The sequence below is a fragment of the Nipponia nippon genome, unplaced genomic scaffold (assembly GCF_047370975.1).
Source record: "Nipponia nippon isolate SJK-2023a ecotype South Korea unplaced genomic scaffold, ASM4737097v1 scaffold_4, whole genome shotgun sequence".
NCBI lineage: Eukaryota > Metazoa > Chordata > Aves > Pelecaniformes > Threskiornithidae > Nipponia > Nipponia nippon.
The window spans coordinates 61,482,516-61,623,018 of record NW_028262358.1 but is presented as its reverse complement, the minus strand read 5'-3'; the positions used below and the strand labels follow the sequence as shown (position 1 = coordinate 61,623,018).

Here is a 140,503-nt window from a genome sequence, read left to right as displayed (position 1 = left end):
GGATCAGCACACACTCATACCTAAACTTCTCCAGGATCCATGCTGGGAAGCATGGACACTGAGTAGTCCTCAGCCCTGTACAGAAATGTTTGGACTTTTCTTCTTCAGAGTCCACTAAGAGACCTTTCGTTATCCTGGCAAGTGGTTCTGGCTGGAGAGGGATGGGAGCATCTGCAGCAGGTGAGCACGGGTTGCTGCTGGGCCCGGTGTGCTTACCTCCTGCATGGCATGTCGTGTGCTGAAAAACAGATGAAGAGAAATCACTGTGTAAAAACAACTCTGCCTCGGGCTCCTTGGGAAGTTGGTCTGTGCTTCTGTGTTAGCAACGCTGAGGTTGAACGGTTTGCTCAGAGCCAAGAGTGGGATTCCCTAACCTGTATCTCGCTTTGTGTTGTGGAAAATAACGCACGCTCTGTGTGCTTACATTTGTATTGTATTACACTCAAGCAAGCCCAGCCAGCTGGCCCGATGGTGGGGAACTGCCGTAGCGGGACTTCTCAGAATTGTTTTCTTCTCTATAAACACATTTGGCCGTTCGTAGAATCACAGAACATCTCAAGTTGGAAGGGACCCATAAGTCTGTGGCACACATCAGCTTGATTCCCTCTCAAGTACCTTGCACAGTGAGAAAAAGAGCTCCCAATCATGCTTGGGACCCCATTCATAGATGTGCACCCTTGTAAGGGTCTTGGCAGCTTTGGTGACGTTACTGAACACATCTCGTCTTAAAAGTATAACCTTATGCGGCTCAGAAAATGAAGGGTTAAAAAAACGGCAATACCACAGTCCCACTGTCATCACTAAGTTTAGGCCTGTACCCAACACGGTTCCCTTACGTTTTTACAACAGCCAAAGACAGCAGGCTTTGCATGTGGATGTCAAAGGCATGCCTTCCCCGGCGCGGCCTGCAGCCCCAGTGCTGGCAGGATGCGGCGGTGGATGAAAGCCAGGGGTGAAACGCACCCTGGGCTTCTGCGGAAGGGAAAATGAAACCGATTCACTCCTGCAGAAGCAAGAGGAAGTAAATGGTATAAACAGTGCAAAGTAAATGATACTGCAAATTTTTGGTTTCTTGCAATCCAGGCTGCTACTGATCATGCAAGCACATACTTTGAATTGCTATGTTGATAATCTCCATTTTAAACAAAGAAGGAAACATCACTGAAACTGTCTAGAAAACTCTTGACTGACTTGAGCCGTACCTTGCAACCTGCATGTGTTGCTGTCGAGTCTTATGACGCTCTCCTTTAAATTTAAGAAACAAAACTAATAATCTTTGCATTATTAGTTATAGATGATGGCAATAATCTTGGCCGGTTAATGATGTCTTGAGGGTAAAATGCAGACAGTTGGCATTTTACCTATTTATAATCATTTTTAAAATGGCAGTGCCATCCCTTCATTCCCACGCTACCTCTCCCACACACGCTCAGCATTTTATGAGTCAGGCTGCAAAAATATCGAGAGGCTGATGTAAAGATGAGGGTTTGGAAAGATTTTTTGCAAGGAATGCTTGAGGTGCTTTTTCTTTGCCTTCCTTTTTTTCTGGCTGTGAATGGGTCATATTTCCAAGCCACTGTCTGCAGTATAGGGGCAAGGTTTTTACTAAATCTAAAATCTGAGGGTATTCTATGGTTAAGGTGAGGCCACAAGAGAAATAAATTTTTTTGCATCAAATTTCTAAGAATGTTTTTGCATTTCATAGGACCTTTATTTTTGCAAATGTTTAGGAGTCAATGGGGCAGTTCACACGCGATCAAGCCATTTATATGGCTGTGGCTATAGAAGCAAGGGGGCAATCAGTGTGAACACCACAGGTCTCATCACTGCACTCGCTATTTATGCACGTTCCCATTCCCAGCACAGGTAGTTTGTGAGCCATTCAAGCATAAAGTCATGATCTTGTGGCTTCATGACCGCAGTAGTTAGCGATACCATACTATTGACCAGATGGTACCAAGGCCACAGCTTGGACATACAATCTTATTCTAGATACATTTGTCTCATGAGAGAGGTTTATATTACCATTTTAACCCATTAACATTACTGTTTAAAAAAAAAAAAAAAAGGCATGACGTGTTTCAGGTTTAAAGGTTCATTGGGGTAGTACAGCTGTGAAGACTGCTGGGTGACCTGGTCCCCTGGCTGTGGGAAGGCAGCAATCCTGGGGGAGAAACCGAGGCTGAAACTCCTGAGTGAGCCGGAGGTCCTGCCGGGTGCTCAGCCCAGTCCTGCCCACGGTTGCAAGATGGGGCTCCGCTCCGGGGACGCTGCTGTCTCTACCGGCGAAACACCCACAGAGCTCCTCCTCACTCGGCGGTCTGCAACATGAGGGGTGGGCATGCTGCCTCCACCTCCCGCCGCTCTGAGATGTGGCGTTTTGGGTGACTATCCAAAAGGGTGACTATCTCTGCCCTCGTTGGAGAAAGTAAAGTGTGAGTTTGTGTCTCTGTAACAACAGCAGTCCATTTTACAGGTCTTAATTTTTTTGTTTTAGTTTATATCTCTAGGGTAAACATTTAAATTAAACAGAATTACATCCCTCCTTTCTCTCTTCCATCCCCTAAAGCCCAAGCAGCATAACATTACCTGTTACATTGCAAAATATCTCCATCTTTGCATAGCAGGTAGACAAAATAACCTTTTGAGAGGTCTTAGCCCATAAATTCTACAAAAAGCTCTTGTAAAGTAATCTGATCACAGAGCCCATCCCCGCAGCTTTCCAGGTAGCACCAGGGCTTTTTGGTGGAAACTCTCTGGAGTAGGTAAGTATTGTTTCTTTGAATTTGTCCATGCATGTTATGCACCACTAACCTAGTCCTGACTGGAACATCTTCTTTACTGATGTAATGGTGCAAATGATAGTATAATCTAAACTCACATTTAGTAGCTTTCCAAATAATTTTTTCTTGTCAGAGTTTGTTTCCCACAAATACAGCAAAAAGTTTTTTAAAAAATCCGTATAAGACATTGTTTTGCACCAGGGGGGTGGTGATGTGAGAGAGAGAGAGATGGACAGAGAGAAAGATGGTGCAGGGCACTTTCTGGATCTCAGTAAGAAAGGCCCAACAACAAATAAATTAATAAAACAGCCATTTTAATAAGATAGAATAAAGAGAGGAACATAGATAGTGAGTAATTCTTAGGTCCCTTCAGATGCCGGGCACCCTGTGTTTGCGCAGCATTGGACAGGCCCCAGATGGATTTTCCCATGGCAGATCCCTCCAAGGAGATGTTCCTCCAAGCTATTAAATAATTTCCTTACAAGAAAACAACTCTATTCCTAAAGGATGTTTGCAGAAGATCTTCTCGCTGCACTTTCAGATAAAGGCAAGGCCAGGTGGGTGATGCAATTGCTGGTACCACGCAGGAGCTGCCCGCAGACTCCTCTGTTACAACGAGGTGGCCGAGTTTGTCCCGCGGCCAAGGGATCTGTGCAGTGCAACGCAGGCTGAAGGCCACGCTGGATGTGCGGCACGGCACGGCACAGGCCTGGGACTGCTCAGGTTTGCTGTGATGTGGATGACCGATTCCTCGATGCACTGCAGTATCCTGGTCAGGATCACTACACAGATGCTTTCAAATCTTTAGTTTATTCGTTCTAACAAGCTGCTAAGCTACACCTTGGCTCACATCCGAAACAAAGTCATTTAACGTACCGGTGGCAATGGGAAGAAAAATTGGGGAAGTCCTTTCTGTTGTTGTTTTCAAGTAGAGTAACTGGTCTTTCAGAAAACTTGGGTGTTTCCTGTGTTGGAATGGAGCTTAAAAACTGTCCCAAGGGGAATTCTGCCCAATGCAAATTTTCTATTATGGAAGAACTATATCATATCACATAGAGTTAAGCTATTAATAGGTACCTAATCCTACTGGGTGTCATGTCCTGTTTCTGTGCCTTCCTGTTCTTACAAAGATTCAGTCTTTTCTGATTTTCAAAGCTGCCAGGCACTCTAATGTTGGCCCACGTTTTGCTGACCCACACGCTTCTTTTCTGCCCTGTCGTGTCTAAACTGTCAATTCACTGCCCGCGAAGCAGGCTGAGGGAACTGTGGTTACCGTCAGGGAGGAAGTCTGTAGCAGCGGCAGGGACATGACTGAGTTTTATTTTGTAATATCCACTTGCTTTATTCCAAAAGACATGCTCTCTCCTGCAGTCTCCCGCCTTTGCTCTTTGCAGAAGTTCCATTTCCTACACGGTGGAGCAAATGAAGCAAGGAGCCTCATTAATTCCCAATCTTGCTTCTTTTTCTTATCGCTGTTCTCACCATATGACAAGATCCCTGTGGAAAAAAAAGAAAGAACAACAACATCTAATTAAAGGTTATCTTCCATTGCACATACACAAGGAACCGAATTAAGGCTGCATGGAAGGTGTCATTTGTAATTCTAGAGCGTTTAATCTCAGTCTAGGGCATATTATATAAGTGCTGTATGTACGACCATACATGCATATTGATAAGCGTTAACTCCATATTGATAAGCATTTATACATGCCAGTCCTCCGTGAGGAAGATGGATAAGCAGAGTCTCACTCTGGATCCACGTAAGAGTTGTTCCTGGTAGCACACTCCGTCCTCCCCTTTGGAAGGGCTCATGTTCTATTATTTTGGCAGGATCTCGGCAGTGCAGATGCAGATGGCAGAAAGACCGCAGAAAACTGAAAAATGCTGTTTGTCGTCCAAGCTTGAATGGAGCTCCATGGAAGGCAGGCAGAGCACTTGTCATCACTCCCCTCCAGACTTGCAAAGGCTTGCTACGAGGCAGAGGCAGCAACTGAGCTCCTCCAAAAAAGGTCAGATATCTTTTGCAATAGCAAATATTAATCAAGCTGAATATGCAGCTCCTCACAACCTGCACATACAAGTCCAGTTTGCTCTTTCATACCATCCTTACTGCTAAATAAGTCACGGCAAAAGGCAGGGAAACTTCTTCAGAAGAAGAACGCTTTTGGTATGCTTAGAAGCTTGGTAGACTTAGAAATCTGTTTTACTCTTTCCTCTGTGGACACACAATGGCTTTTGGAAGTGAGTGTAATGTTTAAACACATCCCGTCTGATCCAGTGTCACTAATTACATCTTACTGAGCATCAACAATTGACAGCTGTTTGTTCCTAAATCCTTTTTAGAGCTTTCTTTTCTTAAAATTTCCTACTAGCACAGTACTAGGTCTCAAACAGTGCAGGTCCAGCATAAATAATACATAAACTGGACGCAAGCTGTGTTTTCCCTCCAGTCCTCAAGACTGCCTGTGAGCAAGGTTAGAGGACAAGATGGTAAAGATGAGAATGTTTTCCTACTCTCCAGCTGATGTTGCTCGTAGGAATGAAGCTGCGGCACTTCCATTTTTTTTCCTACTTCCATTTTATGTAACTTCCACAGTTTTGTGGGTGCCCTTCATCTTGCCATCCTTTTCTGCTCATGATAGCCTGGCAATCTCATGGAAGCAAGAACACTGTCTCTTCAACTTCTTTCTCCTTGCAGAACAAAGCACTCGTCCACAGTGGCTTTGCACCTCACAAAGATGGCAAAATCATGTACAATTATTACTAGATCAGAAAAGGTGTTTTACGCTCAGTTTGCACAACAGCAGGTGATTACACCAAGTGCAAACTGCTGTACAATTAGGCCCAGTATTTCTAAATATATGCAGAGCTAGAAAGGGTAAGTTTTACTGGAAGTTTTCCAGCAGAAAATATTTGATCTTGCAGCTTGTACTTTGATGTTTGTTGAATATGTCTCAATCAGAGCTGTAGGATTGGGCTCAGCATATTCAAAGCAGTTTGAATCTTTCAAGATCACGTCTTTTTTCCATTTCCAAACCCGATGGTTTCAAATCATCACATTCCACCATAGCTGAAGTGATTTATATGTCTTAGCAGTGCTGCAAACTACAGTCTTCTAACCTGGAACTCTCCCTGCAAGGTATTAATGCTCCCCAATGATTTGAAATCACTTCTCACACTGTAAAAAGGACTATGTGATTAACACCCTTAAAAACTCCTTATGTTTGGCAAAGATTTGCATTTAAATCCTAGGCATGTAGAAAGCCAGGCTGATATAAACCACAAGATGTATTATTTTGTACATTCAAATGTGAAAGGTATTTTCCAAGCTTTTTGCTCTATCGTTCAGCTAAACGTGTCAGAGTCTGTAAAATTACTCTCTGCCTCTTAACTTCAGCAAGTTCTAGTAAGAAAGCCAAGAAAACTGGTGGGATTTTTTTGGCATGAAATGCAAACTCTGCAACTATTATATTATGCTTACCTAAACTATACACTGTCTCTGTTTCTCACTACCCTTGCTTCTCTCCTTCTTCTTCTCCACGGGCAGTACAGAATCGCCTGTTCAGCACAGGGTATTGTTTGTATAGACAAGGGGGTGGGTCAGGCACCATACAAAGCAGATCCAAAGCTGCATTCAAGGATTAGAGTAAATCCTCTGGATTTCTTCCTCCTCCTCCCTTTCTACGACTTGGTAAAATGAGGGGGCATAGAGTAAGAGTGTATGTGAGGCTGGATCAGTGGGTGTTGGTGTGTTGGTTGGAAGCAGATGGACCTTCCAGATTTGTTGCCAATGGATACAAAGGTATTTGCACAGGTGGTGTAAGAATTTCCAGTGTGGAAATTCTCCTATTTTCCTTTTTTTTTTTTTTTTTTTTTTTTATACAGAACAGGATGTCCTTTTACCTTCCAGAAAGAAAAGGGCAGAGCTTATTGCCTTCCCTAACCAGCTGCAAGCACAAAATCTGTCCCCTCTATCCTTGTGCGTATAAACACCACCTTCATTCACGCTGGGTCTGTCTGGAGATGGACTCCTCCAGCCAGGTTCAAATCCTTGTCTCTTCCTCGTATTCCTTTTGCTGTACCGCACTTTTGTTTTCCCATCCAGCTGGAGTCCCTGCTGGTATATGTAACCTCAGAACTATCGTGAGCTCTAATTGCTGCTGCTAGGCCAGCGACTTCAGCCTCTGAACCCTTCTTTCCTTTTCTCCCAGTGTCATAACGCAATGTCCTCCTTGAGACTAGTCTCTTGAATTTGGATCAGCAGAGTTTTGCCACTGAGCTAGTAACGTCCACAGAGACCTACACCTTGATATTAGCACTCCCGAATGTAAGTGCCCACATCTGTGTGTTTGCCTTATCCCATCAAACTGGGGCTAAATTCTGCTGTCAGCACATCGCTGCCGTGTCACTACAGTCAATCCCATTCAAGAGTATAACGGAAGGGGAATATCAGCTACGTACAATACTTGCAGTGCAAAGAGCAAAGCTTTTTTGATAAAAGGATCCCTTCCTGAGTATGTGGCTAGGGGATTTCAGCACCGACCCGGAGAGCAAACAAGCTGAACCACATAGTTCTTTTGTAGCACAGAGAATTACTGATGTGTTAGTAGGGTAAATCAACTGTCAGCTCCCCCAGAGAACCAGGTTTGGCCAAGCATCTTGTTTTATCTGCTAAGTTTGATGTTGGGGGTTTAAATTTTATTTGTTTATTTATTATATTTTCTTTCTTTGTTCTGTTGTGAAAGGAAAGGGCTGCAAGTTGAACAATACCTGCATGCTTATTTCAAGACAGGCAGTCTCATGGGCCTACAAGCTGTGACTCTGTAGGATGAACTGAGTTATAATGACAGGAGCAAGAAGTCTGTACTTGTCTGCCTTTGAAAAGGACAGAGTCAGCTATGGGACCTGTGAAGCATCTACCTGTGACGCCTCTGAGTTTAGGAAAGTCCAGGCTATTGGTTTTGTCTTTTAATGAGAAGCTTTTAATCTGCTCCTGTGTTTGCATGCACACATATGAAACGTTGAAAATTAAATGTAAATGAAACATTAGCTGGTCTTCAAACCTTGTCACTGTTATTTTTTGTGCCTGCTATTTTGCTACTATAGAAGCAACCAGAAGCCCTTAGAACTACTGCATGGGGCTCCTCAAGGCCTCAATTCCCTCTCAACAAACAAAGAACAAGTTATGAGAAGGCAAAAGTTAGGAAGTGCAACATGCTCCTGGCAAACAGCAGGGTCCTGCTGCCCATGATGGTCCATGGGACATCAGGACAGGTTGGCTGCTGCCTTCCCCTGTTCCAGAGGAGCCAGCTCGAGTCTGACTCTGTGGGAAATCAGTTTTGTTGCCTGAGAGAAGCGGGTTGAAAGCAAACTGGAGAGTTTGGATACCTGTTTCCCAGTCCTGGCACTGGCCCCAGCTCTTTCTGTGATATCTTGATGACTCGTTTTTCCTGTATGTAAGATGACGGTAGTAGTATTCACTTACTTGGCAAGGTGAAATGATGATTAATTGGTCTTTGTTTTTGCAGTCTGATGTATAGAGCACGATTAGTTGCAATGCATGCACACATCCCCCTGGGCAGGCCGTCTTCGGGCTGCTCTCGGTGGCATGGGCATGAACCCCAGCAGAGGCAGCTGCTTTCAACCCTTCCTGAACCAGGGAGGGAGGTGCCTGGATTTTCCCTTCCTCAGTCCTGCACAAAGGTGGTTGTTTGTCTTTCACCTGAAGGCTTAGTGCAGATGTGGGTGTTTTGAAATCACCTTGTTAACTGTTCCCCAGATTCTGGGCTGGCCCTGTGCATCATGATGAAGATCCAGTGGATGTGAGCTGGCAGCTGTAGGTGGCAAATTGCATTGCAGGTTGCCCAGGAATATCATGCTTGTCCTTCAGTGAGGGCAATGGCTCCCATGAAGACAAATTTCAATCTAATTGTAACAATATTCTTTGAATATAATGAAACCTAATACAAAAAGATTGCAATGACAACAATATAAATCAGCACAGCAGTTAATGAGAAAACCCTACAGGCCGTTCGTGCGTACACTCCCATTAACTGGTCTTCATTCTGTAACTTCATTTTTTTCCCTGTTTCACTGCAGAGGATTTACAGGTCTGGATGTTAAATCTATTTGACTTTTGTAACAGAGTAGTGAACAACACTGCAATCTAAATCTAAACTCAATACCTGACAGAAGTACTCTTGCTCATTAGAGATGAGGGAACTTAGAAAAAAAGCTCTGCTCTTCCAAGAAACTTCAGCTATTCTCAATGTTTCCAAAGACGGAACATCACCTTCACTCTCTCTGCTCTTTTGATCATGTGCCTGGGGCTATCCTCTGTAAAATCTCTATGGATTCGCTAGAATTGCTAGAGCTCATGGCATCCCTACAGGATCCAATGCCAGCTTCTCTTTCCTGTAGTGCAGAGGTCTACACTACAGAAAAGAAGGAAGGAGCCTTAATGATCTACCCCAGAGCCCACAGCCTCACTTGGCAAAATCAAGGAATGACGGCAAATTAGATAATGAAAAAGACCTCTCAATTTTTTTTCTAGTTCCTCCTTCCTGACTGGTAGCAGATTTTTTGCTGCTGGAAATTACGTATCTACTACAATTTCATTATTATCATTTACACTGAGTTCATGCACGTTTCCTGGTGTGAGAGCCTGTGATACATGCTCCACTTTTCCTTTAGGAGTTGAAAAAAAGACTTCTACTTCTTACAGCAAAGGGAGACCTTTCAGCCTGTGACAGGAATGGCGAGGAGGTTGAGTCTGGCAGTGACGGCTGTGCCAAGCGGAGATGCCGTTGGCATCTGTGTACTACCTTTGTGTTAAGTTATTTATTACCTTTACCCATCCCCATCCTGCCCACATCATCCCAACTATTTCTTGTGGCAGAAGTGTACTGAACTGTTACTTGATGGAGTCTGCTCCTGAAAATCACCAGTCATCTCAGATGTTCAAAGCAGCAGCCAGGCCCAGAGTAACAAATGCCCTCACATTATGGTTTTTTTTTTCTATGGTGAAGAAAGTACACTGGAGGTTCTCTTATCTTCTCCTTTTTGAGCTTTCAGATTGCCCTGAGAGCTTTTTTCAACTTTTCTCTGAAATTATCCGAGGCGGACTGTGTTAATTGGGTGCTGTGCCCAGCAGCGGGGGCTTTGAGAGAGACCTCGAGGTGCAACACTCGCTGCCTGGACGGTGCCTCTGGGCGCAGCCCCGGAGGACCTGCGTACCCGAGGGGGGAGGAGGTAAAGCCAACCATAAGTTACGGCGTGAATAAGGACGGGGAAGGTGGTGCTGGGAAAATCTCCTGGGATCCTGCTGAGCTGAGTGCTGGCGGCTGGCCACGCCGGACCCCCTTCTGAGAAGCTGTCTCCAGCTTGCTGGTTTCTACCTTGTTCAAGGAAACAAGATTTTATACATTGGGTGTAAACAAGTGGAGCTGTGTCAAAGACACCCACCTCTCTTATCATTAATTTCTCTTCCTCACAGAAAATGACTACAGAACCTTGAATTTTGGCTAAGTGTTAGGGTTAAAACACAAAAAGAAGAGGAACAGTAATTTAAATACACAAGCTGTGTCTGGTTCTCTTCAGGCATCCTGCAAGACTAATTTTCTTTTCCTCCTTACCCCCCACCCAAGGCACCCATTGTCTACAATGCAGGATTCACTCAGGAATGTAATTTGTGTTGGAAGCCATCCTTCCTTGGTATTTCTGATTATTTTTTTTTTCCCTTGGAACTTCCCATTTGCAGGAAATATTAATAATTTCTGAGTTTGGTATGATTTGGGCCAATACTGAATTAAAAAAAAAAAAAAAGGATAATTGTCCATGAACTTGGAATACAGCCTTTTCAGGCAGCTTTATCTAACTAGAACACTCCTGAATTAGTATATGCATTTTTGTATAATTTCAGGAAAGCTCTTAGAAGCTGCTTTGTAAATGCATACTGCTGGTGATTTTTCAGTGTAAGGTTTGACTTCATCCATGGATTTCAAGGCTTTTTACAAAGGACAGACATATCATGGTCCTCGTTCTAATGAATGGGAAATTTTAAACTAAGCATTCCGCCGTAAACATGTGGAATGGCTGGGAAAAGAATGCAGATCTCCTGGAAGGAAAGTCAATATTCACAAAAAATAGCCAGCAGTCCCCATCTCTGTATCTCAGCATGAACTACTGGTTTAATTGGCCTTGTACACAATTTTGAGTCACTAATACAGGGTCTATTGGAATTGCAGCTATTTTTGAGTGACCTCTCTCAAAGTTTCATTTATTCGGGGGTTTTATTACTGTATTTACAGCATCCCATTTGTCTTGTTTTGTTGGCCTGTAGAAGAACAGAATGTACTATTTGCAGACACCTCAGTCTACACAAAGAATGACAGACTATCGGCAGACAAAACTGGAAAAGTATGAAATAACTAAGCTACCTTTGGCTTTTACCGACTCAAGTTAGATTAGTAGAGAGAGAAAGGTCAAAGTACTGGCAAATTCCTCCTTTCAGCTGGAGGGAAGCGAGCAGAAATCTTCGAGGCAGAAGTACATTCTTCGGTGGGGAATTTTGACTGATACTATAATAGACTGAGCTGGGAGAAGAAGGGAAGGAAAATCTCCATTGATGTAAGTTGAATGTAACTGCCATGGCTATAAGACAGTTGGTTTTGTCTCTAATATTAATCAAAAAGGTTTGGAAGTAAAACAATCAGTTGAAAAATTAAGTTAAAAACAATTAGTTGGAAGAGATCTGTGAATTACATCATCGAGGCTAAGAAAAGATTTTCTCCATTTAATTTCTCATTTTTTTGCATTGTTTTCATACAGCTGCCAATTATATCTCCCCCTCTGTTACAAAACAACTTGTTCAAAGCAATTTTTAAAAACCTCGCAGATAATGTTTTGGTGAACAGCAGAACTTGAAACCAGAACCAGAAATTCCCTGAAAACCCAGACAGTCTTACTTGCTTTTTAAATGGGAAGCTACGGATTTCACGCTCATGAAAGCAAATGACTGGGACCTGGATCTTCAATCTGGGCTTCAGAGGCCTCGTGACATTTAGTAAGCAAATTTTCTTTTCTTTCCTGAGCTCCTCAACACCAGCACCCTCCCCGCTCCTTTTCTTTTTTGGGGGTCCATGTAACAAAAAGCCAGAAGCACTGTTGTCCTAGGACCCCTAAGCCGCTGGTGCAGACCGACTCCAGTGGTCACAAGCAGATCGAAGGAAACGGGCTCCGCTGGCTCCGGGGTCTTTGCAGGGCTGAGATGTATTGCGGGCTCTTCTTTGGCATCCACCTGCTTTTATCAGGTACTGGTCTCGTGACAGCCATCGCTGGTGGCTTAAGTCATGATTTGACCCATATACTGGAACACAGAATTCAGCGGACACTGATAGCAGGGTAGCAATTCACTACCTGGTGTTATCTAATCATACCAGTCCACATCTCCCGTGAGTCTGGGAAAAAAAAAAACCAAAAGCTCACACAGACCTATAAGCTATTCTAGAATACATGCCTTTCTATAAAATATACTTACCCCTTGCTATACTTACACACGCTTTCAGAATAATCAGTCTGGATTAGCTCTTAAAATAAAATTAAACTCACAGCAGCAGCAGCCGCCGTAACAGGGTTGTCAGCAGCAGGACCCAGACTCGGTGCATGCCGAGGGGAACAGCTGGTGCCGAGAAATGAATAGCCAGCCATTGTCCTCGCACCTGGCCGGTACCGGCTCCCGCAGCCGGAGACGATAAACAGGGCGACCACGGAGGCGACTGGTGTATTCTTCTGGAGAGGCATAAATTAAATGATAATTGTGGCAGAAGTGTATGGTGTGTAAGAATTATGTATAAAGGAGATGTGACGAACATGATCTTCCCCTCCCCACCATCAACGAAACCTTTTTAGCTCTCTTGTCTCAGGGACAGAAAGACGTTGCGGGGGGGGGTCATTTCATAAAATGGAAAAAAGGGGAATAGCCAGATCAGGGAATGCAAATGAGCCTCCCGGCACACTGGACGAGACTCTAATCCTCATTATTCTTTGCGGACGCAGTGGTGATTTTGATTGTTGCTTTTGTTAGCTAAATGCAACCGAGACATGACTTGTACACGAGGCCCATCTGTTTGTAAGAGCGAGGATGGGGGGAGAACAGCAAGCGCTGAACTCAGCCTGCCCTGCTGCTTACAGCGAAGGGCATACGCAATTATTACAAATATCAGTGATGTCTTCAGACATGGAATACAGAATAACTGACCGTTACCACCATGCAGGGTTTTACCTTGTGGCTGGGAAGGGACAGGCAAGCCTGCTGCACTGGCTGCGCTCAGGAGGCTGGAGAAACCCTGTGCCTGTGCTGCGGCCGCAGCTGCCCTGGTCCCAGTACCGGGAAACAAGGTCTGGCGTGACGGAAACGGGTTTCAGCACAAGCTGAACATCACACTCATGCCTTGCTGGCGTCAGGGGCTTCACCTTTGATAGTTAGTGCTCAAACTCACTTTGAGCACAAGGAATTGCACACACCACCACTCTCCTTTATTTCGTTTACAGCTCTGCAGTGCTTTGCTGTTTCCCTACCACAGATGTCTAAAACAATCTTCCCATTCAAATGAGTAATAGCAATTAGTAATAGCAGAACCCATCTCCTGAGACCTCATTATAAGTCCCCAAACCCAGGCGTTTACACGTAGTTAGCGATAGCAAGAGACTGGTCCTCTGCCTGTTGCTCCCCTCAACGCAGGAGACAGATACCAGGGATGGCAAACACTTCACCACTGGATGTTTGGAAACTCAATCCAGTTTTTCAAAAGTAAACACCACAAAAGCAATATGAAGAATTCTTCATCCCTTCTCCTTCAACAACTGTTGCTGTACCACCTTCCTACAGACGCCGAGAAAACTTGCCCGTGCATCGCATGGGGCCTTTGCAAAAAAAAGCATCCATTATTCAAAGAATGAGTAACAGCTCACAGATTACATGTTGTGTTTCCTTTTTTTGTTAAAAAACGCCTGGAAGAAATGCTAACAACTTCTTTGCAGTAAACACTTATGGAGAACTGGAAAAATTTCCAGGTTGTGGATAATTTTGTGTTTTGCAGCTTCCCACAAAACGGATATTTTTCACAGATGCATGAATTCTCTTGGAAAATCTGTGCACTGCCTGTCATCTCAGCAATAACTATATGAAATTGATATAATTTCCTTTAACTTCATCACCTACCCACTTCTGAATAGCAGCAGTGAAGGTAACAAATGCCACCAATTTTCCCTCAGTAGCTGCAAAAGCTTCAAATGTGCTGCTCTGGAACGGAAGCTCCCAGGACTTGAAAAATACTTGGGGCTTTGCAAGAGTCTGCGTTCAGCCAGTTGCCACAAATCATTTCTGAGCCGAGAAGCTCACATTTTCTGATTAAACCACTTTTCCCTGGCAAACTTCACTGACCAACTGCGACGAGAACAGCCTGCTTGCCATTATTCCACATTAAGGGCAGAGACAGATGCTTCGGCAAACCTAGCTTTTATTGTCTTAAAAATTGGAAGGACTCATATAACGCTACTTCAGAAAAATGGTAAGTGTAGGACCAAAATTACTTAGAGAGAGTGGGCTGAAAAACCAATGTCTCTTCATCTCTTGCTTTCTGAGTTTCAGCCAAAGCCATTGAGGGGAGGGGAGCTGCAGCACAGATGCTCCCGGGCACTCAGCTAGGGGCTTTAATAACAGGGGATGGGAGGCGAAAGACCACTGCGGCACCAGTGGAAACCACAGATGGGGACCGCAGATGGAGAGGACGAGGGACTCATCTCTCTTCTGAGAGAGTATTTTGGAAAGATAACTAACTGGAGCCCAGAGGTGAGTTTCTACTCATCTTAAGTAGCTGGATGAGCAGCAACCTGTTATCTGAAGAGGTGACAGTAACAACTAGCAATAAAATAGACTGGGCAAAGTAGTCTATTTTGCGTCCCACAAAGGGCGTTTTATTTTTATTTCTTGGTTATGGATATTTGATCAGCTTGAAATCAGACTTGAACGAACATTTTTAAGTTGTGCAGGAGAGCTGCAGAGGTCTGAGTTTGATTTTTCACTGTTTTAATCTAATTCTTTCTTTTTCACCCTATGCTTCCATAAAAGTACCTAAATAGAACGTTTATAATACAGGATATTTGTATTAAATATGTCAGACAAGAAGATCCCAAAATCATTCACAACCTCTTCCCGTTAGCTCTCTCTCACGCTTTTTGACAGCCATGGAGTGGAATATGGCGCTCGCTCTCTCTGTCAGCAATTTAAGTAAAATGGCACTATTTTATCTACTCCCATTTCTTGTCAATTGAGTCTCTTCTCAGAGTATGACCCTGATTTCAGGTGCCTAGTCTGTAACCATTGAGAAAGTCTTGTTTGTTCCTATACCATCATACTGATGAGGTGCAGTCATTTATTTCTGTTATTGATGTTTTCAAGCTCATTTTTTAACCTCAAAGGAGATTACATCAAGAATGAAATACTGGCCAATACCTGTAAACCCAAAATATATCGCTTATGGGAATTTTTCTTCTCTGTAGAAGAGTCTTGGTACATGTTCTCAAAATCTTTTGATCCTTTCTATATGCATCTCTTTTGAAGTATACAAATGTGACGCTGTTTATGCTACTACAGCTGGGCGTTAAGGTGCCTTCTATGTTCTAAATCACAATTCAGTGAGATTGAACAATTCGTGAATGTCTGCAAATCCAGTAAGCTAAGGTCAGCTTTCTGGGACTGTTGCTAGCCCTTTGTATAGGGAAAGAAATAAAATATCAAAAATTACAAACAAGTAACAATAAAAGGCTGTGAAAGGTGGCTTGTTTTGCTAACATCTTCTTTGTTTATTTATTAAAGGAGGAGATCATATCTATTCTGACAAAGGAACTCCTGAGAAAATATGATAAATGGAAAAGATCCAAGTGTAAACAGAAATCTGGTTAAGTTTTTCAAAATTTGTGTGAATAATGTAACTACGTACCTGGCTTTTAAAATAATTCACTGCAGAGTGAAATGGTCACAACTACTCCGTGCACTATATATAGAAAGAAAGAGAGATGCTTATTTTTGAGTTATGAAAAACAAGGTTTCTGCAAAGGATTGGACTGCGGAAAGAGAATCTGCAGTACCGGTTGGTGTGGACTAATTGCACTCATCAGAAAGCCGCATGTCCAGGACAAGTCCTGGCTGATGGTGCGCAGTAAGGACCTGCAGACCCCAGCAGAGCCACCTCGCTTCCGTGGGACGGGGAATGGGAGGGCCCTTGTGGAGAGGCTGGTGGAGTCCCCTCACCCTCACGCGGAGGGATCCTCGTAACCCCACAAACAACCATGGGGCTAAGCAGGAAAGTGCATGTGCCAGGGGACTGTGGCAGCCTAGTTCCCCTGCCAGACCAGGCAAGGGAAATTAGGCAGCATACATCGTAGCATCAAGACAGCTGAGATGCGTTTCCCTGTCCAAAACTAGTATGTACCTTGAGCCTTCTCCAACCCGACATGCCTGCTGCTACTCACTGCTCTGCCAAAAACTTGTCCTCGGCTCACGGCTGGCTCAGAGCCAAGGGAATCCCTGAATCGCCTAAATGAAGGCCACTATCTGTACTACTCCCTTTCTGATGCCATAGGGTTTTTTTTGGTGCTGACCACAGTCGGTCTTTACCAAGTCAGCTTAGAGGCATCATACCACTTCAGAAAGGAAATTTCACCTTGCTGTGGTTACCTAGGACCCCCCCTCAGTCCTCCTGCTGCTACTCACAACCCTTCTGCTCTTCGTTAACCAACATAGGTCTTTGGTTCAGTAAGTTTTGCCACAGAGGTACAAATCTGTCCTCAGCAACGTTAACAAGAGGCCTTTCATTTGGATATGCATTTAGTAGTGGTGCTTCGTACCCACAGAGGGCTTGTCACTACTTCATTAAGTAGATCTGAACAAGAAAAGCCTGAGAGGCAGACACCTCCTGTGTGCGAGCCAGCAGGTACTTGCCACACTGGCGGAAGACCTTTTTCACCCCCAGAACATTACAGCAGATCTCCATGACTACTGAAACCACCATGAATTACTTGATCTGCCTATATTTCTACGATTTCACCCCACGAAGTTCTCACCTACGCATGGCACAACCCTCGCAGAGCGTAAAGGCTGACTGGACATCACTGAGATTTGCATCACCTTGCAAACCAGGAGGCTTAAATTTTGCAAACCTGCTGTTCGAGATGTTACGCCCTTGTACCCAGCCCTTGTACCATTTAAGCAGTTACTCCTCCAGCACATCTGATGCATGGTAAGTAGCTGCTTTCTTGGCTCAAACTGGACCATTTAGTCCAACACTCCACACCTACTCCGGACATGAGAATCAGGCCCCTATTTCCCATCCATGGGGTTTTTACTGTTTTATAGGAACAGGAAGACTTGAAAAGATTTCCTTGGAGGTCTGACCCTCTGTTACTGCAGGCAAGCACGTTTATGAGGCTGTGAGCATGGTAGTGGAAGGGATCCGTTTTTTTTTGGTCTTGGAAACCTAAAGAACTAGGGGTCAAATCTGCTCTTGCCAAAACAAATGGAAATTCTGCAACTGAGATGGTTGGGATCAGGATTTGCCCAAACTTGTGGCCTCAGAAATTGGCCATACTTTCTCCGTTCCTCTGGTTTCTAGGAAGAAATGCAATTTAGAAGCTTCAAAGCTGTGAACTAAGGTAAGCAGGACATTTAGCTATGGGAATGCAAGATATTGAAGAGCACAGCATTTCAGAAGGCTGCCACCAACACAAGGAACTGCTATGAAATCTCTCTAAAATGTTGATGTCTGCAGGCAAAGAAACTAGGCCATGTGACTCAAAACTTCTTGTCAAAGAGTATTTGAAAATAGAGAGGCTAATTTTCTTGGAAAACTAAGGCCCTGGCTACAGGTACAAGATGATGCAGGATGTATGTCCGCTTTCCAACAGGAAGAAATTTGGGAACTGTTCCAGGCAAACAGTTTGGCCAGTCGCTGTAGATAAACTGTAACTTACGAACTGTGGCACCCTCCCATCAGACTGACCGCACTTAGTACAGGTTTTGTCCTCCCCACTTCGACTTGACCTCTAGAGCCCAGAGGGCTCATGCAAGTTCTTGTCCTCCCAGCCTGGATCAGTCACAGACCACTAACCCTAACTGCTCTACGACGGCGCATTCTTGCACACCCCTTCCTTAAGGGAATCATGGAAACCTAATCTGCAGGATCTGGGTCAGAAAGGAAAAAAAGTTAATTTATGTGCAAGAAAAAGCCTGCCACACTCAGAATAACTGCTCAGCCTGGGAGCTGGCGTGCCGTTCTTCGGATAGGTTGTATTTTTTATTCTCAAGTTGGATAAGCTGGGAGGTACCAATGTGAGCACACCAGCGGGCGACACCAAGGAGCCAGGAGCTGCTGCCTGTCGGTGAGGCAAAGGCACGTCGCAAGTGCTGCTGTTTTGCAGCTGACTGGCAGCACCTCACCTCCCCGGGTGCCGGGATCCCGTGAATATTTGTTGCCAGTTTTCTGCCGTGCCTCCCACCGAGCTCGGACTCCTGCAGAAGCTGAGGCTGCGGCCCCTCCACGATGCCTCTCTTGAGGCGCAGAGGCTTCCAGCTCTGCTCCAGCCCTGCGCAGCACTTCTGACAGTCTTCATCTAAGTGGTATCCTAAAGGTTCACCCTCGCTATCCGTCACCTACGGAGCCACCCCTACCAGTAACTACACGAAATGAAAAATCCCAGGTCAGGGCCGCAGTGTTGTAAGGTTTTTTTGCTCCTCAGCCCGCCCCCCGAACACGAGACTGAATTATTTTGATTCCTTCCCCTCTCCCCCCGCGTTATTCCTGCACCGTCAGGGGACATTTTCCAGCTGTTCCCCGCTGTTTGGACATTCACACCGCCCGGGACGCCGAGGCGGGAACCCAGCCCTGACCGCACGGGCCGGGGCCGAGGCTCCGGCGAGAAGCGCGCACCGAGACCCCCGCCAGCCGCCGGGCCCGGGGCTGCCGCCCCCCGCCGCCCCCGCCCTACCCCGGGGCGCGGCACGGCCCGCGGCGGCAGCTTCCCGGCGCGGCCGCCCGCCCCGCCCCGGCGGCGGGGGGGCCGGCTCCGGCTCCGGTTCCCGCTCCGGCTGCGGGCGGCGGGGCGCGCTCTGCCCGCTCCAGTGCGGTGCTGCCGCCCCCCCGCCCCGTGCCGGCGGGAGCGGGGCTTTCCCTCTCCCGATAAGCCCCTCCCGCTCCCCCCGCCTGGCTCAGCCCCAGCCCCCCCCACCGCGCTCCGCTTCCCGCTGCCGCCAGCGCCGGCGCCTGCTCCGGGAGGAAGCGGGGCGGCGGCGGCCGGCCGAGCGGGACACGCCTTTCGCCCTCCCCGTCCCGGCCCCCCGGGCCCCGCCGCCCACCGCGGGCGCGGCGCAGCGCAGCGCGGCCGCCGCGGCCCCGCCATGAGCCGGAGGTAGCGGCGGCGGCGCCTTCCGCAGCCGCCGCCGCCCGCCCGCCCCGCCGCGGCGGCGGCCGAGCCCGCGATGCCGAACCAGAAGGGCGGCAAGGGCAAGAAGAACAAGCGCGCCAACAGCAGCGGCGACGAGCAGGAGAACGGGGCGGCGGCGGGCGGTGGAGCCGCGGCGGCGGCGGGCGGCGGCGCCGCGGGCGGCGGCGGAGCCGGAGCGGCGGCGGCGGGCGGCGGCGGCGGGGCGGGCGGCGGAGCGGGCGGCGCGGCGGCCGCGGGCGGCGGGGCGCCCGGAGACGTCAAGAGCGGTGAGCGGCGGGCGCCGGGCCGGGCCGGGCCGGGCCGGGCCCCGCGGCCTCCCGCGCCCCGCGGCGGCGCAGGCGGCGGCTGGGGGGCGGGTGGGCGGCGCGGGGGGGCCCGGCCCGGCGGGGCGGGGGAGCGCCCGGCGAGAGGGGGTGTGCGGGCGCCCGCCCGGGGGCGACGGCGGCAGCGGCGGCGGGGCCGGGGGGGGCGGGGGGCGGGCGCCGCCCGGGGCCCTGCGCGGCCGCCGCTGCCGCCGGCGTCTCCCCGAAAGGCGCGGCGGGGCGGGGGGCCGCTGGCCGGGCTGTCCCCGCCCGCCGCCCCGCCGGAGGGCGGCGGCCTCGGCGGCGGCGGTGCTGGGGGCGGCGCGGGCGGTGGGGGCCCGGCCGCCCTGGCCGCGGGCGGGGCGGGGCGGGGGGGCGGGGGGGGGGCCGGGCGCCCCGGAGCGCGGCCGCGGGGCAGAGCGCATCCCCGGCGGCGGCGGCGGGCGGGGCAGCGCCGCCGGCTCCGGCCGCGCCTCGGCTCCTTCAGCGCCGAGTTGAAAAATCCCGACTTTATTTCAGCGCGATTAAAATGGAGTCCTGCTTTTCGGTCCGTTTTATTTGTCGCTTCGCAGCCGTTGGGTTTGTCCGGGTAACGCGCTCACTTTTCATCAACCATTTTATGCTGCCTGTGGTTGGTGGGCTGGTTTTTCGTTCAGAGCAATTTCGGTAAGGTGTTTTCTTGCAGAAACTTGCGTTGCTATCCGTGTCTGGAGACAGTCTTGCTGCAAAATGGTATTTCGGGCTAAAACTAAAGGTAGGCTAGGATTTTATTACACCTTTTGCCAAGCCAAAAAACCCCCGCATCTTAGGTCCACCGCTAAATTTACAAACTGTGGCACAGACTCTCTACTCTTGACTTTTTTTCCCCTACCAAGTTGGACTTTAAGCTTTTTACTCTCCATGCTTTGGAAAAAGTGGGAGGGTGGCTACGGCTGGTTTTATACTTTGTGGCGGTAGTTTTGCCTGGCTGCTGTTAGCCAAAGGTAGTTCCAAAAATCTTACTTCAGTTTTCAAGATGTCTGATTCCCGTGTGTTATTTAATGGAAACTTTTCCTTAGAAATATTAGCAATTAATTGCGAATCACTTTGGCTCACAAGGTCTCTGCCAGACTGCTTTTGTAAGAGTATTACTTACTCCAGAGAGTCATAGAGAATGCTTAGTATTTCCTTCTTTTTTTTTTTTTTGACTATTTGTTCTAAGTGACTGAACAAGGGGGGGGGAAATAAAGATTAGCAAGATTTAGAGAATTTCTAGAGCATTTCTCTCATGACTTCGGTCCGGTGATCTAACGTGAGCGACAGCTGCTTTTGCTTTGCAGGTGGGGGCTGGTACACAACACTGTTGGCTTGTAGTTTCTGAAGTGAGGGAAACAGCGTTTCCAAATTTTTTCGCTCCAGGAGGAGTGAGAGCAGGGGCGCCGTTCCGACGCGGCTGTTTCGCGTGGGGATAACGACGTGTTGTTCCTTGCGCAGGTGCCGCTGAAGGTGATGGCAGCGAGCCCTGGTAGTGGTACAGCGCGCCAGCTGGACGGGCTGTCAGTCTCCGTCAGCCGTAAGACTGTGTGTCCCAGGTACCTTAGGCATCCTTCCTCTGTGCCGGCCAGCTTGCTCGCAAGTTGAGGCTGCCTGTCCGAGAGCTAACCTGAGATGCTCCTTTACTCTCTCTCCCTGCTTCCATATGACTTCAGTGGTCAGAAGCATCCTCGACTCTTTTGTCAAATCCCCCCCTCACCCCTTTTTTTTTTTTCCCCCTCACGACAGAGGTGCAACATTGGCTTTGGCATTTGCTGTGAGTGCCTGGTCAGCACGCCTGATCTTTGCCTCGACAGGATCGTTGCGTCTAGTCATATCTTTCATTTCAGATAATCACAAAGGCTAGAGGAGTAGATGTGGTTGTTAGCTTTATTTTACGTTGGCTACTGCCCATCAGATAATTCTGAGCTGGAAGTTTCCTAAATTGTATTCTCACTGATAAGTCCAATGCTTTCAACAGTTTTGGTTCAGGAGATGAAAGGAGAAACTGCTCCTGTCATGCCACGGAGCTGGGAATCCGGCTCTGGTGTGCAAGGAAAAGATTAGATGATGATAATGGATTCCCCCAAGTCTTCAAAAACAATAAATCTGAAATGAAGCTATGTAGTATAGCCAGGGCCTTGGAGGCAAGTATCCCGTTACTAGACTCAAGACGTTTGTAAGAGGCCGTGCACTTACAGTTACTTGATCACTAAGCAGTTCATGGAGGACGCAGCCGGCTGCAGTGAGTTGTGAGGTTAATAGAGTTCTGCTGTACACGGTCAACTCTCGGTTATTCATGGGAGATTATCTGGGTTGCGGATTAAGCGTGCTGGGTGCAGGGAAGGTCTTCGCTGTGCTGCTTTTGGACTGTGTAGCTGCATGCTGTGACTCGTGCTGCCCGCGCTCGCCGGTCTGCTGGGTCCCTCGTCCCTGGGCTCGCTCTTCGCTCCTGCATCGTCACCGTGTGTTGTTGTAGAGTAATTTGCGTGTGTCTGGTATTGTCGCTCTTCTACTCTACCTTTACCCCGAAAAAGCGGTAGACGATCATAATAACATAACCTGTTTTCTTTCATTAATATGACAAGGCAGAAGTATGCAAAGATGAAAGCAGCAGATTTAATAATTGCAAAATTAAGACCGTCTGTGCAAACCTTGGCTTTGCATCATGATTTCAGTATGACAGTCTAATTATGCAGTCCCATCAGGACCCTGCTTCATTCAAGGAAGGGGTAGTGGTTGAGATAATTTTTTTTGAAGTCTTCACAGTTCATTATGTGGTCCATGTATTGTTTCTGCCTCCATCCGCGTGCCATAATGAAACAGAATTTTTAATTTCCTCTGGGCTTCTCTATGCAGCTCTGACCATGTAATACGGAACTGTCATTATAGCACCCCTTTACGGTGGAAAGATGTTCCCTTTTACATTTTGACAAATTCAGCTTCAATCCCCGCACAATTTTCCCTCAAAGTGTCAGTCAATTTTTGGCGTCATGATTGAGAAACGTAGGCTGATTTTCCCCTGTCCCAAGAGGGCGTCTGTTTATGCTCTTTTGGGTGGTGTTTTAACATGTGCATGTTCAGAGCTCAAACCCATGTGATCGAAGGGTTCTAGACTCCCACGTGGGAATTGGGAAGGCGGAGAGCATAACCGCTGGCCAGATGTGATGGCTTTTCTCCATCTTGCACTGTAACTTTTCAGCAGGTATTGGGATGATGCCTGCAAGGTGGATTCACGTTCTGTAGCTGTGCCTTCCTTTCCTATCTCTTCCATCAGACCAAGCAGGAATTCCGTATATGATAAATTAATCTTTCCTGACCAAAGCGCATCCATTTTCTGCATTGAATGAGGCACAGGTCACGGGGCGGGGGGGACAGGCTAATTTAACAGTGTCGCAGTACACAGGGAAACTGAAATGTGGTGTCACAGAAAGCCTCATTTCTTAGATTCCCTGTCTTCAGGGTGGTTGAATGATATTCCTAGTCAATTTTTAGTTTTCCAGCTAATTTTCTGGGTTACTTCTCTTAACCAAACTGGAAAATCTGAGCTGTCACCATGTAAAATTATACCAGCAGCTCCACGGGATTGTGCACTCACCCCGCTGACTCCAGCCTTGTGGATTGCCAGCGTTCCCAATGGCAATAGCTGGTTACCTTCATCTGCAGACATGAACGAGTGTGAGGGGGCAAGACAGTTTGTGGACACTTTGTCCTGAGCAACAGCAGAGGAAAATCCACAGGGTTTACTTCAGATCTGAGGGCTCTGACTAGCAAATTCCTTCTCTGTTTCTGCCTTGCTGAGCGTGCACACTTTTACCCTGTCAGCTCCAGCCGTTTTATCCCTTTATCCTATAAACTCCTCGCTCTGGTCTCCACATATGGTTGTTTCTGACCCTGAAATTCTTTCTTCCATCCATTTTCTTTGCCTCGTTTCCATGCTTGGTCTCGTTGTCCGGTAGACCCAAGTCCTCTTCCTCCTCTTGATGGTTGCTATCTTAGCATCTTGCTGCTTCATCCCCTTGTCCGTGTCACTCTAGTCTCTCCAGCATTGGTGCTGTGAGAAGATGAGAGAAAAGGAGAAGCTGGCTCTCCTTATCTGTGCTTTTCTTCTTTAACCTGGGGTTCATTATAGCCAGCTAAATTAAACTAAAAAAATGTGGCATAGCTGTCTCTAAAACACCGTCTTATGGTATATTGGTATCCTGGTTTAAGCCGATGCTTTTTCCCCTCTGGCATAGGTGAGCCCCAAGCGGCAGAGCTGGCGAGTTGGTGGGTTGTCAGGTGGAGTTGCCAGAGGTCAGGTGTCTACAGGGCATGAGAGTCTTTCAGGTAAAAAAATGTCTGTAGGGGAGCTGGTGGAGGTGGTTGCTGTAGGTCTCGCTGGAGCGTGGTTTCCCAGGGCTGGAGCTCCTGCCGCAGCAGCCGAGGGGTTGTGTGAGCAGTGCCCACCGCGCTGGCCGGGCTCTGAACTTGCCTGTGGTTACCTGGGTTTAAAACAGCCGGCTGTGCTTTTGCACACTCTTCACCCGCGTTTCACAAGTTTTTAAGACTTTGATTTACTTTCAAATAAAAATGCTAGTGTAGGACAAGTGTACGAAGAAGAAAATCAGTTAGCGCAAGAGTGACTAACATATTGAAAGCCGTGACTGGCCAACAGTTAAGATTTACAGAAAAAAAAAGATTATGTCCTGGAGGTGGGATAGTTAAAGAGGGCCAGAAAATTTGTCAGTGCAATATTTAATTTAAAAATGTATTTTTAGAGCATGAATTGCTGTAGTGTTTAATGGATTAATATTTGCTGTCAAATGTTCCCTGCTGCATATAACATCCAGTTCCAGTTTGGCACTCTAGCGATGTTCAGTATTGGCGCCTTCTTATTACTTAGCTTGAGGAAGCCCTGTTGATATCAGTGAGACCACCTGGAAAATTAAGTTTCTATTCTGTTGCAGTGACTACAAAATTTAATACCTGTTAATTTTCGAAAGGAAAACCATTTTGCTTCATAATTCCATTGAGTTCTTCTAACTGCAGAAATCAATTGAATGCAAATATCACTGTCTCTATCAATGCAAATCAGGTTCGAAAGGATTTTCATGTTCGTTTTAGGATTTTTTAAAACTGTGCAATTACATGCTTTTATAGCAAATGCAATTCATGTTCTACAAATCTTTGCAAATGGAATCATGTCTATGGTATTACTGAATAAAATAAACCCTATCCTTTCATGCAAGCAAGTACACACCCATTTAATTTTTTTTAACAGTTATTTGCTATCAAAATGGTTATCAGTGCCCTGATGGCATTCTGTGTTCATGTGATTAGTCATTTGCTCAAGTGTAGCGCTTGCATGAGTGAGGGTTAGGCTTGATGTTTGTTAGGTTTCATATGAGGAAATACAGGTTTTGAATTGATTGCTTTACTTTGTCCGTACTCATCTCGTATCTTCCTCCCAGTGATCTAACAAGTAGTGACAAAACGATTTCTAGTCCTTGGAGACATTTGTAAGTTTTCTTCAGCCTCGCTTACAGCCTTGCATATTGAGACATCCTTTGATATTAAAGTACCATGGTGACTGGCAGATGTCCATCCTTCTCTGCTTTTCTTCCTGCAGCATATGTCAGGGAGAAAAATAGAGGTAAACCTTGCATCCAGCTCAGGGTAGAATACTCCAGCTAATCTTCAAGGTGTCTAAATTACAACAGCATTAGTAGGGCATGGGCTTTCTTTAAACAGTTTTGACAGAAATTCAGATAATTTCAGAGAGGCCTCTTGGAGCAGTAATGTAGTCACTGGAGTGGGTAATTCTGTTTTGAAAGCTTGTGGGATCTTGACTAGAGCACTGGCATTTCCCAGTAGACTTCAGTGACATTTATCTTGAGAGCATTCACTTTAACCTTTATCTCTTTGTCTCTCCTGCAATGGTAGAGCCTATCAGTCCTCCTTCCAGGGCTTGAGAGGGATATTGCTGCTGTTCCTGTCTTGAATTCCTGCTGGGAGAGGAGGTAGCTTCAATCAGAGCCTAGCTGTTGAGTGTGCCTGGCGCTCCCCGTCTCCGCTTCCGTGCTACCGATACCCATTTTGGAAGCAGTGTACAGTCGAGGTCTCTGGGTACTGCACAGATGCCAAAGATGGCACGCGGGCAGGGCTGGGAGCCAGCACAGCATCATGAAGGAGACATCTGTTGGAACCAACAGCTCCACACTCAGGAGCTGCTATCTTGCAGAGGTGCTAGGTACTGCAGCTAGGGTGACTGCGTCTCCCGTTTCCCACTGAGTTTCTACCAGCTTCTTTAGCCTTTAGCATGGGAAATAAAAATACTGTCTGTCATATTGAAACTTGGGAAGGATAGACCAATGACACAAACATCCCTAGCCTTGAAACTAAAAGAGGTGCTGATACCACTTGATTCAACCTTTTCTCCTTTTTCTCTTCCCTTCTTGTGCTTTTGGACTGGGTCTGGTGGCTAGCTGGCTCTGAACCTGGGCAAGTCCGGCCTGCGGTGTTTACATCTGTGCTTGGGCATCTACCGCTTGCCGTGGTTATCTCTCTATTCCCAGCATGACTTGGATTTTGCCACTGAAAACTTGCTAGGGCGGGTGCATTCCAGTCTGCTTTAGTTACGAGGATGTCTGTTTCTTGAGGCACTGGGGTTAGTTTCCTGTAACACTTCAAGGTATTAAAAGCTATTAGAAGGCTACAGTGAGAGAATTTAATGGTGGAAATGCTTTTCTGTGAGGATGATTCATGTGCGGACAAAGCAACAGCCAAGGTTCAAAACACGTTAATGCCCACCAGTCTTGAGGTAGTCACTAATCTCTGCCTTCACCATGATAGTCACCAGAAAAATCCACCCACAGAGTTGTTCTCTGTGTTTGGACGACAGGTATTAAATGGAAAGAAGTTGGCTAGGTTGGCTAGATGATAACGGTACAGATTATGGTGACTTCTACCAGACCGTGCGAATTCTCATGATGGGTTTCAGCGGCGTAGGCAGTTGGTCCAGCTTGGAGCACAGATGGCTGTGCAAGCAAACTGCAAAACTGCTGTGCACATGTAAATGCCTGTCCTCCTTAGGTTGTACAGTTTTGCTCTTGACTTTCTGACTTACTTTGGTGAGGTGATGGCTGAGCTGGGAGTGGGTGCTTGAGTAAGAGCCGAGTAAGAGCCGCAGATAACTGACTTTGTATCACGTGCTAATTGCTGATTTCATAAACAGGCACTAGCTCCGACTGTGCTGTAAGTTAGAAGGTGTTAACGTGGCAGGTATGAGTTAAGCCTTCATGATTGCCATGGCATCTTCCCACTGCTGTGTAGTTGCTAGGCCTTTCTCTCTCTCTCTTTCTCTTTTTTTTTTTTTTTGTGAAGAGACTCCCTTAGAGGCCAAGCATGAAGTCAGCGTAAGTGAAGTGCATGGAGATAGTTCTAGCACCTACTGAGCCCTCCAAGAGTCCCTGAATTTCCAGGTGAACCAGGATTTAGTATCTCCAAATTACCTGAAATCTTTTATAGGAGAAGGTGATCACTTAATGTGACTACTCACCTAATAGAATTAGTGACATCTCACCCATGGGGTAAGTGTGCCAAGCAGAGCCAGGCTGCTTACGGCTTTGTTCTCTTTAAGTCCCTTCTGAGCGTAAATATTGACTGCAGCTACTTGGTCCTTGGGGGTAGGATTGAGCTCCAGATTGGCACAGAAGTGTCAATGTGTAGGTGCTTACACATGGAAAGCTATCAGTCAGACTCCCATTGAGATGAGGGGTTGTCTGGATTCAGTGGCTCTCCAAGGGTGATTCAGCTGGGTCTGCGCTGGCTGTCAGGCCAGCCTGAGCTCTCTGGCCATTGCTCACTGAAGATGGACTGCTGATGTTGGCTTCTCTTCCCAAGAATGTAAGAGGGAGTCTTGTGATGCAGAAGAAAGCCAGTGTTTTAGGTGGCTTACCCAGGTACTGCTGTCTTATTTTTTTCCCCTCCCTCCCAGAGAATGTCTAGAAACTTTCATCTTGGTCAGTCTACAAAGATTGCTTAAGAAGTGTTGGAGAGACATCAGTCATCATTGGTGAGTGTTATCAATATAAGCCATGAACCGAGCTGTTTTGAAAGACTTCTCTTACTGTTTGTCGGCTGTTATTTGTTGTCGTGGCTGCACCGAAGATCCAAGGCTGCCTTTTGGATCCACTTCTGAAACATTTTTTCCCGTTGCATTCTTCCTGCTGCATTCAGGCACTTAGGAAGGTGACTGATCATTTCTGTATTGCCGTATTATTTGTACTGTTTAACCAGTGATGCATATGGCAATACTGTTTTGTCACATCTTGGTAATCTTTTGAATATTAGATTGTATTCCAAGGTTCACCAAAGCAAACATATCAGACAATTAATACAAGTTTTGTGTTCAGTCTGTTTTGTTGTTTGTTGTGGTGGTTATTTTCTACAGCTGCATTACAGTATTAGCACGATAATGTTGTATGACTTCAATTAAAATAAAGCTATGCTGATGGCAGAGGAAATTCAGAAGATGCATGCAGATGGTTGGTAGGGAGTAGCCCTCCACAGAAATGACTCAGCTGTGGTTCAAGCTGGCAGAGTGAACAGTTCCTAGCTGTGTAGGGTTGTGAAGGGAGCACTGTTCATGGGAAAGCGGTGGTAGAGGTTAAAGTACGTGATTTGCAAAGTGTGTGTCCCACAGGTATCCTTCTGGCCTAAGTAATGTACTGGCAAGTAAAGTGTCCTTGGCATAGATGATGAGATGCTAGAGTAACGGTAGAGGAAAAGCAAGCCATAGTAAGTGTCTTGCAGCCGATCCAGTGCCAAGACCTTACCTTTTTTTTTTTTTTTTGATAATTTCTTTTTCCAGATCCATAACAACCTACTGTCACCTGACAGTTGTTTTAAGATGGCAGTAGGGCTGCCTCTTCCAACAGCTGCCGCGCTTCTCTCTCTTCTGCCCCCAGCCTCACATGTTTAACACCTCCCTTGAGCTTTACCAGCGACTGCAAGTCTGTGCGGCGAGATGAAACCTACGCTGACGAGTACAGGAAATAATTATCTGTTTCTGTCCACTGACTGAAAAAAACTGGAGCTTAACACAATGGATAATGTGGGAACGTGGAGAGGGAAGAGCGAATTTTGCTTTAGGCATCTGCATTGAGGACTTGGAACAAATGAGAGCAGTCACGAAACTGAAGCCGTGGAGTTATTGCATTTGGCTTGCTGGGTGCATCTTTGGTTTTATGATGGGTGTGTAAACAGAAGTAAACAACATTCTCCTCCATTTACTTCACCAGAGGGAAGTTCCTCAGGCAGCCGTTGTTCTGCTGCCTTCATTTGAGTCATAAAACGGGAAGGGTGGTCTTCCTCTACCCTCTTTCTTCTTTATTAAAATGTAGAAACCGGTTAATGTGTGGTTTTTGTTGAAGGAGATTTATCTCAACTGTCTGTTTCTATTCCTGGCTTTTATTGATGTTTATAAACCTGAATGGAAAAACTGAGGAAAAAGCCAAACACCCAAACCAGCTTCCTTGCAGTCTTCATGTTCTTGTTTTTGAAAGAAAAGTTAATTTTATGGTGGTTCTGTCAAACGTAAAACATAACCTTGTTTAAACAATGAGCTATCTTTGCTCAAATGTATGTTTGTTTGGACTATTGTATGTTATTTCTGTTTTAGAGGACATTTACGTGCTGCCTCTTGCACCTGTTTTCAGAATTACTGATCAAAATCACTACAGTGGAATATGAGAAAACATTTGTTTTTTTTATGTGGGAACATAACTTCTCGAAAGAAGGAGCGTGCAATTGCAGTTGCAGCTTGGCAGCCCGTCTGTTACAACCATGCGCTTATGTCTAAATGTCGAAGCCGTTCTGCTACACAAAACTGCACGCTGTCTTGTTCTCTTAGGCTGTGAAAATCATCTTGAAACTGAGAGGTAAAATAGAAGGTACTTTTATGGTCATTTAGGCATTCTGTCAGAAGGGTCTGCTGGGAGAATGGATGCTGCTCTGATACCTGCTAATCTTTCATTTTTCCTGAAGTTCAATTTCATAACTTTGGAAACAAGAAATCTGTTGAGCTATTAGCTACTTGGAAGCAAATTATATTTAGATGACAAACCAGCTTGGGGCTGCAGGTGTGGATGGGCAGTTTGGCCATGTGAATTTCTATTTACTCCCCTTCATTGTCTCTCTTGACAGTAATCATTGTACTGTTATCATAAAATATTAAGACAATGATTCTAGCTCTGACTTTTTGAAGAACAATCTCAAAATGCATTTCTAATTAATGGGAAATAGAAGGGCTTGATAACAAGAATTTTTAAAGTTTTGTAATTCTATAATAAGTGCTTTGTCTCGTTTATAAAATGATGATTAAATAACCCAGAGCACTTTCAAGGGTGTGAATTAATGGGAAGAGCTCTTCACATTTGCTCATGTGGCTCCCATACTAAGTGATCTGAATGCTCTCTCTTTTGCTCCTAAGGCATATCTGTTGCTGTGAACTAGGAAAGTTGCACAAAAAATTGCTTTGTTTTCTGTTTCTCATTTATTCTTTATGTAGGAACATGTGGCATGATTATGTTTGGCAGGAGACATAAATGGAGGGAAGTCTGCAAGGGATGTTCAGTCTGCACAGTCTGTTTTGTACAGATAGACCTGCTGGAATTTGAAATATTAGGCAGCACCAAATGTTGGCTTGAGGTTTCTGTAAGCTTTTCAGGTAGTGGAGTTTTCTGCTTTCTTAAATAGGGGGATACTACAGAAGTGGTAGAACTTGCTACTGAGACAACTTTCATTAGCCATGCTGGGCTCTTCAGTTTCTCTTGTGGAAATACTGCAGCGGTTTTATCAAGGCCTTCTCCAAATCAGCAGACTTCATAACAACAGACCTGTATCAGTGAAAGCAGGTGCTTTGACTGGCACGGCATTAACCTTGCTGTGGAGCCTGGCAACATGGCAGAGACCTGTTTTCTAGTTCCTGTAGTATTTCCTGCACTACTACCATGGCAGTAGTGAAATGTCAGGTGCGTTCCCAGAAGAGGTGAGTAGGGACCAGCTTCTCCTCTTAGCAATGTTTTCCAAAGCGATCTCAGTGCCATCATTTAGCAATTCAGTGGAGTCTTTTGTATGGGGGGGAAGGCTCTTGTTCCCTCCATTGCTTTCTTCCAGCTGCCCTCGGCCTGCTTTTGCTGTGGTGATTGTGTGACCAGCCAGTTCACGCTGAGTAGATGAGGGAGCATCTGAAAATTTTGTAGTCATCTAGTTAATCTAAATGTTGAAAAAGACATCGCTGTCCAAAACTTGAAGCTTTTTCTTTCTCATAGTTATGCTGTGTGGGAAGTTACTCAGGTAATCTGGCATCTGTAAGTTCTCGAGGAGAAGCTGGAGAAGATCCCATGCCACAGTCCTTCCATTCACCAACTAGGGAAAAGGGGAAAAAAGTCTGTTGAAAGTCACCTTTCCCACGCGCACCAAGCCCACGCACACCACCACTACCTACAGTAGCCTCTAGACACCCAGTACATGATTGTAATCAAATTATTGTGGACATGTTCTGTGGAATACACAGGCTGTGGTGGTTTTTTTCTGTATTTCAGCCACTTATTTATAAATTTCATTTTTTGTCCACATAATGACGAGGCTGTAAACTTCTCAGGGGGCTAGAGATCATATGTTTTTGCATCCAAAGCCAAGAACATGTTCAAAGGCTAATCAAGGAAACACTTTTCTTTTTCAGTCAGTTAACTATGCCAGTATGGATGAACAAGTGTAAAGTCTTTATTCTAAAGTGGAGATCTCTAGACTTGTCTGTATAGTAACTGTCTCGGCTGTCAGCTATAATTATACCTGTGACTGTTAGAACATTTACGCTCCGAAACACAGGGGGGAGCATAAGTGGATTTTTGGCATGTTCTTTCTTCCTGCCTCCTGGCAGCGGTGGCAAGGAATATGTACCGAAATAGATGAATACAGGAGATGCGTAAGTGAGAACTGTGCATGTTGGTACCTCCGGTATCTCGCTGCACATCTGACTGCTGATGATTTGCCTTTAACGGTTTCAGTGTAACTGGCTTCTCTGAGATGGATTTCTAAAGGATGCTGTAATTGCAAACTATGCTTTCAGACCCTAAATGTAATGAAAGAATGACTGGCAACGAAATAAAACTTTGCAGAGATGCTTCGTGTGGCATAGTGTGACTTGAATCAAAGTCTGGGAGAATGGGTGGGAGAACTCTCTGGTAAACTGGCAGATTTTATTTCAGAGCAGATAAGTTATCATTCACTTTTGCTCTTGGCTAGCCATGTTATACTCAATCATACAGTAAAAAACATGGAGAAAAATTAGTCATTAGCCAATAAAATTAATGCTTCTCAAAGACATCTCAAAACCTGCATGTTCTTAATGGGCTTTTCAGGGACCTGAGACAACTAGTAAGAATATGTCACATGTATAGAAGGAACTTCCAAAGAGTCCTGAGGGAATGCCTCTCTTACCTCTCTTCTCTCCAATTCAGTAATTTGTCTTTAATGACTGAATGAGTCCATATTTTGAAATGAAATAGTCTTTTTTTTTTTTTTTTTTTTTTTCTTCTTTAAGAGAGCATTTTCGGCAATGTGCCTTGGTTGCAGTTTACAGTATAGTCCTTGAAGGAAAGGTATTGCAGAAAATTCTCCTTGCAACTGTGCTGCTTCTGGCATTAGAAACAGAGGCAGACAAATGAGGTGAAGGATGAGGCATCTTCTGGGGAACGGCTCGGGAAAATTCTCTTGTACTCTTTGTGGCGGTGTCTTCTGGGTAAATAAGTCTTAAGAGCCACTGTAATCTTGAATTTACTGAAGGTAACCTTGAAGATTTTGTTTGTTTGTTTGTTCATAGCCTTTTAACAACAACTTGTTGGGAAGGTGCAAAACCACAAGTATGGCAAAGATCTGTTGTTGTAAAGCATCTGGTTTGTGTGTTGCTGCTGTAGGACAGATGATGATGGGTAGTGTGTCTATTACTGAAAGTGTGAGTAAAAGTGAATGTAGTGGCGTAAAACCTATCACCCCACTGCAAATTGTGTTGTATTATTTGTGTTAGTAGTGACAAGAATGGGATTAAAAGCAGTGAAACCGAGTGGTGGTTTTTTCCTGGCTTATCAGATAGAAATTTGAAGTCCTACAGAAAAAAATCCTGCATCACGGCAGCCTCTCTCCACGAGGCTCGGTGTACCTCTTTTGCAAGTCTTGGAGCTCTGGCTGAGACTGGGGAACTGCAGGGAGCCGTTTGCTCTGTTTTGCATGGTGTGAGACAGCACCTGACCATGGAAGACCCTGAAGAAGCCTGCTAGTATTTGAATGCAGCAATGCAGAGGTTAAAAGACAGCCTGGCAGCCCTGTTGGAGCAGTACTTTTTGGTGAAGTGGAGGAAGTGGGAAGTCAGAAATACAGAAGAGAAATATTTGTAATACTTGACTAAGCATCTAAAAACTTCATAATTAGAAACTCTTAAGATCCAGTAGAAACTTGAACTGAAAATTTCCTGTCCTTTCTGTGCCTCCCAGCTGCAACTGAGCAGCCAGAAACGGGAGTAGTTTGTAGTCCGTGGTACTTCGGTGAGGGAGGGAAAAATGTCACTGGTCCATAAATGAACATTTTTTGTAGAACATTTTTGTGTAGAAGCTGATATTGTTGCAGGGAGAGAATTGAAATAAACTGTTCTTTGCTCAGGATATAGCAAAGGCTGCTACTTCGCTGATAAAAAGACCACATGGCATTTGTTTTTTTAACCTGTCTGTGTTGCAGAACTACTTGGTTTGTGAAATTTAGCGATCCAGTAGGTCAGTGATGGTGGTATAGTCTGTATTTGCCTGAGCAATGTAATGAAGGCCCTCCTTTCTGCACTCGGAGCATAAGCTGTTAATCTTGCTTTTCAAAGTCCTCTGCTTCCTCCTTCTCTCCCTAGCTGTTGTCTCTTGCTCAGTCCCAAAGAAAAGATCAATTCCTGCCTCTCCCTGTGATCGCAAAGCCAGGCTGTATTGCCTCCTTGTTTTTCAAACAAGCATCTCTGTGTGTTCTCCCCATGTTGCCTCTCGGGCTTCAAAGCATCCCTCCAGAAATATCCACAAAGCTTTCTCCTTACTTCTTAAAGGCTTTGCAATGGTATCCTCAAACGCTTGAGGAGGGCTAGTGCTTCTGAGGTGCTTTGGCTTTGAATATTAAACAAACCGTAATGTCACTTTGTTTCCTTATTCCTTCATTTCCGTATCTCCTTTCACATACTTAACTCTCTTTGGCAAAGACTGCTTTTTGCCCTGACCCAAAGCTAGTGCTTGTGGGCCCTTGGGTAATACAGTTCATGAATAAGAGCTCACATGCGTATTTGGCGTGGCGTTTAAAGAAGTATTGCAGTAAGTGGGCCATTAAGTTATTAATGTATCTGTTTTATCTTCCACAGAAGCCCCTTGTGCTACTCCACTGATCTGTAGCTTTGGAAGGCCAGTGGACCTGGAGAAGGATGACTACCAGAAGGTTATATGCAACAACGAGCATTGCCCGTACAGCACCTGGATGCACCTTCAGTGCTTCTACGAGTGGGAAAGCAGCATTCTCGTCCAGTTCAATTGCATTGGCAGAGCCAGGAGCTGGAACGAAAAGCAGTGTCGCCAAAACATGTGGACAAAGAAGGGATATGACCTGGCTTTTCGCTTTTGCTCCTGTCGGTGTGGGCAGGGTCATTTAAAGAAGGACACTGACTGGTACCAGGTGAAGCGAATGCAGGATGATAAGAAGAAGAAATCAGTGTTGGAGAAGAGCACGGGAAGGCCGATGGCGGAGTCGGCAGAAGAGGCCAAAAAGGGCAGGCCAGCCAACAAGCCGCAGAAAGGCTTGAGTCACGACCTCCAGCGGAGGCACTCGATGGACAGGCAGAACTCCCAGGAGAAGGGCGTCATGGGCGGCAGCTATGCCGTTCGTTCACCTTGTGTCTCTCCCGGCCAGTCCCCACCCACCGGCTACTCTATTCTTGCCCCCACGCATTTCAGCGGCCCTCGTTCCTCGCGATACTTAGGAGAGTTTTTGAAGAACGCCATTCACCTGGAGCCCCATAAGAAGAACATGGCTGGCGGGGGCATGTTCAGGAACGCGCACTTTGATTACGGGGCAGCTGGCTTGCAAGCACATAGATCAGGACACTTCGATGCCCCTGTGCAGTTTTTGAGAAGGCTCGATCTATCTGAGCTGCTTACCCACATCCCCAGGCATAAATTGAATACTTTCCATGTGCGGATGGAAGACGATGCCCAGGTGGGCCAAGGGGAGGACCTTCGGAAGTTTATCCTTGCTGCTCTTAGTGCCAGCCACAGGAACGTTGTAAACTGTGCGCTATGCCACAGGGCGCTGCCAGTGTTTGAACAGTTTCCGCTGGTGGACGGGACCCTGTTCCTTAGCCCATCGAGACACGATGAGATTGAATACGATGTTCCCTGTCACCTTCAAGGTACAGGTTGTCTGTCAGTCATGCTAGGCTTCATTAAATAGTGGAACTGCCTTCTGTGCCCTGCCCCTCTCATTTTAGATTTTCATCCCGATTCTGCATTTTTAAGCAGTTTTGTAAAGCTTGACGTTGCGTCCAAATTATCACATGGATCAGATTGAAACACAGGAAGGAATTACAAGGAGCAAAGGCCGTGTAGAAAGATCCATGCCTTGTGTTTGGGTTTACAACTAAGAGATTTCTCATCTGGTTTCTAGGTACACCATGGGAAGGTTTTCCAGCCATTCTGTTCTGCAGCCTGTGTGTGCTGATTTACCTGTTGTGAGCTTTACTCCAAGATATACATCAACCTTTTAAACAACCTTTTAAATTTAAGCATGCTGTGCTGCAGCATGGGTGAAAGTTACATTTGTACCACCGGTGAGATGAGATGCCTCTCATCTGCTTTCAGAGTAGAGAATATCAGTTTTGTTTTATAGGAAACTATTTTTTTTTTTTTTATATGAAAAGGACTATAGTCTGGCCTATGTTAACACTGGCCTGGAGAGGCTGGACATAGTAAAAGCAAGCTTTTAATATGGTGGATTGAAGCAGTAAGACTGTAGTGGGGGATTGAGACTTATTTCCAAACTCCCACCTGTTTGGACTGCATCTTGATAACGTCCCAGCTCTGAGCTGAGTTGAGACCAAGGCATGTATTACTTTCCTCTTCCTAGAGGAAGAAACAGATGTGGGCTAGGATGAGCTTCAGCTCTTCCTGAAAGCTGTGTCCCAAACTAAGTGATCAGGGTGGTACATGGCTAAAACAAGTCAGAGAAAGTATTCATGGTTTGGTGTTCAAAAGCATAGAATTGTATGTTGGAAAGTGTGTTGGGAAGGCTTTAATGAGAGGTATCTTAACATTTAAGCTTCTCTCCTTTCAATAAAATATGTTATATCCCATGCATGGTCATGATATGTGTTATGTAACATTCCTTTGCTCAACAAACTTTGTATTTTTAGTTTTCTTCCCTTAAATCACTGTGCGCTAAGTCACTAAACTGTGTTCATACTAACATTATTGTTGCTGTCTTGCCTAATGTACTCCAAGGAGAAAAAGTGATAGGCAAATATACAAGCTAAAAAAGCTCCAGGATAAACAGAGTATACGTATGTGAGATAACAGTACTTATTTCTTTGATGGGGAGGCATGCACAATGTGCTTGTGATTTTATCAGTACTAATAGCTGGTTTAGTAACAGTGAAACTCATCACTTGTTAACATTTACCACTAAGAATGAAACTCTGCAAAATTCTTTTTTTTTTACTTAATTGCTCCTTACCCGTTGGACGGTACATCTGAAAAACTTGCTTAAACAAGATACCATGAATAATGAATTGTTAAAATTTTTACCTCCTTGTCCTGGGTAAAATGGTTTATTATCAGAAGTACTCTTTGAAATGAAATTAAGCTTGCAAGGTGCTGTACCAGGGTGTTATTTTCCCTTCAGTACAGAAAATCACTTCTTTTATTTCAGGCATGTTTAAGATGTCAGGTGCCTCATTTCCTATATAACAAGGATCCTGAAAATTAAGCGGGGGGGGGAATGCAGTATTTTAATGTGCGGGAACAGTGCAGAACTTCAGATGAGGAAAATTATTTTATCTTCCTGCACAACACAAAACTTCTGTACGTGAAATTATTTGAAAGTCTCCAATCTCGAGTGTTCACTTCAGGAACAAAGTTTATTGTATTTGCACTTCAGTCTCATCACATCGCATTTTCTACAACTGAACATGCCAGTGTGGAATAACTCAATTTTTACCAGCTCATACTAGCAGGTTTATTTCGTATATATATTTTAAGAAGAGTCTGGTTTGTTCTTTTCATTTTCCTAAAATAGCTGGCTTAAAAACCAAAACAAGTTAAAAACCAAACCATTAGTTTTAAAGTATCTGGTATGGGCTAATCAGAAATTGATAATATTTTATTCCCTTTTATCTAGAAAGAGTACAAGATGTGTGTCGTCTTTAAATTACAGGTTGTGATGTGTTCAGTATTTGGATGCTAAAAAGCACAAACTGCATTCCAAAATAAACACATATTATATCCAATCCTGTTTTGTAGCTTATCTGTAACTGCAGTTACTTCTTAATTTTGTCTTGTATAGCAGTGCAAAATATGGTATATTACAGAATTAGTACTGTCAGCCCACTTTTAATAGCCAACTATTAAACTACAAATGGATTCAGTCACTACAAATCAGGCACAATCTAGACGTCAGCTCTCTGTAATTTGTGTAGGAATTTTTGTTTTGTGTGAAATTTGCATCTCGGATTTTGCATTGGTGAGTTTAGTAACATTTATGTAGAGAAAATATTTCATTTTCAAGTCTGAGCCGCTTGATTTTTATGGAAGTCAGTATAACTCAGGTGTTGAAAGTCATTGTGCGTACAGAGCCTAAGGTCACGATAGAGCTCGATAGATTCGTAGGTCTGAATGGCATGTTAAAGTCTGTGTATGTGTAATAATAGATGACGTTTTTAAATATACTTACTGTAAATGAACGGTCAGGAAAAAGTACATGAAAGAAAATTGCTCTTCTGGCTGTTGCTTTTTTCCATGAGGAATATTAGGTCCTTAGCTCCCTCTTTGCTGGAAGATTTTGGCAAGTTGTTAAATGAATCTGTACCCAGCTTGCTAATAAGCTTCAACACTTCTCCGCTTCTTCTGTCAGGTGGGGATGAAGCTAGGGCACAATCCTCGTTTTGGAAACACTGCATCGGATCATATAGCTTAACCTGGCATCTGTTCATGGAGCTTCAGCAACTCCTTTTATAAAATATTTTGCTAAGGTCTACCAGCAAATGGAGGAGGGGAGGGTGGGCAGGGTGATGACTAATTCCTGAGTTTGGCACCCATGGAAAATAGCTTCAGTCAAGCCCTACGTATTTCCCATAGAGAAACATTTTTTACTTTATCATTCATCCTTTAAAAAAAAAAAAAAGATTTTAAGAAGGTGTGATTTGTATCACTAAAGAGCAGAGAACACATTGCAGGAAATGTCTGTTTGAATCTTCTGTTCCAGTCTCCTTAAGAAGTGTGTTTCCTGTCCACAGGAAGGCTTATGCACCTCTATGCTGTTTGTGTAGACTGCTTAGAAGGGGTTCACAAAATTATCTGCATTAAGTGCAAGTCCCGATGGGATGGAAGCTGGCATCAGCTGGGAACTATGTACACCTACGATATTCTGGCAGCATCTCCCTGTTGTCAGGTTAGTACCATACGTAAATAAGGCTCATAAGGTGAATTTCCAACTGATGATAAGTAAAGCCAAGGTTTGTGTTTCTCTTCTCCCCTCCCTTCTTCCGTCCTTCTTTTCCAGCCTGTACCTGTGAGTGCAATACAAGAAAGCTGAGTCCCTGTCCCTTTGTCTTAACGGGTGAGGCACAAAGGCCTATAGCTAGGCAAAAGCCTGTGCAATGGTCAGTGGTTAATACTTATGTTTTTAAGTAAAGCCCCTTTAAATGCATTCACAATTACATCTGATGCTTAGGATGATCACTAGCAAGTATGTTTGGCATCAGATGTAATTCCAGTAGTATCTTAATAACAATTGCACAGTTTTAGCAGATGCTTCATGTATTCAATTTTCTTTTAGTTGCTTCAATTGTGTTTTATCGTAAGATGATTAAGCAAAAAAGCCAAGGGAATGGAAAGGTCTAAAGAGTCTTTGTGCTTGGAGATTACCTAGCTCTCCTTAATCTTTGCTGCGACTGACTCTGATGATGGTACTCCGCCACAGCTTGAAGCAGCTTAGTTTTCATTAAATGCTCACCTAATCTATACCTTGGGTGCGAAAGATCCGAGGCCTGGGGTTACTCCAGAGTAGACACGTGCCTGAGGCAGCAGGGTGGTCAGCATCCAAGAGAATTGCCCATGTGATGGGCAGCGCGCTTTTGTTGTGCAGGTAGCGCGTGGGAAAAGCACTGGGCTGCGTTTGTCTGGGAACGGCTCAGTGGCCCGCTCGGGATGCTCAGGAGCGCCCTGTTGCCTTTGGACACGCAGGCGGTGTTACTGGGGGAGAACAGGAGCCTTGCAAAGATGCATTCATTCAAAGCAGGATCACTTCGTGGCATTGTGCGTGCTTAAGAGCAATTTAAAATATAGTTTTGTCAATATGCAAAATGCCATTTAATTTTAAATTTAACATATTTACCAAAATGTGTTGCTCAAAAGACATGTGGTGTCACTGCTACTGGATAAAATGACATTAGTAGCAATTATAACTAAAGACAGAGATAGTACCTCCAAATTTAGTGCCTTTTGAGACTGTAACTTTTTTTTAAGAAATAGGGATTTTTAAAGATAAAACAGTGGTGTTGACTTGCTAGCTCTGTAAAAGCCAGCAAATTTAAATCTGAATTGCTTCTGTTGAATGTACAAGACAAGAATTAAGGTCTCATTATACAAGAGCCTTAATTATATGATTAATGGACAGTGTGACAGTACATGGTAAGTAATAGAAGTGACTATGAAATCATTAGCTGCAGTGGCTGTGATTGCCAGATAATACGTATTATTGTTTCACCGTGATTGTTACAGATGATTCTGTGCATACAGAGGAATGACATTTAAATGTGGTATATAATTTAACTCCGAATTGCCTTGCTAATTTCTATTTTGAATAATTTCATACCTTATTTCAAAATATTTAATTATACATCACAAATGTGCAAGTAGGATAAGGAACTGCAGCCACTGTCAGGTTACTAGCAGCTAGCTGATGTGCTGGACAGTAGCAAGAGGGAAAACAACACTTGGGTTAAGAAAATCATACAAATCCATGCCCTACTAGGTTGTATTTCTAGAATTTCTGGTTTTCAGGCAGAGGAAATGGCTGTGGAGCTGATGGTTTGTTTCTTTTTGAGTCTTGTCTCAACAGTAATAGTACTTTTAATAATTTCTTCCTCTCCTCATCCCAGGAAAATTCCTTAAATCAAGATTGCCATAGAAAATCATTTTTTGTTCTTTTCAGTGAAGAGCTGAAGCTTTCATTAGTGTCAGTTGGGCTGTGAGGTTACGCTATGATAGAGCTCAGGCCCTCGCTGCTCATTTGCCGCCTTTACTCTTAAACTCCTTTATGGTCTCAATCTCTTCTGCTTCTCTCAAGTATTTCAAATGGCCTGCTGAGCTTTCACACCGCCTTTTGCTTTCTTTGCATCAAATGGGCTGGGTTTCTGAGCTAGATTTCTTCTGAAGACTTACTTTTTTCTGTTACTGCTGAACATTAATAGTTCTGTCTGTCCTCACCCTTGACCTTTAATTATTTCTCATATCCAGCCCGTTAATGTTGGGCCTTTCTCAGTTGGATTTTGTAGAATGGTTTGTGTGCTTGAAGTGATGTTTAGTTTGTATAACCTGATATGTATTATAAATGTTTAAATAGATACCTAAAGTGATGCAATACCATGCCGTGCTGATAAAGTAGATTGAGTTATACATTTGTTAAGCCAAAAGATTAAAATGCTGATATATTTCATAGACAGATCATGTTCAAACATCAACCTAAACAGTTGAATTGCACAGTACAAATGTAAAATTTCTCTCTTTGCTTCAGGGCTTCATTAATGATTTATTGAGATGGGACTTCTTGTGCTGGGGATTGAGGAATTGGTTCAGAGATTAATCAACACAAAACATTCGTGTGTGTGTGTGTATAAACTTCAAAATTCTCTACCTCCTGTCAGTCAGAGTGGGAGGTAGCTTACTCTCCAGAATTTGGTTGTGGTATTTCATGTGAAAAACATTGCGTATGCCTGCGAGTTACCAGTCCGGGTGAGGAATGTCCTTACCAGCAGATCCCATTGCTTGCCCCCTCTCCTGCCGGGGAGGGCAGGGGCTGCGTGTGATGCCTTCTTTTTCAGAAGCGAGAAGCGGAGGCGAGTTTGGTTATTTCAAAAGGTTTTTTTTTTGTTTGTTTCTTTGTTTTTTTACAGGCTCGACTGAACTGTAAGCACTGTGGGAAGCCAGTAATAGATGTACGGATTGGCATGCAGTATTTCTCTGAATACAGCAACGTCCAGCAGTGTCCTCACTGTGGAAATCTAGACTACCACTTCGTGAAGCCATTTTCTTCATTTAAAGTTTTGGAGGCTTATTGACGAAAGCTTTGCTTTAGTAATAGCTATTTTATGGGTATTTCAACTTTATTACATATCTTTTTATAGGATTCATTCTGTGATGAAATTTAATTTCTTTTCTAACTGAAAGAGCAGCTTCTTTGTCTGTGTACATATTAATATGTATATATACATGTTGTTCAAACCAGAATCCTCCTGACAAGATCTCTGTGAAGGTTGGAGGCAAGCCAATTTAATGGCCTTTGAATATATCCCAAGTGTGGGGTAAAGTTCAGCTAAAAATGATTTGGTTTTATTTTTTTTGTATAATTGTAATACAGTTTATAGGAAGGGCGTGGGGAGACATACAGGACAGAGAAGTACGTCCGGTTAGAAAGTGGGTAATTGTGTAGGTTGTCCCTCCAGCTTGGTGGAAATGGGAAATCCTTGCAAAGAAACCGTCCTGTTACTGCTGAATTCATTCAGCCTTTTGCATTGGTTCCCACGGGCGCAGGAGCTGGCCCTGCGCTGCCAGTCGCCTCAGCAGGCTTTCTTTCAGATTTCCCGAGACGGGGTAAACTAAGGTATTGTGACAAGTGAATGTAAATGTATGCCAGAAAATGCAATCTTGAAATGAATTATTTTTTTTTGGCATAGCGTCTTCCTGCCGTGTGCGTTTGATGTGCGTTGCCCTCACTGATGGACCATACAGCAATAGTGCTGCTTCCACCGGGACTGTCATGTGCCCGCCGGGTCATCTGTTCATACCAAAACAAGCTGGAGATCTTAAAATGCTTTATTTAAAGGTGTTTCTCCACAGGCATTTTAGGGAAGGAACATGCTGAGCTGAATGGGGATGTGTTTGTATGTGTCTGCTGGGGCTGAGGCTTTGCTGCCTACCACGGACTGGTGTAACTGGTGTGGAAGGAGGACCACGAAGTGGCATCTGGGCCGCCAGACCTATAAGAGCTGAGAGGTACTGAGTACGAAACATGGCATAGCTTTTTAAAACAATTAATTGCTGCACCTTTGTCTTTCAAAATTGTGTTGAGTCCAGGATCTAAAAACTTGGGAGACTTTTTAAGAAAGCAAACTTAGCGTATTTACTTTCTACATGCCTCTGTGCTGTACATAATAGACTACGCATTAGGCAGTGAATTTATCAGAGGGCTTGAACCTGTAGACTCTGCGGTTGTTGTTTCTTGGTTCCCATTTCTCCCTTTCTTAAATAAAATTTTTAAAATAGGTCATTAATCTTTTGCTTGGTTTCTCAAGCCAATTGAGATTTAGGGGAGGGTGTTTTTTTTTCTTTTCTTCATAGTGTATTTATGGAGTGTTTGTCCAATCGAGAGGTGTGGGTTTTGTTTCTGTTTACAAGGTGGGATTATTTTTTGTTTCTTCTGAAGTTGTTTGGTTTTCCAAAATTAGAATCTTTTTTCAGAATCGGAGTGTATCTGTTGAAATCATGATCTTGAAAATGACCCTGATACTCTCCCACCCTGGGAAAGAAAACAAAAAAGTCAGAAGCCAAAACAGCGTTTCATATGCTGGACTGAGAATTACGCTTTCTGCTAAGTTAAGAAATTAATGTGCACATAAAACTCGAACTGAATATCCATGTTTGTGCATAAAAATGCCAAGTTCACCGTTTTATTTCCTGGCTGTCTTCGCTGCAGAATTAGCTCCTTTTAGCATTAGCCACTCTTCTAGCAATACTCGAGCTGCACAGAGGGCTTCTGTTGGCACAGATCACTTACTGCTAACTTGAGTGGTAATGTCCTTAGAAGCCAGACAGCTCACGTTAATGGTTTTCACATCTGGACTGTCTATCCCATGCAGTTACACTGCCGATCCACTGCTGGTCTGAACAATGATGTTAGCAGGCTGTGGTAGCCTTCATCACTGGTGCTCCCTTCCTTCTGTCCTCGCTCCTGTCCTTGGTTTTGGGTCTGGAGCACATCCTTGGGGTTTTGTACAGTTGTTCCCTGTTTGTGACAGTTTTGGGAAAACCTGTTTCCTTTTTAAGGAGAATTATGGGAAGGACTTTGGGGGACTTCTAACACTGGTCTGGGGTGGCTACCACAAACCAATTAACACCAAGCCCAGTTGCAGTGGGAGCAGCACTGTAACTGTTGTCCATAGGAACAGGAGCTGGTCCAGGAATACCTGGGCTGGAAGAAGGTGTCTAGCAGATAAAACCTGGTTAGCTGTGCAGTGTAGACGGAGAACAATCAAGTTGTAATTTGAATTAACTCCTCAGGGAGGATGGGCCCTTCAGCTTTGATGGTGCGTTGAGCAACCTGGTGGAGTTAGGGTGGCTAACAAGGTTTGGAGTTAGTTGCCTGGCAGAACCAGACCAGATAGGCAATGGCTAGGCTGTTCCAGCTGACAGAAATCACACAGCAAAGACAAAGCTCTTGTAATGAGAAAAATTAAAGGATACATCTGTAACTGTAGTGTTTGGTCTTGAGTGCCAGTCACTCATGCCATGTGTCTAGAGTGTTGATTCCCACACAGGCTACATGGTGTTGCGTACCCACTTCTTCATTCATTTGGCGAGGGGAGGTGTCACTGTACAATGCACGTGGTAGAGGAGAAGTGGGATCTGGAGTCCTTCTAAATACTTGTTCATTTGCTTTCCTTAGAGTAGCTTAACTTACAATTCTGTTCTTTAAGTACTTAGATGCCTCTCCAGACATGTATGTATGACAATGGAGAATGAGTAGACATGGAAAAAGGGAATTTGGCCAGCTTTAAAAACACAAGTGTATTAAAGGTCATACAGTATATTCAAGTCAAAACCAAGAATGCAGCAGACTGAGAAAATGGGATGGGGAAAGCATATTTAAAGTCTTAACAGTGACAAGGAGTTACATACAAATCTATCCAAGAAAACAATTTAGTTCTCCATCAGCTTTTCCTTTTAATTCTGCTGTTAAGTGAGTCTTATGTACTGCTTGAGGAAATGCCTATTCTTGCAAAACACATCTCTCAACTGGAGGCTAGCAGCATATGTAGCACTGTAAAAATGATCTTCGATGGAAACCAGCTGAACTATATTCCTCTGAACTTTTGCTTCAAAGTAAATTGCCCTAATTTGTAGAGAACACTTTCCCTGCTTCTTGCTGGTACTGAAAACTGGTCTTGGGTTACTGCAAATGCGGTATTTTTTGTAACATGCATCAGATTCCAGTCAAGCACTCGGGCCCACCCTTGGGCCATGAGAGTTTCAGCTGGGCTTTGCATAAGTACAAAGGCAGCGGTAACTTCTTTGGGACCTAATGGCTACTTCAGAGGTTAAACTAGACCGCAGTTGGTTTGCTGTCCATCTTGACGAGCACTGGAAGTAGTCGTGAGCTTTTAAATGTGTCAAAAGGGAAATTATTTCCCTAGCTAGGGAGCTGCTTGCTTTGCTTGTTTGGCTAAAGTTAACTCTTTGTTACCTTTCATTTTTCTGATGCCGTGTGTTCTTTTAAATCTGGCCTGTGGTCAGATTAAATTGTGCCTGAAATATGTTTTGTAAACGAGAATACAGTCCTCTGGATTTGGAGATTCATTCTACTCTTCTTAAGTGCACGATACTCCTTGTGATAGTAATAGGAGTTGCATGTGCAAATGCTTTTCTTTCCAGTAGTTAACTCTGTTTTCCATAGGAGAGGCTTGCATTTAGATAGACTTCATATTTTGGATGTGTAAAAATGAATTCATCCATCAGTAGGATGTTTAAAAGTAAATTTTGATAACTGTAACTAACACAATGGACATCTTTTACATGCTGATGTGTAATTTGACATCTACCGAGGTGATGAGCCTGAAATTCCTGTTCTGTCTAATGCTGCGGAGTATTTAAAACTACAGCGTTCTATAGCGAGCCCATAGGCTATCTTATAGTCTATTTGCATTAACATCTCCAGTAGTGAGCAGTGTATTCATAATTAATTTAGTTGGGAAAATAGGGAATATTACTACAAAGGAGGCACCTAACCCAGTTTCTTTCTTTTTTCTTTTTTCTTTTTTTTTTTCCCCCGTGAACATTTTGCTGTACCAGGTAACCGAGGACAAACATGTTGTTGTAAGGCCACTGGTGAGAAAACCCCTCAAAAGTATACTTGTCCATAAAGATTTCTTGTTGAGACATTCTTGGATTGCACTTTTGCAGATGGAAGAATATGTACATAGCAAATGAATGTTGATGAAATTAAAATAATTGGTTATGATATCATTTGCGTGTGTTGTTAGAGAATATTTTGTTGTGACTTCTCTGTATTAAAAGTAATAAATACCAGACAGCTAACGGCGTGGGTTCTTCTTTCCCTTCTTCTCTTGCCTAGTTTCTTACACCTGCTTCTTATAGAGAGACTTACTCTAGTCACCTTCAGTATTAAAGGGCACAGTGAAAACGGGTTTTCAGTGTCAATTAAAACAAAGCTGTGATGTAGTAATTTTGAAGACTGTGATACTGAAAGGGGGTGTGGGGTGTGACGTGTCCCCTTGCAAAAGAGAAGTCCTGTTCACTTTGTTGACATTGGAAATGCTCATCCTGCGGCGTCGCGTGTCCTGCGGGATCCATTTCGGGAATGCTCGGGTGCTGCACCAGCCATCACCGGTGGGGATGAATAGAGGACTGAGTGCTGAATCCTTCACTTGCTGTTGAGTCTGTTAATAGAAATATGCCCTCTGGTGCCCAAGAAATATCAGAAGGACTTCTGTAGGGGAGGATGCAATACGGTAGCAGTAAGCAAAAGGGTTTCCCATGTTAGGACTGAATGCTTCACCTCTGAAACCCCATTGCAAGGGAGGGAGCCTCAAATCCTTGCTTCCTGCATAAGGTTTTCAGCAGTCTGACTAATCATCTAATCGTGCATTTTACAAACCTTTCTCCATATGCTTACAGCATGATTTTTCAGCCTTTGCATATTACCACAGAGAAGTTCAGGAAGGATATAAATGACAAGGCAATCCAGACTTACAAAAGGTAAAGCAAATACTGCTGCAGGGGAACGAGGGCCACGGCTCAAGAAAGATGAGGGGTGATTTGGAGGTTGGTAAATGCTCTTTAAACAGGCAGCTGTAGCTGTTCAGGTTTAATTTTGGAAGCAGATATTGTGGCTGGCTGGAATAACCTTCAAGCTGAAAAACTGTGTGTTGTGTTAATTGTGGAAAGCACTCTGGATAGCTGCCTCTTAAGTACGAAGATCTGTTTATGAGGTAGAAATGTAAATAAGGTACCATCAAGTAATTGCAAGTGAATGCAGTGATTCCGTGTTGATATCTTGCTGAAGGGATTGTAGGACATGGTTTGGGCCTTAAGCCTATGGGAGAAAACTAAATGAGAACTAATATTTTGAGGAGACTCTTCCCCTAGCTTGATTACTGCAGTCTTCATCACTTTTTTGGGGGGCATATGGTACTGAGCACTAAGCTGCAGAACTTAAGGTTTGATATGCTGTGGTAATTACTGTGTTGCTAAAAGAAACTGAGTAGCGTTGTGAGAATGTGGAGGAAGGAAAAAGTCACCGAAAAAAAGCTTTTCAAGCTGTTACATGATATAGTATGTAGTTAAAATAGGGGTGGCACAGGCAAATTGGGTTAGGAGCATGCCTGGGCTCATGTTCCTGCTGGAGGCATCCCTGATTGTATCAGAGGAGGGGAATGAACTATTCAGGCTGCATACGTGTGTGGGTGTGTGCACCTAAAAATACATGTCCAGGTTTCACGCAGCTATATTTGTATTTGATTTCTATTCTGACAGTATTCTGCGAAACAACTTCTGTTCATTCTGATGCTAGTAAAACCTGGCCATATAAAACAAAACCTGCTTTCCCATTAAGGCTGCAGCTGCTGTGCTTTGTCATTGACTTAGTACATGAGTATTTTTTGGCCTTAAATATGCATATTAATCACTGGGTTTCCTGCACATTTACTTTTCGTTCAGTGATGTCCAACCGACATCAATGGGCTGTGTAGAGAAACTACAGTGGCTGGTATAGCTCCTTAACCCACAGCCTGCCTGGTGCGATGCTCACGTGAGCAAAGCTTGCGGGGCCGAACCAGCTGTGGTGGCATCCAGGAGTAGTTCTCAAGCCATGTTCCAAGAAGAAATTTGCTCCTTCCTCCCATGAAGAAAAGTGTTTCCTTTTTGTAATGTACCTGCCTGGAGTGCTGTACATTCAAGAGTTTACGTCTGGCTCCATTATATAATGTAACCCCGAAGCTACTCCCTTTTGTTCAACATGCACTGCACTTGTTTTCTTGTGAGAAAAACACGTGTGTAGATCCCATCCATCTTACTGCTTCTGTGTCCCATTTTCCTGGCTACATACTCATTTAACAAGCATTTAAAAAAAATAAAAAGCTCCAGCAGGATCTTTTCAAAATAAAAATCTCCCTGGTTATCCAGATAGAGTTACAGAATAACAAATCAATGCTGCCTTTGTGTGATGCCTGCGTGACTCTTACTAATACAAGAGTCATAACTGTGGAATGGAGTCTTTGGAGGTAGAAGGTAATCCGGCCATAAAATCAAGGAGGCTTAAATAATAATATTAATTGCTAATTGCCAAATACTTCAGCCTTTTTTTTTTTTCCTTTTCTTTTTTTTTTTTTTTCAGTGCCTGAGCTTTTAAATGCGTTTGGCTCCAACCTAACTAATACCTTGTTTGGAATGTCATTAATAGTAGGCTCAGTTCACTTGCCTGGGACTTGTTCTAAGAAGCATCCCTGCTCGCTGATTACTTGTATAATGTTCTCAAACCTCCCAGTCCTCACAAGACAAATTGATCCTTTCGTATTTGTATGTTTAGGAAGTATCATTCTATGGGCACAAGACACAAATACTAGTTGAGGATACTTGGTGGCTCTGAGCCGAGCTCTTCCTTTCCCGTGCCTTCTGTAAGACCTGGAGGCAGACAGCACCTCTGAGATCGGAGACATGGGGAAGATAAAGAAACTGAATCAGAACGAAGGATCAACATTTTTAAAATGAGGGAATATTTTCTTTAAAGCTTTGTTTAAGTGATTGCTATGGTTACAAGCTCTGTAACCAGGGTACTCCAGTTACACAAATAGTAATTGAGTTTAGCCTGCTTTTTAATCTCAGTTTTCTGCCGAAGAATATATTGAACTGCGTGGGAGTCTTTCCTCGCCATCGGGCAGCCTTTCCGTTCGGGGCAGTCAGCGCTAGATTGGCTGGCCGGGCCGACGGCGGACAGGGAGCAGGCTGCAGACCTTGGCGTACGTCTGGGGAGGATGTGGGAACCGAATGGTCGGTAGCAAAATACCGCGTAAGCTGTAATTCACTGCTGAGGGCAGCGTGGCAGCCGGGTTGGTTGGAGTACAAGTCAAGGGCAGAGTAAGGGGTGTTTCCTGTCAAAAGGTTTATGGCAGTTTTTCCTAATGTTTTTGTAAGCAGTCCTCACTTAAAAATTGGCAATGTTCATATCTTGTTGAATTTAACTTCCCGTGGCTCTGGCTGGAAAAGTCCTTGTTTCCCTTCTTCACCTCTTTCCTCCTACCCATGCTGGGGCTGAAGGGATGCTCACAGCCAAGGGGGCATGGACCTGGCTCCTTCCAGACCCACCGAGCTGGCTCTGCACCTCAGTGCTTGCAAGTACAAGATGCAACACGGAGAGGCTGAAGCCAGACCTGGGGAGGGCCACCATGGGTGTCACGGAGCTGAATTATTTTGCCCCTGTGTTCTGCCTTCCTCACCTGTAATATGCTTGTGACTTGCTTCTGAGGACTATTTATGTTAAAGTTTGCATGGAAAAGGAAGGAAAAAAAGGAACGCTGCTTAACTGCCCCTGCTGCCGCATGTTAATGGCATAATACCTGTTGGCCAGGGGAACATAAAGCACTGCGAGCTTGCTCTAGTACCTTGCGCAGGGAGCCATGAGGGTCCTTGTTTCATTATTCGTGTGCTGGAAGAAGATCAGCGGGGCTCCTGTTACTGCCGTGAAGTGACTGCTTCGTGCGAGGCATCGTGCCCGTGGAGGTGGAGCAGCTACGCAGCAGGTGGAGCGGGATTGCCCAGCCGTCTTTCTGCTCTTTGGGAAGATCCTCATAGAAGTAGCTTTCAGGTGCTGCCTGTCTGTGGCTGAAACAAATGAGAAAGGAGTAGCTTGCAGCAGAGCTGGGAAGCCAAGACAGGATTTTGGCAACGTAGCTGTCCTCAGTCTCCTGAAGTCCGTGGAAATGGTGGTGTGCCTGTTTATGCCAGGAGAGGATTTGTACTAGTGCTTCCGTTTGTTAATTGCTGGACATCAGAAATTCAGAGTACAGGTATTGCTGAGAATAGGCACTGTGTAAATTAGTCATGTGTTTGGCGGATCTCTCATTAACAAGGAATTCTTAATAAGAATTATAATATTCTTATTAATGAGGAATTACCCTCAGAAATACCCTCAGAAATTTTGCGGAGAAAATCCCTTTCACAGGAAGAAAAGAATCAGAAATGCGACTCATACAGTAAGGTGAGGACATTTGGCTGAAGGCGTGAAAGAGGTGATGGGAGAATTAACATTTCACTTCCCTCTGGAGAGCGTCCAGCAGAGCACGGCTGGAGGGAGGACAGACTGGGGGAAAGATGGAATTAGCATTTTGGTGAAGACAGGGAGAGCTTCAATCGAGATGTTTGGTGACTAGTTTAGTTTACTTGCAACATAAAATTTGACTTGGGAGAAACTGTTGTCAAGTACAAAGGGCCTACTTTGGTCTCTCTTTCTTGTTATTACTGTCACTAGAGCTGGTAGGAATTAATACCTGTAGCACTGGGCACAGCCCAATGCAAGAATGCCTTGAGAGGGGAGGGGAGTCTCTGGGTTGCACTTGGCTTTTGCCGAGGATGGCGTCTGCATGCTGGCACTCTCATCCGCGGGGATGGCGACGTTGTCGCGGCCTCACTGGAGGTTTCTTATTTGTGCGGATTTTGGCACGCTCCGTGTCTGACCTTCTCTGATGAAAATGTGCTGGCAGAGAGGAGCGCTGGAGAGCCCAGCCCCGTTCTGCTCCTGGGCTGAGAGCACGGCTGCCCTGTCGTCCCTTCGCCGCTCAGCTGCCACCTCTGTGCAAACACACGGCTACACCTAAAGCGGCTGGAGTTTCCAGGCCAAACTATTATTTAATCCTCCCTCCCCCCTGCACTCACCTGCTGAGTAGTAGAGATGTAGTTTTGTGAGCCAAGCCAGAGAGAGTGGGCCATATTTTAAAGTGAGTGTGTATAATCTCCAGAAAAAATACTGTGTAATTGCAAACTCCCATTTTCTTCTGATTGTTTTGACGGAGGTCAGGGCACGATAAACGTGCATGTGAGAACTTGCACTGGTTTAACTGCATCAATTTGAACACGGACAGGCATGAACAAGACCCAGAAACATCTGTATTGCACTTTTGAACAGCTGTGGTGTGGTAGCGAGGACCCCAAAAGAAGCCTGACTTTCCTCCATAGTACCATCGCTCCCTCTGACTGCCATAGGTGCACGCTGCACCAGCACAGTAGAAAATATTTCAGACATGCTTTTGAGTCCTGGAGTCAACAGTGCGAGGGCACAAACCATGTGAACTTCATCATAGTGTCTTAACCTTGCCCCTGGCTTTTGGGACCAAGTCGTAGACACCTTACAAGTCTTAGCAGTTAAGTAGTTAATCATCAGCTATGACTGTGACTCTTAGCTAAGTGGTTCCAGCAGAAGTTTTTATAACAAAAATACATATCCAACAGACTTCAAAATGGTTGTCACACATTTATTGTTCAGACTTTGCTGGTTGGAGTACCCCTGGGAGACGCCCTGTAGGGTATGTTTCTGTTCAATATATTTACCAACGATCTGGATGCAGGAGTTGAATGCACCATTAGCAAGTTTGCTGATGATACCAAACTGGAAGGTGCTGTTGACTCTCTTGAAGGATGAGAGGCCTTGCAGAGGGATCTAGATAGATCGGAGCACTGGGCAATGATTAATGGGATGAAATTTAGCGAGCTCAAATGCCGGATCCTGCACCTAGGATGGAGTAATGCTGGGCACAAGTATAAATTGGGAGCGGAGTAGCTGGAGAGCAGCCCTGCAGAAAGGGATCTGGGGGTGCTGGTCGGCAGCAGGCTCAATAGGAGTCAGCAGTGTGCCCTGGCAGTCAAGAGGGCAAACCACACCCCGGGGTGCATCAATCACAGCATAGCCAGCCGGTCAGAAGAGGTGATTATCCTGCTGTATTCAGCGCTGGTGCAGTCTCACCTTGAATACTGCCTGTAGTTCTGGGCCCCACAATTTATGAAGGATGTGAAGGTCCTTGAATTCATCCAGAGGAGGGCAACAAAGCCTGGTGAAAGGGCTGGAAGGCATGTCCTATGAGGAGTGGCTAAGGACTTGGGGCTTGTTTAGTTTGGAGAAAAGGAGGCTGAGGGGCGACCTCACTGCTCTCTACAGCTTCCTGAGGAGGGGACGTGGAGAGGGAGGTGCTGAGCTCTTGTCCCCGGGATCCAGTGACAGGACACCTGGGAATGGCTCAGAGCTGCACCAGGGGAGATTCAGACTGGATATGAGGAAGCATTTCTTTACTGAGAGGGTGGTCGAACACTGGAACAGGCTTCCTGGAGCGGTGGTCAATGCCCCAAGCCTCTCAGTGTTTAAGAGGCATTTGGAGAATGCCCTTAACAACATGCTTTAACTTTTGGTCAACCCTGAATTGGTCAGGCAGTTGGACTGGATGATCGTTGTAGGTCCCTTCCAACTGAAATAGTCTGTTCTATTCCGTTCTGTTCTGTTCCGTTCTCTTCTAGAGCGGCTTCTCAGTGGTAGGCTGGTATGACAAGACAAAATATCTTTACAAGACTGATTTAAGCTTCTTTAAGGATTAGAAAAGACTTTGGCTTGTTTTGTTTTCTCTGGTTGAATGTAACTTGCATGGGTGTGCTTTAACCAAGTTCTCGTGGTGCTGCATTTTTCTTCTTACTAATCCTTACATTTTGCCTGGCAAGTAGGAACAGTACATGCGGAAAGTTCATACACCTGTGTAAATGTTATTGTTAACAATTACTACTCTGCTGAGGACTCGGAAAGGTTTGCCAAAGCCTCAGGAGACGATCTTTATCAAGTGTAGGAACCTGAGCTTATAGGATATAGGGCCCAAGTAGCTGATGCTGTGTTACACATCCCGTTGGAGCTGCAGCTGCAGGAGGGTGAGGATTTTCCACTCCCCGCGGACCTGGATGAACCCCCCCATTTGTTAACAGTTGCTCCTTTACACAGCTGGCACAGCTGCCTACGTAGTCATCCCCTACGCAAACCCAGGGCAAAATGATCTGGTTTGCTTGAGCATTTTCCTAACTAAATCTAAAGCTGCCTGATGCATTTTCACCAGACTGGGTTACAAAATGATCACATGAGCTAGTATGCTGGCAAAATCGGTGAGGGGTTAAGCCGTGGTGGAGTTCATGGTGAGGCACTGGGAAGATGGGGGGGATGAATGGGGAATGGTGGCTGCTTTGCTTGGCTAGCAGCAGCTCGAGCAGAACTCACTGCTGCAGTTAAGCATGTACATGGGCTCTCCTGTCATGAAATAAGGGTGTCCCATGTCATCGCAACAGAAGAAGAGCTGAGGGAGCCGGGTTTGTTCAGCCTGGAGAAGGCTCGGGCAGAATGAACTGTTGTCTTCAACTAATGATGGGAGGCTATAGAGAAGACAGTGGTGCGCTGTGGCAAGGTAAGAGACCAAGGGCACAGGCTGCACCAAGGAAGATTAGATAGAAGGAAAAAAACTTTCACTGTGAAGGTAATCAAACATGGGAACAAGTACCCAGAGATGTGCAATCTCTATCCTTGGAAATACTCAAAACTGACAGTACCTGAGCAACCTGATGTAACTTCAAAATTGGTCCTGCTTCCTTTTGGACGGGGAGGTGACCTCTAGAGGTCTCTACCAACATAAAATGTTCTATGATTGTAATTTTTGTATGGCATTTTAAATTACATGAAAGCAATTAATCTTACTGAGAATTAAATGTTTATATGCAAGCTTGCACTCAAAATAACTCGCAACCACGTTCACTACCCCAATTTTACAAGCAGAAAGCTGAGGCAGAAACATCGTTAATCTGAGACAGAGGGTCTGAAGAGCAGTGATTATAATGCAAAGATTGCAGGGGCTTCAGGTGCACAACCCGGTGTCCATACTGTATGTCTTCCCCTGCTATCTACCAGTGCCGATGGGATTCTCCAGGGCACAGCAAGGTTCCCAGCTCCTCCCTGGGGCAGAAAGGCACCAAGTGGAGCAGCGATGTTGCCCTGTGTCCCTGCAGCTGTGGTGTTACAAAGCTTACACCATTAAAGTGTCTTACTACAGCTCTGCAGGTCTACGTGCTTTATAGCGACAATAGAACGTGCTACATCATATGATATGTTACATTAATATATAACTAAGATGTTTGTATGGTATGTGTTAAATACACTGGTAACTGCAGATGAAGCTGTGTTCCATCAAGAGTCTCTATTGGCATGTGCATAATAGAGACGTAGAAATACATAATGGCAAACATAATAAACTGAAGATATGGAAGGCTTGGGTGGGTTAATGACAGCCACTGTTCTGCATGCACAAGGTAAACATGATCTTTTATAGAACAAGAAGTTCAGTCTTCTTTCTGGGGAGGCAGCTGAACATATCGTGCTGTTGTGTACCATGCTTGTAAATTGCAGTTATTTTAATCTATATTTTGAAGTGTTGTGGGTGTATTTAATGATGCAGAAAATGATAGGTGAAGAGGAATGGGTTGACCTAGGCAGGTGCAGAGAACTGCTGCTGAGTAAAAGATCTCTTGTGGCAGGTCCATCTCTTCCTGACCCTATGTCAAGCTGCTATTTCTGTCATCAAGACTTTTCTGAACAGACTTTCGAGCTGTACCGAGCAGCACCAGTCAAAAGTGTGGTTTTGTGCAATAGTCTGGCAGTCTAGCAATGGTCTAGCAGCACAAGCTTAAAACCAAAACTGTCTCCAGTTGATGTAATTCAGATGTGACCCTGAATTTCAGGAGGTAACACTGCATTACCAACCCACAAAAAAAGGCTGCTTCTAATAAAAATGACATGGACCACACTGGGTTTTTTTCCTTTTTTTTTGAAACAAATGCCTCATTTTCTTTACCTGACATTCAGCCTCCGGTGTAACAGAAAGATGAATCTTCTGTGTTCTGAGATGTTGTGGTCTATAGACATTGATTTAAGAACATTTTGTAGTAGAATAAGCAAAGAAAGACAGAAACTCAGTTCATTCATATTGCTGAGAGAATTTGCCAATTAGGATCTACCAGAATGACTGGGAGTACAGAAATGACCCTTGAAGTGTGAGCAATCACCTTGCTGCTGGCACACGACCTGTTCTCATGTGTGAGAACCTAGGGTGTCCATATGGAAGTGGGAGAGCTTTCATTTTCTTTGTGAGCAGAAGATGTAACACACAATTCCAGACGCTGGAGCTGGTCATTATCGTCATGTGTTGGGTATTGCGTCTTTCCCGTCTTTTGTGTGGAGGGTCAGACTGAGATTTAAAATACAACTTTTCAATTTTTGTTTAATTTTTTTTGCTAAAATAGTCAGTGGAAAGGCTACCATAAACTCTGAGAACAGCATTATGCTCCAGAGTTAACATCCAAATGGGTGGATTCCTTTATGAGCAAAGGATGGGTAAAGTTCCATTAGCAGTTATTGTGAGCAGAATTCAGGTCATAGTTTCATGAGATACTGTCACAAAAAAACCCAACTGGATCACTGCAGTGATCTGAGTTAAAATTAGCTCTTCTTGGTGTAGTGGTGGTGGGGATATTTTTAATCTGGATTGTTTGAGTGACCCAGTTCAAGTGCAGCCTTGCAGCAGCACGCTGGCGAGGGCAGTGGGTGCAGCACGTGGGTGGGAGCGATGCCTTGAACAGGGGGATGGGGAAGAAGCTGTAAGTCATGTTACTGCTAGAGCCGCCATTTTATTTTTAATTCTGTGGAAACTGGTGAAAACACCCGGGAAGAGATAGCTGAGTAACATGATGACTAGCACAACTTGACTCTCCCCTTGGGACTTGCTTAAGGTTTTTTCTGTGTACGATTGCTGTGACACTGGAGGTGTTCAGCTCGTGACTTTGTTTTTCAGAGACTGAATTAGCTGACAGTTTATAGGCTGAAGCTTTCTGGTGTTAGCCATAGGGCACCGGGACCACCTAAACTGAGAAAACAGAAATTCCAGAAAACCGACAAATCTCAGCAAATGCTGATTTTAAAAAAGCTATTGCTTTTTTTTGTTCTTGTTCTTTTTAGTAATACCCTCCAAAGGGATGGATTGAAAAGGGCACTGAGCATCACAGTGCACAACTTTAATGTTGCTGACACCTGGCAAATCATGGAATGATAAAACTAGGAGGGACCTTGAAAGGTTCCCTGTCTGGGAGAGGTCTGGTGTGGTCCGTGTGCGCAAGTCACACAAGCCAGCTCTCCCAGCCCTATCATCATTTTGGTAAGGTGCCCGGCCCTGCGTCCACAGCATGCCTCGCTGAGCTAGCAATGGTGATGGGACCTCAGACGCCTCCCCTGGTGCCTAGACAGTAATCTTTTCTTTAAGGGCTCCATGGTGTCCTACAGCGCACCTTTTCCCTCTGGGCTGCAAAGGCAGATGCTGCCACAGCCTGCCATTCGAGGTAGCTTTTTTGGCCTAGAAAAGTGCCCACCTTTGCAAACTGGAAGTGATGTGATCTGCCAGAGGAGCTCTTCATGGCCTGAGTGTTACCGATGTGTGGGGGCACATGGATGCTCAAAAGTCCTTGGCTCCTCTCAGCTTCTGCACTAAGTGAAGCACTAGCACCCCAACCCCATAGTAAGCCAAATTTTGGAGCCACACTGGCAAAAAAATACCATTTTTTTTCTTTTGCAAGGTTGGTTTTCTGCCAGGTTAACCCCCAAACGCAGCCACAGCTGTTGCAGAGGGATGCCACCACCCACATAGGAGACTAGGCTGTGATACCCAGCAGAAGTGGAGGGAGGAGGACTCCTTCAGTGGTAGCTAGTCTTTAAAAGCATAAAAATTATCCTGCTGCTCACAACAGTCATCCGTCTGGTCCTGTATTCTGTCTCTGGCTGTGGGAATAGGAAGATCACACTTTAGGTGGCACTGTGATTAAGTAGTAAGCGAGCAGGATTTCGGTACACCTGAGCTGACGTAGTAGCTTGCTGCTGCCAGGACTATGCGCACTTTATCCGTCAGCACTCTAACATGCTGAAAAATAATCTTTTTTTCCTTAGTTGGATTACTTTTGTGTTGGGCTAGTGAGTTAGATCAGTTCATCGGAGAGCCTGACAAGCACCAGAGCCGGCGCAGAGGAGCGTCTGCAGAGCCGCAAGCTGGTGAGAGGAGCAGGACCTCCCCCGTCATGGAGACTGAGAGCTGTTGCAGCAGCTCAAGGAGTGTTGTCAGCCCTGACCTAGATCTCATGTGAAATGAAACCTGAATCTAATAATATTTTGTTCTATTTTTAACAAGGTCTATCCAGCAAGCTGCAGCAAGCAGAATAGGTTTAGACCTGTCATTGGGTGGGAGAAGTGTGAGAAAGAGCAAAGAGCTGCCGGGTGAAGTGGTTGAAGAAATGGTGCTCTGCCTTTCTTCCTTTCTGAGGAGGGGATGTGAGCTGGAGCACTGCAGCACTTGTGTTTGGATGAGCTGCAAAGCAGAGGCCGTGGCCAATTGTAATCAATAAAAATTGCTTTTTTGGCACCTTTCCTAAAAGTAGCTTCATTAAATGCAATGTGTTGGCCAAGTTCTAATTGAGTAAATCCATTCTGTCTCTCTCAGGGCCCCTGAAGTATCGGCTGGGTAAAATGTTTTGCTTCATAGCAGCAGAAAACTTGCTAATGGCCCAGTAATTCAGCCCCTTGGACAGGATTCTCATTGGAAGTCAACGTGTGGAGCTCATCTGGCTCCAGAAGAGCTACTCTGATTTACACCTGCAAAGAGCTGAACCTTTACTTTCTGCTGATGGCAGCACCAGAATTATCAGGGCAAGGCATAAAAAATAGGCAATTAGGGAATAAACTGGTCATTGAAAAGGTTTCTTTCTATTACCAGACAGTTAGTGGTTGGATTCTGCTCTGAAGGTTTATACCTAGTGAAAGCCTCTGCCCCATCTCTCTGTATTTCTGCAGTGTACTGCTGCAGCGTTACAACCCAGAGCAGGTGGCCCTCAGCCCAAAGTGAACTCATTCCTTAACATATATAGCCTGAAAAGCATTTTGGGATCCTCTGAAGGCACTCTCTGTAGTGTATTTTGATAATCAGTGTATAAAATGATTCATGCAAATAAGAGGGCTTCCTGAACATCCTTTTTTTTTTTTTTTTTCCTCCAGAAAAAAGGAATATTCTACTAATACAGAACTTATTTTCTTGATCAGTGAACATGAGCTATTTTCTTCATCTGTTCTTTGGCTCATGGCTCATGGCCACAAGGTGTGACATCTTAGCCCACCTTCAGAATCTTTTTTTGTGCTGAGCATAGAGTGTTTTGCCAAGGCCGCCTTTCTCTCAGGCTGGATTGCAAGTGTTTCATCTGCACCTCAGAGCTGAATCCTACTAACTTTGACAGAGACAGACTTGTACTTACGCCTCTCCCTTTTTTTCTTTTAAGCATAAAAATCTTTTCAATGGGATAAACAGAGAAAGTAACCTCAAATCAGAGGTGCATGAAGGAAAAAAGCAAGCCAGGATCCAAACACAGGGAAATGTAAAGCTTTTCCCAGTATTCCAGTCAGGGCCGCATGCAGCTGTGATGGGGAGGGAGGATGATGCGGCTGTTCCCTCCTTACGGGACATCCTTATGGGACACAGAGCACATGCCTCATTAGGCAACATGAATGGGTGTACGTGCATGCCTTTGTCGCACCCGCAGGGTAAACCCAGGACTGCCCTAGCCAGGATGCATGACTTTGGTTGCTCTGTCCAGGCATGGTTAAGTTATGTAGCTCCCTTGAGTAGGGGCAAAAAGCAAATAGCATTCCCTTTAGACCCTTGTCCATACATGTGTGATGTAAATATTGTAAAAGACACTATTCTGGGCTTATTTCTGGACCATTACCTCTTTTGGCTTTTCATACGCCCTTTCTTTCAGACCACCTCCAAATATAAGAAGGAGTGTGGAAGCTACTTTGCTGATGTAGAAAATTGCTCACAAATGGCATACACCCTGGCATCTTCCTCAGGTGGCACCAGCAGGGGTTTAGATTGGATATTAGGAAAAATTTTTTCATCAAAAGGGTGGTCAGGCACTGGAACAGGCTGCCCAGGGAAGTGGCTGAGTCCCCATCCCTAGAGGTATTTAAAAGACGGGTAGATGTGGTGCTTAGGGACATGGTTTAGTGGTGGACTTGGCAATGTTAGGTTTACAGTTGGACTTGATGATCTTAAAGGTCTTTTCCAATCTAAATCATTCTATGATTCTTTGATTCTGTCTTTCTTTGCCACCCCTCTCCCATGGTCGGAGCCAAAGTGTAAGATCCTCTGCCACTCCTCGCCATTCCTGCGGAGGGGGAGCTGGGCCATGGTTTGTTCAGCCGTCTGAGGCCCATGAGCAATTACCGCTTGACTCACTGTGTTGGGTCAAGTGTGATGAGCAGCCGGGGCTGCAGGGCAACCTGAGCTGTCAGCCTTGTGAAGCTGTGAGCCAGTGGGGACTGTGAATGTTGACATTTCTGGGTTTCCCCAGGGTTTGAGCGCTGGTCCAGCACTGTCCTGCCACAGCCACAATCATTGTCTCCTCCTGCATCTTTGAAAGGGATGTGATAACTCTTTTCTAAGTAGAAAAAACAGTGTTGCACACTGGTGAACCATGTTAGTACAAAAAATTCAGGGGATGGGGATACCGCCAGCGCAGCAAACCCCCTTTCTCCATGTCTGCCCTTCCCAGTCCTCCTGACTCCCTCGTCCAGCTGGCAGGGGCTGCATTGCCATGCCGCAGCTGGGCAGGGTTATCTCTGTTCTTAAGCTTGCCCCTTGGCTAAGCAAAGGTCATGGTTGAAAGTTAGTATGAATGGCAATGCAGGGGTAGTGTGTGGGGCCAGGAGAGGAATGAGTCCTGCTGCCATTTCCTTATGAAGCAAAAAGAAAAGTCTAAATTCAGTACTGATAAATGCAATGATGTTCATTGAAAAGAGCGCGGGGCGGTGTGAATCCGGCGACTGCTGCGTATGTGGTTGATTGCAATCTGACTGACAAAGTGAATTTAAAGATGACACTAATAGGGAAGCCTATAATGAAAGTTTCACTGTATTTTATCATACATCCCTGTTTTGGGTCGCTTGCACTATTGCTGCAGTTCTGTCATCTGGATTGTATATTCCATGCCTGCATCTACTTCAGTTTTGTGGGCAAAGTTAAGCTGAAACAGGTCAGCTGTTTCTTACTAATCTCTCATCAACAAGATTTATCATTACTGTGGTCTGCCACAGGGATCAGAAATTAGGTGAGAAGGTCATGTTAGCATCATGGATGTGATTTTAGCTGTCATCATGAAAACCCCCTCACATTTGGATAAAATCTGCGTTATTGAAAAATATTGTGTTTTACATGTTCAGCAGGGGAGCTGTTAAGTTTTTGAGGTGGCAAAGGTCAGACATGCAGAAAGGGAAAATATTTTTGTTCTTTCCTTACAACTTTTGCAAATAAAGGCTGTTGCTGGTTCAGCAGCAGCGCAGCAATGGATGGTTTTAGTAAGGAGGATATAGCTACCATCACCACCTCTTCTCCCTCCAGATCTGTGCCTGGTGGTATGGGAATAACTATGTGAAATAAAAGCAAGACTAAAGGACGCAACCACAGCACAGACGAGGATTGATGAGACTGCCAGTATCAGTAGCAGAATGATGATAAGGATGAACAGCAGGGAAGACACATGTCTCACTGCTACTTACTGCCTCCGAATGATCACAGAAATGTGGTGGGTTTCTGTGTCTTGAATGCGGAGGTACCTGACAGAAGTGCAGCACAGCTGACGTACAGACTGCAAGCCCAAAGAGTTTTCATGAGGACACTGTTACCATGCAGAGGCAGCTTTTATATTGGGTACCAGTACAAGAAGAGAACAAGAGGAGGCCAGCAATTAATGTTGAAGAAGAATGGGAGAAAGTAGGTTAACACACAGAAATCTGTGATGGTGATGGCGGTTTAAACTGCCAGTCTGATGCAAGGGATGACGAACAGGTGCGTGGTGAAATTTTATCCATTTTCCACCCCTACTGAGGGTACTCCAGCCTCCCACAGCTCTATAGGCCATGAGATTACACATAAACCATCCCCACAGTGTGACTATAAATGCTCCATCCAACCTGGTATCAATCAGAATTTTCCGTGTAATTTTTTCTTCCATCTCTTGCAAACATGTGAGGCTGAATACTGGAACTAAAAGCTGGGAGGGTTGCTCTCCTGGGCTTTCAGTGTTGTATGTACACACCGAGAATGAGGAGGAAACTGCTGGGATAAAATGCAGTTGGTAGATGGTATAGAAGAAGAGAAGCAACAGGTACGTGGGTAGAAACTCACAGAGTAATAGGAATTGCAAGTATGTGAGTGCAGTTTTAGATGCAAGAATTAAAAGGGCAAAAATGAGGAAGGCGGAATAGAGTGGGAGTGATTTTCCCAGAAGGTTGTGTAATTATTCATGAGGGATGATGCTATAAGAATCAATCATGACTATGTAGGAAGTTTTTATCTGTAGGATCCTTGTCTCCCTGCTTGCTGAAGTTGGAAGGTATGAGGCAAAAATTATATAATAAATTATAAATAATAAAAGATGTGACCATAATGATTATGCAAAATGGAACCAAGCTAAAGTTGCAAGGTCATGTTGATCGTTATTATTATGTAATTGAATATTTGAATGTATAAGAAAACTTCAACAATTAAATGCATTCTAAGGGACTACTTGAAGAAAAAGAAGTTGGTTTCATGCAGATAATTACTAAAATGGCAACAGAATCAAACAAGACCAAGAAAGGAAAAAAAATATTAACGGGTATATAAATTGCATTAATTTTAAAAGTCACTCTAACAACAAATAAAACTTGTACTTGTAAAGAAAACTAGATTTCTACAGACTCAAGTCAATGGAAACTTAAAAAAGTAAATCAGGTGAGTATAACTTTTTATCTTAGGATAAGGATTTGTTATAGGTTAACATTTTCACAGGCACATAAGTGGCTTGGTTTTCAGAGATGGCCATTCGCTTAGAGCTTTGAATCTGAATGTTTGATGGGATTCATCTTGCCTAATTTAGACACCTAATAATAGACATTTTAAATTTAAGCTAGTTGTCTTAGGCTGGCTCTAGAATCAGTGAAGAGAAATGGCATCTTCAGAGAGAAAGTAATTTCTTCCGTCTTGGATGCCAGTCTTAGCATGGGATGACTTGTCCTCAAAAGATGCCTATTCTCCACTGCTTATAAAAGGAGCTTAAGGTAACTAAGACTTGAATAATCTACTTTCAGGTGATTAAAGACATGAAATAAATCCTGTCAGTCTTGGTATCTAAGGTAAGGCATCCACATTTGAAAACTGTAGCCATAATAGCTACTCGTAAGGCCGTATCAAAACAGACTTTTGGAAATCACGCTCTGTGTGCTCCAACAGTTAGCTCTCAAAAAGGCTGGACCAAGCAGTGCAGACACAGACATACACAACCAGGGTGTGGACCACGTTGGCAGCAAGCAAAGAGTCAAACCCTGCTTTCGGAGGGTGACGTGCCAGAAGGACTCCGTGGCCATGGTCTCCCATGGTCTGCCAAAGATGGCATCTTTTCTCTTGGTTCACCTGTATTTCAACTTTGGCTTGAATGAGTGACTTTGTCTTCAGGGGCTTCTTGGGATTTGTCTATAAACATGCGTTTGTTTGATTGTAACATTTCCCTTTCCAGCCTCTAGACATCTTGTTTAATTGCTCTTTTCAAATTCTTAAGCTATCCAACTCAGACTCCAAAAGGCCTCGATTGAATTCGGAGGAAGGGGATGAGAAACAAGAAATGTGCCGAAAGGATTTTTTTAACCTTCTTCCAAAAAGCCTTCTTAATCTCCTTGCTTGAGACCATGCAGCTGTCTGGGTAGGTACCCTCTCTTGCCCCCTTCCTTCTTTATCTTTGTTCTTGGTGCCAGAATCAACCAGTTTCTGACAAGGTAGCTACATTATTAAGCAGTGGTATGTTGGCAGGCAGATGGGAAGAGCCGGTTAGACAAGAGAGGGCATGAGAATGTAGCCAGTCCCTGAAGGTGTCTGTGAGAGGGATTCCTGCTTTTCTGGTACCTGCGTGCTTCTGGGCTATTTATTTATGCTCCAATCCAACAAACGGGGTGACAGGCAAGTGTACTCGCCCTTCTCCTGGGAGCATCAGCACATGCAGCAGTGCCAGGAGGAAGCTGTGGTGAAGAGGTTCATGTGGCTGTGACTGGGAGAGATGGGATGATCTGGAAGCATGATCTCAGGGATATCTTCTGGAATACATCCTGGTGCCTTCTAGTGCAGCTCCACTCTGCTTTCTGCTCCTGGCCTAGAAGCCAGCAGCTGCAACCAACTTCTGAACTTCTGACCTCATTTGTGAGCTGGAAACAGCCATGAGCTCCTCTGTTGGACTCACGATCCCAAATAGTATGACAAACTAGCAGGTTTCTGTTGGATGCAGAAAGACGGTTGTGACCCCTACCTTGGGAATTGCCATCAATTTTGAAATTGCTGTTGTTTTCAGTCATTTTATGAGGCATCTAGAAAAGATCTTCTCCCCTGCCCTGTAGTTCTGTTGAAAACAAAACCTCTTTTAGTGCACTAAGCAGAAAAGACCAATTCAAGGTAAGGCTAAGAGCTTGTGGGTGTTCAGGCCACATAGTGCTGAGTCGTAGTTTACTTGTACAAAAATTCAGCTTTTGTTGTTGCACCTCTCCTTGGGTACGACTGACCACCTCGGTGGTTTCACTGTTTTGCTTTATAATTACAGATTCCTTTCACCACATTTATTAAAATCACTATGTGTCCAAGTAGGCCATCTTTTGTGCAACATCATAACAAATAGATATAATTAATTATGAGGCTTTAAATATATGTATGTGAATTGCGATGATTTTTGAAACATGAAACTTCAATACTCTAAAAGTATCTTGCTGAATGAGATGACTCACTATGCCTGGGAAAAAAGATCCTGTAATTTCATTGTATTTTCCTGTCATTAAGAAAATATGCTTCAAGCAAATGAAGGACAGCAAAATTTGCAGACCCATTATTACTGGATAGTGGTGGCAAAGAGAAGTGCATTACATTTGCCTACTGTTATGTGAGTGTGTTTTAGCACCCACTTTTTGTTTCTTTAAAAAAAAAAGGTATCAATTTAGAGAACAAATTAGAGCTGTGGTTTGTAGAAGACAGGCCTGGACACACCAGTGTCTTCAATCCACTGCTTCCATGTCTGTGTCCCCTGTTTGCTCTGCAGACTGACCTTGGACAGACCGCTCCGCTGGGTCATCCACACGTTCTGCAGCTTTTGGTGCACTTTTTGTGGGTACCAGCATATTCCCAAGGGGAGTGGGCATGTTTTGTGTGGGTGTTGACACATTTTCAGGGGTTGCTGGCATGCTTTCAATGGGTTTTGGTGTATTCCCAGTGGGTACTGGCATGCTCTCAGGAGGTATTGGCACACTTTCTGTGGGTGTTGGCACCCTTTCTGGGAGCGCGAGCATGCTTTCGGTGGGCTTTGGCACGTTCTTGGTGGGCATTGTCGTATTTTCAGTGGGCGCTGGTGGGCTCCCAGTGGGTGCTGGCATGTGTTCAGTGGGCATTGGTGTGCTCGTGCTGGGCTGATCACAGCTACTCCCAGCCTCTGACTGTGGGGTGAGAGGAGAAGGGAGCTCTGGCACCAGGGTGGCGTTACATGTTTTAGTGCCACAGGTCTCTGGATTGCTGCTGCTGCTTGGGAGGGACTCCTCTGCCTTGTGGGACACCCTGAAAGCTTCAGCCAGCTCCTTCAGCATGCTCTCGTCAGCAGTGTGCAGCTCAATGCTCGCCTGCTCAGAGGAGGAAGGGCTCGTATCAGCGTCGTCGTCTTCTTCTAAGATGCCATTTCCATTCACCTCTTCAGGGAACTGCGCTTGCTTTATTTTCTTGTACAATTCATTCCTCTCTTCCTGCAGAGCCCGGCAAAGGTTCTCTAGCCTCTGGATTTTCAGCACAAAGCACTCATATTCCTTGGCCCTCATGGCTTTCTGTGGTCAAAGACATCAGACAAAGGTGCAGACTGAGTTTGGGCGCATGCAATTCATTGGTGGAACTGGCAATTAGGAAAAATTTGAGATCCAGGCAGCCCTCACAGGACTCTGCCAGGTAGCTGGCTTTCACCAACTGCTCTACAATAACTATGGTCTTTTGTACTGAAGCTTCAAGAGGAAATTCACCCCTGTTACTGTAGTGTATTAGCATTCTCCATACAGATTCAGATCAAATTCACTCAAAAATACTTGCAGGAATACCTGTTGATGATCTGCAGAGATGGAAAAACATAGTGGGTGTCCATACAGATAAGCATTCAAAAGCCTACCTGGACTTCTGGTGGGCATGGGTGTGAATTTGGGGGAAATCAAGCTGTATTATATTTTTTGTTTATTTTGCTTCTAGGTTCTGTGAGAGCAGCCTGAATTAGAACATTCTCTTGCTTCTGCACCCAGTGAGGAAACAAGAGATACAGAAACTCGTAGAAATAGCAATAGCACAGAGCTACAGAGCTAACCAGAAAGACCTGGTCCAAGTTCAGTGTAAGTTTGGGGTGAAACTACAGGCAGCTTCTTATCTAATTTGAATGAGTTCCAGCATGCTTATGAATTTCCTCTGCAATGCCCCTGTGACAGCATGTTTAAAACTATGGTAAGCCACAGTACTTGCTTTTGGCTCTTAGAGTTTGCCTACACAAGAAGTTAATGAAAGGTGTGAATTTAAAGTTCATTAGCTGGAGCACATTAATTCCCTAGGTGGATGCTCTTATGCAGAAAGAAAGTAGTGTGAAGTGAACTAATGTCAATTTGCTTCTATGTGAGAGCATTAACAATCACACATTTTTAGAGCACTTAAAATTCAGTTACATAATTCAGTTTCTCGTGGACGTAATGAATGTCTCTGCACAATCTAAAAGCCCTAAGAGCTGGGATTTTTGTCTTTTTTTTTTTTTTTTTTTAAAGACATCTAATTATCAAGGTAGCTTGAAAAGAAGACCCATAGATTCAAGAACAAATTTTTCATTGACTTTTGGTGGTTTCAGGTCATCTCATCTCCTAGTTAAAGCATTATGTGGGGGAAGAGGTGCATCCTGAGAAGAAAAAGCCCACTCACCTCTTCAATCATGTCCAGTAATGCTCTGTTACAGTTCTCAAACCTGGATTTCCATGTAGCAGTATCCTTTTCCAACTTCTTCATTTTCTTTGTCATCTATAGAAGCAGGAGGAAAAGCTGAATCACAACAGGAATTCCATGCTGCAGCTTAAATTAGGGCAGCCCTTTTATTTAGGTCTTTGGCTGTACTCATAACACTGCTACCAGCAGCTGTAGTGGCTGTGCTAAGTAATAATTTATGTTAAGGGATGGATTTGGTTTTAAGTAGCTGCCATATAACTTTCAGCCTCCAGTCTGTAGTCCTAAAGTAGGACCAACTGATTATGTGTGTAAAAGTATAGCCAACTCCCAGAGTACACACTATCACAAAAACAAAAGGCAGAGAAAAGGTGACATTATTCTGTTTGTCTCTTTACAAAGACCACAGTGTTATATTTATGGGAAGTTAAAGAAGGGCTTGTATCTTCTGAGCCAGCACTGTCAAAGAAGTTCTCTCTGGATTAGTCCCCTCCAACACACACTGCTAGCTATACAGCACCATCTTTCCCTTTGGTTTTCTGCAGGCTGAACTCTGTGAAGGTCATTAGAGGTTGCCTGGATCAGAGCACCAGGATTTTGGGCCCTGGTGGCAGAGCAGAACATTGTTTATTATGAAAGTGGACATGTGTGGTTTTTGATTCCCATTCATTACAGGAAATAAGTACACCAGCTGCAAGGAAAGTCACTTGCGTATAAAGGTGGGAAGGTGTTGGTGGGCTTCAGCTCTGCCCACACACTCCAGCGGGAAGATGCGTAGCCTGTGTCAACCCTTCTGTACCAGTGTCAGTCATCCAGGAGGCTCTGGGCACTCCTGGAGACATGGGATGACAAATGCAGCTCCAAACTCCCCCTTTGGTATCTCTGAGGGGTCTGTACCCAACCTCCATATTAGGTTTTAAGTAAAATGTTTGTTCTTCAAGGCAATTTCAGTTTTAGCTGAAAGGGAGAATGAAATGTTCAGCTTGCAGTGCTGAAGTCTAAGCTGCTGTCAGTTGTGGATGAGTATGCCCCAGATCTTCTTTGGATGTTGATGAGATTGTATGAAATATGAAGAATGTATCAGATATGCAGAAATGTCCCCATCCCAGATAAAATTATTGCAGTGAGAAATATCAAAATCTAAAAGGAGTCTCAAGCACAGAGTTCAGGTATGAGCTGCTACTCACTTTCTCCATCTCCTGTTTGAACGTGGCAAACACTTCATTGCTTTTGGTCAATGTTTTCTGAAATTCTTCAAATCTTTCAGAGTAGAGAGTGATCTGCATTAACAGGGAAAAAAATAACCATAGTAATTTCAGTCTCCAGGATGGTGAACTTCTACTTTGGCAGAAGATAATAAAATAAGTATTGTGTTCGGACATGGAAATTAGATTCTGTTTGGAGACCATGAACCACAAACATCAGGGAACTGAAATTCTCTACATCTTTTTAAGGTTGCAAACTATTATGATTCCTCTGTTGCAGAAAGGTAAACTGAGGAAGAATAGAAAGACCCAGGCCAGTGATTTTAAAAAGACCTGGGAATTAATGGGTGCTGTATTCTCCTGAATGTTGCAGCTATGGTGTCTCTACACAGGGTGCCCAGAAGCAAAAGAATTCCCTAGAAGTGGAGACTTTGAAAATATTTCCCTAGGTAACTCCATGGAGACTTCAAGAGGACAGCATTAAAGCCTACAAAGATTTCCAGTCCCTGCCTTTCCTCACAAGCCCTGTATACTTCTTCTCTGTATACCGCTGTGGCTGACACCTACAGGAAAGGACTCCTAGCATGACCTACAGAATGGAAAACGATAATGTGATCCCAGGGCCATGTCCATGGGCAGGGACTAACCTGAGCTGGTCCGACCACTGATGCTGTGCAGGACCAGCCAGTGGGATTAACTCAAGGTGAGAGCCAGCATGGTCAGAGCTGTGCCTGAGCTGTAAACCTTGCTTCACCATGCAGGCACCGCGAAACTCCAACTTTAACCTGAGGGCGTAAGCTCTGGCAGGCTTTAGCAGAGGAGCTCAGTATAGCCTGGCTGCCCAGCTGCTTACCCACCTTCTTCATGACCCAACAAGCCCGGCTGGGAGCTGGGTGCTACCCTGGCTCTGCTGCTTCTGACATCAGAGCGAGCTGGGGGAGAGGCATCACGCTACAGCCACAGTTTCCCCTCTTCCATCTTTCCAATCCCCACTTGGTGGCTCAGGCTGTGGCCAGGAGCTGCATCAGGCAGCACTTGATGTGCTTCACTGGACTCCACCATTGAAGAGGACCTTTGCTGCTCCCTTCCTATGTTATCTGGTATGCAGGGTAGCCCCACCACTGAGCAAAGCCCACCCTTCACTTCACACCACTGTGATCCTGCACTGGATTCCTTCAAGCTGCATCCCTGCACCGGGGCTTGAGCAAGCCGAGAGGGCACCTTGTCAGCTCTGTTTTGTAGCCTGTGTGTGGACTGCAGCTGCAGGCAAGGCCAGCAGAGGCAGAGAAAATAATCCGCTGCCAGCCTCTTCTGCCAGCTTCACTTCACTTCATGAAGCAGAGCAGAAGAAAGATCTGTTGCAATGTGCAATCTGTTGCAATTCAAGATTAGGGCTCCACATTTTGCTACCAGTTTACACCTGGTAGCCATGTGAAAGCTCATCTGTGGCTGTGTTTTGTCACTAAGACATATTTTTATATGTGGATGTTTTTGAAAAAAATTGTTCTAAAGATCTGAATTTTTCTGTGAGATTCTCTTGGTTTCTACTTTTTCTGCTTTTCTGAGTGGGAAGAGCACTTGCAAAGCTCCAAAATCATGCAGGATGCTATGTAAATAAAACATCATTATTTGCTCATTGGAAAAGAAGACCAGCTCCAACGCAGCCACTTCCTTCTGGTGCCAGAGCACCCCCAGCAGTGTTTAGGTGATAAGGACATTTCAGCTGTCCAGCCTGACAGCTCTCCTTAGAAAAAGAGTGATTGGCATATCACGCAGTGGCTGAGGTGGGATGGGCACAGAGCAATGGGAGGTTCAAAAGCAGCCTGCAGTATTCAGGCGTCTGGCTGGAGGCTGGCTGCCCTCTCCGCAGCGGTGGGGAGCTGACTAAATGATTAGCTAGGAGCTTTTATTTTGTGTGGTGCCAGCCAACACACACCCTCCCCTGACGCTGCTCTTCAGTTACTGAGGAAAAGAAGATTTAGGAAATGTGGCGGGTTTAATATGGTTATGTTATGATTCATGTTCATTCTGGTTAGTTGTTATGATGCCCGTTAGACGATGTTGTGGCTATAATTGCAGTATACTGTGGATGTGCCCGAGCTCAGTTTAAACTAGGTAGTTAGGGTCTCGGTGGCCATGAATACAGCACTGGCTGCAGCCCTTCCCCACTGAGCTGGGTGCAGGCATGGGAGGTTAATCCGGGCAGAGCTCTCTGGTGCCGATACCAGAGCTAGCTGACATGAAGCTTGCATGTGTGTATTTATACAAGGCTGTAGCCAGCGCTGTGACCTACGCACAAACAGAAATGCAGAGGGATTTGTTTTAGCAGGCCGAGTGCCTCAGCGTAAGTTGGACACTGATACCAAGTCGGACATTTGGAATAGATGTCATGGCTCTGAGGAGAAATGCCTGAGCATCCCAAAGCCAGGTGAGGGAGCAGGGGTGGGAGCCAGCAAACTGGGCTCCTAGTCCAGAGCCATTGTCTTAAAAAACCTCACCTCAATTCTCTGTCTCTGCTTTACCCTTCCAACTTTTGCTATTGTTTAATCAGATTAAAAACCTTTCAGGTTTGACGAGGGCAAGCTCTGATCTCAGCTGGGGCCCCAGGCAGTACCACAGCACCAAGAATAGCTTCTGCAATTTAAATTTGAATAATAAATGAATGTTTTCATAGTGGCTGGGAACAGGCTGTGAGAGCTGTCTCTCACTAGGAGCGTGCACTCGTGCTCCTTGGTTAGGGAGACGAGCCCCCCCTCGCTGCTGCCCGCCACCCGTCCAGCTCCCCTGACAGCGTGGGCAGGGAGAGCGGAGGCAGCGCTGCTGCCCGGTGAGAATTCCTAAGTGCAAGGCTTCGGGAAGCGGGGGCATCTCAGCATCGCCGTACCGTGGGGCTGCTACAGCAAGGACGGCCTTTTGGCCCTGTTACATTCTTCCCAGTTGCCATAGCCCAGTGATTGCACTACGCTGGCTACCAAAAATTAAAGGCCTCAGCTGACTTTTATCTTCTTGCTTTGTTTCAAAGCACGAAGCTAAAAAAGTCTGCCCCAGCAACGTGCCTGGGGAGGGTGTGCAGCGTCCTGGGAAGCACCACCGCTGTTTGGGTGTATTCCCTCAGCTGGTGCCAGATCCCTGTCACCGTTTAGAGGGGCAGATTTGGCTGTCTCAGGCACACTGTGCCACCCAGAGACAGGCTGGCATGAAGCTGATGTCCCCTGATTCCTTCCAGCTCAAGGAAGCAGCGGGTGTTCATCACCTCCTTTAAAATGGAGTGGTATCTCACTCGCTATAGCAGGCAGTGAGGGCTATATTATGGCTTCTCCTTATCCCATTGACCAACATCTTCTCATAATTTCCATGCAGCTGTTCCTCTGTTAATATCTATTTGTTGTTTTGTGCTGTTTGCATCGAGGAGCTCTTTATGCTCTTTCTGTTCTGCGCTTGCGCAACGCCTTGCACGATGGCATCTGGTCCATGAGGGAGGCCCTTCAGTGCTACCATACTGATGGTAATAATAATAATAATAATAATAATAATAATAATAATAATAATAATAATAATAATAATAATAATAATAATAATAATAATAATGTTATTATTCACAGTAATTCCAAATCGAGACTGCTGTGTATGTGACAGAGCTCTCACACTTGAGCAGAACACCTAACTGCATGTTTCATTTCAGCAAGTGAATCACTCAATTTTCATCTACACAAGTCTGCAAGGGGCACATGTATTATCAATGCCTTTGCAGACTTGTTTGACTGGATTTTTCTAAAAACAATTTTACCATTTCAAATGTATGCTTAATATATTCTAGCTTTTATCAATACCTTCAGTTTCATTAAACTGGCTACAGAGGTCTGCCTGCATACAAAGCTCTTTCTCGTTGAACATAAAAGTTTAATTAAAACCACTCTGAGAAAATTGGGAGCAGGTTTGCAGTCAGGACAGACTCAGCTGGAGGCCTTTGAGGTTTGATTGCAGAACCTGTCAAACTGGTGTCAGCAGCAGTTTATGTGATAGCCTTTGGTGTGCTACCGGCTTATCTTAGCCTTTGAAAAAACACATAAAGGACAAAACCCCTCTTAGCATGTTTCCAGGTTATATCAGTTTAGCCTTTCTTCACTGCTCAACAGGTAGGAATTAGACCATCTACAAGGGCAGAGCTGGAACAACTTAGCAGTACGATTAACTGTGAGCAAGGACTAGGAGGGGGCTTCCTGATGGGTGAGGAGATGGGCAGATGCAGAGGGGTTGAAGGACTGACACCCCCGCCTCCCAAAGCTCTGCTGGAGGGGACCTTTCTCACAGACAGGTCAAAGAAGTTAAACCTACATGACTGTTTCTGTAAGTCTAGGAAAATCTACTGATGCTGTCTCTTTTTGATGTGAGAGTCCAGCATGTCATCTAGTGTTCTCACTCATATTCAAGGTTGATTATTGCGTTGCTCTCAAAGTGTAGTATATACTGCCTGTTTCTTGTTTTTACTGCCTTTCACTCCAGCCTGAATCTTAGTGTAATTTTGGCAAGTAATTTATCAAATGTTTCAAATTCCAACTAAACACTGAAATCCTAGAGGCCCCTTTGTATGAGCTCTTAGTAGGCAGAATTCCTGCTAAAGTTAATGAAAACACTGCCTTCACACCCCAGACCAGAAAAGCACATGACCACATCAGGTCCAGTTTAGTAAACGTGTTTCATGATATGTATGTACTCTAGTGCTTTGCTGGATTAGAAACCTGCCTGAAGGGTAGTTATAGTGAATAATCAAGCCAAGGCACACATGTTGTTGTGTGGTTGAGTTCTGTAAGCACTCATAAATCATAGCACCATAGAATGGTTTGGGTCGGAAGGGACCTTTAGAGATCGTCTAGTCCAACCCCCCTGCCTTGCGCAGGGACATCTTTCACTAGATCAGGTCTCTCAAAGCCCCATCCAACTTGGCCTTGAACACTTCCAGGGATGGGGCATCCACAATTTCCCTGGGCAACATGTTGCAGTGTCTCACCACCCTCATAGTAAAGAATTTCTTCCTTATATCTGATCTAAACCTACCCTTGTTTAGTTTAAAACCGTTACCCCTTGTCCTATACCTACAGACCCTGGTAAAAAGTCTCTCTCCATCTTTATTGTAAGCCCCCTTTAAATACTGAAAGGCTGTGATAAGGTCTCCCCAGAGCTTTCTCTTCTCCAGACTGAACAACCCACTTGCCACAGTATGATTTGCAGTATGCGCACTAGCTTACAGTTGGCTTGAAAATAACCTGTTTCCTTTGCAATAGTCTATGGGATGTAAAGTGAGGCTAGAAGGAACACATGGAAAGTAGTTTAGATACTTTACCTGGAACAGGCCTCATGGGTTAAAAAGTGGGAAACAAAGGCACACCATGCAATCACCTCTCCTACATCACCTGTGCCTGCAGGACAGTCTCTTGCTCCTTTAACATTTTGGCCTGGAGCTTCCATTCTGCAGCTTGGTTCAGGAGCTGTGTTTTGGGCAACAGAGAGAAAATTGTTAGGTCTCTAGTTTATCAGTTGGAAATGCTCATCCTCAAGCTACCTATGCTCTGCCACTACTACCTTGATAAGGAGTGCTCTAACTTTCAGCTGAATGTAGTTAGAGGAGTGAGGCAAGACAGACTACTTAGTGCTATCCTGAGACGTGGGACAGGGCATTTGGTTTCCAAAGGTATATTTGAATAGGAGTTCAAAACATACTTGGAATGAAGTGTTCAGTACAGTAGGCTCTAAAAAGTGTGGTATTTAACCATATCTTCACCAGACCTCTAGAGAGTGGTTATAATACTCTCCGGCACTTTCATTTCAGCGCAGCTCTGGCCAAATTCCTGCTCTCCAGTAAATGGCAAGCTCCCTTTTGCATTAATGATCAGGACTTAGCATACAGGTATTGTCACAGTCAGACGTGCCTCAAAAAATCTGTGAGCTTTCAGAAAGGGAATGCATAGTAGATGTCATACATTTACTGGTGTCTGTTATCTTTGGGCTCTACTTGCATTGACATGCGATCAGCGGAGAATCCCAGCTCAGGGTGATAAATGCCTCACTTAGAGGAGGCAGTCAAGCTCTTCCTGCAGCCCAGGAAGAGCTTGACTGCAGTTTCATCCCTGGCTGCTCCTGGGAAGATGTGATTCCCGGCTTCAAGGTATTTGGCAAAATGACATTCTGATGTACAGGCTGCAGATGGGGGGGTCGGTTGAGGCTGCATGAATTGTAGGAATGAGGTGTACAGAGACTGTTGCAGGCTGCAGTTCTGAGTCAGCACTTCCAAAGTGCGTAGTAATATTCCAGCAATTGGTTTAGTCTGAAAGCAGGAAACATTTACTGAAGTGTTAAAGAAATGTGCCTGTTGCCTAACAAACATTTATAGAGCATTTTACTGGTTAAGCCAAATGTATTTTACAAAAAGAATGCTAATGATAGCTTGAGAAATGAGATATAAACAAGTTAGTTTACCACAGGACTTTCTTCTGTTGGATTAAGTTGTACTGTTTAAAACAGCACAGTTGGGCTCTGAAAATATATTGAAAATAAAAGTGCTATGTAGGTCAATAGATCCTACTCTCATATTAGAAGTGAAAGGTGAGTAGAACCACATGCAGAAAATGTATTTGATCCCTAGTAAAAACTTTTATTCTAACAATTTTGTTGGAAATAACACATGTAAACTACTTGAATACCACCTGGCAAAAGAGCTGCGGGTGCACCCTAAAAATGCTGACTGGACAACATAATGAATTCCCTCCCTGTCTCCAGCTATTTGTGACACAGAGACTATCTGAATTAGACTTTTTGCATATATATACACACACACATATATAAAAGCTCTAGAAAAATACTTCTTCCATCAATTTGGCCTTTTGATTTGGACCCACTGAATTTTTACCATCTACACTTTCCTCGACAAGAATGTTTTACAGCTCAAGTATGCATTGTATGAAGAAATACCACATTCTGTTTGTTTTATACTTGCCTCTTAATATTTATTTTGAGAATTTGATTTGATGTTTGGTTCCATGGAGGTAAGTCAAATTCTTGAGTTTAGATCTTGTTGACTAAAATTTCAAATAGGTTATGTCATAGCCAGTAAAAAGAGATGGTATGAGTAGGCCTGGGTTAAATGAGCATCAACTCATGCATTTGTTTTCTTGGGAGAAGAAATGTATGCTTTACACACACAAAAATAATGAATTTTCTTTTAAGTTTGGATGAAATCTGGACTTTTATGTTTCATGTTTCTTCGATATCTACTTGTTTGGGTTTTGTTTTTGTTTTAGTTTGGGTTTGGTTTATTTTTTAGGAATTATAGGGTATCTGGTTTGAATGATTTAATGAAAAGTGCTTTGAAAACCTTCAGAGCTACTCAGTCTCTAGGCCAGTCATTACTTCCAAGAACTGGGCTTTTATCTGTATTGCTTAAATCTCAGCTAGGGTTACCTTCATACCCAGTGTGCCTGGGATAATGAAAAGGTCCCAGCTCCCTCACCATGTCTTCTGTCACAGCATAAGAGATGGACATAGAAGGCAAAGAAATTTTGCTTCTTTTGTCTGTTAATGAAATCCTTCTCTCTTATTGACCCACATAGCTTCTGCAGCCAGTAAAAATCCAAGAGTTAATAAACTCTTCTGTAATGGAAGCAAGTCACAGAGATGCTTGCTCAAATTAGTAAGCACTCTTATGCAGCCTGAGGTCATCCGCAAACACCAAGCTGGGAGAAAACAAATCAGGAGAACTGATACATTTATTAATAGGCTATGAAGTGGTAACAAGGAGGCTGAAGTATAAAGAAATGAATAAATATTTCATGTGGTGTTTACAAAGCAGCACTTCAGTGAAGTGTGGTGATGTTACACTGTATTATTAGAGCTATGATAGCTGCTGGAGGCCCAGACAGTCACATCATGCTCAGGACTAAAAGAGCTGGTCCCCAAGAACATACATTCCCATTTAATGACATGGATCTAGGGACGGGCTTAGTGAAAATTGAGCTTCCCTTTTTGCTGCCAGACTGCACATTCCAATTACGTAGAAACCTGATCAATACCTTCTAGTCATATTCTTGAAAGCCACAGAGGCTTTAAACTGCAATTAATTGCACATCAAAGTTTGTACCACAAGTGCTAAAAATGTATGGTATGGGGAGGAAGTCCAAGTAGCTTTGACCAGTTATAGGATGATAGTAAAATTGCATCCTTAGGTAAAGTTGACCCTTTGGGAAGGCCACACAGTATGAACTGTTGCTCCTTATACAGGGAATCACATTCTTAGTTGCACATGTAGAGTGAATTGTGCAAGCAATGAGATGACCTGCCTATTGGGATGTGATGTACAGAGGCTGCAGGAGGGGACATCTCTCCTTGTCTGAGATAAAGAAGTTTTGTATAGGGGCAAAGATTCCTACTTGGAAGAACTGCATAGGAAGACATCAAAGTGAGCCTTCAAGGAGCAATAAAATAGATAAAAGGATGCCCGAAAAAATTCATTTAAAGACATTTTCAAAATCCTGCAGCAAAAATCATACACAGAGATGTAAAAAATGGTACGGAGAGAACTGGCATATAGTTCTGAAAGCCTTTCCCTCAAATGACAGGATGCTGAAATGCAGTAAGGCTCTGACTTTGCACATTACTGAGCTGGGGAAAGATACAGCTAAAGGAGAGGACTCCATCAAAACCACCTTGATTTCATACATACTTATATACCCATTACTCCTACAGACACTAGCACAATACCTGGGTGGGTGGGACTAAGAGCTCAGGAATACGATTGAGGTGGGAGACAAGTGTAGGCCAGCTCTCTGGGTGCTGAGCTACCTGTGACGAATCACGACATGCTAACTGCGCCTTGACTCATTGCATGGCTTTTGGCTGGTCACTTAAGTTCTTCAGCTAAATCTGCCTTGCTCTGAGGTGAGTCATACATCACCAGCCTACCTCAAAGGCAGGGGTTTTGAGCATTAGCTTGGACAGCGTGAAAAATATTCTTTGCATATGGTGCATTTCATTATACACCCACTACTTAAAGACTTTGTAGCTTGTTTTTGAACCTGTTATTTCATAGGTGCTAGTCATACATATAGCAAAGCCACAAAGAAAATCTCCCACTCTCAAATGTAGACGGTGATAACTTTCACTGCCATAAAAGAAATGAAAATAACAAAACTGTGCATACCAGTTCTGGATAAAATACACAAAGAAGGTTTGACTAGGAACAGGGCCAGTCACAGGCAGCAGGCAGCCCCAAAATGCATATTCTGTGAGCCACAGCAAGAAAGGTCATTGATATAAGGCTGTATATGTCACTTTTCCACAGAGCCAATGCCCTGTCTTTCACATTTTTTTTTTCCCCCCAGTATCTGGCATCTGTTACTCAGTAGCAAAACTCCCAGTGACTGCAGTAAAGTAAGCCCAAATTTGCTTTGTCATTGTAAGCGATTTCTAAATGTTCTAAGGGAATATTCAGAAATGTTCCTTGGAGTTTGAATCTGCCAAGAATTAACTGTCACGAATGAAATTTGAGGGTTTGGCTTTACATAGGCCCGACAGTGAAAGGGAAGACTCAGCTGGACCACAAATTGTCATGCAGTGACATGCAGATGTGCACACGGAGAAGCCCCAGCTCCTCTTCCCCCTCACTCTTTAGCTGGGAGTAAGGCTGAGCAGGAGTGGGTGTCCCAGCCACAAGATCAGTGCAGAGAAAAGAGGATAAATGCTCTTATGGGCAAGTTTTGGTAAGAGGTGTTTGCTGTGTTTCCCTGGTGCTCTACCCACAGGGCTTAGAGCCCCACACTTGCATCCATATTTTATGATACTTTGGCCATGCTTGTGCTAATGTATCTGCTTCGAGATACGGGGAGGGGATAAATATCCTCTTTCTAGAGCGCTCTCATGCTGCTCCTGAGTTAGCTGGAGGGCTGGTGAAAACCAAAGCTTTCTTCCAGCTGATGAGAGCCTGTCTCTCCCCTTGAGTAGTCTCAGCTTCTGCCGCTGCTGAGGAGAGGGACTAGGTGTCAGTGTTGAACTCCGATCCTTTGTAGATGTTAGGATTGCTGTGAAAATACCAGGCAGCCTGAGAAAATTATTTTGGTCTGATTGAGTTGCAAAATATGTGAGACCAGGGAGGAGTGTCCTCCTCCCATCCCAGCTGTGCCTGCAGGGGACATCCCTCCTGCTCTTCGCTGTCCCCCTGCTAGAGCTGTCCCCTCCGCCAGGTAGGGAGGAACAGCAGAGGAGGCTGCTGAATGGCCCCAGACCCCTCCTGCCTGGAAGAGGCACTGGCAGACCAATGTGGGGAGGTGAACCTCTGCAAAAGAGAAGGGGAGGCTCCGTCCCAGCAAGCAGCTCCTGTGGCCTCCTCTGCTGGCAAAACCAGACCCACAGGAGGATATCTGGGGAGGCTCTGAGCCTGGGGGGATACTGGCCTTCAGCCATCGCACTTTAATCCCATGTTCTTGTTCTCAATTCTGATTGTTTAAATGTGCCCATTTATCATGTGGAGAGATGGAGTATCAAATATCAGAGCCATTTGAAAACTAATGGCATCACCTGGCCCAATGTCACGACGAATCAACTGTGTAGTAACGGGTGAGTTAGCTAGAGCAGTCTGTGCTCTAACCTACCGCTCTTGCAGTTTGCTTCAAAAGCTGTAAATGCCAATGAAAGCAGCCTTTCAGGGGCTGTTCCTTTACATCGAGCATTGACAGTAGCAATAAAAACATCTCTGCTACTGTATCCCAGCTCGGACCTGAAGAAGCAATATATTAGTGAAACAGCATGCAGGGCTTGCTTTGGTCTAAAATTAGATAAAAGACAGACAGATTAGAAGGATAGGTACGTATTCCTTTTCTTTCTGATGTCGCTCCTCGGCTTCCTTCATCATTTCCTGAGACTGCTCCAACTTGGCATCCACCAGTTTCTGTTGAAGTTCTCTGTGCTTAAATATTTTATCCAGGTGCTGTAAGAAAATAAATTCTGCTGAACGCGCAGGTTTAATTGTGTACACAGGCCTTCGTGCTCATGCATGTACAGCTATCTACTGGAATACTCATAAAAAACATTGCAAAACAGGAAGACTCCCAACCTATTGCAATTACTAAAAAACTACAGTGCTGATAAGAACAAACTGTGCCAGAATTTGCATGGGAAGGGAAACCTGTTTACATTATGTATTTTGATTTATTATAGAAAAAAAAAAATTAAAAAAAACACCTTAGTATCTTTGCCAGTTCTGTGGTCTACGTATGAAGTCATCAGTATAATCCAACATAACTGAAGATCGAATAATTGATCATCAATAATAAATATGCAGGGGACACACTTTTTTGGAGCTGTTAAGTGGCCAGTGGATATAAGCCACTGTATGGATAAATGTGTAAAGACACATTGCACCTACAGTACCTGGGAGCATGTGCACAGTTCATATTGTCCTCTTGTAAATACAAGCCCCCTACATCACCTTTGCTCTGGCCTCACATGCATAATGTGAGTTTGGAGGGCCTGGGTGAAAGTACATGAGTGGGGATGTGGAGGAGATCAGACCAGATGAACCAGAGGCCTCCTCTGGTCCATAAAATATCTGGCTCCATGGTGACCTTCAGGAGGTAAATGCTGCTGATAGCCCTCTTCACTCTTGCTTCATTTAGATAAAATTCACAGGAGCAAATATTCTGAGCACATCCCTCTGCTTTACATTTCCTTCTCATAGAAACCACAAGGCAGGAACATCCATTTCCTTCATTCAGCTTAAGACTTCATACATGATGCAACAGATTTGGAAATGCATGTATCGGATCGGGCATTCCAGATTGTAAGGACAAATTACTTATGTTTTATTCAGTAAGATAATGTTGTCTGGTTGCACTGAGGCTCATAACAAATGTATTTAGAAGCAATAAAAAGACCCATTGTGATATTTGTTAGTGTTTGTCATAAAATTAAAAAAAAAGCAGGTAGTTTGGCATTTTACTGTAGAGGTTTTTTTTGTGTCAAAATTTTCTGACCAACTCTAATGTTTACAGAAAGAATAATTTCCCATCTGTCTGTTATCTGCCTGATCTTACGGTGAGCATTGTGCCTGCAAAGAAGAATCTATTCCAATGCAAAGGGCCTCCTTTATCTGTCGTCTTAATTTTCTGCTTCTGGGGAAAGGTCAAAGCATTTACATCAGAGCCCTTCTCAGCAACCTGTGTCTAGAGGGAACAAAAGTATATTTGGCATCACCAGGAGAGCAGGCTGTCCAAAAAGATGGGAGCTGGGAGGTGCTCTGTGGGGACTTGGAGGGGGAAGCAGGAAAGGGGTGCTGGGGGGGCTCCCCTGGGATTTAGGGGAGCTGTGAGGGGGGCCGGGGGGCAGCTTAGCAGGCAGCTGGCACACCTTGCTGCTTTGGCACCTCAGCCTCGCTCCCCACAGTGGCAAGGCTGCTGTGGGTGCCGCAGGCAGGGTGCTGGCCCAAGCAACTCTTTGCCTGCAGAGTTTGCCAGGCGGAGTCTGGCGGGCTCGCTGCATGCATCGTCCCGCTCAGATGGCAAAGCGTGGTGGGGGCTACCCACGTTACCTCCATGAGACACCCGAACAATAGCCAGCGTGGAGGACAGGCTGGCAATGCTTTCTGCTTTCCCCCAGGGAAGCTGGGTTTGCTGCCTGTCCCGGCAGGCAGCCAGGGCATTGCTCTCACCTCTTCCCGCAGCTCGTACTGGTCAATGATGCTTTTCAGCTTCTCTGCCAGCTCCGTGTTCTCCTGGCAGAGCTTCATGTTCCTCTCACTTTGCTGCTCGATCTGAGCCTGGATTTCACTCAGCGTGCCCTGGAAATGATTAGTTATTTCTTTCCTCTTCTCATCTTCCTCCCGTGCCCGCTGAATTGTTTCCTCCTGTTGTTAAATGGGAGAGAACGCAGTCATGTAAGTAAGACGCATAATAAGCAGTTCCAGAAAGATACTGTTTCAGAGTAGCATAAGGCTTCCCTTTGAAGGATTATACATGTTTGCATTCCTCTTTGGAGATTTTCTTGCTTTCATCTGCTCCAGCATTAGGCATGATTCTAAATTTACAGAGCAAATTACACAGTGGCCTTGAAAAAATTAGGGAACTAAGAATTTGCATTTATAAAGATGGATGTAGAGCAGAGTTTCAGATCAAAGCAAGCCTGGAAAAGGGGACATACATGCACATCTTGATTCATGATACTGCAGCACAGCTTTTGCTTTGGAAGAAGATATTTAGTGGAAGTAGCCAAAAGCTCTTTTATCAAAATTCTTTATTATTGAATTAAAAAAATCACCCTTTAAAATGCCTCCTTTTAACTAGGAATCCTCATATCAAATTTATGGTCTTTGGGATTTTCATTTTTAAGGGAAATCCATCACTTTCTGTAGAATCCCTCCCAATTCCTCAGTTTTCCTTCCCTAACTTTTTAACGGACACCAACATTTGCACTAATTTATTAAGTGGTGGAATCAAGGAAAGTTTGTGGGCTGTTTCTTACAGACTTAAAGCAGAGAATCAGAATTTTGCCTGGAGAAAGATCGATGGATTTTTTATTTTTTACCAATTATTGAAATTCTGTTTTGGATTTGTTTATATAAGAGACAATACAGAAAGAATCTAGATTCATTGCTTTCGATCCAGAAATACAGCCTATTTTTATTCCCTACTCATTTGCTTCCAGGGCAGTCTGCCCTTCTGGGGAATGTAATCCTGATGTACAGTGGCTAGGACCATATCTGCTGTAGTTACAAATCATGCAGAACCACGTTAAGAATCCACTCCACAGCATGCAAATAGCATACTCTAATAAGGTTTCAACTAGCATAGTCATTTACATAAAAATGTCTGATAACACTGCATATGGATATTTTCTATAAATATACTTGAACAAAGCCTTAGCTGACTCTAATGAAGTATAATTTATATCATAAATGTGACATAAAACGTGTTGATTCAGGCCCTACTCTTAAAGTAAGATGAATACCAAGCGACCCAGTTTCTACTTAGCATGCACAACACAAGCCTGATCTTGGACACCTGCTGTTCAAAGTAGGGGATGCTTGTCCTTTGCTGACCAGGGAGTGATAGAGATGACAACGCCTTGGATGACGGGAGGAAAGTATTGGAGCCATTAGTGCTAATAATACCATAGTGCACAGAAATCACCATGAAGCCCTGCTGTGCTCTGCAGTTTACACAAGAACGCGTGTGCGCACTCACAAACAGAGTAAAACAGAGTGTGAGCCCAGAAGGACTCTCGCTCCTAAGAGGAAGAAAGAATTTCAGGTGGAGCTGGGCAAATGACTTGGTGGGGGGGGATGTCCTGGTTCAGTACCTGGGTTGGAAATTGGACACACACAAAATTTGCAGCAAGATGAAAGAGAAGCTCTCTAATTAATTTTTTTTTTTAGTTGGTGAGAATGATTTTCAGTTAGCCTGAAACATTTTGCTTGACCAGAAATTTAGCTGTGTTCTGTTTGTTGTTACTTTTTGCTTAACTCTTTTTAGGACAATTTTGAAACAGAAATGCTGTTCCAAAGTAGAGTTTAAAATGCTACTCAGAAGGTGTTTTAAATCAACTGCTTTAGCATTCCCCAAATGAAACATTTAATTTTCTTTTGCAAAAGGATGTTTACAATGTCATCCTTTTTATTTTTCTTTGAAACTTTGGCAAATTTAACTTGAATTCCTAGACAGTTTTGGTTGAGTCAGAACTCCATTTTACCTCCAATACACTGTTTAAAAAACTGCTCATGCCTCTTTGTTCTGCATTGTATAGGTGCAGCCCTGAGCAGGGAGAAGAGTGACCAGGTGCTTTCACTTCAAGAAGTCAAAGACAGAGTGAGAAATTGAACTTGCATGTCTGGAGTCCTATTTCTATGGCTTCAAAATATCCTTCCTCAAAAATACTTTATTGTTTCAGTGGACCAAATGGTGTTATAGCACATCACTGCTGTGATTTAAAGCTCTCTGGAGTAATAAATCCAGCTGAATATAAAACAAAAAATTGGTGGATTGTGCGTAAGTCACACTGCACAGTTCTGTTACAAGGTGAAACGAGATGTCCTGAGAGTAGCAATCATGCAAATGCAAAAAAAGAAAAAGTGCATGTGTTACTCAGAGGACCTTGTTTCCTGCTCATCCTCTCTTCTGAAGTAAAATAATTATACAGAGCACAAGACAATACAAAGATTCATGGTTAAAGACACTGAGCCAGGAAGCATTTAGTTGCAGGGCACAATATTTCTCTTGACATCTTCTGCTTCAAAGAAAAAGATACATGAGGAGGATATTTGCCTGGGGGGCTGGGGTGTGTCCCAGAGAGCTCCTCATAATATGGCAGTGATTTGTTAAATCCTTGATATCCCAGTTACAGATTAAGGGTGGGTGTGGGTGAGAGGAGCCGGCTGAGCAGAAAGGCAGGTGTCTGGCTACGGCACTGTGCAGAGACCTGCAGGCATTGCCTCTTGCCTGCCCCGAGGAAACAAACCCCTCTGTGCCTCAGGGCTCTGCCCTGCCATGGAGCTGGCCGCGACGCTGCCAGTGCCCAGCTGACGGTAGGCTGGTGCCTGGTCCCTAAGGTAATACGGTTTCAATCTCGAAGTGCTACTGATAATACCACGGGAACAGTGATGGGTCGTTGGAGGTGTCTGCATTAAACCTGAGCCCTTACTAGCTGTAAAAGCCTATGGCTGAGGCTGCACCTGCACTGGAGCCAGGGAGGGGGCTGGATGCCCATGGTGCCACCAGCAGAGCCCTGCTTCCCTGCCAGCTCTGCTCCGGGGCTGCGAGGTTGGCTCTTCTTCACCCACCTCGCCTGGGCAGGCACAGTCTGGCAAACCCTCAAACCATTAGCATGACCCAGGCTTTATTATCACAATGCTACAGCCCCAACTCTTTGCTTATACCTGTCCCCGTAACCTGAGAGAATGCACTTTTTTCCAATAGGTTCCTTAGTCCTTCCCATTTCAAGATCCCATAATGTAAAATAAGATCCTTAAGTTTTGTCCCTAATTGGAGGCTTGAAGACTGATTTGTGCTTTGTGTTACTGATGTTACAGCTGAAGTAGCTGTGCGGAGTGCAGAGCTCCTGGCTTGCTTGGTTGTAGGGAGCAGAGCAGAGGGTGTTTGGGGTGGTGACTTCTCAGCATCATCATGGTTAATTCATAACATGTAAAGCACACTAGGCCTTGCCAGCTGCTTCACTCTGTGCTTATTCTTTCAATAGTTTTAAATTAAGTGTTCAGTTTTAGTGAGAAAAATAAAGCATTGTAAATTCTTTTTAGATTTCCAGTTGTGGAAGACTAAAGTCCAGCCATAAACTATTGTTCCTCTGCCCTTTCTTAACCTTTGTGCTCCATATCTACCCTATATATAGGGTAGATACCCTATATATAGGGTAGATATATATAGGATATATTCTTCTGTCCTACTGCAATACTGCTATCACTCCCCTGTTTTACTGCTAAAAATGTAAGAATGCATTGAGTAAAACCTTTTAAAATTAAGACAAGGGTATTTTGCAGTTTGGGATTTATCACCGGAATGTGAGATAATTTGCAAATATAAGGGCAGGATTGTCTCTGGTCCTCCTCTCTCTCTCTGGGGCAAGTCAAGAAGACTGTTGGTCTGCTGAAGCCATATCAGCCAAGACGATATGAGCGTGGACTCCTCATTGTCAACGACCCATTCTCCTCACTCCCAGGCAGCACGGTCTGAGCCTCAAGGTCTGCAGTTTGGAGCTGAGCCCACAGTTGAAGCTGTTGACTGTTGCAACATTTGTATGAAAGTCATTGCTTAATGCCCGGTAGCAGGAAGGACAAGGGACCTGAGATGTTCAAGTCACTACAAGATGCTAAGTAGCCACCAAACTGCCAGATAACTGGCAGAACATGAACACGATGCAGAGAAATGAGTCGCTGTTGGTCTTAGCAGATCTACTCTCTATTGCAGTGGGAACGCACTCTGCTATTTCATGAACATTTATTATGCTTTTCTTGGAGGGAGAATTCAACATCTGTTTTCTGCTGTGAAGTGTAACTGCAAGGAAATAATCTGAATAGCTGGACTGTAAGTAAGTAAAATTTTGAGGTCAGAATCCAATACTAACCAGAAATTTTTCTTCTCTGCTCTGCACTGTGGATTTTCAGCACAGCACCGCATTGCATATTCATCACCACTTGGCTGCACCGATCTCCACTTAATGGGAATTCCACATACCAGATGAGTGAAGACGACATTTACATGACGTGATGTGCATATAATGTACCACATGGCAAGTCAGAGGAGGTTCATGATCTGGACAGGCCAGGTTTCTCCTTTGCTCTTGAAATGACACAATCTCCTACAGTTTTTATTTTCCATGCTTTGGAATATAATCAGAAGTGCTAATCCCAAGTGCTAAAAAATTATGAATCAGCTTCTCCGTCGTGCCAAAACCAAAATAAAAATGACTTAAGCAGGAGATTTTGAAAATAACATTTGATGGATTCTCCTGTTTTGAGCCCTCTCAGTACAGTCATAAGTGAAAGAAAATTGCACTCATTTAAATAAACAGAAGATGAGATTCTGGAGAGTCACAGATGTCCAGGAGCTAAAGCTTAAAGGCAAATATTCCAAGAATTACGTTAACATTCTTAGAGAGTCAAAACTCATAAAGATATTGAATACCTTTGTTTATTAATTTAATCCTCATGCATTCTGCAAGTATATTTTGTCTTACTGTCTTGTTTAACTTTGTTGTTTTTACACTGAAAGCACAGCAACCAGAGGAAAGCTAGTACTCTGGGTTTCTTAAAAGGTCTCAAAATTCTTAGAAAGATGTGGCCAAAATTTGAACACTTCTTCCTGCTACAAGATCAGCTCAGGTACCTTCCCTGGCTCACCTGGCATAGGTACAGGATAAAAATCAGAACAGACTCTGAAATTGATAGGTTTGTTTAGGGGACCTAGTCCCAAAGTAAAACAGTCCAACAAGTGGAAAGATGTTGGAAAGAGACTTTCCTAAATGTAAAGATGAAATGTGTAATGAAGTATTTATATGCAAAGAGAAAGGAAAAACCATGCTCTCTAATATTGACATTAATAAGCATATGATAGCTGGGAAATTCAACAAAACCTGTTCCAAATACATTTTCTCAATAGAATTCATTTTTTCCTCTAGCTCAGTTTCTGCTTATTTGTTCCACTGATATGATTTGTTTTAGAAATCTCAGTTAAGTCTATGCAAAGCACTGTACACTGTACTCTTAAATCACTTTAAAATTGGCTTGTATTGCTGTTGAAAGATTTTGCCCAAAGACGGCCTGGTAAATCAGTGTGGATCAATATTGAATAGCTCAATATGCACCAGGTTTGGTACAAATGACAGGCACAAATTTAATTGACACTACCAGTTTTGCGCTACTATAACTGAGCACACAGAGATTTGCTTCTAGTCTTCTTAACTGTCTGTTAAACTGCTTTTGTCCTTCTACTAGTGCACAGTTTGAGTTTATATGTGGCCTTTCTCCCTCGCAGCTATATTCTTACCAACGTACAATGAAAGTCAGAGCTAGACCCTGAAGGCCCACTCCTGAGCTGGTGGAAATGAATGAAAATCCGTTACAGTTTATAGAGGTTATATCAGGTGAAATTCTTGCTGCTGAGAATTCATATGTGTAATTCTATACATAAATATAACCCCATAAAGAAGGATTTTGAATAGATCAAAGCAGAGGCATTTTGTATAATAATAACAGCACCATCACTAACGTACTCAGAAAAAAAGGAGGATCACAACAGAAATATACTTCTTAAACCTAAAATTTTTCAAGAATCATAATCATATTATAAATTTCACATTTAAATTGTGTGATGCACCAAGCAATAGGCAGACATGGTATATGGATCCCAGCCTATTGACACTCCTGAAAATTTCCTTTTTGAACTGATGCTTGTGACTTCCACAAACAGCGTTGGCATTCTTCCTGTCATTCTTCCTGGCAAATGTCCTAGAGTCCCCTGGAGCAAAGCTGGTGTTCCTATTATTCTGGCTATGCACATGCATTCGCATCTGCAGCCTTAGGGACCTGGGAAGACATGTTCTGGATGAGCTGCCTGCTCTAGCTCAGCCCTGGCTTGCTGTTCCCAGGATGGGGACGTGTGCCTGTGCCACCCCCTCTCCAGTTTCAGCCATGGTTGAAGCTGGGCTGAGAGCTGGAGCAACAGGGGCACTTCTCGCAGCCCAGCCTTGTGCTGGGTGACTGGCCCGGCTGGGGGGCAGAGTGCAGCCTGCCACGCCAAATTCGGCAGAGGTGGTCTGTGGCACCACTGTTTTTTCCTGTGCTGAGCTCCCTGCTGATGTGAGAAGGGCTTACAGCTAATGTGGGCGAACTCAATGCTCAAAAGCACTTGGATATTTCCAAACAAGGAGTAAAGAGGTCTTAGTATACTGGCCTCAAGACTAGAGCATATATATAATTATATGTTTCACATGCAGATGCAAAGGTCCCTTTGATTTGGTACTAGAGCAAGATGGGAAGGCATCAACATCTTCTTTCCCCCCCACTGCTGGATACCTTGGTAAGGCCACCACTCACCTTGAGGTTTTTGTTGTGCCTCTGGAGCTCCCGGCACAGGCTCTCAAGCTTGCTGCGGGCGAGGATGGCTCGGCTGTGCTCACTCTGCAGCTGGTCCTTCTCCTTGGTGATCTGGGCCTGCCTCTTCTGCAAGTACTTGAGCTTTTTCTGCTCAGCACGATGTTCTTCAAGCTGGGCAGGGAACGGGGATTAAAACAAAATGAAGAGGAAAAGGAAAGAAAAGAAAATGAGCTTTTTTGCTTTTGGGAAAGTATTCACACTTTATTAACCTCTTAGGAAATGTTTTGTATTTATCAGTGCTAATGGAAGAAGAGTGAACGACCTGGAGGGAGTCCCAAGCCTGCTCGTTGCAACAGTCCCAAGTGTGCTGTAGTGTAGGTGAGTAAACATAATTCTTAATACTCGCCACACCATTTCAGCCCTTCCTTCTTTGGTTTGAATTTCTTTGAAGGGCAGCTGTGAGGTTTTATTTTTGTTTCAATGTTAGGAACTGGAGCAGCCAGTAGCACTTTATGTGGTGGGATTTCTCCAGATCATAAGATAACGCAACAGTTGCTCGTTCTGTTTTGTGGCTTCCTAAAAAAGAAGCGGCTTCCTAGATACCCAGCAACCTGCTGGAAAAAACAACAGCAAAAGAGGTGCTGGAGACCAGGGATGCCGTCTGTGTGGGGGGCTTTGCTGCTGATGGAGGAGAATGCTCTTCAGGGAGGAGTTCCCCAAAACGATGCGGGGGCACCTCCTCTTGTCAGGCTCCTCTTGCCCGCAGGTACATGTGGGACTGTCTGTCAGTTGTGTTTCTGGAGGTCCCATCATCAATGGGGGTGGGTTGCAGGGAATCAAACCTCTTTCAGGCTCTTCAGATCCATGTAATTACTGAAGAAAATATGGACAGTCCCTGACGTTCACTTGGGAACCTACTGTTCCTGTGGGTGCGTGGCTCCTGCCTTCCCTAGAGGGCTGGGGCAAGAAGGGTGTATCTGGAGGGGGGACGCAGGGCAGCAACAGAATAGCAGTTCCCACAAAAACTGGTCATTTCTTCTGACACATGCCTGTTACTGGCTGTTTTGAAAAAACTTCCTGCACTGCACATTAACACCATAACAGACACGTCAAAGCAGCATTTCACCCCTGAAGCTTTTAAAACATTTCTTCTCCCGTTCCAATGCACAGCAACTCTCCTCGCTGTATTACAGGCGTGCATACATTGTAAGACATTTCTGAAGTCCAGATGTTTTCTGGTTGAAAAACAGCAGCACATGAGCTACCATGTGCAAACCTTAATAATAATAGTTGCTATTAAGATTACATTATCTAATAATATGGTACCACTAGTATCAGTTATTAACCCCAGGATGACTGGGAGAGTCTGTGAGTGCAGGGGAATGATGTGCAGCACAAACAAGACAGTCAACAGGCATCGTATTTTACACTTTCTCTGCCTGAGGATCTGTTTTCTGCAGATGTTCTGTAATTTATGCTTACAGTACAGAGCTCTGTGTATTATCAATCAAACCACAGCTAGGCATACCACAAAACAATGCAATCACCAGCTTGGAGCATATTTACAGTTTATGCTCAACTTTCAGCACGTGTATTGAGTGTTTTTACCCTAGCAGATCAGAATAGGGGCTTTTGCATCAAATCAAGCTGCACTAGCTGAAATAATTTTTCTAGTATTGTAGGGAAAAAATAGCCTCTCTGTAATTAAGGCTGTGATTTGTTTTCCTTTATAAGCTTGATTTTGGCCCCTTCCCCTTCCCTTTTAAAAACATAAAAAAGGTTCTTTTTGCTTCACATTTTGCATGCGCAGCCTGTGCTGAGCGGATAATGATTTATCCAAATTTTAGATGATTCACTCAAGCTCTTCTTGAGATAGGGGGCTTAGAATAAAATAGGTCTTAATCATGGTATGAGAAATCTTCCAAGCATTATTTCTGCTCTTTTTTCCCCTAAAAAGGACTTGTGCTAGAAACTTGTATTTCAAAGTTGTCAGGAATGTCTAAGAAATGTTGTTACTTCTGCACTGAAGAAGGGAATACACTGGTAAATAGGAATGACAAAAGGGCCACCAATGATAAATTTTTAAGAATAATTAATGAAATATAAGCTAAAATTAACTACAAATAGAAGGAATTCTGATTTTGGAAGTCTGACCTAGAGAGATAAACCCTCAAGTTAGGAAAAAAAGTGTTATCTTGACCCCACTGCAGACAATGACAACATATTTATTTATTAGTGTGTAGTTCTTGCACCCAGCACTTGTGAGACCCTCAGGACCTCTGAAAAGAAACTGGTCACAAGCAACTCTGCAACAGCCATTTGTAGGCAAAAGCTAAAATACAGCACAGTCTGCTTTACTAAGCCCAACCACTCTGCCTACAGCAGTATTAGTGAATAAAATGTTTTCTGATGGCGAGTAGCGTGGCGTGGCTTGTGTCTTGGCTATGATGTCTTCCTCCCATGTCCCCGCAGGCATGGCTTCCTTCACACCAGCCCATGCCCTTCCCTGATGCCTTCCATTTTCCGGTGTACTCGTCACTATAGACTGTGCCAGGGTATGTGCTAACAGTTCAATAGCAGTGTAAGGCTTTCTCCAACAAACTTTTAGTGTATTTATTAAATAATTTATTTTAGTGACATTGCACAGGATGTCAAAAACGAATGTGCAGTGTTTTTGTTTTAGCACCTTCCTCCTGGATGTGTTAGTGGCAATATCGCCCCTGTTTTATACAGTGCTCCAATGATGCTTGAATGCAGTGGAGAATAGAGGAAGAAGAAGACCTATTTCAGTGAATCTGTGGGCATGAAGTCCCTTTAAGCACGGGCTAAACCATAAACCGCCTGAGCCCAATTTATTAAATCAGAGGATTTTACATGAAAAAAGGGAAAGTTGAACTTCACATTATGATGAGACGTGGACAAATCTGTGCATAAAGCCAATTATAAAGTCAATGTTCTGCTTGGCACATTTTTCAGTACTCTACAAACTGTAAAATGCTGCAGCCTTTCCATCTGTAAGATTTCCACAGCTTATGGCCATAGAGCCCTTTAACTACTTAGAAGAAAATACTTGGTCTGAAAATAACTCATCGTAAGTGTGGAAAGAACAGAGTCAGGTAGCTGGTGTTGGTACAGGGGTGACATTATGGTGGCAGGGGCTTTGACTCTTCATTTCACTATGTTGTGGTTTCTCTCCCAATTAGCCTCAGTTCTCTATTTTCTGATTTTCTGCTTCCTAACATTTTATACTAAGCCCTGTATTATTTTCATTTTGATTAAATCACTGATACATAATTTAAAGCAACACCTGCATACAGAGGCACGCAAAACTCCTTGCAGAAGGCGAAGGCAGGAGCCTAGACACTAGTCTCCAGTGTGGGTTGGTTTGGTAGATTTGCCTTCAAGTACAAATATTCTGCCTCATCAACTTTTTAACCCAAAGTCCAGCTTGTTTTCCTCACTTCTTACTTTCTTCCTCCTTCTCACACATAATTGATTATTTAACCCTGAGAATTATTTTGGGATTCACTTAACAGGACAGATGCTACTACTACGTGAGGTTTGACCATGCTGCACGGCATATGGTTTTTATACCTTCCCATATAGACAGTTTGCACAGAAGAGAACCAATGCTGTACTAACCAGCTCAGCATACTTCTTAAATAACAGGTCCAGCTTCTCCTCTGCAGTATTCAGTTTGTTCAAGCTTTGCATCAGTAGGGTGGCTTCCTTCCCTTAAAAAAAGAAGCAGAGATTTGATGGTAGAGGTAGTTAGTAGCTGATGTACTGTTACGAAATTGGTTGTTTGATGCATGAATCCATAAAAACTCAGGGAGAAATGAGAAATTTTGGAAGGAGAGGAATAATTTTGGTATGAATTCCTGTTGGATTTTCTCCCCACAAGAGCAAACATGCTTGAATTTTCTTCCATTTCAGCCTTCAGTAATGTGCTGTCTTCTAGCAAAAGCACTGGCTGTGAAATGCCTTTGTCCTGAATAATCTGATTTTCATTTAATGTTTTTGTAACATGACTGGGTCACATACATGGCACATTTGACTGAAATAGGATGGAAAGGGCCTGGACCCCAAAGGCACATAAACCAGATCTCTTTGCAGGCAAAAACTGATCAAAGCTGGTGTACTCAGTTCCTGTGCTGCTCAACCCGTACAAGACATAAGGAAGATTAAGTTAGGTATGGAGACTATGGTGTGGATGGAAACAATACGACAGAGCAGCAGGTACTGCCAGCCAGGTCTGGGCTACATGATAGTGGTGTAAATCAGTTCCCTGACTTGGTGAAGAGAGTGTGGATACCAGAGACAGTCTAATAACTACCTGGGTATGCATAGCCAAATCACTGCATAGACATTTACGTATCGCTTCTCTTCTGATACCTCTTGGCATTCATTTCAGCCCTGAGTATGAGCTGGAGCTTGAACACCGCTCGTTCATCAAATACAAAATGTCCCTGGCATCCCTGGAGATAAGGATGGCTGTGGTGCCAGGGGCTTGGCTGTGCTTTTCCAAATGCTCCTCTTTCCCAAGGTTGTGAGAGCAAATTTGCTTTCTGCTTTAGGCTGGACTTTCTCTACTTCAAGTCTAGTGCAGTCCAGGAGTACTGCCTGTGGGGAAAATCCACTATTTCACACTAAGTTCTCTCTACAGCACCAGTATAAATAAGTTGAAGAGAGCTAAAATAAAATCCTGGAGTGAAAACTGTTGCAAGTGCAGCTGGAGAACTGTGCTTTGGTACTGTTTTCACTGATCTTGGAGAGGTAACAATAACTGCACCAAAGCCAAGGCAATAGAAACTGAGGAACTTTCTTTCTCCTGGACATTCAAGGAATCTGGGGAAAAAAAATCCCTGCTCTGTCCTATGCTTAGTCCCTCGTCTGTAAGAACGTCCGGCAGTGATTTTTCTATAGGCTTAGTCTGCGGTTGGGTTTGGGTTCTCATGCAAAGGAGAGGCCTGAAAATTGTCGGGAGTTAAATGTAGGAAGGGAAAAAAAATTACGTTTGCTAGGTTGGGATGTGACTACATTGCTCTCTAGCGGCTGCCCAGCAGAAAGGACATACTTTACAAAAACACGCTGAGACTTCTTTCTAGCTCAGCTAAGAGAGCCCTGCTGTGGCCAAGGTGCTCTCGAAGCCCTGTGCTCAGAGAGAATAAGCCTATTGGCTTCTTTCATATAGTCCGTGGTGAGTCCGGTGGTCTGCTAGCTGAAAATTAGCCTGGGCATGACAGTGAATTTGTTCTGCAGATTCCCACGCCACATAGTAGCACCATTAGCACTGTTATGACCACTGAGAAGTCATACCCGAGGCAGCAGGGGGAGAAAAAAATTTATTGAGGCACAAATGAGAGGCCAGGTTTTCCTTTGTCTAAGAAGCAACTTTCCACAGTGTGTCATCAGTCTCACAGCTTTGGGTGGCCCGATGGTATATCAGAATTGTGTGATATAATCTTAAGCTTTTGTCTTTTTAAAAGGACTAATATCTGATACAGCCTCCATGTATCTGTCGGGTGACTGCTGAAAATAATCATCAGTTAGAGAAAGTTATAACAGTCACCGTAATTTTCAGCGGTAACTAGAGGGCCCTATCATCCATGGCAGAAGCTTAACATGGGAAAGGACCAGGGAAGTTCTACTTCTGTTCGCAGAAGGGCTGCGTAAGTACATAAGTACTTGCCTAGTCCTTTCAGGATTTTCTTCTCCAGCTTTTGCTCCTTGCTGCTGCTGGGCTCCTTTGCTCTGGAAGCATCCCCAGGAGCCAGCTTCTCTTTCTCACTCTCCTCATTTCCATCTTCATACTCCGCATCCTCCACACTGCCTGGCTCTCCCTTTTCAGCCCTGTCAGTTCCCGCAGAGGCACTTTCCTTCTCCATCAGGCTCGCGGCAGACCCGTAGGTTTTAATAATGTCCTCCAGCTGCCGGCTCAGCTCCTCCGAGATGTCGCACATGGCTGCTTCGGGCTGGGCGCTGGGCTGCTCCGCGGGGGCTGGAGCGGGGGGCTGCGAGCCGGTGACAGGTTTGTCCCCGCTCTGCCCCTGGATGTCCTGCCGGGGCAAGGTGGGAGACTGGTCATTCTCCATGCTTGGTGCAGTACCTGGCAGCAAACAAACGGAGGGATAATTTAAAAGCGTGCGGAACGAGTCATCTAACTGTTCCCAAAGCTCAGCCAGCACGTGAGTGATTTTTTGTGGAATTTGGGACAGCAGCTCATCTGTTGGTTCTGGCTTGATAAATATGTCACACTTAAATAAACAACCAAGGTGATTTGCCTGCAGAGAGAAAAGCAAATTATACATTTTCCAAGAGGAAAAGCCTGCACAAACCTCATACTTAAAAATCAAAACCTCTTATTTGTGTTGCCAGTGATAACACACAAAATGACGCCTGAGTCATTTATATCACTTCCCTTCCTGAACATACTATTTGTCACCTGTTTACTTTTCTTGATCTGTTTACCTGCAACGCTGGCTACTGATATGGGCAGCTTCACTTCAGAGCTGCATCAGTTTCATTTCCTATTTCTCCCCCGTCGGCACATCTTAAGTCAATCATCACGAAAAAGGAATATTTTAAATGAAACCAGCAAACTGAAAATTGCACTGTGCTCTTGGAGAGCCCAGCGTGGTGCTTGATCTACAAGTGGCCTGGTTTGGTACTGTCACAATAACAGCAAAGAATAAGATAAACAGCTGTAAACCACTCTTCTCTCGTACTTGCTGTGTGCTGCTGACAGATTGTTTGATAAAGTACAAATACAGAATAAATCGCAGTGAAGTAAAACCGACTGGGCTTAACATGGGTTGATTGTCTGTGGTGTTTTCTGAGGCAAATTTCACATAATTTCTTCCCAATTTACAAAGGGAAGCTTTTGTTTTCCCATGTCTTTGAGCGGCTGCACTCAGTCAGGCAAATCCCGAGCCCCCGGTATGTGCCTGTGTTCCTCCGGAGGCTGCTCCGGCTTACCCAGGACCTGGCGATGAGGGTGTCAGCGAGAGCGTCCTGGGCACCTGCTCCCCAGCTCCTGCAAGCTGTGGGCCAGCAGAAACAGCATCTCTGACTGTGCGCGGCTGGAAAACCCAGTGCAGAGAAGGCTCCTTCCTACTCAGAGTGCCGGCAGAGCTGCTCTCACTGCTGCATTGCCCTCACGAGCTGTGGGGTGCACAGCTGGGTCTCGCCCTGCAACTAGCCACTGCTTCTGCTTGACTACAGACTGTACACTTTATAGCCATAGGTCCTTTCTCTCTCTTTTTCAGGCTGATTTTTTGTTCCTCCCTTTAATGATATAATTTACAATGGTGCCAGTGGGGAATGAAGAGAGGAAAAAGATTGCTTTCTCAGGGCTGTTACAGCATCTGAAGTGGTTGCTTTCTTATTTTTTAAAAGACAACTTGCTTTGAAAACACGGAGCTAACTGGGAAGCATTTTGTTCCCTGTTCAGTTGGCCGTAACATATATCTTCTACGGTGTCTAGATTTCTACAGCTTTTGAAATCATAAACTAACTTGGCCAAAGGCAGTATATGATAAGAGAGATGTAATTTACTGTAATACATCACTCAGTGTTTGTTATTAAACTCTCCCCAGTCAAAGTGATGTTTGGAAGTGCAATGATGGCCATCGGTAAGGCAAAGTTTTTCAAGAGTTGATTGTCTAGCTATTTGACTGGGCTTACAGATAAGATATAGTCAAATATTATGGTTTATCATCTCTCAAGTAATTAATTGTGGGCCTATAATTGAAAGCTTTGAGTAAGGCTCAGGATGTGCTTGAAAACTGTTAGCTGTAAATCCATGCCCCTGAAGTCCTCCCACAGGTACAACTTGCCAGCAGGAATGGCTTGGGAAGGTGGCTGGACCTGGTCCCATGGACCCTGTCAGACAGACAGACACATCCCACTCTTTCCTTCCTGCTTATGGCATGGTCATTATATCACCGCAAAGTGATTGTAACATTATATCTGTCTGATTTGATTTCATATTGAGTTTAATTTATGTTGAAAGATTAGACCCTACATGTGCAATTTTGGTAAATAATTCCAGATAGCACGAATGTTTGTTAGTCTACAGTTTGTGAACTTGTTTTAACCAGAGTTAATTGACTGCCAATTAATTCAAGGTCAGTAAGGTTATTGTAAATGCTAAGCTAGAAGCTCCACAAAATATGTGTTTATTTCTGACATGTTCAGACTAGTGTTTACAATTGTATTCATTAATTTGAGCTAATTGGCAATTGGCGATCAATCAGCTAGAAAACCTAGGATCATCAGCTCTTGTCTAGACAGAGCAGAAGTCTCACAAAGTACATCCCCGATTTAAACTAGCTATTTTTGTACTACGTTCATTACAGAAGGAGAACAGAATCGCTAAATGCTCCATTTCCAAATATGAATTTCCCTTTTGCCTAACTCCCTCTCTTTGTAAGAAGGCACAAGTCGCCGTGGTCCTCACTGCACCCCGACTCTCTCCCTTGGCTGCCTCCCAACTCCCAACTGCATCGCTCATGGAGCAGCACAGTCCAGCTAAAGGTTTCCTCCTACGTGAATTACTAACCATGCCTGCCAACACAGTAGGCTTTAAATCAACAGCGGCAATAGATTTATGCACAGTGGTTCTCAGTAATAAGGAAAACGCACGGGTGAATGAAAGAGAAACTGGATGTTTAGAATCACGGACACAAAATGTTTAAAAGCTGGTCTCACAGGAAATCTTACCTAACATACATTCCTGGCTAGAAAGGGATTAGTAATAACCAGTCCCTGAAACCATGGCAATTCACATCTGCTAAGGTTCAGGCCACCAGCCTGAGCAGGCAGGAACCACAGAAATACTCAGCAATGAACCTTTAACCCACAGGTGCCCACCTGATGGACCATACTGGGGATCGTATTTACGCAGTCAAGTAAATATTTTAATGCTTTATTCCATTCTCCTTCAGGCTAAACCAGAGGTCTGATAACTACTTTCAGCACAAACACAATGCTTGTTAAGACTTCTGCACCTTGTTTTGTGTAACGGCTTCCCCAGTGTCACGGAGTTCATATTTAGGGAGACAGGGCAGCTCTCATCTGCTGAGAGCAGCCCACTTACAGCCTTTGATGCTGGGAGATTTTACTGCAGTTGGCCCTGGTCCTCCTCGTGCTCCAGCCTGTTTAACCTTGATGTACATCAGGAATTCTTCCTTATCAGGTCATAAAGACTTTCGGTGCCAATCTCAGCAAGACCCAAAGTGTTTACGTTATACACTATATTAGACACAGTAATACCTAAAAATTAGGTGATTGAGCCCAGAAGAGAAATTCCTTCGTTTCTCAAGGCACTTTAGACTTGCTCAATTTTAGACTATCCACCTCTTGAGTTTTGCGACTCCTAATACCATTTCTGTTGCCTCCAGCCACCTGAATTTCCAACACGGCCTTATCCTGTTTTATGGCGAGGGGGAGGACTGACCGGTTATCTGACTGAGTCTGAGCATTGCGTGTTGTTTACTCTTTTCCTCCTGTGCTCCCAAATCCTGGACCTGTTCCACAGCCCTGACATCAGTATCTTTCGAGGCCCTGGTGTTTTGGATGGAAGCTTGATCCCAGACACTTGTGGTTGCTGCCTACAGATAGTCACTCTGGTCCTCCTCTCCTCCAGTGGGAAACACCCCCAAGAGCCAGAGGGTGCTACTGCCTCCCCACTGTGGGAGAGGCTTTTCTCCATTCTCCTCCTTCCTCCATTAAAACTTGGGATAACCCAGAAGAGCAATGGAGCTCCTCAGGGCACACGTGACCTCCAGTCTCAGATAGAAGGTGACCGACACTGGTCCCAGGCTGATGCCTTTCTGTAGGAGGACCCATGGCCATGCTTGTGGTCCCACAATGAGACTGGTGCTTGGGGCAGCACCAGTCTGCAGTTGGCCCCAAAGGCACACAATGGGGCTGAGCACATAGCATAGCCACAACTGTGCTCAGAGGCAAGAGAAAAAGGTGTGCTGCTAAGGTCAGTCTGGTAACGTGCTGAGTTTGTTTGTCTCTGACCACGTCCCTTAACATTTCCAATTTACGGCATGATTTGCCTTCGCTGTGCTTTGAAATCAGCCAGTACCTCCAAAGTAAAAGGTCAGTCGGCAAGAGCCAGTGCCTGATTTAGCAGAGCTGCAATAGCCATCTTTCTGCTGTTGGGAAAACCGTCCCTGTGCCGGGCGCTGCATCAGCCCGCCTCTCGCGCTCCTGGAGCGGACCCTGCTGCTGAGGCACCGTCCCGGCATGAACAAAGCACACACCAAAAACCTCCTCTTCTTTGCTTCTCTGGCAGACTGTCTTGCATACCATTGCAGAGTTTTATTTTTTTTAAACAGAGAGCTTCCCGTTCCTGCTCACGGGAATTGCTTCCTCCTTCCCTTCTTGCAGCTTGAACTTCTAAAGGGTTTACAAACTGGTCTATATTTAGCTCTTGCCTCCCCATGTATCCAGCAGAAGGACACATGGCACCTGCTCTGCAGCCAGGAGTTATTTTAAGGACTTCTAAAATGGGTAATGGTATTTAGCACTTTATGCTCAAAATTCACATACACACACACAATTCTCTAAAACAAAGTGTTCCATATACTTACATCAGCCAGCATATGCTGATGAAATCTGAATTTTTACCTCGACATAACACCAGATTGAACTATAGTAACACCTCAAAGCAGCATATATTAAACTCTGGAATGGCCCACACTACTGTAGTTCCAATTACTCTCCAGAAAAATACAAGTGCCTTGTTATAGCCTAGACGCTGTCCTATGTATTACTTCAGAAAGCGGTGATGAAATCACCTTTATCAACTACATGCTACATTTGAACAGTTTTATGATTTACACACAATTTTCTTGTACAAAACTGAACAAAAATTCGGAGACTTCATGGCAGGTTTTCGTCAGGCATGGAAAAAAGACTCAGAGACTTTCTGAAGTCCCCTGCCTCACCTCTCATGCGGCACCTGAGTCTTGATCACTTATTCTTGTAGCAAACCAGCCATGGACCCTAGTCTCACTGAGAGGCAAGCTCTACCAAAGTCAGCTTAAATTTTTTTGATCACTCTTTAGAGAAGCTTTTCTTACTTTCACCAACAGCCTTAGATACATGCCTGTTTTCCTTACACATCACACAGTGCCCAGGCTTTTAAGGCTATTCCTAGAAAACATGGGCTGACAGTCCCAAAGGGAAGTACTTAGATTAAAGTCCTTGTGCCATGGCACCAAGCAGTGACAGCAAGGAAGCTGTTCGTCAGACTTACCGGAGCAAAGAGAAGAGCTGAGCAGAGAAAAAAAGTCAGGCAGAAAGCTCAGACAAGGGCACGCCAGCAACAGGACACTGGTACTGTAATCCTGCCACTGAAGGAAGAGGGACGGGAAGACCAAGTGAGGGGGGAAGGACAGAATGACACAGCAGGAGCAAACACTGGAGAGACTGAATGTGCGCTTTGCAGGGGATCGGCTCTGATAGGCGAGCAGGGAGGCTGCCTGCTAGCTGGCAGCGTAAGCCAGCTACGTTGGCTATTCCCTGCTCCGACAGAGATAGCACAAGAGATTAGAGACTTGGGCCCTCAGGAAGAGAAAATAAAGGAAGGATTCATACACAGCTGCTACTCTTCAAAATTAAATCTTAATCTTTCAATGACTTGACACATTGTGCTATGGGAAATTTGTCTGTATCGACTACGGATTGGTCAAACTTGGTCTAATTTTTCTGTCTGTACCAGAAAGACTGGGAAGGCTCTCCATAATGATGTGAACTCCCAGCTGTGACTGCCCTTTGCAACCTGGGATTTGGGCAGGATTTGTTAAAATCCAGACTGATTCTTAATCATAGACTCACTGGCTGGAAGGGAACACAGGAGATCTTTAGTTCAACCTCTTGTTCAAAGCAAGTTCAGCTGTGATCTCAGACCAGGTCTCTCAGGACTTTATATTAGTCCTAAAAACCTCCAAGGATGGAGACCGCACAACCTCTGTGGGAAGCCTCTTCTCCTGCCTGACTGTCCTTGTGGTGAAAAAGTCCCTCCTTATACCTAGCCTGAAATTCCCTTCTTTCAGCTTGTGCCCATTGCCTCTTGTCCTCCCACCTTACACCCTTATGAAGACCTTGTCTCTGTCGTCTTGATAATCTCCCTGTAGGTACTGCGGGGCTGCAGTTAGGGGCCCCCAAAGCTGTCTCTTCTCCAGGCTGAACATCCCACTTCCCCCAAATTCTCCTCATGGGACAAGTGCTCCAGCCCCAGCCACCAGGGTGCCCCTCCAGTGAATTGACCAGCTTCTCCCATGGGGGCAGCAATGCTAACGGAGATGGCTGATGTAGCTGTTCCCCTGATCCCAGCAGCTCTCAAACAAATGTTCTCGTTGCTGCCAAGGTAACCTGCCTGACCTACTTTCTGCATGTTACCGTGCCGGCTCACATCGGCCCAAAGTTGTTTATACAAACAAGCAGAGCACTCCCCAGGGAGCTCAGCTGCACGCTGTTTATCCAGCGACCACCATCTCCCACTGCTGCAACGCACAAACCACTCAGGCGGCATCTTGAGATGCCAGATGGCCTAAGGACCATCTGCTGCCCACTCCCTAGAGAGAGATGTAGGTCAGTTTAATGCACAAATATGCAAACAACTGAGACGCAATAAGCTGGTACTGGAAGTGGCAGCCAGTGCTATGAGAAGAGAAATGGGACTTTGGCTCCAGTGAAAAATAATAAGGCTCAGAACAACAATAGGAGGAAAAACACATGTGTACTACAATGATGTGGAGTGAGCCTTCAAACCGAACTGTTATTGCATGGCACTAGAGGATCCAGAAATGTTTTGCACCTGATTTATGAGGGATATAAGAGAAAACAGTACCAGGCAGCTCAGTATCAAGAAGTACTGGCTCAGAAATAGTCCATATGTTAACAGCATCCCAGACTTTCACTGGAGAGGACTAAAGGTCCTGCTATATTTGTGGAGATAGTGTCTGTGGGGCAGAAAGAACATACTTGGGGTGGTTTCTCATTAATCTTATTTATCTACTTTGAAAAGGCAGCTCATATTATCTGGGGATGTGTGGGCATTGTGGCTTCAGGAAAAATCAGTTCAAGTCTTCTTCAGACACCAGTGGTAGCTCGGTAGCACTCCTAAGGAAGTCACAGATTTAAGGATAATGAAAGGGAGCTTGCAAGGTTGGGGGCTTCTGCTGCAAATCTTTTGGAGGAGGTTGGAAACCAGCTGGATGTGTTTTGAGAGAAGATAAAGCTCTGGGGTTGTTTGTGACAGGGCAGCGTGAACGAGCAGAACACCAGTTCAGAGAAGAGTGCTTGTGGGGGCTCCTTGGGCTCCTCCTGTTTTGACAGGAGAATTCTCCTGTTCCAGTCCCCTGTTCATTTTTCTTTTGAAATAAAATCAGCTCCGGGGTTTCTGAGATCAAAATGCGCAACAGAGCTACCAACAGCTGAGTTGCAGAAAGTTACTCTGGCATATCCTCACTCCTTGGCAAACACAAGGCAAGACACATTCAGCTTCATCCTCTTTCACTGGGGTCAAAGCTATTACATCTTAGCTCGTTTTTGCAACAGCCTGACAGCATGCACACAGACCCTTATCGCAGCTCAAATGACATGTGAGGATTCACCGGGCGGTGGGAAGCTGGTCATGTCCTTGAGACATCAGAGCATACTGATAACAAGAAATCAGTTGGGGTCATCATTATAAAAATTATCTACAAGAAATCCAAAGCTAAATGTTCTGCATTGTTCCTAAATACGCAAGTAAACAGTCCCTGGTACAGTCAGGGAACAGAAAGGGGCAGATAAAATCAGTGTTCCTGAGTATGTGGGAAGTATGTGTGTGCAGCTCCGGAAGATTAAAAGGGATCTGCTGGATTTTGGCCTGCGAATTGAAACAACCACCTTAAGAATGGAAAGGGAAACTCAGACTGAGAAATTTAAAGGAGTGTGTTGAAACTGTCACGCAGTCGATTTACATGCTGAGGATGACCGACCAACTGGCGTTCTGACTGCACACTGGGATGGTTGCATCTGGTCAGCTGAGGAGAGAGCTGGCTGAAAACCTTCTCTGTGAAACCTGTGCCGCTTCTGAGGTTTCTGCTTTGGCAATGCTTTGGGCATTTCGTGTCCCTGTTTAGGGGAAGAGAAAGAAAAGCTTTCTCTAATCCACAAGAAAGAGGAGAAATGTACCTTCCCCACATTAAAGATAGACTACTCCTTGAGAATTTGCTGTAACAAGGCTGAATTTCTTTTTCAGTTGTGTTCAGTTGTGAGCTCGATTGCGTATCCATAACCCTACGCTCTCTTTGGTGCACAGTGGCGTTTCCACCGATGTCATTGGTAACGTTACACAGAAATTGCCTGTCCTGCAGCCTGTTTCTGGACTAAACGTAATCAGCAGCAGCATAAGCCTACTGAAAAAACAGGCTTCCCAGGGGAAAACAAATCTAATAAGCAAATTTCTACCTATATTTATCATTTGCTGTATATGATATTCAATGCATTCAGCCTTACCAAATGGAAGGACAAGCTCATAATTAAGTCAATGCTACTGAAGCTTTTGGGTTTTCTTCCTATCTTTTCTGATGTAACTTTTCCTTTCTTTCCCCAGGCCATTTTCCTCAGCTGCAACATTCAGCTCTCACCTGCTGATGCTCTTCCCCCTCCCTCCAGTGCTATTGTCACTGGCATTGAAACAGTTACTTTTGGGGGCTTTATGTATTCTTTTTGTGTGCCACGGGAAGGTTTAGGTGAAAGATTAATGGTTCAAGTTTAGAGTCTCCCTTTCAAATGCTCAAGGGCTTTAAAAATGCAAACTCTGTCTGAAGGCAATACTGTGTTGATTAAAACCACTTTAAAAAGTTTTGAGGGTTTCTTTTTCACCACGAGAGATGGCAAGCCTTTATTTCTTCCTTCACCTAAATGAAAGATTAATTTCTGCAGAAGCCTTGATATCCCCTGGAAGCCATACAGACTGATTTGGCCTGCAGGCCCGTCTCTTGACAGAAGGTGAAGAGGCTGGGGAGGGTCTCCTGCCTTCTACACTGGCCAGAAAAGAGCCATCTGCAAATTGTAGCTGCTCTGCTCCACAAGATCCCGCTTGCCAAAGAAAATCTGGAGACAACCGCTCCTGGTCATGTCATACACGGGGATGCAGACTGCAGTGGACTGCCATGGCCTGCCACTTCAATGCCAAATCTGTATCGATGAGAGCATCATTTTTGGATTCTAGCAAGGAAACCCCACTAAGAACCTGGAGGAGTTCTTCCCAGCTTTCCTGCTGAACAGTTTTTCGTTTATTTTTGGAAAGATACAAGTCTTTCAGATTATATTGTACTTGGGCAGAACCAATTCTTGCAATACCACTACTTCAGTTAATTATATTGGAAATAAAATGGATCCATTCTGTTTAAATATGTACCATAATATACTTGTGCCATTACATAACTATATAATATACTTATAACATGGTAATAAATAGTAACAAGTAGGTATGTAAAATATATAATGAAAGTATAGCATGTATGAAGGATTTAGAAATGCCTACAATGTACAATGCATAATTAGAATTTAGAAATAGCCCCCAAAAAGGTCTTGAGACACAGAGGCACAGTGATGTGTGAGCAGTGGTCTAGAAGCAGAAGCTTGCTGAGTCTGGCAGTGTTTCCCTGCTGTGGGCAGCTACAACTGAACCAGTGTTGGGTGAGTCCTATGAGGTCTCAATGCAAAGTCTGTCAAGACCGATCTCCATTGGGTTTAATTTACTTATATAGAAATGTTGTGAACACCTGGACCAATCAGACATTTTGCATGGTGACCTCTTGGGAATCATTTTGTTCTTGCATAGTCCTGTGTCAATGAAAAAAAGAAGGGGGGGAGGGGGAATAACATATTTGCATCTATTTGCATACACAAAGCAGGTGTGCCACACTGCATCAATTTTCTACAGATTTCCTAGTTCCAAATCAATCTCAAAAGGGTTGGGAGGTTATGATTTGCCTTCTAATAAGATTTTATGGCCTGAAGGGTTTGTCATATACCTAAGGTTTGCCAGGTCTTTTCTTCTACAGCTCAAAGATCCTGGCTACTAATGGCAGTTAATAACACAGACAAATTAGCTGTCACACAAAATCCCAATAGGCAACAGACTTAACTATTTTAAGTAAATAATTTAATTCTTAATCTACATCAGTAAGAATATAATTTCTGAAATTTAGCAAGGAAACCACTCTAAGAATCTGGAGGAATTCCCCATGGTTTGCTACTGAACAGTTTTTGATTTATTCTTGTAAAGATTCAAATCTTTTGAAACCTTAAGAGCAAGCAAAATCAATTATCAGAGTTTCAATTTTCTCCAGGCAATTTCCACCACTTCAGCTTGCCCAGGAGATAGACTCTCCATACATACATTATGCTATGTGCTATTTGAAGAATTTGGCAAAGTGGAGAATAGCTTCACTTGAAAAATCACACATAAGGCAAAGGAATCCCTCAGGTGAGGCATGCAGTCACACCTGAATGCATCTCTGCAGTTTGGAAACAACTCTTCTCCAATATATATATGTAATTTATTGGGAAGGAAAAGAGGAGTATTAGCTGTTTCCAGTTATTCTGGTACTGCAGTGAAGTTACTGCTGATTTACACTGTTATAAGCTAACACGAAACTTCAAAAACGTACTGAATCCTGAAACTGTCTAGTTTCAATCTAATTTAATTTTAAAATTATGCCCCTCTAGCTGGAAATGGCCTTCTAGCAAGCAGACTGTGGAAACAGAGTTGGGCCAAATCAACTGTCAACCCCGAACATTTTGTGAACCTGCCAGGGGAAATCTCTGGGCCCAATTCAGATGTAATCATGCTGTAAATCATGTATCAGGTGTAATTTGGAAGTCTTTCAAATGCCAACAGTACACTGGTCAAGGGTGAGTTGTAGAGAAGAAATTATCTGTTCCAGTAACATAACGTAAACTGACTTGCTTTGCGTGAGGTAGCTTTTTGTCTTTCCCTCCCTTTTCTAGCCCCTTCCATTTGCTAGTAACGTTCACTTGCATCAGTTTCATTATCAATATGCAACATATTTTTTTTTTAGATTGCTGCTAGAGCTGGCTTGTAAAAATTAGAAATGGAAAAGACTTATTAAAGGCTCAGTCCTGCAGCTGCTCCATGTGTGGAACTGCCATTGATTTCCCAAGCAGCACCTGCTGGTGAGCAGCACAGAGAATAAAGCAAATTGGAAATTGAAGGCTAGCTCTCTCAGCTGTACGAGCTGTACATGGGCGGTAAAGCATCTCGTAATTGGAGCCAAGCATCTTTCTCTGGAAAGGACAAGGTCCAAATTCTGCTGACAGTCATAAGTAGAGCTGAGGGGGCGGGGGGCTGAGCAACACTGAGGTTATGACTAACCTGCCTAAGACTACGGGAGGGAAGAATAGGGACTGAGACAATGGGAATGACACAGATTGAGATAACACTTAAACAACGTTTGGAAATGAGGGGGACATTTGTGGTGAAAGATAAAGACATGTAGAAAGAAGGGGGAAAATAACAGGGGCACTGATGGTGAAATAAGCCCTAATGAGAATCTTATTTTTTAGGATAATGACAGGGTGGCTGATGAACTGTTAGTTCAGAAGGAACCATGCAGTGATCTGCAGAGCTGGCAGCACTGCTGTGTGATGTCTAAAACTGCTGCTGATGTAAACACCAATGACCTATTTTAAGACATGCGTGGAAAGAGAATCATTACATGGAAAACACAAAAGAATGCAAAAGGTATGTTGGCATTAACAGATCAAAACTGTGAAACGGTGTTAATTGGATTTTTTATAAGGGTTTTCTAGCTGTCTAGGTAGAACCACCTTATTAAACATAACACGTTTGGGAGACCAAACGAGTAAGGAAGAAAGTAAAACCCAAGACATGAAAGGATGAATACAGAAAAGATCTGGTGAGAGTGACTTTCATATTTTACTGAGCTGAAAGACAAATACGAGATGTAACACCAATGCCACCAATTTGTTAGAATATAGTAAATCTTGTGTACATAAAAACCCTATGCAAGTCATATTTATTGTGAAAGGCAAATTGGTCTCTAATTTAGATCCTGGACTTGAATAGGAGTATATGGACAGATACATGCATAACATTTAGTCTTAGGTATCTTCAAAGTTGTCTCCAAAACTCTACTACTACAATGAATTTTAAAAGTTTTTTTCTTCTAATAGAACTCTAAAAGAGAAGATGGGTTAGATCATAGTGCTTCTCAATAACCTCAGAGAGGTTATGTAGTTTGGAGACTCCCAAACCAGTTGGAGTATGGGGAATTGCTGAACCAGGGAAAACTCAACTATTTAGCACCTCCCTTGGAATCAGAGAGCGCAATTCTAGTTCACTCGGATACTCTGAAATCATCATCATCCAATCTGTAATATTGATGGTTTAGAGGCAGATCAGGCAGTTAGGTTAACAGGTTGGACTTGATGATCTCAGAGGTCCTTTCCAACCTTAACGATTCTGTGATCCTATGACTGTGTTACTATAGCATTGCAAGACACATCACTAGTTACTGATCACCTTATTAATTTTTTTTTTGCTATCAGTTCTGTTTTCTGAGCCCCAAATGTATTTTACTACAAATCACGGTTATCTGTGGTTAAAATATTTAACTTTTAGAATTAAAGATGTAGGAACAAACTTCTGTGGCAGTGATTTCCAGTTGTGTCGTAGCTTGCATGCAAGGATCTAACATAATCTATTAAGCAAGTTCAACCTCAAGCATCAATGAACTGCAAAAAGCACATTGTACTCATTACTTGAAAGGGTAAACTGAGACATAAAGTGCTACATGTTAATACACAATAAATAATGACTTGCCCAAGGTCATGCAGATGGGAACAAGATGTGCTCAGATTCTTTCCTACTTTAACTGTAGAGTGCTTGCTTTATACATGAGGACCAGAGTTGCATGCTTGGAGTGAAGAGGAGATCCACCTCACAAAAATGTTCAGTGTCTTTATGTGCTTTCACTTTCCACCAAGGGTTTGCATTGGTTGTGAAATTCATAGGACCTGTCTAGTCAGCTTGAATAAAGATGGTCTAAAAATCACACTGCTTTGCACAAAGGAGGGCTAAGTTAGGTAAATTATAGGACTGGAGGGCTTAAATGTTAGCCAATATAAAGTAATCTTCCCTATACAAAGGAACTGTACTTCACATGACCATGGAAAATTGAAATTTTGATTTTCATTAAATTCATAAGACATCTGTGAGGTCCTTGAGCCATGTCAGGGGTTGTGACTATGACAACCCACACAGGACAGTGTAAATAAAATCCCAGGGCTGTCATATTGTTATTCTAATGACTAATAAATATTACCTTTTCTCAGTTTTTCTTTTTTTCTCATCCTTTGGTCTCCCACCTGCCTTCCCTGTCTTGTAAGACAGCCAGTGGGTAAGTCCCTCAGAGCCACCTTTCTGTTGCATGCTTGTACCCTCCGGGCACAGCAGGCTCCTGCTCTCTGGTGGTACCTCTGGGCTCTTTAGTCTTAGCTTCTGTGCCGTCATCTTGTCTCACTAGGAGATCAGCTAGCAGAGCAGGCAGGAAGGATAGTCGCTATTTGTAAGATTGTGGACTGTTTCACCAACCAGAAAATGGAATAAATAAAATCTGTCTTTAGTCCTATTCTGTCTCACTTATTTGCCAGTCACAAAAAGGAAAAGCTATTGGAGGGCACACTGGGCAGTAAGTCCCCCAGAAACCTCCTATGTGCCAGCCAACAGCAAACAAGGAGAAGATACAGGTCCTTTAAGGCTGGCTTGCCCGGTCTTCTCCTTCCTTTTATGTCACCAACTAGCATTTGACTAGCTGGGTCCTTGTGAGGCTTTATCAATTTCAAAGTCCTGTTTTGTCATCCTGTTCCTTCCAAGACTGTCAGGTGTCAAGGATACCCACAGGTCATAAATCTTCCAGGTAACCCTCATCAAAAAGTGGAATAAGAGAGAAATGCAGCATTTCAGCATGATCATCCATCTCAGGCAACAAATGCTGAGGAATCATGAACCGGTAACTGCTGGCACAAGCAGGTATCAGCTGGCAACTTGCCTTTCTAAAGGAAAGTACGAAACCCCCCTGATAACAACAGATGCTTTACTGGCAACCTGAATTGGTTGGGGTATTAAATACTATATACATCTATTTCTTCACTGTTTTAGCAGAACAACCAGAAAGACAAAAGTGTCTATACCCCTAAGATGTGACATACATGAACGTGAGACATGCATATACTTAAGCTTCCTTAAAAAGTAACATGCAATTTCCTCACAATGAAAGAGGCTGGCAAAAGCCACTGACCAAAAGCAGTTTGGAGCTGTTCATTTTTGTGGGGGAGGAAAAAAAATTAGGAAAGTGTTAGTCAATCAGATTTAGCAGAAAACATCTAACACAGCTTTCCATCTACCTTCCTTTTCTTTTCAGTAGTTAAAGGCCACCTGCTACCAGGGTGATACAAAAAAACCCCAGAACTAAGAAAGAAGACATTTTCAAGTTCTTTGACCTTACGCTGAGGAAAAAAGTAACCAGAAGATCCCACTAAATCATTATTAGAATAATTTTAACAGTAATAAAAAACAATAAGCTAATGTCAGAGGAAAATACAGATCAAAAATACTCTAATCCATTCCTGACCCAAATGCCACTTTAAGAATATACTCAGATATGTGATGTTATATTTGAATTAAGTTAATAAGGACCTTGGATAGGCTCTTGGTCATCATAGTGTTTGTGAATACTGACAATCCAATCTGAAATTATCATCGTGACATGAGGTGTTGGAGGTACAGAGGATGGCTCATGTCTGCACCTGCAGTGCTGTGCTCGTGCAACACGTTAACTTGGTCAAGCAGGGGCTCCAGCAACACCACTCCAGACTCTCAAGAAGGACTTACAAGACCTGAGACTGATTTACACCACTGTAGTGCACCCTGGCCAAGCAATGTATAGTCCTCCTAAAATGAATAATATGTTCAGAGCACTTTTAGGTCCACTGACACAGGGGAGGTGACTCAGGGGAAACTGAAATAACTGTGTTAGACTTAGCATATGCAATGCAGTTTTGGCATAAAGTACAGCCTGCACTCCAAAAGGGATCCCAAGGGTATGGCTATACTAGGTAAGCCATCAGTCAGGCCTTGGTTTTTGACTTGGACACCCCTGGCCAAGCAGTTACCTAGGTCAGAACTAGACCCAGAGTATCACTGATCTAGATTTCGGTGATGAAGTTTATCTGGGAAAATCACAGGTGAATAATAATCTTAACTCCTGTTAATCTTCACAGTTGATAAATCAAGATCACTGCCTTTTGAAAGATAACCATAAAAAAAAAAAACCAAAAATGGAGAATGGACCTCCTGAACTTGGCTTACGCACCAGGTCTTTTCTTGGTTTGCCTTATCTTCAATCAAAGTTATGAGGATACCATTCAGGGTAAAGCTGTTAAGTACAGAAAGAGCTAGAGAGATCTGAAGGAGAGGCAAGGAAGCAAAGTATTCTTCCTTTCCTCCTTAGGCCAAAACACTAACTGAGAGTTCAGCTTTGGAATTCGGAAGTGCTCTGCTTCACTAGTTTCTGTGGAGCCAACCTCCTCTTCTAAACACAGCCCTTGATAATAGAGCTGGGGGAAAAACACACAACCAAACCCAGGTCCTCTAATAGAGGACTTCACTGCTTGCGATTTTTACGTGTAATGTGAACCATGTCAAAAAGACTTCTGGACTAGAAAGTCTGGACTAGAGGAACCAGAGTAAAGAGTCCCTGTGCATATTAACCTAATTTTTGTGATGGCATTGTGGAATTGCCGAGATGTAATTCTTGCATTAGGTAAAGGCCCTAGTCCATAAGCATCCATCACTATTCACTCTGACTACCTTTCATTCGGTTAAAACGTATACAATAAATCAAACTAAAAGGCTGCTCTTTTAGACTTCAATCAATAAGAAACACAAGGCTTCAGCAACACCTAGTGGGCAAGCTCCGAGTACTGCAGCCTTTCTGCAGCCACTCCAATAACGTGGGTTTATCTGTCGCGTTAAATTACTCCTGCTCTGTTTCGATATATATGCTGTAATTGAAACTAAGCGCCTCCAAGTAAGTATCAACAATTTAAACAGCTCCTTTCAAAAATCTGTGTGACTACCTGCGCACTGCTGTCTTTCACGTAAAGCGCTTGATTAAAAGGCCGGGCAAGAGGCCCCCATCTCAAAAGGCAAGAACTAAGAAAGAGAAAAAGAAGCCGTGGGATGGGACGGCGGGCTGCCCTGCAGCAGGTCCCCATCTGCGAAGCCGGGGACCGGGCAAGAGGCCCATCAGAGGTTGCTCTTGCCCTTATAGGGCAAAGTCACACACAAGGTGACTTGGGACAGACCAGCTGTCGCCCTCCCCTGCCACCCTAGGGCATGGCTGCAATGAACCACCCCATCGGCTGACCGCGCATCCCAAAGCAAGCACACACTGCCTCAAAACGCTTTCAATGGCTTATTTTCACCCTGATTGAACTGAAGTGAGGGCAAGAGAAAGCTCGGGGCCTGTGGTGCTTCCTGGCCGCTGAAAAGAAACCCGCCAGACGAGGCTGAGATACTGAATTACAAGGGATTTCAAAAGAGAGAAGGTGGTTTTTAGAAGCAGGACTGAGCACAGGCTTCAAGTCCATGTTTTGGCTACAACAGTTTCCAGCGTGGTGGCTGACTAGGAATGGGACTGCTCCCTACTCATCTTCCAGGAGCAACGACATGGATCCCATGTCCGTCCTCAAGAGCAGAGCAGGACTGCAGGCTCCATCGGCTCCATCTGACAGCAGCTTTGCTTACTTATCTCTGACAGAACCAGTTCAGGTTTGTGGTGTAAATAATGGTCTGTGAAGAAAGTTAACACATCACGTTTTCTCAAATTTCCACTTCTCTGGTGCACAATGTTGCGCCCCATCAGACATGACAAGCAAAACCAAGCTGTCCCCATCACTCCACAGACAGGCACCTGTTTATAGGCTGTGGGTTAGGGCTGACTGGTTTTCAGACCTATCCCCTAAAACCTTCTCAGTGATGACCATTAATTCTTTTTTGCCTGCTACTTAGAAAGGCTTTATATTAATCTTCATACCTGTGTTCATACCTTGCCCTTCATCTCCTTGTTGGATCACACGCTAGTCTTAGTGCAGCTGCTGAGAAGCAACCCAGAAGCAACCCCAAATATAAATATATAATCCTATAAGCAATCCAAAATATAACTATTTAGCTTTTGTACAAAGCAGATGTGTGCAGAGGCTTGGTGTCATCGGAAAATCCCAGGAAGCCATTCCTGCCTTCAAATACATACTTCATACAAAGTTGATGGAGGACATATAGCTGTACAAGGTTTGTAGGCAGAGATAATATCATTTATTAGACCAAATAATGTAGCTGGGAGAAAACAGAAAAGATTTTGAGTAACAAGCCTTTAAGTACTTATCCCGGCAGAGAGAGAGAGAGTGAAATCTGTGCTACTTCTGTTTGAATGGCAGCAGATAAGATATTTTATAGACTTTCAGAAACTTCACCATCTCCTGCACAGGGCATTAACGAAGCAGGCTGCAGTAAAAAACTCACAGTGCAACGGCTAGGAGGCTCTTGCTTGAAACTGCACATGAGCAGGTGTGCCTTCAGCATCTTATTGTGACAAGGGTCTGCTAAATATTTAGTGTCTGAGTCGAAGACATGCTATGTACTCACACTAGTAACTTCAGCCACGGTTTTAGGAGCCTGACAATTCTGAAAGTTTCTATTATTTTGCTTTATTGCTGATAAGATAGGGAATGTATTGCCAAATGAATACACCAACAGACAGATAACAAAATGGCCTGGTGAAAGAAAAAGGTGAGAAAAGTGGTCAGCATTTTACGAAGCCTGATAAGCTGGAAAATCTTTTGCTTATTTTTAATATGGTAAACGTGTCTTTCAAAATCTGTCTCAGGCTTGTGATCAAACTGCCCCTCTGTAATTTTTTAAGAGCGGGAAGGGCACAGCAGATGGAGCAGCACAGCAATACCTGAACCATCTCTATTAAAAACCTGGTGTTGCAAATTTCTTTCTGAAATGAGGCAAAGAGAATAACAGAGAACCCACCACAACAGTGGCTCATCTGTTCAGTCATTTGATGTATCCCATTAGTCTTGCAGTTACTGAGACTCAGCTTTATCTTGTGTGTGAGCACAATAGTGGCACCATATTGAAATGTGTAAATATATTTTCAGAACCTAGGTAAAACACCTCCTCTGTACTGACAAAATGATGCACTTTTAGAATATGTGAAACCCTGAGAAAATGCTGCTGCCTTAGGTTCCAAACTCCTTTGATTCCTCATCTTAGTTTTATTGCACATGCAGTGGTATCTGACAAATATATTTGCCTGACTATTTAAAAAAATACTTTGTCTTATCATTTAAACAGCTCCTGTCAATGTTACTTAGTTCTTGTTCACACCGCTGTCCCTATGAGTGATGATACAGAAATAGATCAGGTTAAGGTTGGTGTGTGTAGCCCAGATCCGTAACACTGGCATTTCTTATTCCCATCTGCGGTAGCCCCACAGCGCGCATTTTGGAGGAAATGAAGGCTTCAGAAAGGATAGCTGTAAGGTCAGGGACAAGAACTGCTTTTTCTGACTTCCCTTCCCTCCATGCCTGTGCCCACCCTGGTTTTGCTGAGGTTTCTGACAGGAGGGGGTATCGGTCCCTTGGGTGCCAGCTCACACCTTAAGCCCTGCTGGGCTGCACAGCCAGGAGGGAGCGGAGGCAGCGGGCAGGAGGAACAGGACGGCTCCTGTAGCAAGACGTTGACGCAGAAGCTACCCATGCCCCGAAGAAGTATTACGATGTGGCGCCACAGGCACGCGCCATAGCCTTTGGCCAAACACCAGCGATCCGCGGGGCTTTGTATCCAACTTCTCTTGCAGATCTGGAGTGTGGAAAACATTTCCTAGGGGAAAAAAAGGGGGGAAAAAAAGAAAGTAAAAAAAGAAACAAATGAAAGGAACTCCGCAAATCCAGATGTTGGAATTTTCCAATCCCCCTAGCAAGACAAGATAAGCAGGGGATAATCCTCGTTGATATAACTTTTTTTTTTGTTTTTTTTTAAATAAAACCTGAGACTAACAGACATGTTTTCACAAGGTTTGCTTGCTTCTCGACTAAAGCCACGCCGAGAAATTCCGGGAGGCCCCGCACCTTCTCGGGCCGCCGCGCCGCGGGCCCTCCGGGGCGCCTCGGGCAGGGCTCCGACGGGCACCGGCGCCGCAAGGGCACACGGCCGGCTGAGGCCGGCTGCCCCCCTCCGCCCCGCACAGCCAAACGCCGCGGCGGGGGACGCAGCTCCGCGGCTCCGGGCGGGCGGCTCCGGGCCCCCGCGGCGCCCCTCGCCCCCCGCGCCCGGCGGCGGCTGCGCGGGGCCCGGCAGCGCCCGCCGGAGGGCGGCGGCAGGGAGCGCGGCCGCCCACACGGGGGCGCCGTGGTGCCGCCGGCCGCCCCGCGCAGGTGGCTGCGGCGCCGGGCCGGGCCGGGCCGCTCCGCGCCGCCCCAGCGCCCCCGGGCCGGCGTGCGGCCGCGGAGCCCCGGCGGTGCGGGGCAGCCGTCCCCCTCCGCCCACCCGGGAATCCTGTACTCCCGGGGAAAAAGGCAGAGGATTGCGTTAATCGGCACCTAATTTTCCGCCGAGCGTGTCTTGCGTGGCGGGGCGGCTTAGAGCTGATCTCCCTTCCAAATAAAGCCGCGCGTCTATTTATGGCCGCGGCTTAAAGAGGAGCAGATCACATGTACCATGTTGGAAGTTCTTGAAAAACAGCCAAAGTACAGAGGTCAAGTTTCCTGTACTGAAAGCAACTTAATGGGATGCAAGACGGCAACGTCCTTCGCGAGGATCTGGCGGTAGCTGGAAAACTGGGTCACTCTGCGTTTTTCACTAATTGCTGGGTTCAAATAATAAATTGCTTTAGCGTATTTCTAAACAGTGTGGAGGCTAGAGAGGATCTACTTGAAGGACTGTTACTGCTTCAGCTGTGGGAGCGTTGCCAAGGGGTTCACATCAGAAGATGAGGGTCAGGCCCCCAGTATTGCTTGGTGGATGGTATTATGAATAAGAAAATACGTAGTTGTGGGATCTGACTCTTCATTAGAAATTAAGGGACAAGGTAGGCAATATGATGGTTTTGCAAATTTCCCTGAGGTCTACTTTTAAGAAATCGTAAAACTCCTTGACGATGCCTTGCCCAAAGCCAGTGCTTTCAGTAGCTGCTGTTGTTGAGAGGCAGCAGCTCTCAGGAGTTTTACAAGGAATCGTACGCAAATAGGCTCTACCGGCGTGCCCGTGAAACTGCCTATTCTTGGAAAAGCTTATATGGAAGGATTTAATGTTGACAGACTTAAGTAGTGATGTCTCAGCTGTGAAGAATCTGTTGTTTAACCAACTTCATGAAGCAAAAGCGCTTATCATTAAAGCGAGAGTATTCCCTTTTGTTTTAGGAGATCGTGGAGGCTTTAGACATCTATGCAATTTGGTATGCACATAATTTGATAGCCTGTTTTATAAGAAGTGGATTAGAATCAGAAGAATCACCCTCCCAAACTCCAGCAGAAGAGGGCAATGCAACTTGCGCAGATCAAACAGCCTTAAAATGGAAAAAGGATTTATATAGTGGCAAGTTGGGCAACGGCTCTTAAAACTGCAGCTATATTCTTCTAAACACTCTTTTATGTTATTGGTGAGTTGATAAGTTATGATTCACTGCCATTTGACGTTAAATTTACTGTCACAAAACATTAGCGATCACTGGCTGAAACCAGACGGTTGTTTTTTTAAATTCTTGGGTGCCGAGGGCTGTCTAAGAACAGGCTGTTACAGCCTGCAGAGAGCATTTTGTCGTCATGTTTTCCCAGAAGCGTACACTTCCTTCTTTCTGGCTTTGCTAATACTTTAATACAAGCATTATTTTTTAATTTTTTTTTTACATTCATAAGACATATTAGCTGCTTCATGTCTGTAAAGCAAAGAAGGCCAAGTATCACTTTTCTCACCAGCTGGGACAATTTTAGCAATAGTAATCAGTTTAATTTCCCAGCTTGATTCAAAACACTGCTATTTACACTCCCATTGTGTGGCGATATCCTTCCCTGTTTATGTGCCCAGGTTTAAAATTTAACGACATCCACCATGCTGTTTTTTCTTCCTAGTAAATTCAGAAGACGGGGCCGGAAAAGTAAGCAAAAAGAAAGCATGGCGGTATCGCTCCTGTATCGAACTTGGGAAGTGCGGCTAAAAGGGATTACCGGTATTATTAGGGTCCTGATCCGGCGGTCCTCGCTGAAGTAATAACTTGTGCGGGAGCTTTGCCAAAGGCTGAGTGGGGGCAGAAGGCTGCAACAGTTGGCGCTAAAGGAGAAAGACGTCAATTGCCTTACATTAATGGGCATTCTTCTCCCAAATATTTAAAGTAGACCGGTGTGGATTTGTCTCAGGGGCTTCAGTTGGTAGCAATTGCTGGGAGAAGGGGGTTAGAGATGTCCCGGTGTGGAATCTTTTGGGGTTGTACACCCCTTCTCCTAAGTCACTGGAAATGAAACACAACCGGTTCTGGTGCGATGCAGATCTGGATGGATGCAGAAATCTCCCGTGTTAACCCTGTGAGGTGAGAGGGTCGGGACGACACCCACCGCCCTCCCTCCCCAAGTTACAAATACTTGCACGTGAAGCGCTTGGTCTTTTTACATAGCTCTTCCAGGTGAGACAATAAATATACAAAAGAACAAAGTCTACTATATAAATGAAAGCAGATTTATAAAATTACAAGTTTAATAGATAAATATAATAAATACTTTATGCATCATAACTCTGGACAACTACATTTAAAGCAAGTATGTTGGCAAGTCACAAAAAAGTTGCGCCTCGGCAACTTTATTTTTCATAAAACCACACTGACAGGCATATTACAATGTTACGTATGAGGCTTTATGCTGTAAGTATGTTCAAATCCCGCTCACCTACCGAGTTCACCATGACATATATATGGGTGTAGTGTACTTTCTATTTTGGAATGTCTTTTTGCACACCAACACGGTTGGACAGATAGATGTTCTACTTACCAGGGACAGTGGGGGAGAGTTTTGAAGAAAAATACTGGTAAATGACTTCTAGAAAAACTAAAGCATTTCTTAACTTTTTATTGACATTGGCAAATTAAAATAGAATAAATTAACAATATTTTCTCAAAAAAATGTTTTGTACAAAAATACTGTCAAAATTTCCTGAAAAGCTTTCAACACAGTAGTATCTTTTCATGTACTGAATAAACTATATTAGCACAGTGTCAAAATGCTGAAGACAGAAACAAAATAATAATTAAAAAAAAATAATCTGTGAAATGTTTGCCACTAGTCAACATTCCATCCACACCATATTATTGTCTGTACATATGGGGGAGGGGGAATGGGTAGCAGACTTTTTAAGTAACAGTATTACTTTTCCTGATCTGGAAAGGTTTGGCCCACATCTGTTAAGCTTCCAGTTTAGCGTATTCAAAAAAAAAAGAAAAATTATTAGTCTGCGCTGCAATGCATAGTTAAAAATTAAGCAAGATGGCAGCATTTGTGCAGTAGTATCTGCCCTTCAAAGTTCATGCAACCAACTAATGCAAATTTTTCTCCCTGTTCACTCAGAATTTGAACGCAGTTCAAGTCATTGGAAATCATCGTTTACAAAATCCGCAAGATTAAGCAATTTGCCAAGATTAATATCTAACAGTTCAGCACTGTGGGAATTATGGGCACGTTACCGCGAGGAAACGAAGAGAGCGAGGAGGGGAGGGGGGCGACCAACGTAAGAAGGCAGAGTTCGCTAGAAATCATTGCTACGAGAGGGGACGTGGATGTCGAAGCTACAAAAAAAAAAAAAAGTGGCAGCGATTTAATAACGACAACCAAAGGAAAAAAAAAAAAGAATTTATACAAGCGCATAGTTGACTCTGCTTTCCAGATTCTCACCTTTTCAAGCCCTGAAAAGTGAGACACCGCGTCTGGGGGAATGTTTTCATTCGCACCGATAGAAAGTCCTTTGTTTGTTTTAAATGAATCAGCAGCTCACCCTGCTGGGCTGCTGTTTGCAAACGAAGTCCGTCATGAAGTCAAACTCGTTCTGTCCCAACCACAGCTCGGGAAGCTCCTTGATGCGATCCAGCCCCATTTCGATGACTAAGGACATGAGGACCTCCTCGTCGATGAAGTCAGTGTCTATGACATTGGGCGGCAGCATTGCCGCGGGGACGTGGGGGACGGCGGGCGGCAAGCCGCTGCCGCCGCCGCCGCCGCCGTGCTTGGGGTTGCAGTCCCTGAAATGCTGCTGGCTGCTGCCGTTCAGCTGGTGGCTGCCGGGGTGCAAGTCCGGCATGTAGTGGCTGTGGGGGTAGGGGTGGTGGCTGAAGTACTGGTTGTTCAGCTTCTGGAGCTGCATGCTGGCGCTCAGCTGCCCTCCCGGGCTGGCGACGGGGGGGGCCATGAACTGGGAGCCGCTGAAGCGGGCGGGGGGCGGCATGCTGCCGGCCGGGTGCCCTCCGCTGACGCCCCCCGGCCCCATGGCGTGCCTCACCCCGCCGCTCGCGTTCATATTCCCAGCTCCGTAATGTATATGGTCGCCCATCAGGGCGCTGAAGGCGTGCTGCTGCGGCGGCGGCTGCTGCTGGTGGTGGTGGTGGGGGGTGGGAAACTGCCCCATGCCCATCCGATGCGCGGGGTGGTGGTGAAGCCCGCCGGATCCGTCGGGGAATCGCCCGTGGTTCATGGCCATCATGTGGTCTGCCATTGCCCACCTGGAAAGTCAGCGTGCCAACACGTTAGGAAAATACACCCTCGGACATCCAGCCGCCCTCTCCCGGGCCGGCCGCATCTGCCCGGCCCTGCCAGAAGCGACTTGGCTGGTCCCGCCGTCCTCTCCTTCCCCCCGGGGGGGGGGGGGGGGGGGGGGGGGAAAGGGCCCCAAAACCTCCTGCCGCGGCTCTACCGTGGAGTACAAAGGGAAAAATAAGAGCGGAGCCTGCGGTACGAAAACCCCAGTCCCCTCCGCTAATCCGGCGAGCAACACGCCTTCCCACTCAACTTGCGCATACCTATCAGCGGAAAGTGTTGCATACGGCAACAGCCGCCGCCTCCCCGCGCGTTCAAACGGCGCCCGAGCCCCCGGCTTCGCCCGGGAAGGCGGCGGGGTTCCACGGCGGTCTCGCTAACTTGCGGGGAACGAGCAAAAAGCTGGCAAGTCCCACCGAGCCGCTGTCAGCAACTTTTGGAATTAAGTCCTAATTATTTGGGTAAAAATACGGGAACGCACCGATAAGGAGGTAAAGCCGGGCAGCTGAGAAACACCTTTCCTCGCGTGTTTTAACAGTCCCGGTTTTCCTGTTGCACACAAAAGGGACACCCGGCACCAGCTACCAGAACCGCCGCACTCACCTCCCGGCTTCTTTCTTCTTCTGCTTCAAAGGCGGCGGTGAAATCAGTCAGTAAAAGTCACCCCGCATAGAGAGGGCTTCCCCGGCCCCCTCCTCGGTGCTGCGTGACGGCGCGGCGACCGCTGCCGCAGCCCCAGAGCTGTTTCCCACTCCCCGGCGAGGCTCCCCGGCACTTGCCAACAATGAGCTGTGTTTCTTACCCAGCTTTGGCCACAGCTAATATAGGATTTCAGAAGGGAGGAGCAAAACCCTTACAGGCAACCAGAAGTAAAACCTGGAGCAAGCGAGGGGAGGGAAAAAAAAAAAAAAGAAAAAAAAAAAAAACACCAGAAAAAAAGCCCCAGCACCCAGCGCGCACACGCGCAGGCAGAGGCGCGCACACGCAGAGGGACACGGGCGCGCCGGGAGAGACGCGGGAAGGGGCCGGGCGCCCCGGCGGGCCCCCGGGCCCCCGCTCCCCCCGCCTGCCCCACGCGTGTGTCCGTGGGTCGCTTGCGCCGCGCTGCGCGCCCCGCTCGGCGCCTCCCCGGGAACAAAGCGGGGCTCGGCGGCGGGGCGGCAGCCAGCGGCGCCCCGCGCACCCCGCCGCCGCCACGGCGGAGGGCACCGCCCGCCGCCCACGGCCCCGGCCCCGGCCCCGGCCGGCTCCGCGCTCAGGCACCGCCGGGCTCCGTCGCGCCCCGTCCGCCCGTGCGGCTGCGGCGCGGCGGCCGCCCGGGGCTGGGCGCTCCGGCAGCGCTGCCCGGGCAGGACGAGGTCCGCCCCTCCGCCGCCGCCGCCGCCGCGCAGGTGCTCGGCCCCACCGGCGTGAGTCCCCCGCACCCGCGTGGGCGCCCCCGGGGCCGGCCCCTCGCCCGGCGGCGAGATCCGAGATCCACCTTTTTCCACAGACACGGGCGCCGCATGCGGGAGGTGTGCGTGGGGGTGCTGCACACTCCCCCCACCCCTGCTGTTTGCCCCACAGCCACCCGGGGTGCGCCGGGCGAGTGCCCACCCGCTCTTGCCCTTGGCCGGGTCGGTGGGGTTTGTTAGCGTTATTTACGATTGTTTTTCTTGGAATGGCACGGAAAAACAGAACACGCGGAGCGCGGGTGGGCAGGCGCTTTGCAAAGGCGGTCGTCCTGGCCGGGCACGTCCCCCATCGCCCCCCGTGTCCGGCAGCCCCTGCCCCGCAGCACCGCCCCGGCAACGCCACGCGTGGGCAAACGCCCCGAGACCCGCGCTCCTCTCTCTTGCTCCGGATCCACCAGCTCCTCGCTGAAGGGCGGCCGTGCTGAAGCCGCAGGCAAGCACTGAGGTGCCGGGGGAGGCCTGCTGCAGGGAAGCGCCGGATGGTGGCCTGTTTTCAGGGGTGCCTTCGCCTGGCTTTCTGCCCCCCCTCTCTGCTTTCCCCCTTTCGGCTACCCACGGGCACGCCGAGGGGGCAGCGGTAGGCAGGACACCCTCCCTGGGTGGGAGGAATTGTATGCTCCTCTTTTGAGGCCGAAGCGGCCATCGTGTAGGCTGAGATGGGGTTTCTGCTCCTCCACGCGCTCCACAAGGACACAGCGGTGCAGGAGGTCCTCCCTGGGGAGGCGCAGGCGAGGGCAAATGGGATGCTTCAAGATGCTGTCCATGTGGCAGCCCTCTTGCCCCCTTTTGGGTGGGTCCTTACCTGGCCACAGCGAACTATGAAGCTGAAACCAAAAGGAGGGTTAGCTCCACCTCATCTCCGGCTGGGATGGAGGCAGAGCTGGGGTCCCGGGTGCAGCGTGGTGTGGCGGGTGAGAGGAGAAGGGTATAACTCCCTGCGTGGTTGGTGCAATCTTTAGGAAAGCCATGCGGGCAGGCAGCAGTGGGTGGGCGCGTACAAGATGCCAGAAAAATACCTGGCTGACACCCCTGCTGTGAGGGACAGCCGGGGTGGAATCAAAGCCCTGGGAGGATGGGAAGCTTTACAAGTGTCCGAGTGACCTCAAGGAAGTGACCTCATCCTGCAGCTCCGTTTCCCGCAGCAATTAAGTAGGGTACCCACCACGAGTTCACATTTTGGCCTTCAAATGCATGTGAGTAGGTGGGCCTCTGGGAGATGCCGTTGAACCAGGACCTCCAGTCTGGCCACAGGTGGTCAGAAAAGTGACAGTACCTTTCTGGAGATTTTTCCTGCTCGTGGTTGTGCAGGTTTTGCAGGGCAAAACAATGAATAATAAGAAGATCCTGTTCCATTTGGCAAGTAGTCAGCTGTGTATCATGACAAGTGGTTTGTTTAATGTCACATATCCATGGTGATACTGGTATGCCTTTTTGCTCTCCACTGCCTTAAGTTTGCGATCCTTTTTAAAGCCAAGCACACATCATATCACCACCCTGCAAATGCCCTTTCCTATTTTCGGCTTTCAGATGCTGGAAGCTGCCAGCTTGCCAAAGTGAGTTATGGAGAATTGGCATGAGACTGCCAAGAGCAATAGTAGGGAAGTCACAGCCTCCATGGCACCTCACTCATACAAAACATACCTTCAGGTATTTACAGCCCACACGCAAAGAATTCGGCAGGATGGAGCTTTCTTCATCGGGGGTTACAGTGGGGTCCAGAGAAGGCTCAGCAGAGCGGTGCCAGACGAGCCAAGTTTGTCATTGTTTATGGCCATAGCAAAGTGGAAACACAATCAGTTGGTTGCTTTCCAGGAAATGGCTGGAAAACTGGTGACAGGCAGCTAGGGGAATGCGGGACGAAGCATGAGCCCATCGCCCCTGAGCTAGCAGGAAGCCCCTCATCTCATCTGTTTGCCTCTCCTGATCTAAGCCATGGTTATTTAAAGAAATCTTTTCACTCGTATTCTTCAAAGTCTTCTGCATACCTGAGTTGGTTCTTCAGTCAAACAGCAAGAAAGCAGGGCACTGTGTATCGGGAGAATGCCAGAGATGGCCAGGGGCGGGAATGAAAGCAGCAGGGTTCACAGAGTTGCTCCTCAGTGAAGAATCCGAGTAGAGTTGAAAGCAGAATGTGACTGCTGTGCCCATCTAGGAAGAATCACTGAGAAATATCAAACACGACAACGGAAAATAAAGGAAAAGATGGATGCTCGGTTGGGTGAGCTGGGTGTTAACGTTTTGCATCGGAAGGTCAGGCAGGCACTGAGGCTGGGTTGCGGATGCAGCCCCGCTCACTCCTTCCAGGCTCGAACGTCTGCAGAGTGCGGTAAAAGGAAGGAAAGGGAAATCAAAAAGGAGAATCCCAGATGCTGTTTTTCCAGGTATTTACTGGAAATGTTCAAGCTGGCTGAATACTTGTAGTTCCAGGGATATATCACTGAACAAGATACACAGGGCAATGGATTTCAGGGGGACTTGGATCTCTAAGTCCTTTTTCACAACTCTAAAAATATAATCCCTAACTCTCCGTGACTTGTCTGTGCCAGATCAGTGTGGAGGTGAGTTTCTGTATGTTCCCTCCCATGCAGACACAAAGCAGTCAGGAAAACCCAGTTCAGGACATCTGCTAGGTTATCTGATAGGAAATTTCATATTAGAATGATATCCTGGAAGAAATGCCCTTTCTGTAGAAATGATTAAGCTCTGCTATTGAGAAGACAAGCCACGATTTTCTGGCTGCTCTCGCTCCTGACCTCCTTACAGCTTCCTTCAATCCCACCCTTCCCCGGGGCAGCCGGCGCTTGGGAGGGAGGAGGGAACTGTGGCGCAGGAGGTCCCCAGCTCTTTGCTTTACCAGCGCCGAGCTGGACGGCTGCCGCTGGTGTCACTGCCCGCCCCAAGGAAAAACAATGAACGTGACGAGTTGGTTCCAGATGGGCACCCAGGAAGCAGAGAAATCTGTTTTGGTCTCTCAACATACCTTTTTTTTTCCCCGGGAATTCCCTTTGTGAGAAGAACAGTGGGGTTTTTTGCCTGTGGGGTGAAAACGCAGGGGTTTTGACTAGAAGGGAGTGCCATTTTCTGACGTGCTTTACTGAGAGACCTATTATTCTTATGTGATTGGGGGGAAGAATGGACACAACCTTAGCCATGGGTCTGGGCACGAGATCCTCCGAGTATCCAGGCGGGAAGGAATTACCTTGGGAAATTCGGCTGTTTGAACAGCACCAAAGTCCAAACTATGGCAGAAAACATAAGATTAACTCGGTTCGCTTAGTTTGATACCAGGCACAAGCTTCCTAAAGCCATCACAGCTCCCCTCTGCCGGTCCAGACACAGCCAGGCGTTTCCCAGAATGGAGCATCTGCCCTCCCGTTTCACCAGTCTGCTCTCCTGGGGAAGGCCAGTGTTCAGTGAGGTAGTGCACCTGACATACAGGTAGGCAGCCCAAGTGTGGAGGAGATGACCCGCTGGCGACTTCTTTCAGTGGTGGCATACGTTACAAGGAGTTACTGGAGTGATGTCAGAGCAAATCTGTACCGCGTTCCTCACAGCTGGCTAGCGTGGGAGTCGGTGGAAATGCAGAGAGAGACAGAGCGTGCGCTATCTCCATTAGTCAGCCCGGGACTCATTTTTTCTTTGCCAGGTTTCACAAGGTAATCGATCTGTGTGCTGATGGGAAGTGGTTGCTCTGCTGAGAACAGGGGTTACCAGTGTATTTGTTAGCAAGAAACCTTTCTGAAAAGCAAAGAGTTACCCAGAGCGAGGAGCTTCCTGAAGCATTTGGGGGGATGTTAGAGAGTTTCATGTGTTTACATCCCTTGCTGGTGTGTCAGGAACCAAAGATGGCACCCATCAAAGTGCTGTTCTAAATTAAGGAACACAGGCTATGCAAATTGTGTTACTCTCTCCCCACCCATCTTTTCCTGTTTTGTTTAGATGGCTCAAGATAGTAATATGCCTGTATATTTTATATCGGTAATAATGAATGCGGCTTTGCACCCTTCATCTGCATCGTCTTGTTTGTGTGAGAATATCTTGGGAAGGGTGACAAGCTCCGTTGTTTTACCGTTATGCCCTCTCAGCGCAGTGCTTCAGGCCTTGTGATAGCAACCGAGGTTCTTCCTTAAGTGTAATTTCACTGCAAGGTATTTTCTTTGAAAAAGTAAATCTGTAAAAATGAGAATACTTATTAAGAACACTATTTCTTGAAGAGGCTCAAGAGGATGCAAATACACAAAAATAAACACACACATAAGTTAATCATTAATCAAGTGTCATTCCATTTGTATTCTGTCACACAGAACCCCAACATGGACCTTTTCGCTGCTTTTTACTTTTGGGTATCAGTGGGAACCAGAAATGAGAAAAGGAGCATGTTCAGGTGCCTTTGAGAAAGTGGTAGTAGCTTCTGTAGTAAACCAAATGACACCAGGTTCAAATAGGGCACACAGATGGAAAGTGGTCACCAGCTAGGCTGTATTAACAAAATTTTGTTCTGTTTGGGGACCGAGCCAAGTAATAATAATACTGTTTTGGGTCAACAAAGACTTTTAAAAAAATTTCAGGTAGAATGAAATGTTTTATTTAATTAAAAAAACATTAGAAAGCAGAGTACATACTTCTAAGTATGTATTAGACCTGCATGATTACACCCGAAGTGTTCAGTGCATATATTCTGTAATTAATTGAACTGGTAGTTGACAAGTCATTTATTTGAAGTCCACCGAATAACTGAAGCTTATTATTAGAATGAATTGGAATGCTCCAAAAAAAGAAAGATTTATGATTACAAATATAGGCCCCAATCCAGGATACATTTATACACACGATTAACAGGCACATTTTTCAGGCAGATCATTTCACACAGTACCCTACTCTCTCATATCTGCACACAAACATTCTATTTTAAATCAGTGAGGCTACGCAGGAAGTAAGATACTTCTCAGTATGAGTAAGGCTGACAAAATCTTAACTTCTCAAACCACCAACTGATCGAATTGACACAACTTAAATCCAACAATGGTCTGTACTTGGGACTGGATTTCCAGGTGTTCGCATCTTTACAGCGCAACAGTCCACTTGAGACACTGATTTGTGTAAGTGCCTGGCCTGGAATTTAGTATTACCCAATCTAAAATGTAATTATATTATTCCATTCATTAAGTCCACATTTTCCCTTTGCAGTTCCAGTATTTCTGACATGAAGAAAACACTAGTAAAATTAACATAACCGTTATGTAAGAGAAATGTTCTGCTACTGTACTGAACGTCAATTTAGATTTGGGTACGCACATACTTTGGATATGCTTATTGGACCTAACGGTATCATATACAGCAGAATTTTTCTAAGTCACATGAGAAATCCTGACTTCCATGGGACTCTACAAGGGTGCAGTGTACAGCAAACAAGTGTGTGCTGAAACAGTGTTGTAGCATGTAGGAAAGTAGTTCTTTAGTATAATCACTGTGGTCATTAAGGCTTCCCCAGCATCCTTGTGACTTTGAATTTTATTTAAATAAACAGGGAAGTAGTTTAATCTTCCTCATGATGATAAAGGGTTACAAGCAGCTGTGGCGTTGGTCACGTGTCACACATTGTCAGCAGACAGTTGCAGTTTCGGTTACATTTTCTCCTTTGATTTGATTAGGTTTTTCTCCTAAATTAAATAATTATAATGTGTGTACTGTGTGGTAATGGCAGCAGCATTCATTCCAGGCCTTTATGAATATGCTGTGGTTGAGGAGAATTTGTAAGCAATAAACCTTCTCATCTCGTTCAGCATTTCAGGCAACTTCTTTCACATACACCTTCTCCAGTTTGGTTTCCTTTTACGAGTATGAAGGATCTGGGAATCATTCCAGTCTGACCCATCTTTTCAGTGGATTTTCGCTGCATTTCTTTAGTTGAGAACCTGTAACCCTTTTTACTGCAAACCTCTATGTCGAGGCTTTGTATTTCAAGCTGGGTCTCATCTCAATACAGCACTTCACATCGTCTTTCTCTGGAACACTGATACGTTATCTTTGTTCTCTGTGGCAAGGGTTAATCTCGCTCAGACAGGCCATTCTCAGTGTAGAAGATGCCTATCTGTGCTTCTCCCTTCCTGAATGCTTGCTGCAGAGGAGGCTCCTGCTGTCCCTCTCAGGATTAGTTACACACTTTCTGTGCGGATTACTTCCTGTTTTCCCGCAGCCTTTCATTTTGGTTGGCACCAGCAAGTGTTGTTTCCACTTGTGTAAGTAGCTGCTTCGTGGGCCATAGGATTCAGAAGCAACAGACTCGATTTCACTGCGTTTCAAGTTTTGCTCTGAAATATGTACAGTAAGTCAGTTGGACCCCCTGAAAAATAATGAAACACAAACAAAATAAATAGTTCAAAATACTTTATATTTCCTAAAACTAGTTAAAACTCAAGTTTTGTAGCCCCTTATTTGGAAACATAAAGATAAACCCTGTTTTCTTATCAGACATATCTTTGTGAGTGCTGCAAAATTATGATACACCGATTTTTTCAATTGATTAGTTTCGGTTTAAGTTGTTTTTAGGAAGGCACAGCAGATGTATGTGATTTTTCACACTTCGCTGTTCTTATGGTCAGCCTGATGATATCATAGCCACGCACTAATAATACTACTACTTGCCTTTTACATAAATTAGCACTTTACAGCTTCAGAGCATAACACCAACATTACCTAATTACTCTAGAAGTGAGCATGCACTCTCTTCCTTTTAAAGGAGAAGCTGATGGATTTAAATGGTGAGATCTAATCAGGAAGGAAAACAAGTCCTTTAACAGCCTATGTAGTGGTCTCATCAACAGATGAGGAGCCAGGGTATTTGTTCTTCCTCCTCTTCCAATTCCAGCAATGTAATGAAAATCAGACTTAAGCACCCAAATTCCTTTCTCCTTGTGAAAGTCTCACACAGACCTCCTTTTCTCTTTCTATAAACAGAAAAACTGATACCCTCCTCCTAGAAAATGCCTAGCAGAGATCTTTTTGGGTGAACGCCTAAGTATCGTTACTATGGCCACAGATATTTGATGTCAAAAAGACTTTAAAACTATCCTAGTTTTCTGCTTTTATTTCAGATCACGCGTGGGACCCTGGCCACCTTAATCTCAGTAGAAACAGTCATTATCATCACTGATTTCAATGGAGGCAAGGTCCACCCTGGCACTTCTAATCTCACACAAAAGGTAACCCTTCCAACAGCCTCTTGGCAGCAGCTCCTTGCAGCGCTCACTCCCACCCAAGCAACAGGACAAAATGCTCCCCTCTCTTCTCTGCCTTCCCGGTGTCCTGTGTCCTAAATATTACACTCCCAGTGTCTCTTACCAATGACCTCTGTAAGACTTTTTGGAGGCTCTTGCTTCCTTTCTGCTCCAGGATGAATTATCCCTGCAAACTTTCAGTCCTCATAGCTCTTGTCCAGGAAGATCACTGCAATTTTCCTTCCAAATAGCCCATTTCCTGCAGCTACATGCAACACTCCCCACCAAATCTCTCACTCGGTGAACGGCAGCAGTCCAACAACATATAATCCATCACAGCGAAGTTGTGTTCTTCAACAACAACTTCTTTGCATGACCGCATCCACAGCCTCTTTCTTCCCTCCAGACTCTGACACCCCAATAACCAATTTCCAGTCATGTGGAAAATGTTAAATTCAACAGCTTCCCTCACTATAATGCCCACGCATGATGAAACAAATATCCTATAGTTTGCTCTGGTACGGAAGGTGTTCAGTGATAGGAAGAATGTATGTCAGGGCTCTTAACATCTATCTGAAGCTGTCTTCAAGATCTTTAGTAAAATATTTCCTCCAAGTGTGACTACCCTTCTACCGGCTGAGGTTGCCTGCTCTTCCAATCCCCCCTGCCAGTCCCATGCCAGGGTAGGAAGATGATTATTACTACTAATAAACACGTACATATAGCTCTCACTCCACTGAGAGTTTGAGAAATATCCACTACTCTGTATTTTCATTTACAGATTTTCTAAAAGTCTTCACATTTAAGGATAAAACTCCTGGTAGTTTGCGATGTTTTATGAACATTTCATTCATTGTCTTTCATGTATAAATTATCAAGGCTAGCTGATTGCTCAAGAATATTTATGTTGCTTGAGGAATAAAACAAACAGCTCTGTGACTAATACTGGCTTGAATTCAGTGTATAGCTCTGATTAATGCTATTTTTAACTGTAATGTAAGGTTCATTGCTGCTCGTGTATTATGGCTAGCTATCCCTGGCTCAATTTTTGTTAGTGCAGCACAAGGTTCAGAAAGAACAAATAGCTAAAAGGATATCTGAAATTCAGTCACATGTATTTTGCCTGAAGATCGGTATTCATAGCACAGAAAAAGCTGCTGGTACACTAAGTTCAGTATCTGCCTACTAGCGGTGCCAACACTAACGTCTTCTAAAGAACTCATAATGCGTCAGGCATTCAACAACACTGTACCTGGGGAAGGATTCCCTTGTGGCCATACAACTGAGAAGACAAACCTCAAATATAAAGCAACTCACCAGTTATATCATCGCTGATGGAGACATAAATCTGAGGGATTTCTATCTTAACCCTGCCGAGTCTTGAACACTGGGAGTTGAAGCTCTTGTCATTTTTATTTTCTGTACAACAGCTGATGAAATGGTACCTCCCTGGCCTGTATAATCAGTTCTCCTGATTACAGCAGTTAATGGACTGACTCAATTTACATGAGCTGAAAGACTGGATTTCTTTTTTTTTTAAATGTATGTTTAAGTCTCCTCCAATTTGGTGGTAAACTAAGCTATCTACCGTAGTAACAGTTTACGACCAGTTTTCTAGGGATTAGTTATACGCTGCATTGATAAGTTATGTCCTTTTGCGTGTTTTCTTATTACTGAACAAGGTACATAAGCATGCCACGTGCCACGTCTGCTCCATCCTTCATTGTACAAACTTTCCTGTACTCTTTCTTTAAAAGCCACCATTCTGCTCAGTGAAGGTGCTGAGAGCCTGGGACACACTGCAGTCAGTAACAGGGGAGATAACTTGGCACTTGGCAGGACTGACGTCTACAAGGTCATTCGGTTTATTCTGTAGGCAGCTTTCTCTTCTGCATCCCTCTAAGGTCGGCTAACTGAAACTTTCTATCAATGTTTTATATAATCATATTACAATATTTTCTGTCATCCATTTTTTTATTACAGCTTATTTTCTGGGTTTGACCACTGCAGCACACTGAGCAGACATTTTCATTAAGCTGTCCACACTGATGCCTCAATCTTTTTGTTGAAAGGTTACAATTAATTCAGAACCCATCTGTGTATAAGAGTAGTTTAAATCATGCCTTCCAAGGCGCATTACTCTGCACTTATCTACACCGCATTCCCTCTGCCGCCGCATTACTCAGTTACTTAGTGTTGTCAAGTCAAGGCTTACTGAGGTGCCTCACGATCCACCAGCCTTGTCTTGCCTGCCACTCTTATGTATCCAGCCTTTCTAGTAGGTCCTCAATAACTACGTTAAACAATGCCGCTGTTTGTATTGATCCTGGAGGCACCCCACTACTTCAGTGCTGTGAAGAGAACCGAGCAATTATTCCTGCTCTGCCGCTGCCTGCTATCCTCTAACTGGATTTGCATCCACGACTGGCAGGATGTTACCACCTCTTCTCCTCCTGGCAGCTGACTTGCCTTAGTAGCCCTTTGTGAGCCGTCTTTATTCAAAGCCTTTTGACTGTTTAAATAACTTCCTCTGGTTCCCCATCGCCCTGCATTTTGCTGCTGTTTCACAAAATTGCTCAAAATCCAAATATCTGACATCAAAGCCTTCTTTCTTTTCACAAACTTTTGTTTGTTGACCCAGAAGTTTTTCTTGCCATGAGAGTGGTTATTTCAGTGTCTCCTACAGGCAGGTGAGTTGCGGGCCTGTTTTACTGCGGTGCTGCTGTGATGGGGCACTACTTTGTAAGTGGGCTGATGGCTTTTGCACGAGTAGCAACCTCTTCAGAAGCAATTCTCTCAGCCACTGAAGAGCTTCAAAAACAACATAAAATTGAGAAATCACACTTTCTCAGCAAGGACGCATCCGAGTACCCACATCCCAATTTGGGGCTGACTGAAGGGTCACTTTTAACGCTGGAGTCCCCTGCTTGTGCGACTAGGCTGACACAGGCTGGTCAGCAGCTATCACCTTCTCCCTCATGGGAGTTTCTCACGTTTGTGTTTTGCCGGCAGGAGAGGCAGCTCTCGGACGCCAGGCTTGCCGGCGGCCTGAGTCGGTGCTTCCCTTCCCCTCCAAGAGAGCTCCTCTCTCCCTGCCGCCGCGCAGCCGCCTCGCCCCGGCCTCCCTCCTCCCTGGCGCCTCTTCTCCTCAGGCCTCACACCGCAGCCTCCGCCCCTCCTCGGCCCTCCGGCGGATCGCCCTCCCCTCCCCGGCCACCGCCTCAGCCGTCAGCGCCCGAGCCCAGCGCCCCTCGCCGCGGCGGCCGTCGGGGCAGGCGGCCCCGCCCGGCTCCCGGCTCCCGGCCCTCGCCCCTCCGCGGCCCGGTGCCCCTGGCCGGGCAGAGGCGGCCCCGGGCAGGGCAGGGGAGAGTGGCCGTCCCGCCCCGCGGGGTGCCGCCTCAGCCGCCCTCCCCTCCCGCCCTTGCGTAACCGCGGCAGATGTCCCCGCCTGCAGCGGCCGGGGCGCAGCGGGGGGCGGCGGGGCCGACACGCAGGGCGGGTCGGGGGCCGGCAGGTGCCCGCCCCGAGCGGGGGCGAAGGGGCCGGGTGGGTCGCCTTCTGCCTGTGGGGTTTTTCTACAGCGATTTCTTGCTGTCCCTGGGAGCAGGGACCTACCGACTTGAAGAGCTGGGGTCCCGTGTTGGTCAGGGTCTGGCTGGGCCCAGGGAGCCGCCCAAAACGGTGTGCAGAAGTCACCTGGCTTGCGCTTTGGCTTTGTCTGGGTCACTTTTTTCAATCTATAGGTATAAGCAACGGAAAATGACTTGGAAAAAAAAGAAAGGAGGATTTCAGATCACCTGGTGCCGAAAAACAACGGCACGAAGTGCTAGACTTGCGATGGCGTGTGGGAAGTGGCCCAGCACCAGAGAGCAAAGCTGCTCCAAAATTGGGGCCCTTCACACTAGGGGACAAACTTTTGTCCCTAAGGGGATTTTGAGAGTTTTTTGTTGTTGTTGTTGTTGTTTTACTTTTTTTTAAAGGCTGTTAAGTATTGGTAGTGGGTGGGGGCACAGCTCCTGCGAAAACTTTGGGAGTGCTGATGGAGATAAAAACAGTTGCTGGCAAATTTAGCACTGCAGTGTCAGGCCGTGAAGTCTCAATGGCAGTGTTTGAAATACGCACGGCGAGGGAGCTTCGTCTGCAGCTGTGCACCGAGCATCGCAGATGCCGATGGGGTTAGACTGGCCTTGTCAGTCCTGAGAAACTCCAGAAAAAAACACTGGTATGGACAAGGCCACTGCGCCCCAAACGGCAGACACTGCAGTTTTTGAAGGTTGCCTCGTTTACTACTTGTTGGCTTTTGATAGCAAAAAATAACAGGTTTAAATGTGCAAGACCAGCTGTGATTCTGGTCAAGACATGACCATCGTGCCAGCACGGGGCAGGAGGCAAAGATGGGAGTGTGGTGGCGGGGGGGGAAGGTTGGACTGCCTATTTTGCTGGCTTATGCAATGCGGAGCAACTGCACGGCAGGACTGCAGATCCACTCAAGTAGCATGCATCCCAATACCTGTTTCATTATTCCAAGTAGCAGAAGGTGAAGCAGCAACTCGTACCCTGAGGAACTTGTACCCCAATTCTATTCGTTCAATAGAATATACCTTAGGGCACTACACATACTCCCTGGCTGGTACTGTTGATACCACCTTGGTTTCCCACAGCTTTCAGTTCATGGTATTCCAGTTTGGTGAATAAAAAGCTTAAAATATTTTTACATTCACTTTCACATTAACCTCAGGGTAGACCTGCCAAATCTGACACGCTGAAAATAAGTGATACTCATTTTGGATTAATTTTAAGGCACTCTTAAAAAGCATTACCCTTCCCCCCTTCTGATAAAAGAATTTTGCAGTTGGTTTCAATGATCCATTTAAAATCTCACTCTGCTTTTGAGGTTCTTTTTGTAATCTAATTTAAATTTCTACTGCTTAGAAGACCTGCTAAGAATTCTTAATTGGTATACGGAACAGGAAATAAAAAAGCAAGTGGCAGAGAGTAGTGGAAGAGAACAAAACACGTTGAATACAATAGAAACAAGGACTGACTTTGTTGCCACTATTCCAACAATGCCAACTTTTTCCTTTAACAGCATGCTGAACGTCAGTTCTTTATCATAATCTTTTACCCTCTTCTTACACATACAGGATTTTTCTTTTCTGAATTAGTTTTGGAATCATGGTTCTGCAAAATTTGATTTCCTCTTTTCACCCCTCTATTCCTTTCCCAACTTCCTTGAAACCAAGAAATTAATTTCTTTCTCTAATAATTGCAGTGTGGAATGGAGATTATATCATAGAAATGAGAGATGCAGATGGCAAGTTAGGTCATTCAGCAGTGCGTTTGCACTGCGTATGCATGATGACTCCCCACACTGGAACATGTTCTCTAGTGTTTTGTCCAATCCAATTTTGTAAATTGGGTTGACTTCTATTTAAATTGGGAGGCTCTTCCATAATACAGAGAGATCACCAAGAGGAATGTCCTACATATTGCCCAGTTTAGGGATTTTATTTTTTTTTTAATCCAGCTTGTGCCATGTAAGTTTTAAAAACTTCTTGCTAACGCCATATGGGGAAAGGTACAGAAACCATCTAAGAACGCTGGAGTGGTGATGCAGCTTGTAATCACTTTGAAGGAAAACCGAGGATTAATCTTGTCAATAAGTGCATTACGTGGACTGCTTCCACAGCAGTTCTTCCCACACAAGTGCCCATTGCCCCAAATAGGAGCTGCTCAAGTGCAATAGCTGCAAAATCAATCCCACTTTATGTAGCATCCATTGAATAACAAACTAAAAGTGCAGTGTATTATTAGTTTATCTACAGTCTGAAAGTCTGTCAGTTGTTTTTGCATTTGAAATGATGAAGTGCAAAATTATTAGATAACTGCCTAAGCAGAAATCCATTAATCTAACCCCAGAAATTTTAAAACCATTTGCCTTAGTTTATTTGGTGGAGAAGGAGACAGGAGGCACAATGCTATTTAGGCACCTCGCTGGGCTTGAGTGATTTCAGCGTGAGCTGGCCACCTACACAGTTGCTCGGTGCCTTAGACCTTTGTAGCTTTTGGCCTGAATATTTGGCCTCCAGTTCCCTGCTCTAAACACTGCTTAGGACTCCTAATTCAGTAATTTGTCATATGAGACAATAGAAAGGTTAGATGATGCTTCAATATTTCTTGTGTGTGTGTGTGTTTTTTTTTCTTTTTCTTTAATTAATTGGCCATTGTTATGTAGCTTAATGTTATGTTTTTATTTCTGAAGATAAACAGTCAGCGGGTACTGTTGGTACTTGGCTGCTTTGGAAATCAAGATTCTTTTTTCAGTTGCCTGAGGCTGTGCATGGTGTTCCAGGCTGGAGCAGCAATGCAGTTTTGAAGTTAATTCCCCAATTGTCTCTACTTAGGTTTAGTTTGCAAAGTGTTTTTGGTATGTGTGCTAACTAAATTTTGTTTCCTTTCAGAGAAACTAAACCAGAAGCTTCGCTCTGCTTGTACATCAAAACCACTTTGACAGCTGGTGGTGGTCCAAGCCTGTAACAGGCCCCTTGAACAACTTTGAATTGGCCAGGGGAGCTCACAGCCCAGGGGATCAGACTAAGCCTAGTCTGAAGTCCCTCGACTGCTTGAATTGCAGATACAGGGGCCTCGGTACCAACAACTTTGATTGATTTATCTGCGCCTATAATGCCAAATTATTGGCTAATGATAAACTTAGCCTGAGATTTTAGGAATATAATTTTTGGCCCCTCTGTCTGGCAATTTGGGCCCTTGTGTGCATTAGGGACTCCCTACATGCCTCTTCCAATTCCACTGGAAGAATAACTCATCTTTCTCTCTGGCTTAATCACTTGGAAACTACATCATCTTGAATTAAAATTGCTTTTTCCTATTTACAAAACCAGGAATGGTTTCTAAGAGCTCTGCTCCTCCCACATCTTTCTTTGCCTCTTTTCCAGCTGGGTCCAGCATGATTCCAGTGCTCAGATAACAAAGCACCATCCGCAGGGTGATGCGGGTGGAGGCACATTGAGAGGGTGTAACTGCCCACCACACATTTAGATCTCTTTTCACTGAATCAGGTGAAAAAGATAGTACTTAATGCCTTTAAGAAAGGGCTGCCTGCGTGACAAGTACAAATTATACTTCATGTTCCTGTAATTTGACCAGTCAACACCTGGTCTAAAACAAGTGATATACTGTTAAAAGAGAATTCCAAAGCCACATCTAACACACAGACATATCATTTTCCCTGTGAAATAAACAGGCAGTTAAACCCCCATCTGCACCCAGCCCTCCCCAGAAACCAGAAAACCTAAACACTCAAAACTTTACAAATAAGATTTTAAAAATGAAGAAAATGCAGGTAATAGCACACCAGTTTGTATTTACAGACATGTTCCTCTTTTTTCTTGTTATTAATGGCTGTATAAATCAATTTTCAGTTTTTGAATCATTATAAAAATAGAAACATTTTAAGATAAAACCTGGAAAATAAAAATTCACCAGATAGGGTCTCTATCAAAATAAGTATGTTTTATCTTGGCTAGTAAATTTAAGTACTACTTCAGTTTTGTGTATATAAATAAGAAAACTGGAGTGCTCAGATGACATTGGTTTAATAACTTATGCTGAGAATTATTCTTTAAATTCTGTTCACAGCCAGAACCGAGCGTAGGTGCCCAGCAGATCAAACAAAAACGAAAACAAAACAGTAAATAATTGCTCAAGAAAGTACTTCTGAGTTGTGGCACTTGGCGTACTAGCAGTTTGGTTCTCTCTAATACAATAGATAGTTGAACCAGCTTGGGGAAAAAAAAAAGAACCCAAACTTGCTGAGAAAGAAGGATGCCTCCATGCATCGGAAATGTGTGGATAGAAAAGAACCATATGAACCAAGAGAGAACGAGAGCTTAAAACCAGGGCAAGGAAGGAGTCTACAAGATTCAGTGGCTAGCAATGAAGAAAGGAATTTGGGGGCTGGTAGTGAGGAAAGTGCACCCTAATCTGCTTCAGGCAGAGTCAGCTGAGTGAGCTGAAACCCCCTTTTTTGCTGCCTGAGCAAAATCAGCAAAGCTGGAGCAGGTTTGGGACTGACTCATATGAGCCCTCCAGTTCTGTGAGGGCAGGAATGTCTATCAGAAGAGAGAGCAATTAGCAGAGAAGGTTTGCAGACTTGTCTCCAAACTGAGTGTCTGTCCTCAGTGCTGGCTTTAAGAAAAGTACCTGGCATTGTGCTTTATGTGTGGCTCGGTATATATTCTGAGGATGTCCTGTGGCTGAAGCCATCAACTGAGGAGTGTCTTAAGCTGTTACGCAAGCAGCATCTGCCCCAAGAGGTGCTGGACATGGGCCATTCCTCCTCATCTTGTTAGGGCTCCTACTGTGAATAAGGGCTTGTCTACACATAAAGCTATCTCTGATTAATGCCACATGTGGATGCTCTGGCCACACATGACATTAATCAAGAACAATTAATCAGGAACAACTCCGTGTGTAGACAAGCCCAAATTTAATGTGAGGGTGGTCACAGAATGGCGCTCTGCACAAGAGAGACCTCAGAGCAGATGAGTAATTGCCTGTCATTTCCATGTGGATAATAATGCTCTTGGCAGGGAACGAATAGACATTTGAGAATGATTTAATTTTTCATTACCAGGTACACACACATACACCATTGTCAACAATACCCAGTCCCATGAACACTGGAGTGTGGATCACTAAAATGAGCATCTCTTGCTGTTGCTGCCTGGTCTGGGCAGCATTAGGCTTTGCATGCGTTACTACACCCTTGCAAGCATAGCTGTGTGGGCCAAAGGTGTGAAGAAGTGTATTTATTCCTTTATCTCAGGAAAGGATAAGTGCAGAGAACCTAACCCTTTGTCACTAAATGGCTTGTTTTGCTCAGGACAAGCTTGGGTTAAATTTTCTTGTTTACAACCAAATTAGTGCTAGTGCAAGGCTGCTGACAAGTACTTCTTGTGTGGGCAGCTTTTATAAACGGGGATGGTTCAATGTACCACAGGATAACCTCTTCCTGTTACCATCACGGGAGTTTCCTGAGCTGGGGCTGATAGGAAGCAGGATTGTTCTGGAGGTGGGCTGGTGTGCTCAGGGAATATTTATCCATACCTGAGCTGGCTCCCAAACTGGCTGTTACATTATTTTTATGCAAGCTCTTTTCTATACCGTTTTGCGAGGAGCCAGTTGCCCATGCTTAGCTTGCTCTGGGTGTGACGAATACTTCTTTGTCCTTTTCTTCTCCCTGCCTTTTGGTGCTCAGACCAAGAAGTCGTTGCCCTGGCTCAGTGCCTGGTTGGGTTGGTAGGACCCCAGTTCCACACTGCTGGGATGATGCGCTTTTTCTACTGAGAATTTTTAGTAGATCTCATTCCAGTATATAATTTCTCATGAAGCAGTATGAACTCCCTTGAAAGCCAGTGTGTCACAGGTTAGGATAGAGAAATTTTATTTTATTTTATTTTATTTTATTTTATTTTATTTTATTTTATTTTATTTTATGAGGGAGGATGCAAAATAGCAGGCCAGTATTCAGATGATGTTTGTATTTGGTCTGGTTTGGAGCCACATATGAGCACAGGTTTCCAATATCCAAGGCCATAGCATATTTTTGGGCAAGTATCTCCTGTTCAAGCTGCTCTATTTCATTGGGAAAGGGAGCCTGTGAGACTAACCTGCTAGTTAAAGTGGTCATATGGGAGACCCAGATTCATGTGTGTGTTCAAAAAATGTACAAATGTTTATACAAAGTGGAGCAGCTACAGCGGGACAGATTGAGACAGATTTTTTCAAAACACCAATGGCTTTGACATTTGGCCACTTCCCAGAGAAACAGGAGAATGGGTTCAAGTTCATTCAATGAATCAGGCAGAGAGGAGACTTCAGAATGTATTTCCCAATACACACGCATGTGCCCTAATCCTGACAGATGTGTGCCCTGACCCTGCTGCTCCCTCTTACCTCCCCCAAAATGTGGAATGGGAGATTTCCAGCAGGGATTAGGCATGAGGTAGGGCTGTGAGCAGCTTCACAGTCTGGCATGTGCCTACCTGTTGATCTCCTGCTCTGCCCTCAAGTTTAAGCAACTATTGAAAAGGATCTGTGGGTCGTGGTAATGCTGAAATGTTAACCTGAGGTACCTAAAGGTGGAGTTAGGCACCCAAGCCATTTGTAGATTTAGTTCATAAAATCTAAAGTGTGGTATAGCTTAATAATTGGTTTCTATAATAAGCACTTAATTTTAGCAATAAAAATGTGTTTCATGTATGTATAAATTGGCATTTTTAATTACCCATTTTTCTAATAGTCTTGTGAGGATATAATTTATATTGTAATGTCATGGCACTCAAATGTAATTCTAGGAATAGCATTTTTGGTATGAGCAGGTTTTTTTCTTGTTACATTTTACTGAACCATTTAAAATTATAGTCAGCTGAGGGAGTGTGTGCAGCTTTCATTACAGATCCCTTCCTACATTGATTCTAGATGTCCGAAAAGCTTAAAAATAGTGGCTTGGCATTTGTAGCCTTTCCTTTTAATAGATTTATGCTTTTAAAACCTCATCATTAGCTCATGGCAAAATGCTCTTCATGGTGCCACACCTTAGAGGCCGCCGAAAGCTCTGGCTGGAGCAGAACATGCATGTTGTCTTGTGTCCCCTACGCAAGAGTGCTACGCTGCCTTTTGATACATTTCGGGTTGCAAGATAAAGAGTTAGCTTTAAATCCCAAAGCCATAAATATGTTTTTCCTAGTTAACAAAAAGAATGTCTCCTTTCCATTTGTGATAATATGGAATTGGAGGTACCTGCGAAGCTTGAGCTAACAGTCAGATGAGGGGTTGGATACAGGGCACATCTGAGTCAGGAATCTACTACCATGGAATTTGCTTCCTCCATTTATTACCAGAGCATGAATCTGTTGACCTTTAGGTTGTGCTGTCTCTTCTACTACATATTCTCTGGGGAGGAGAAATGAGAGGATTAACGACGTGTTTCTTGAAGACTTTTTAAATTTTTTGGAGGGGTGAAGTAGGAAGGTCCAAGTGTTTGGACATGAGTGCTGTTCATTAGGACTTAGTCTTAAATGGATGCAATACAGATATTTTGACTATGCTTAAATAAATAAACAATATCATGAAGGGACACAGCCTTTAAAAATGTCAGCTGTCGAAAGTTACTGCAATTTTGGTCACTGTAACTCATGGAACTGGCATTCAGATGACAGATACCCAAGGTTTTGGTGACCTTGGGAACATTACTGAGTAATCAGTCATTAAGTAAGCATGAAGTGTTCTTGAACAATTTAGTCAATGTCTTCAGCACTTAACATACTTTCCCTTGAACGCACGCATCTTCTTGCTCCATCTTCTATTCCAGGACACAAACTCATTTTAATTTAAAAGGAACACCATTCTTCATTTTCCTTGTTTGCTTTTTCCTGTCATATCTCTTCTTAATAGGAGTAACAGCCTTCTGTTCAGCTTTTGATTTTGCATATGTCTCTTAATAAAAGTATAACAAAACTTGAGTTTTACATCTTCAGAGAGCAACATAATCTTGAATGTAGAAGGGCTGAGTTCTGCCATTGAAATAAATTAAACTCAAGCACATATAGAGAGAGAATAAAACTTGGATGTTTGACTGTTTCTCGCAAAATCCTGTGAGGAAGGCGAGCAAAACGTTATTATACCAATCTTTGCAGATAATCTGAGACAAAGAGGATTAATGAATTGTCGGGATCCATTGAGAGAATCGTTAGTTAAAGCTGTTACTAGCACTCAGGAGTTTCTGGGCTCCCAGTCGTATGTGCAATCCACTTGGCCATATTGCTGAAACTGAGGCACCCTAGGGTGGTGAATAACTCACTCCACCAAGAGGTTACGTGGAAGGTTGTTTACATTCTCCAACTTAGCATGCAGATGACCAAATTGGTACTTGGACCCACATGCTTCTTCGCAGTGTACGGGAGCAAATCGGGAGTGAATAAAAGGCTCTGGAGGCCATGGCTGAAGGGTGAGATGTACCGTTGGGTGTGCCGGGCTGGCACCGCTGGTGCTAAGCGCACAGGAGGCAGGACAGGGTGAACAGAGTGGCTGTGGGGGAGGGAACGTCGTGATGAGAGGGAATAGGGTGGGAGTGGGAGGAAAAGGAAACGGGAGGAGTATGAGAGAAAAAGCAGAATGTGATGGAAAGGGATCATAGAGCTAAATTAAACAAAAGCATATTAACTCCTGTCATATCTCATTGTTGAAAAAGTGCCCGTTATATATATCCATCGGCTTATTTTCCATGCATCATGACAATGCTACTTTTGAATATGTATTCCAGGAATTATTGATTGCTTCTGCAACACAAACAAATATGTGTTTTAGCCATTGTTAATTTGATTTTCTGGGTTTAATGAAGTTAGTGTTGTAGTTTGTGATAGACTGGAATCAGAATTGCTAGCTGAAGCACAATGAATGAAACCAGTTCCTGAAAAAATAAGGGTTTGCGCTTACTCCCAATGATATAAATATCAGATTTCAAATTGACTTTAATTAAAGCAGGATTGTGCCCTTACATGAAAGCCATGATTTCCTAAGCATTACATTTTCTATTAGATGCAGTGGACATTCCTTTCATGGCTGGGAATGGAATATATATGCCCACATTTTATCACTAAAACTCCAGTGTAAAATCTACCCAGGGCCACCTGACTTAACGCTTTTTTATTCTGAACTACTTCAAGGGACCCTCCTTCAAACTTCCTGGTTAGAAGTAACACACTTTCTGGTGAAGTGCACTTAACTAATATACTCTGAATTATTAAAAAAAAATTATGGACGTTTTTAATTCCCTGATGAAATGCATGAGATCATTGAGTAAGGGAGAAATGAGAGCTTGAACATGCAAAACATGCCTATACCAGCTTATTTAGGATGGGCACATAATCGAATGTCAGAGATACAGATATATATTTCTCTGTTGTTTCCTTCAGTTGCAGTAGCCTTAAGTGTTATTTTTACTGTTGTGGATACCACATTTGATAGGCGTAACAAAAATGCGGTTTTCAAGCTGACCCTTTTAAGGCAGAGTAGCCTGAAGGAAATGCACCCATTCTGCTTCAAAGAAGATCTGTCAGTAGGAAGGAGGAATAATATGCATGCATAAGTAATTAATAATGATCTGAAGCTTTGATATTTTGTAAGGCCCAGAAAATTACATTTTTACAGGATGTAATATATTGTTGGGTTAAAAACATATGGCTTAATTCTGTATCCTGTAACAAAATTTCTGTTGAGATAAATAGGAACTGAGCTTGAATAAGGACAGAAGTATCAAAAGCACTGGTTTGAGTGCTGTGTGTGTCCTTTTATTACACCAGCGAATACAGTTGTGGGTATCATTGCAATCCTTAATAGAATAATATGGATGAGAAAGATCTTCAATACAGAGTATAATGAGGTGCTCAAATAGCCTGACTTTTCACTTAATTTAAAGAATTCATTCTCCTGAAAAGCTCCATTTTTACATACCTAATAGTACAACATGAAATTCAGAGGCCAAATCTCATTGACTAGATTTTGTTTGAATATGTTTTAAAACAGCTGCTTTGACTTCATTAGATGTCTTTAATGTAGCCATTTGTAAAGTCCTTTTCTTGTATAATAGATCAACTTGCAGAGAGGAACTGGCTGATACAGCAATGGTTTTTGACAGTCCTATTTTTAGAAGCAGAGGGAGGTACAGTCAAATAAAACATGCTGCAATTAATAAGCTAGATATCAAGCGTGGATCGTTATGGGGAAACTCCCTTTGTATTTTAACAGTCTTCTGGGGCTTCCTACCCCTCTTATAACCACAGAGAATCCTGCAGGCAATTTTCACCTCGTGAGAAAGTACCTGTGCACTTATCCATTCATCTGTAATAGGTATATATACATTTTTTTTTTTTTCAGGGACAAAAGATGTGAACCTGACTGTCAACTTCCACTATTCATTTAGCTCCCCTCTTATGTGTTGTGTCAGCTGGACATAAGGACATTGAACAAACAGGTAACCACCCTGTTATTTGCCATGGCTCCAGCAACACCACGCTGGTACATTGCGCAGCAGTGACAGACCACGATTTGAAAGCTGGGGGAATATGTTGTTATGATGTGTTTTGGAGTGGCTAAACTACTTGGGACCCAAATGGTATACAGAAACATGGAAAAATCCAGGAGATCTCATACTAAACTCCAAAAGTTTTAGTAAAAGGAAAATTGCAATTCTGGGATCAAAGGGAATGGACTAAGCACAGTTTAGCTTTTGCTGCAGTATTAGCACAGGACCCTTGTGCAGGGAAAATATCTTCCTGACGCCAGACTTGTTGGCTGGTTTAATTCTGTGCCTGAGACATGACTGGCAGAGTTTAGATGTTGCCTTAATTGAAACATTACACATGTAGAAATTTGAGTAGCAAGCTGATGGAGTTCACAATAGAAAACATCTTTGTATTTTTGTATGGATAAACTGCCTGTTGTATACAAATCAGGTACTGATTTCAGTATTGCCAGAATATGGTTATTGCCATAGAACAACTTTTCACTGAACGTCTCTGCCTATTAAAGTTGTCAGGAAAGAAAACATTCAAACCTAGGCTTCCTTGACTGGAAGCTTGGATTGACAGGGCGAGGTTAGTTAACCTAATTTAGGAATATATCCCCTTTGGTACATTGATAGGCGTCTGGTGAGAAAGGCTGAAGATCAGATCTATAAATGCAACTTCCCTGCAGGTCAGCTACACTCAAGTGCCTCTATTCTTCCAGTGTCTTGTACACTCCTTCTACCTTTTCCCACAGATGCTTAGATAAATTGGCTGTGGATTCCCACTGAGCACTGGAGAAGAATGCTCAGATTAATATAGGCTAATGGTGCAGGGGGTGTGCTCCCAGAAGTCCTCCTAATGCATTGCATGGTGGCATTATCTTTGTCAATGCAGGTGCTTGAATGCCATTTTGTAGTATGGCTCCTTTAGCTTAAATGTGGATAACTGAAACATTCTCTGAGTCTATGAGGCATTCATGATATTTCCAGTTACCACATCTTTTTGGCCACATTCAGACAGTACCTTTCAAGGTCATTAATAAACAACAGAGAGCTAGACAGGCATCCCCAAAGGAGCCCAACTTGTTACTTCTGTCTTCTACAATCCATTGTCAGCACATTGACTTTTTGTTTATGCCTATTGGAACAGTTTGTTATCTAATTCTGTATATTTACATCCTACAAACAAGTTATCTATTCTAATGCTCTGTCTAGACAAAGACTTAAAGGTGTGATCTTAGCACGTGCAACCAACTTTAACCCATGCTAACCTGGTAGAGCCTAGGCTCTCCATGAGGCTTTAAGACATTCTATTTAGTGTGTGTTAAAGGTAATGTGTCTTGTCTAAAGCTTAAGAAAAATACAGTTTGACAGAAGCTTTAGGAAGACAGCAGTGTACATCGCTAGTCTCTTTCTGTAGCAGTTTGATTCCATCCCCCCCTTCAAGTTGGCATCGTTTATTTTTGTAAAACAATGTGTCTTTGT

General features: G+C 44.6%; 3 protein-coding genes across 9 annotated transcripts; 1 reads left to right on the top strand and 2 right to left on the bottom strand.

The window, feature by feature from the left end:
* Nucleotides 1–19,187: 19,187 nt before the first annotated feature.
* Nucleotides 19,188–45,459, top strand: HECA (HECA ribonucleoprotein granule regulator). 3 transcript variants are annotated; one of them, XR_015708741.1, is made up of 5 exons: nt 19,188–19,549; nt 34,026–35,066; nt 38,163–38,317; nt 41,043–42,141; nt 45,214–45,459. XR_015708741.1 is itself a non-coding variant. In XM_087776556.1 (4 exons), exons 1-4 carry the CDS (start codon nt 19,318–19,320, stop codon nt 41,205–41,207), a joined length of 1,593 nt encoding a protein of 530 aa, XP_087632682.1. In that variant the 5' UTR covers nt 19,188–19,317; the 3' UTR covers nt 41,208–45,459. The 3 variants fall into 3 exon arrangements, 2 of the variants coding, with proteins under 2 accessions (XP_087632682.1, XP_087632683.1); XM_087776556.1 differs by having other exon boundaries at nt 41,043–45,459; XM_087776557.1 differs by lacking the exon at nt 19,188–19,549 and adding an exon at nt 20,285–20,339 and having other exon boundaries at nt 41,043–45,459.
* A 6,331-nt stretch (nt 45,460–51,790) lies between these two features.
* TXLNB (taxilin beta) lies at nt 51,791–97,768 on the bottom strand. Of its 3 annotated transcripts, XM_087775694.1 has the most exons (11): nt 97,612–97,768; nt 92,029–92,445; nt 89,979–90,070; nt 86,337–86,507; nt 79,446–79,640; nt 77,607–77,726; nt 72,166–72,240; nt 66,737–66,829; nt 65,532–65,627; nt 63,652–64,414; nt 51,791–62,958 (listed from the first exon to the last, which is right to left on the bottom strand). In XM_087775694.1, exons 2-11 carry the CDS (start codon nt 92,429–92,431, stop codon nt 62,927–62,929), a joined length of 2,040 nt encoding a protein of 679 aa, XP_087631820.1. In that variant the 5' UTR covers nt 92,432–92,445; nt 97,612–97,768; the 3' UTR covers nt 51,791–62,926. The 3 variants fall into 3 exon arrangements, with proteins under 3 accessions (XP_087631820.1, XP_087631819.1, XP_087631821.1); XM_087775693.1 differs by having other exon boundaries at nt 51,791–64,414; XM_087775695.1 differs by having other exon boundaries at nt 51,791–64,414; nt 92,029–92,395.
* Nucleotides 97,769–114,188: 16,420 nt separating this feature from the next.
* Nucleotides 114,189–117,165, bottom strand: CITED2 (Cbp/p300 interacting transactivator with ED-rich tail 2). 3 transcript variants are annotated; one of them, XR_015708904.1, is made up of 3 exons: nt 116,862–117,165; nt 115,404–116,224; nt 114,189–115,297 (listed from the first exon to the last, which is right to left on the bottom strand). XR_015708904.1 is itself a non-coding variant. In XM_009460708.2 (2 exons), the coding sequence occupies exon 2, from the start codon at nt 116,215–116,217 to the stop codon at nt 115,492–115,494; it is 726 nt and encodes a 241-aa protein (XP_009458983.2). In that variant the 5' UTR covers nt 116,218–116,224; nt 116,862–117,164; the 3' UTR covers nt 114,189–115,491. The 3 variants fall into 3 exon arrangements, 2 of the variants coding, with proteins under 2 accessions (XP_009458983.2, XP_087633264.1); XM_009460708.2 differs by having other exon boundaries at nt 114,189–116,224; nt 116,862–117,164; XM_087777138.1 differs by lacking the exon at nt 116,862–117,165 and adding an exon at nt 116,740–116,860 and having other exon boundaries at nt 114,189–116,224.
* Between the last annotated feature and the right edge of the window lie 23,338 nt (nt 117,166–140,503).

What these genes read in the sequence shown, in the direction of transcription:
- HECA (XM_087776556.1), top strand. Translation starts at nt 19,318, where the DNA reads ATGCCGAACCAGAAGGGCGGCAAGGGCAAGAAGAACAAGCGCGCCAAC. An exon ending in TGTTCCCTGTCACCTTCAAG is followed by an intron (nt 35,067 to 38,162) that starts GTACAGGTTGTC and finishes TCCTGTCCACAG; the next exon opens with GAAGGCTTATGCACCTCTAT. An exon ending in CAGCATCTCCCTGTTGTCAG is followed by an intron (nt 38,318 to 41,042) that starts GTTAGTACCATA and finishes GTTTTTTTACAG; the next exon opens with GCTCGACTGAACTGTAAGCA.
- TXLNB (XM_087775693.1), bottom strand. Translation starts at nt 92,431, where the DNA reads ATGGAGAATGACCAGTCTCCCACCTTGCCCCGGCAGGACATCCAGGGG. An exon ending in AGTACGAGCTGCGGGAAGAG is followed by an intron (nt 77,727 to 79,445) that starts GTGAGAGCAATG and finishes ATTTTCTTACAG; the next exon opens with CACCTGGATAAAATATTTAA. An exon ending in ATCAGAAAGAAAAGGAATAC is followed by an intron (nt 72,241 to 77,606) that starts GTACCTATCCTT and finishes CCCAAAACACAG; the next exon opens with CTCCTGAACCAAGCTGCAGA.
- CITED2 (XM_009460708.2), bottom strand. Translation starts at nt 116,217, where the DNA reads ATGGCAGACCACATGATGGCCATGAACCACGGGCGATTCCCCGACGGA.